General features: G+C 43.3%; 1 protein-coding gene and 1 long non-coding RNA gene across 2 annotated transcripts; one reads left to right on the plus strand and one right to left on the minus strand.

The window, feature by feature from the left end:
* Positions 1-54,757: 54,757 nt before the first annotated feature.
* TSPAN2 (tetraspanin 2) lies at positions 54,758-116,260 on the plus strand. The gene is made up of 8 exons (XM_079980003.1): positions 54,758-54,911; positions 80,273-80,375; positions 108,143-108,240; positions 109,458-109,532; positions 110,390-110,488; positions 111,691-111,765; positions 113,697-113,780; positions 115,210-116,260. Exons 1-8 carry the CDS (start codon positions 54,843-54,845, stop codon positions 115,273-115,275), a joined length of 669 nt encoding a protein of 222 aa, XP_079836129.1. The 5' UTR covers positions 54,758-54,842; the 3' UTR covers positions 115,276-116,260.
* Positions 116,261-117,380: 1,120 nt separating this feature from the next.
* Positions 117,381-121,466, minus strand: LOC307218035. The gene is made up of 2 exons (XR_013839673.1): positions 118,936-121,466; positions 117,381-118,836 (listed from the first exon to the last, which is right to left on the minus strand). It is a non-coding gene; the product is annotated as an uncharacterized lncRNA (long non-coding RNA).
* Positions 121,467-121,896: the final 430 nt, after the last annotated feature.

The following is a 121,896-nucleotide window of genomic DNA, read 5'->3' on the forward strand; positions in this document are numbered from 1 at the left end:
ACCTAGGAGCTGAGCTTGTTTGTTTTGTAGAGAGCACATAAGTATGAATGTTTCCCCACACCTGGGTTCCAGCATTGTCCCAAGGTGGACAGATTCAGAAAGCTCACAGGTCTCTCCACTGGGGTGGAGGGAGCCCTCAGACCCTCTTCTCCACATCCCAGCCTGAGGACATGGCTCTCTTGCCATCATCAGGCTCTAGCATTGATTCTCCAGCAGCTTATCCTGCGCCACAACACAGAAGAGCATGTGAGCATTATAAGCTTGTGGGGCCTTTAAAGAATGCAGACAGTTTACCAGAGAGGTGCTGCCACTGGAAGGGATGGCCCTGCCAGCCTTAAGCCTTCTGCTCCTTTGCTGAGATAGCATCTTCCATAGCGGGGCTTTGGCCTGACTCAACCTGACTGAAGCAGCTCCAGTTATTGCTTCCGCTTTCTCTACAAGCCCCAGCAGAGGTTCTGACATTCCCATCACATTGGCAGTTGCCAGAAGTGTTTAACTAGGAGGACACAAAGCATAAGCCTGCTTTTGGTTTCATGTGATGTATGTTACTTTGAACTGTTTTGAAGAAGTGGTGAAGAAGAATTGTAAAACAAGTAGAGTCCACAGCCTTTGTCCACTAGTAGGTGGATGTGGGTGGCGCTGTGGGTTAAACCACAGAGCCTAGGACTTGCCGATCAGAAGGTCGGTGGTTCAAATCCCCGCAACGGGGTGAGCTCCCATTGCTCAGTCCCTGCTCCTGCCAACTTAGCAGTTCAAAAGCATGTCAAAGTGCAAGTAGATAAATAGGCACCGCTCCGGCGGGAAGGTAAACGGCGTTTCCATGCACTGCTCTGGTTCACCAGAAGCAGCTTAGTCATGCTGGCCATATGACCCGGAAGCTGTACGCCGGCTCCCTCGGCCAATAAAGCGAGATGAGCGCCGCAACCCCAGAGTCGGCCATGACTGGACCTAATGGTCAGGGGTCCCTTTACCTATTTGTGGCATCCTACAAATGGCTATGACTCACTAGGTTGCTTTTGTCTTGATTTAGCTGAATGGTGGGGTTTTAAGAACACATCGCTTGATGTCCTGCTAGGAATACCTGCTCATATGCGCCAACTTTTCTGCCGCAGCAGCTTGCCAGGCGCCTCCCTGAAGCTTCTTGTACTTTCACCTCGGTGGTGTAGAGAGTCTGCCACAATGAGCTCCCACTTGTCATTTCCTCTCTGTGGTCAGTGCCAGCTCAGTGCTCTGCCTGAGTCTTCCCTGCTGCACAGCCTGGCTGTGGCTTCTGGGGGTGATTGCTAGCATTCAATTTTACATTCCATTGGCACAATAATGGATTTCACTGCAAGAACTCGCATGACCTGATGAGTTCATCAACCTCTGTGGCCTACAGGGCTTTCCCCTGCTGTTTCCAGATTTACACATCGTGAAAACATAATACTCTTTGCCGCCTTCTCAGGAGAGGATCCTGCAACTGGAAGCATGAATCATTTTTATTTTATTGTATTGCAACATTATCATTCCTCAGACTTTACCTTTTTTTTCCCTAATGAAAGGGGAATTTAGCTAAGTCGGATAATAATTCCAATGGGCTGCATAAATTGTCCCTGATCATGCCAATTCTGTTTTCTTTATTTCATGTATCATATTATATGCCCCATCAGATGTGCTATTGATGTCCTAAGTGTTTTAAGCAGCGACATACTGTGTTTTATTGGTGGTCTGATGAACAGAATTTCTCAGCATTGCAAGGAATTGGAATTTACTAACAAGTGTTTGAAATCTAAAAGCATCTGATCTGACATTAATGGAACACTGACCTCAAGTTGGTACAGCTGCTCTGCAGTGCCCTGGCCCAACACCTTAATAAGATTTTTATTAGAGCAGTAAATTTTAAGCAGCTGCACCAAATTCCACAATCCTCACTTGTAGGAGTGCCATTTTCTGATGAGATAGGAATCTGAAGCCCACAAGACTAATGGTTTAAGAGTCCAAAGTACAGCCTGTATCTTTTCTTTTCTTAAATGTGGGTAGTTTGTTGCCTAAAGACTTCTGTATTTTGGACAGCTTCAGAAGTGGCTCCAGTCATTCCTGGAACTTGCGCAAAGAAAGCGACCTCAAATGAGCATGTTCTGAGTTTGATCTCTAAGGGCAAAGCCCTGAGCAGGGTAGAGAGTTCACCTGCTGCTGCTGCATTCCTCAAACTAGAACTCATCATGGAAGGAAATGCCCAAGTTGCTGGCTGTTCTTGCCTTTCTGCAGAACAGAATCCAAGACTGCAAGTCATAACTGGTGAAATATCAGAGGAAGATGGGCCAGAGTAGTTTGCTCCTTGGCAGAGCCCTTCTTCCAGTTCCCTGTGTTTATCCAGCCCCTCCTAACAGCATGGTGTTTCATGAATCTGTATGAGTGTCTCCTGTTCTTTCCTTGCCCCAAAGTTCTGAAGTGGCCAGTTTACTTCCCAAAACGTGTACAAGCAGGAAAATAGACACCAATACATTCTTCACATATGACAGCTGTACATGGTTTGTACACCATTTCCAATACAAAAAAAAAACAACCCTGCATGAAGCTATACTCTAAAGAACCTGCCCACACCCTGTGAGAGATGGACCAGAGTGCACTGGCAGAGCAAATGTTGTGTTCAGAATCCCCCAGATTTGATCCTTGGCATCTCCAGTCAATAGGATCAAACAGCAGGAGAGGGGAAAGTCCTCTGTCTAGGACCCTGGAGAGCTACTGCCAGGAAGTTGGGCTTCCACTCCCATCACCCCTGGCCATTGACCGTGCTGGATGGGGCTGATGGGATTTATAGTTCAAAACATCTGGAGGGACCAAGTTGGGGATGCTAGAGTAGATTATGCTGAGCTAGACGGACAAGTATTCTGAGCTAGTATAAGGCAGCTTCCTATATCTGAGTCCTAGGAGGCACCTATGGCAGTAGCCGGAAAGGCTGAACCAAGGAGTGTTTTCCTAGAGCACAGGTCCTGGAAACCTAAAATGCTAACATGAAAGCCTTATGTCTCATTGTCCAACTGGCAAGCAAAATGGGCAATGAATTAGAAACAGTTGCAGAATACAGGTTTATGTCTGCCATCACGGGAAGGAACATATTATTGGAAAAGAAGCCAGTCCTATGATGCTGTCTGGCTGTAACATGGGTCCATTCTTCTCTGAGGCTTGCTTTAGTGATGTATTAATATCATCTGTTTGAAATGAATTTTGAATTGTGCTGCATGGTTCCATCTGGCTTCAGCCACTCCTTAACATCATTCTGCAACAACAGAAAAGCCGGGCGCAGGAATGCCAAACAGACACTTCACCGCTGAAGTCCACTCCAAGATTCCAGTGCCTGGGGATAAGGCCCCAGTGCCAACTTTATTCTGAACCCTAAAGGTGCACCCGGCTCAGCCTTCAACTGCAGAAAGATGAGGTCCAGGCCACAAGAAGTTCCATTCAGTCTACCAGATAGCATCTCAAGCTCTGCAAAACCTGTTCCTGCCTTCAGCAGATAGGGGATAATGGCCTATGGGCTCTTTCAAAGAAAAACAGCAACCTAAACAAGAAGAATATAATCACAGAGCTAGACAAGACCACAAAGTGCATCCAATCCAACCTCCTGCCAATGCAGCAAATTTACTGCTTACACAGCATCCCTGTTAGATGTTTTTAAGCAGAGGACAGATGGCCACCTAACAAAGGAGAGCCCACCACTTTCAGGGAGAGTTTATTCTACCACAGCTTGTACCACCAGAGAACTTTTGGTAATCTTTCTTGTCATTTGAACCCATTGGTTGCCCTCAGGAGCAACTGAGAACAAATCTTTCCCATCATCAATATGGCAGCCCTTCAGATATTTGGAGGTGACTGACATATTTCCTCTTAATTGTCTTTTCTCCAAACTGAAGATCCAACTCCTTCAGCCTTTCCAGTCAGTTGCAGGAGAGATTCAAGCACTTTGTGCCCCAATACAACACTTTAAAAGAAATGAGCTTTCAGCAGTTAGGAAAGTGACAGGGAAATACACTGAAAAGTGTGGAATGAATGATCAATGGGAAGATATATAAATACCCTGCAAACAAATCAGAATGAATGCTCAATATTTACAAAAAGTGGTTTTGTTTTATAAAATATGTGGCTAACAAGGATCATGATTGAAATACCTCCCCTACCCAATATATGTTCTCTATGGAAGGATATGTTGTGATAATTTGTAATCATTTTATTGTACTGGAAGCCCAAACTATATTTACAACCTGGTTACTATTTTAAATTGTGTGATGCAACACTTAGAGATGTATAAATCTCATTATTTTCTGATCAGGACAATGTGCATTTTTTGGAAATACCTGTATTACTTTACTAGTCAATCACTAATATTTGTACATTCTTTTCGTTTAAATTTATATATTGTATACAATTTAATGTAAGTTATTTTTTCTTATATATTACAAAAAATAATAATTTTTTTAAGTAAAAGAATGAATACTCAACATATATTACCTAGCATCCGTGTAAGTTTTGTGCAAGCAAATAAGGATAAATGCTCAAACAGTTCCTCAGGAGTTCTTAATACCACATATCATGTCTCTGAGCAAGATGAAAAGTTCCTTTAGATAATACTCATGACATCGTTAAAGGTCATTGGATGTTTGCAGAAAAGTTTAAACAAACAAATCCATGCCCAAACAGAAACCTTATGTATAAGCAGTGAGAATGAAATACCCGCAAAGCATAGAAGCCAACACTATCCACTTATTTTAATTTTATGGGGGAAAACTGAAGTGGGACGTTTCTCAGCTTTCTTTCTCTCCAGCTGTAGCTTAGTCAGTCAAGACAGAATTGTTTGTCCTCCCATTCATTAGGTTAGCATCCAAACAACATTTGGATGGTGAACATTTGAGAGAATTGCCAGTTTCTTGATTTGATGGGTGTCTCTAAAACTGCAATCCTATACAACTTTACCAGGGAGAAAGTTTGATTCAATGGCACTTACTCTCAGTAGACATGTATAGGATTGCACCACGAGGGAATTTTGCCAAACTGGGAGAAGGATCCTAATTTGGATGCTGAACTCACAATAGATACTGAACGAAATGTAAATAGCTATTCTTTAAAAAGATAGAATAGAGAGATCCACAGCTATGGCACATTATTAGACATGGGATGTAGCACAGCCTCTAAACTTGCTCAGGGTTTAGTTACAGTTGCTGCAAATTTTCACTTAAAGGGAAACATCACAACCAAGTGAGGAGTCTTATGAGAAAAGCTAAAAGTATTTGCAAATGGTTGCAAATATGATTGAATGTCAAATATATGCTGAATATTCTGCATGTATATGAATGTCCACAGAACATCTGGTGAATATTTGACATCTAGTTTCACAGGGTAGGTTTGTAAAGAGCCAGCTTTCAATAGTCGCCTCCAATGCCTCTTATCTGAATACAGCTCAAGTGCCCTCTAGTGGGATTTATTTAAGCATCATTTGCTCATCTTTTTAGAGAGGCAATTGAAACGAGTTTGTGCATTTCTGGAAAACGAGCTAGGCAAATAAAATTAATGTGCCCCAAACCCTCCACAAGTGGATTTCAGAGGGAGAGAAAGCACTTGGCAAACCGATCCAACTGTTTACTCTCTGCCCAAGGACCTTACAGCTTAAGCATACCTATATTATATAGTTTAGGACAAGGGTGTGCAGAAGGTAATTTGGAATCTACTGGCGAATCGCTGGGTGATCTGCAGTAGACTGGCAAGGGCTTCTGTATCCCTGTTATTTAAGAACAGCAACAAGAAAATAACTCACCCCATCTAACGCAGCTGCTGAAATGAAGAATGCTGTGTCCAGTTCTGGGCACCACAGTTCAAGAAGGACACTGAAAAACTAGAACGTGTCCAGAGGAGGGCAACCAAAATGGTCAAAGGCCTGGAAACGATGCCTTATGAGGAACGGCTAAGGGAGCTGGGCATGTTTAGCCTGGAGAAGAGGAGGTTAAGGGGTGATATGATAGCCATGTTCAAATATATAAAAGGATGTCACATAGAGGAGGGAGAAAGGTTGTTTTCTGCTGCTCCAGAGAAGCGGACACGGAGCAATGGTTCCAAACTACAAGAAAGAAGATTCCACCTAAACATTAGGAAGAACTTCCTGACAGTAAGAGCTGTTCGACAGTGGAATTTGCTGCCAAGGAGTGTGGTGGAGTCTCCTTCTTTGGAGGTCAAGCAGAGGCTTGACAACCATATGTCAGGAGTGCTCTGATGGTGTTTCCTGCTTGGCAGGGGGTTGGACTCGATGGCCCTTGTGGTCTCTTCCAACTCTATGATTCTATGATTCTATGATTCTACACAAACAAAGTTACTTTGCTTCATACAGATTCAAGCTATGCAGGATAAAGTTAAAGAGTCCAACTGCCATGTGAATCAATTCAAAGACTCAAAAGATAGCAAGCTTCTGTCTATCTAAACACTGGCATACATTAACTAGCTATTGAGTAGCATCTCCTATTCTCCGCTCCCTGGAAGACAGATACCTGTACATTTTGACATGCAGATTAAAGCATCTCAGACTTAAAATGAAAATTTGGCCACTTCACCCCCTTTTATGGCAATCTCTCACTGCTTGCTTCTTCCTTCAACCTTGTGATAAATTAATTTCTCTCTCTCCTCCCTCCACCTCTCATACAGTCATGCAGAACGTGCTGGTAGCTTTGTACAGCCAGTTTTTGTACCTGGAGCTCAACGGCAGACAATCGGCCAGGAAAATTTGAAATTGACCTAGGAATAAAAACTATACATGTCTGCTGACTCTTTAAGAACAAAGGCAAAACTATGTGGCTTTAAAAATAATCAATATATTTCATGTTTAGATGAATATAACCCCTCATATTACAATGACTCCAAATGGTGTGCCCTCTATTACTGATGGCAGAGGGGAAGATCAGTGCGCCCTCCTGCATCTCTATTGCCTATGCTTTTGGTGTGTGTGTCGGGGGCTGGTCTTCCTTCAATTCCAGCCTAAGAGCTTTCACAGGCAGTTCCCTTTCCCAACATTCTGAGTATTGTTCATGCAGTACAAATCTTGGATTTTGAGCTGGAAGGCCTCTGTTCAAATTCTGATGGAAAAGTAAATTTGTTTCCATCAAATCGTCCCATCTCACCCCATTTCCTTCTCTGCAAGTAGCGATGACCCACTGCACTGGGCTGCTATGAAGACAAATGCACCAGTGTGGTTTTTTCCTGTGGTTACAAATGTTCCAGAATCAATCAATTAAACTGAAAAATATTTTTATGCTAGTAACAGTGTTACGTGATACAACTGGGACCTGCAAAGAATGTTATGGAGTGGAGAGCTCCTGTTCAGGATGCTAGCCAGCAATGCCCCTTTCCAAAATACTCCATCCCTTTCCTACCTCCCAGTTTTCTGATCTCCACCCCTGGCAGTCAGTCCATATTTAGTGCCCAGTGAGTTAGCTCACTCATCACCAAGCTGTTACCTCACCCGCTTTTAGGGTTCCCCCCACCCAACAGTTTTTCCAAATCTTCACATTTCTCCAAGTCTGCTGACATCTCCTTGAGCATGGATGGGGCACTTTTAGCTTCTTAAGGAGCCACACTTGTAAAATATGTGTCCTATTTGTACATCACCACCACCAATTATTTATATGCTGCCCATCTGACTGGGTTCCCCAAGCCATTCTGGGTGCCTTCCAACAAATTAAAACACATTATGACAACATAAAAAACTTCCCTGAACAGGGCTGCCTTTAGATGTCTTCTATAAGTCAGATAGTTGCATATTTCCTTGACATCTGATGGGAGAGCATTCCACAGGGTAGGTGCCACTACTGAGAAGGCCCTCTGCCTGGTTCCCTGTAACCTCACACCTTTCAGTGAGGGAACTGCCAGAAGGCCCTCGGAGCTAGACCTCAGGGTCCGGGCTGAATAATGGGGGCAGAGATGCTCCTTCATGTATACAGGGCCAAATAGGATTTGTTTTGTGTTTCTGTTGCTAAAGTTTCTCTCATTTAATAAATAATATTAATGTGAGGGAGGGATTGGTTTGTTTTTGTCTTACGTATTTTGTACTGTCATTTTGTATTTTTCTGTTACGAACCACCCTGGGATCTTTGGATGACGGGCAGTATCCAAATGAAGAAGAAGAAGAAGAAGAAGAGACCCTTCTGCCTTGAAGTCTGCTTTGGGATGCCTTATAAATGCCTTCTTTTGAAGGCCACATTGTTCAGCTTAATGGCTGATACACTAGAATACTCTTTGCCAATCCGTTCCCTTCTGGAAGTTTTAGGCTAAAACTCCTATAAGCTCCAGCTAGGCATGAAGGAGAAATTTAAATTAGTTCACATTTAATCTTACCTAATTCAAACTTTCCAACACAATATGTGAAACAACCCACGACCATTTGTCAAAACTGGCCTGTAGAAAGGATTCATATATTGAAAACAGAGACGCTGTATGTACTTTTGCTACCCAAGAAAATCTTTTAATAACATTTAAAAAAAAAATCTGCACTTCTTACTTCTGCAGTGCAGTTATCCAGCCAAATGATGTGCTTAAAAATGCATATATTGGGATTGTGAAAATAGCATACAAAAAGCAAAAATCCCAGACCAAAATTAGGAGAAATTCACGCTAAAATGCCAGTGAGTTTTCTTGAGGACTTTCTTTGAAAAAGTAATCGTTTCAACGTGAAAGGGAGAACTGAAGAGTGGGAAAATAAGGAGCCAAGTCCAAAACTGACAGATGCAACTATCCCTAGCCCCAAGCAGTGCAGCTGTATGTGCTCATGGAAACTGTAGTCCAAAACATTTTGAGGGCCCCAGGATGTCTAAAGTTGCACTAGAAGTCTTTTAATTTGCCATTTATGCAGTCCTAGATCATACCTTAGGTGCCTCACCTCTTTGGTCTCTTGCCAAAAATGAGACTATTGTGGAATGGCAACAATAATCTTCTGCTCCCACCCCAACCACATTGCTGTCCCTGCCACCTATGGACTCCCCTTACAATGTGAAGGAGCTCAAAAACATCTCAAAGAACACAGGCTGAGTGTAGCACATGTGTTTCTCTTCTAAAACATTTGCATCCAAAAACCCGCTTTCCTGAAAACTGTTTTAGTGCAAGTTATTTTTGTGAGGCAAAAGAGTACCTTAACTATTTCAAGAATTACTTCAAAAAGATGTTCGGGCTGGGGTGGGTGAGATTCCAGAACTTTACTATCTTAGATACTCTCTTGCGCCTGAATTTAAATTTCTTTCTTTGCATTGAAAAATGTACATCCCAGCTTTCTTGGGCTCATGAACCACTCCAGGTGACTGACAACAATTTAAAGTGCAGGCTACAAAAAATGCCCATAAAACAAAACAAAATAAATACAATAAAAATACATAAGATACAGAACATTAAGAAAGCAATAGAAATAAAAATGATGTTCACAGCTGAAACATAGCAGACAAAAGTCTTTGCCAGCAGCATAATCAAATACAAAGCAGGTTTGGCCTGTGCAACATGGTCTGTCTTCAGTTGCATATTAGTGTACAGAGATATGCAGCAACCTTCCCCAAAGTCAGGGGCAGCCCATCAAAGGTATCCTCACATAGAGCACATTGCTGTAATCCAAGTGGGCGATAACCAGAGGACGTACCACTCTGGCATCATTAAAATACCCATCCACTCCCTGAAGTGGCACTTGAAGTAGTTTGTTTTACCCTGTTGCAAGACAGGACTGATTTTGCATCTCCCATGGGAATGAATGCTCAATATTACAGGGTCAGTGAGGCTCATGCTAGGAACATTGATGGCCCCTGTGAGAACAGGAAGCTCAACTAGATGGGCTACCCTTCTTATGGCCGTGAAGACCAGGAAACAAAACCAGCCAAGAAAGGTATTTATTGCAGCTACAGCTTTGCCCCAAAGTATTCAGGAAGTTTGCCAACTAGGTCTGATTGGCAAAGGATTTCATTATTTTCAAACCCCATGCCCTCTTCCAGAACATTGTTGTTGTTGTTGTTTAGTCGTTTAGTCGTGTCCGACTCTTGGTGACCCCATGGACCAGAGCACGCCAGGCACTTCTGTCCTCCACTGCCCCCCGCAGCTTGGTCAGACTCATGCTGGTAACCTTGAAAACACTATCCAACCATCTCGTCCTCTGTCGCCCCCTTCTCCTTGTGCCCTCCATCTTTCCCAACATCAGGGTCTTCTCCAGGGAGTCTTCTCTTCTCATGAGATGGCCAAAGTACTGGAGCCTCAGCTTCACAATCTGTCCTTCCAGTGAGCACTCAGGGCTGATTTCCTTCAGAATGGAGAGGTTTGATCTTCTTGCAGTCCATGGGACTCTCAAGAGTCTCCTCCAGCACCATAATTCAAAAGCATAAATTCTTCGGCGATCAGCCTTCTTTATGGTCCAGCTCTCACTTCCATACATCACTACTGGGAAAACCATAGCTTTAACTATACGGACCTTTGTTGGCAAGGTGATGTCTCTGCTTCTCAAGATGCTGTCTAAGCCTGTCATTGCCCTTCTCCCAAGAAGCAGGCGTCTTTTAATTTCGTGGCTGCTGTCACCATCTCATGGCTGCTGTCACCATCTCCAGAACATTATCACTCTATAAAACCCCTTTTTTCCCTCCCCAGAACCCTGCAGTTCCACAACACTTATTTCCAAAACTAATCTACCATCCTCCAAGAGGAAGCTTCTTTTTGTTGTTTAGTTGTTTAGTCGTGTCCGACTCTTCGTGACCCCATGGACCAGAGCACGCCAGGCACTCCTGTCTTCCACTGCCTCCTGCAGTTTGGTCAGATTCATGTTTGTAGCTTCGAGAACAGTGTCCAACCATCTCGTCCTCTGTCGTCCCCTTCTCCTTGTGCCCTCCATCTTTCCCAACATCAGGGTCTTTACCAGAGAGTCTTCTCTTTTTTATATATAATAGATTTTATTAAAGTTTTGAAGGTTACAGAAAGAAAAGTAGAAAAAGTTAAAACGACAAAGCACAAAAAAAAAACAACAACACAAATCCAACCTTTACATAACTTTCTTTCCTTTGCTTATTTCCTTGACCTCCTCACACCTCCCTTTTTTGTATTCTAGTTCAATTAGATATTTCAGCAAATCCTTTCCATCTTTGTTTTTATCTTAAAAATTTATCTTGATATAGCGGACAGACCCTATTTCCTTGAGGCAAATCCCTCCTAGTCAGAAGGATTCCGCCATTACCGATGGCGCTAACCCGGAAGTCCAGGGAGTCTTCTCTTCTCATGAAGTGGCCCAAGTATTGGAGCCTCAGCTTCAGGATCTGTCCTTCCCGTGAGCACTCAGGGCTGATTTCCTTAAGAATGGATATGTTTGATCCTCTTGCAGTCCATGGGACTTTCAAGAGTCTCCTCCAGCACCATAATTCAAAAGCATCAATTCTTCGGCGATCAGCCTTCTTTTTAAAGAAAGAAGCTTCTTTACCAGCCAAATTTATATAGATATATATTGTCCAGACTAGCAAACAAGCTTATAGAAACAGGAACTTGCTACACTATATCCCTGACCAAATTTAACTTACATGTCTGTAAGCAAGTCAAATGCATGCCATTACAGAGAGTTCCCATGCAAAAGGAAGTCAGTCTCTAAATCACCGACATTAGACTTTCATCTGAAGTCACATTAAGAGTGCAATTGCTTTACATGTTGCCAAAAATACTTGGTTTTGTTGTAGAGTGAGGTCCTTCCAGGGGAAACAGAACAGACATCTTGAATTTCTACAATAACCCACCAAAAGCTGGAGACCATATGCATGTGGGATGAGGAGTGTTTGGGGTGCATCTGGGTTTTTTATGTACTTTTCTCTTTCTTGCCAGTGTTTCTACTTAACAAGGCATATGCCATGGATGACACCATTCCTTTGGAGAGAGGTAGTGTGGTATAGTGCTTAGAGCCACTAAATAAATAATAGTTGCTATTTAAAAAGTTCTACCTCCAGTTAATGTTCCGCCTCCACTGACATCATGCGTCTGAATACCAGTTGCTGGGAATCACAGTAAGCAGAGCAAGTCGAGTGTTGTGCTCATGTCCCGCTTGCGGCCTTCAGACAACATCTGGCTGGCCACTGTGGAACAGGATGCTAGACTAGGTGGGCCATTGGCCTAATCCCAGCAGGCTTCTGACTGAGAAATCACCAAAGATCTTTGGACACTGTTATGTACTGAGTTGAATAGGATCCAAAATGCACCAGTCTGATTGGTCCTAGAACAATGCAGCAGTATGATTGTTCTGCAGGAGCCACCCAATTCAGCTCCAGGTGGAAGTGAATCCACAACCTGATTGGCCTACAGGAAAATCCCGGAATTAGCCAATCACGTGCAGTCCATTGTGTAAATAATTTATATAAAGCAGATATTTTGGGGGAACATTCATTCCTCCTCACCACTATGAGCTGAATAAAGAGCATGAAATCCACTCTCAACTCAGAGTATATTTCAGACACCAAGCTGAAGGTTAAGAAATATCCTTCTTAAACCTGAGAAATAGCTCAGTCAATAGAGCACGATACTTAATCTCAGAACCATGGGTTTGAGCCCCATGTTGAGTGAAAGATTCCTTCATTGCAAGGGGACAGATGAGATAATCCTCATGGTCCCTTCCAGCTCTATGATTCTATATATTGTTGGGTGTGTATAAGAATCTATTTTGGCTCACACATATCTCTTTGATTTGATCAAAGTCAACTAGATGCATATCAGCAAAAATGCAGGAGGTGACCTAGGTTTTTTGAGAGTGAAGGATTCCATAGGCATCCTTCTCCTGTCATGAATTCCTATAAAGCTTGTTTTCATGTGTTTTATTAATTCATATATCACTCTCCAGTAACTGATTATCTGTTCATAAAATAAAAATAATATAATAAAGCCATCAGTAAAACAGCAAGAGAAAATAGTAGCCATAAAAAATATAAAAAACTCCTCAGATGTTAAAAAGCCAGGGAGAATAAAATGGTCCCACTGAGGCAGCTTTCCCCAGCTTGGTGTCCTCCAGATATTTTGGACTATAGGTCCCATGATAGCTGACCACTGGTCACACTGGCTGCAGCTTCACTCCAGCTACATCTGGAGGGCATCAGGTTCAGGAAAGCTGCAAGAGACATTGGCATAGGTGCCAAGTGAGTCTCTCTATTTACTATCAGAGTTACAACGCATCAGTAGGGCAGGGGGTTTATGGAGGTGGGGAGAGAAATGGAATCAGCTTGGTCTGAAACAGAGGAAATCTGGAAAGGGATTCAAGCATTAGGTTCTGGTCTACCCATGCCTTGTCTATACAGTTTCCAGATCTCCCTGCAAGCAGCCTTCAAGGCAATTCCTTCTGCAGCCTTCGTCTAGGGATTGGCCTTAGTAATGAAAGTGCTCAGTGGCACTGAATCAGACTCTCCACAGTGGAGCAGTTTGTGATGATCCAGGATGACAACACTTGACTTACCAGAACAAGAAGTTTCCCAGAAAATGGGAAAAAATGAGGAATTTACTGTAAGCTCATGAAACTAGGCTATTTGAAAAAATAATATTGGCTTTCACTTTCTCATACACACCTCACTGCTCAATCTCTATTTTTTTCATTAAACCATGTGTTTGTGATTTGGCAGGTATATTTACCTGTCAAATCAGGTTAGCCATGTATCTGATGAAATGGATTATAGTCCACTAAAGCTTATGCCATAGTAAATTTCTTAGCTGCCTCAAGACTCCCTGTAAGAGAACCTTGACCAACCATTCCCAAATAAAACCCCTCTCACATTCTTCCCCAAAGCACACAGATTCATAAGAGAATGGAAACAGATGAAGAGAACAATGATGCTAGAATGGAATCAAATTGTGTCAGGATGGTGGAGGCAAGGGCCTGCCTTTGTCTGGAACCCCAAAACAGCCTGTTTTATCATGATTAATGAATGTGGATTTTCAGCTCAAATATCTCTTTCTTCTCACAAATGCAGTCTTTATTTTCTAAGGGTGCAACAGTTGTCCTTGGGATGCCCTTGCCATGTACCCTTAATCATTTTGGCAGGGGCTCATCAATTGCTAGGACTTTTAAAGAGACCAGTCTTACTGAAGCACAGGGAGAGGACACAGAGGAAATACACAAGACATCTAGGAAGGACGAATGACTATGGATCAAGGGATAGACTAAAGGGAGACAGTTCAAATCTGAAGTTGTCAAACAATAGTCAAGGCTACAACCTCACTTTAGGTGTTCCACCATACTTTTAAATACAGAAGCAGAATGAACATTGAACTTGATCAAGGCTAAAGCTGACAAACATTACACATTGGACACAAAACAGACACACCCGTTGCATTATTAAAATCTGAGTTATGTATGTTGACCCGCCCGCACAATATTCAAGTCTACAGGGGGAAAAGTTTGAGAATGGCTGATGGGCTTCTTTGTTGTTTCTTTTTTTGCCATTGGGTACCATGAAGCATGGAACATTTCCTTGACACTATTAAACAAAAGAATGTTTCAGCTAGTTCATACTAGCAGCCGCCTCAGTTGGAAAGGAAGCTGATGATGAATACAAAAAACATGTAACTACAGAAGATGATGGTCATGAACAAGATGCAAAGAGATACTGTATTTTTCTGTGTATAAGACTAGGGGGTTTTTTAACCAAAAAAATAGGTTTAAAATTGGGGCTAGTTTTATACACAGGTAGTGCTGAAGGGTGTTTTCATTTGGAGTCCCCAAAAATAGGGGGCATCTTATACATAGAGGCATCTTATACATGGAAAAATACATAAAAATTAAGCTCAAATTTCAGCCCTACTTGTTACTGAGGTTTAAGGTAGGTTAGACCCAAAATCAGGGCCCTCAAGAACTGAAATCCCTGCATGCAGGCCTATGCAGAGCTTGTCTGACACCCAGGGTGGGAGTCTTGTTAAAATTAGTTATAAACTGAAACAAAAAAGAAGCTGGTCCCTGAAGGGGGGTGGTCAGCTTAGCCCTCTGAGGCCCAGGGCAAGGGTACCAGGCTGTCCCCCACCCTGCACAGGCCTGAATGCATGAGTTACCTTAGGACCTAAACCAAGGATGGGAAACCTGTAGCCCTTCAGATGCTGATGGATCTAAACTCCCGTTGGTTCCAGGTGGCATGAGAAATGGTCAGGAATGATGGGATTTGTAGTTCAGCAACATCTGGAGGGCCACAGGTTACTCGGACTGTGTATATGTTTAATACTACCAACACTACTGCAACTAATCCAGGCACCATGTTACTTGGCCAAAATAGTCAGCAGTGGATGGTACAAAGACTGTCTCTTTGATAAGGGGTAGCCAAGCCAATAGTTAGACTCTGCTGGACCTCTCAGTTTTGATGTGCTCTGTTAACCTGTACTTTCCTTCCTACTGATTCTCAGCCTCTCTCCTGCCTTCTTTTTCAACCCTCCTAAAACTTCTCTCTGCATTTGTAAACCTTCCTGTCTTGGACAAACTCCCTGAAACTCAACCCTGTCCTGAACCCTATAAATAAATAACACTGCTGAGTTGTACAGACTGACATCACCTCTCTAATCAAAGCCATTTCTCAAAGCAATCAACCCCCATGACATTAAAAACCATTTCTAAACACACCTGCACTAAGCACCACACACACACACACACACACACACTCTTCTGGTGAAGTAAACAAGAAATGGTTACTAATAGCAATGCTCCCCCTTCTTGATCAGGAAAATAAAGACATTCCTTGTACACCTGGCATACCCAGCTCTCCTTCAACCAGGGCCAGCCTGAGGTAGGACTTTGTAGCAAAAACACACTGCCCAGCCCAAAATGTAGCAAGTAGGAAAGTCCTCCTAACCCAAACAATGGCTTGATAGGCCCCCTTTGTGCCTCAGAAGCAGGAAACAGTGGAGGAAGAACATCCAACTTGATGCTTTGGAAGGGCAAGGAATGGCCAAACAACCAGCAAGGAGGATAAGTGGCAGAAGAAAGTGGCAAAGTGATGCCCAGGGACATTCAGGGATGGGTTTATGACATGGTTAACTGAGCACATAGGCAGCACCAACAAGTAGCTCACTCACATGTCTCCCCATTGCAGGATCTCTGTGGTTTATTGAAGGAAATATATTTTTCACATACACATTCTCCAAGTCAGTTCTTCCAAGGAGGTTGTGGACTCCCCTTGGGAGGTGGTGGGGTCTTCATTGGAGGTTTTTAAGCAGAGGCTGGATGGCCATCTGTCATGGATGCTTTAGTTGAAATTCCAGCATTGCAGGGAGCTAGACTAGATGACTCTAGGAGTCATTTCCAACTCTATGATTCTATGTTTCCGAGGAGGTTTCACTGATTTATCAGGGCTAGTTGCTCAGCAAGGCCACTCATCCAAGCAATCAGGGTTCAGGGTTGTTGGTCCAAGAGGACAAAGCAGGCAATGTGCTCCTTGCACAGTGGCAGGGCCTCACTGAATTCCAGCTGAGAAGTGACAACAGCAGGAGAGGGCAATCCTCATCTCATTTGTAGCTTTTCTAGAAGCATCTGATAGGTGTATGTGTGAGCACAATAGACGTTTGCTTAGATTAAACAGAGCCACCTTTAACTTCTATTACAGCAAGCAATTAGGCAACGGGGCTACAATATTGTGGGCATTGGACTGGACCAATCCAATCCAGTGTTTTTGTTCTCCCTCACAGGAAGGCTTCAAGCAGCAGTTGGGCAGTCATCTCTTTCCTGTTTCAAGCAGGGGAGTTGGACTAGATGGCACCCTCCAACTCTTAAGTGGCTGCAGTATTGAAAGGGATTCTGGGAAGGAGGTCTTAGCAAGCCACAACACAGCCAGGGAAATGGATGGGTGGAAGAGCAATGAGATGCAACAGCCCCAGAATCCACTGAATTGATGGGTGGTTTGGCAATGACCAACTCCAAGATCCAGTGAATGGGCACAACTTAACAATTTTTGTAATGTTGGTGAAAAAAATTAAGAGTGTTGGAGGACAAGCCATCTCTCTACTCAATTGTTTTGCAAAAGATGTGCACCCAATAAAACCTGAGGACTGACCTTTGAGCCCAAGCTTTCACAAGGGGTGGCATGGTTGGGTGTCACAATCTGTAGTATTTGCCCAAGAGAGCAGTTCTCCAGTGGAATTACTCCTCACCACATCACACGTCACCACAGTCTGTTATGTAAATAAAGTGAAAGAAGGGAAAGTATGCCATCCCTTTCCCTGCTGGGTTCTCCCATTACACATTCCAACCTCAGAGCATTTTTTAAGGACCACAGAAATGCATACTTTAAAACCTGTCTAGTAAACTTCCTTGACACTGAGGCATACACTTTGGATTTAGTCACTTTCTCTCCTCACACTGCCCCTTGGAAGAATTTCTACTCTGGAGAGTACCACTAGCCTAGACAACGGGTGTTTCAAGGTCTTCTGGGGTTGCTATGTTGACAGGATGAAACGAACCTGAACTGGCCACAGGAATAACCCTGTTTGGACTTAAGGAAATGCCTTGGGAGGTATCCAGCATCAGATGGTTCTGCTGTTGAGTAATAAGACTATAATTCTCAACAGATTTGTAGTAAAGGTGCAGATGTGTCCATGACACTAGCTAGTAACCATTAGTGTCTGGTTTTCCACTCATAAATCTCTTAATTGCTGTGAGGAAGTCATAGCTGTTCACTGGCTTCCAAAAAGGGAAGAACAGATTCTGAATAGTGATTCTTACAAGACTAGACATAATGTAGTCAAAGAGCAGTCACAGTACACACACAAAACCTGGTGTCCTCCAGATGTTGTTGGACTTTAACTCCCATCAGCCTCAGCCAGCATGGCCAATGTTCAGGAGTGATGGCAGTTGTAGTCCAAAGCATCAGAAGACATGGGATTGGGAACGCCAAGTTATAGCTTAGAGTGAGGATGGGCACAATATAGATTGGGCTCTACTGGTGGATTTCTGGGGAATCAGCAGTAAGGGTTTGTGGCTCCTGATGGTTTAAACCAGTGGTTCTGAAAGGGTGTGGTGTGCCACACCAGTGTGGCAGGAGAGGATGGCAAGCATGGAGGGACATTTCAGTGTAGTGTAGCGTAGCGTAGCATATACATACATACATACATACATACATACATACATACATACACACACACAGAGAGAGAGAGAGAGAGAGAGAGAGAACCAGAAGCAGAATCCACACCTCTCTTCAAGAGCATTGGCTATTCTTCTACAGCTCTCCATAACATTGTTGTGAGCTGGGATTTTCAAATATGTAAGATCAGAAAAGAGAAAGGCTTATTTGTGTTGGTGAGGAGATGGGAGTTTGTCTCAAATTAGACCTAATAGGTATGAATTACCCAGCAAAAGCATGCTCACACATCTCATTGAGTTTGCATACGCGCTTATGGTACATATGTAAGAGGCTCAAATATAATTCCATTTAGGGAATTATTCATGTTTTTATGTAGCTGCATTGCTACATAAATAACTATATTATAAAGTAGTGGTGTTCTATGTTATAAATCAAGCACTGCTAGGAGTTGTTTCTTTTTGTTTTCCAGTGTATTTCTTATCAATTAAAAATTCAGTGTTGCGCGAACAAATTTTTATTCTCACAGAGAACAACTGATTGAGAACCACTGCTTCAAACCGCAACAACTCATTTTCTTTCTAAATGAGGCCTCTCAAAATTTTAATTAAGGAAGTTTGGAGATGAAAACCTGGAGTGTGTGCAATGGTGGAGATGGCTGGTGCAGCTGCGTTTGAGCAGCAAGCCACGCCCCCGCCATGCTTCCCTATTGGGTGCCCAACCAGGGAGGGGCGTGGCGCCAGCCCTGGAGTTGAAGCAGGGGGCGGAGCGCCCCCTGCATGACGCAGGAATCGTCTCCCGCTCACAATCCCTTCCCTCCTGGGAGTAGGAAAGGCTTAACAGGAAATTAAAATATTATCTTGAGCATTTCAAAACAAAACATTACTAAAGGACGTCAAATATAAAATGCCCATTTCAAACAGCACAATTGTCAGGAGAATAAAATATCTGCTGCTTCTTCTGCCAACCCTGCTCATGGTGGACAATGGCTGTGGAAGCTGAGACTCAATGACCTGGGTCTGCACTTTTGCATGACCTTTTTTAATTGGCAGGTTCTTCTACCAGGGCTGCTGGATTTTATGGTTCAAGTAACAGAAAAAATAGATCCTGGAAGCCTGAAGTCTGCCCTCCTCTGGCCTAAAGGTAATTCCATCCTTTCAATATGGTCATCGCTTTCAAGATGTAATAGGCTCCTTACAGAGGTCTTGTTTGCCTTATGACACAGCAGTGGTGAATCAGCTCATAACAGTCGAGAAGATGACAAACATGTTGTCCTCGTTGTTCCATTGCCCTTTAATGATGGCTAAAATATAATGTTGGCTTGCCACTAAGGACAGTCCAGGCTATTCATGAGTTCCCACAAAGGGAAAAGCTTGCCATTTCTAGCTTCTGTGTGATCTTGATGGCTAACACTTTGACTAATCACAGTCTGAGTTAATTTTCTTGGCTGAAAATAAAATATGTGGTAAAAAACCTGTACAATCATACATTTCGCCAGAGAAGCCTTCCCCAACCGGGTGACCTCTAGATGCTTTGGACTATATGGTGCTGTGCTGGCTGGGGCTGATAGAAATTAAAATCCAAAGCATCTGGAGACATAAAGTTGGGGAAGACTGCTCTAGTGAAAACACATTAGAGAAAAGGGCAAAGGCTCTTGGGCATGTTCCAGCATGTGTTATTTGGACCTGATGGCAGCATCTACTATATCTTTTGGGAAATTGTTTGTGCTTCTGTGTGTTTGTTCTCTTTGTGTTCAGATGCCTTTTGAGATATCATCACCAAACTCAGCACAAGGGTTCCCAAGGTGAGGACAGTGGTATTCATAGATGTTTGGATGCTGGATGCCATTTTGAATCAAGATGAAGGACTGAAAAATCACTTTGGCATGACTTCGCCCATTTTTTGACAGGTTCGGCTTGTTTTTTGAAATATCATTGCTAAATTGGGCACGAGGGTTCCTAGGGTGGTGGTCTAGGTCAACATTTGGGTTATAGGTTCCATGATGTACATTAGCTATAGTAACTAGGTGGAACTTCTGGGGGAGGGAATTCAACGTTGCACTATCATGATCATTCCATGAGTACAAACATTTCTGCCTGCCAGATGAAATAATCTTCCAAAGAAGGAGAGCCTCTTGCAGAAGTCTGTTCCACTGCTGGAAAGCTCTTGCTATCAAGAAGCTTCTCCTAGTGTTTCTCCACCAAAAGCTGCTTCTCTACAATTCCCACCCATTGGTGCTGGTACTTTACTGTGAAGAAACAGAAAACTTCAGCTCTAAGTTCAGAATTTTAGCAAAGGAGTAGCCCTTCACTGTAAGCTGAACTTGGTTATCCAAGGTGCTGAGTTTGTTGTAACATCACTGAGAAAAGCTATCTTGTTCCCTCTTGCTGCTGAGAATTGGCTCAGGAATAAATATTTCTAAACAATGGCTTTGATAACTGCTTTTTTGAGCATTTGCCAGATTCTGCATCTTTGAGGCTCAAATAATCCCATACAAATAAATGAAGCCAAACCTAAACAATTCCATGAGGACTTCTGTTTTGTAACCTATTTGGAGTCTTGTACCCTGGTGTTGCTTGACAATGCTAAGAGAGAGAAAAATCAGTAAAATTTTGAAATCAGTGGTTACAATCAGTGCAGTTTCCAATGGTTCAGTCCACCATCTTGATTCAAAAGCACATCCAATTGTATCCAAACAGACAGAAACCTGCTCCTTGATCTCAGGAACCAACATGCAAATTTTGGTCATGATACCTTAACAGACATCCAAATACATAACAACCAAGCAAGCTATTAAAATATATAGCAAATAGTTCTGCTGGCCTGAGAAACCAGAATACATTGGCTCCTGAAGCGATTCATCTTCAAGACTAGTCTGGCCCCTGCTACCTTGCTAGCCAATAAGGTACTTTGTGCCCATTGCTAGAGGAGGCTAATGCCCCTCCTGGCATCTTCACTGGGGCTATTCCAAATCTGTCATTCCTATCCTATAGAAAACTCCGTCAACCTGGTGTCCTTCATGTGTTTTGGATTGCAGCTCCCAGCAGTCCTGGCCAGTGCTTTATGAGAGTTGTAGTCCAAAGCACCCAGAGAGCACCAGGTTGAGAAAGGCTGCTGTATACCAATAGTGAACTCACTCTCTGAGTGCAGATTCTTATATAGCCAAAACTGCACCATCCACACGGGAAAGACAGAAAGCTCAAGGAAACACCAAGATTTGCAGATATAGCAACAAAACTTTAAGGGAGAAATGAGGACTATGTATCCCCAAGTGGGTCCATAATAGTGATTCTTGGGTGGCTGGACTGATAGAGATGGAATGGAGTATCCTACAAGTGGGTCTGGAACCCTCAACAAGAGGTAAAGGACCCCTGGACTGTTAAGTCCAGTAAAAGGTGACTATGGGGTTGCGGCACTCATCTCTTCAGGCCAAGGGAGCCGGTGCTTGTCCACAGACAGTTTTCCAGGTCATGTGGCCAGCATAACTAAACTGCTACTGGCGCACAGAGGACCGTGACAAGTGCCAGAGCTCACGGAAACACCATTAACCTTCCCGCCGCAGTGGTACCTATTTATCTACTTGCACTGGCATGCTTTCAAACTGCTAGGTTGGCAGGAGCTGGGACAGAGCAACGGGATCTCACCCCGTTGCAGGGATTCGAGCCGCCAACCTTCTGATCAGTAAGCCCGAGAGGCTCAGAGGTTTAGACCACAGCACCACCCGCCACAGCAAGAATACTTTACACAGCAGCACTTTGCTCCAGTTCCAGCTTGTTTTACAATCCAAAATCATTTTAAGTTGGCCTGGGGGGGGGGGCTCTTCTGGTTGAGCCAGCCTCCTGCTAGTCACCAACAGAGTAACACAAGCTGGCGGTGGTGCTGCAAATGGTAGGAGGTCCGCAGATGTTTACGCTACCAATGGAGCCCAGCAGAAAGCCTCTAAACAGGGCACTCTGAGGATGCAGAGGCAGCAGTCAGTCTCACAGCAATTGGCGACCAGCATTAGGCTCAATCTGGACCCAATCAGCCTGATTTCCCTGCTATCCCATGCCATCACAAAGAACAGCTGGCCTGCAGATGCAGCAATGGCTCCACCACTCTGCAGAGCCATGATGGCAGTGGGAAGTTTGGAGTGCACCCTTCCCAATTGTTGAGAAAATGTCACTCAGTGGTGTAACACATTCTTTGCATGCAAATGATCCAAGCTTCAACCCCCAGCATTGCCAGAAAGGTCTTGGAAAGACTGAGCTTCATGGGCCAGTGGTCTGACTCAGTATAACAGTTCCCCATGTTCCTAAGAAAAACCAAGGAAGTGTGGAATATCAGAAGGAAAATAGTCCATCTTGCTGGCTCCCTTCAGAACTCAACCAGAGCTCCATATCTCTCAAATCCATCAGTTAACAGAAAAAGTCAAGATAATGGGATTCAGGGTTGACTCATTTGAACATAATCAAGCAGCTTCCAACTGAGTCAGACCAATTTTTTTCCATTTAGCCCACCATTCATTTTCTATTCTTCTGCATGCAAGGCATGTGGCACCTCCTCAGGCCCGTTGATTGATTGGGGAAGGGTGTGGCTCTGAACCAAAATAGTAAGAGGGAGCTGAACTTTCCTTCTGCCCTTAGTGTTCTTCCTCTGCAGTCTATTTCCGCAGCCAAATTCTAATACCAGAAATGGGCTCTGAAAGACTTAGCATGCTTGCAGGCAGGGGCATTGCTAGGGGGTGATTCAGGGGGCCTCAGGTCTCCTGCCCCTTCCTTTTCAAAAGGTTTGTTAACATGGTGGCTTGGTGTATTGCCAACTGAAATCCTGAAGAGCTCCTGCCAGTCTGAATATGGAGATAGATCAGGCATCCCCAAACTTGGCCCTCCAGCTGTTTGGGGACTACAATTCCCATCATCCCTGACCACTGGTCCTGTTAGCTAGGGATGATGGGAGTTGTAGTCCCCAAACAGCTGGAGGGCCAAGTTTGGGGGTGTCTGAGATAGATGAACCAATGTTCTAATAAGGCAGCTTCCTATGTTCCTAATTTGTCCAGAGGCACTTTACCCACTTGTACAACTTGGTGCTCCTGCTCGCATGGAGAGGCACTATGGGAAGGTAACAGGTAGGTTTGGCTTCTCTCACCAACATGCCCTTTTGCTCTAAAAATTCCTTTCCTTCTCCCCTTTTATATATATACATTAGGGCAGAGCCCAGTTTAAACAAATGAAGGGTCCATAGATAGCTCGGGGGGGGGGGGAGAGGCCATGCCTGGTATCAATTGCTGGTATCAGTCCTTTGCCAGATTTCCAAACAGCAGGGCTTGGAAATACCTCTGCTGGAAACCAAGGAGAACTGCTGCCAGTACTGGGTTAGATCAGGTGTGGGTCACCTATTCCAGCCTCAGGTCAACCTTCCAAGGATCACATACCCTTGGGGCAATAGGCAAAAGTTGATGGAGCAAAAAACCATTGTACAGTAGAGTAGTTTCTACAGTACACACACACTATCCTCCATCAAGGCAATTCAAAGACACATTCCAGCCAGGCAAAAACACTTGGGATACAAAGTAGGGACCATTAGGGGTGTTGCCGGGGGTGAGTTCTAAGGACCAGTAAGAGAGGCACCCTATGCTTGAGATTCCCCAACCCAAAGCCTACAGGGCATCTTTGGAGGGCATTTGAGGGCTGGTGCAATAGATTAGTACTGAGAAGTACTCTGCCGCTGCCGCCTCTTCCACTGCTGCTGCCTGGCTTAGCTGCTCCCTCCAAGTGTGTAAGCACAGGGACAGAATAAAGGAGCAGAAGGAACAGCCTCCACTTGCCTTGAGGTTTTTTCCTGGACAGTGGCTTGGATTAGGCCCAGAGGGAAAGGGCATGGAAATGGGCAGTGACAAAGAGAGGGCCCCAAATCTAAAGCCAAAACTGGTGCAATATTCAACAGGGAAATGGTAAAAGGGAATGGAGTAAACTCTCCTCCAATCCAGATTCCCACCTCCCTTACTGGTGCTGTTATTATTTTAAAAGAGAGAGAGAGAATCCAAACACAAGATTAAAATAAATGAGACTACAGTACTAAGATTTTGCCAACTTCCAAGGGCAGCCAACATGGTGCCCTCCAGATGTTAGACTACAGCACCCGCCACTATGGTCAACGGTCAAGGATGAGAACTTTGGTCCAACATCATCTGGCCAGCACCAGACAGGGAATGGTGATTTAAAGAGAAGGAAGATGATCAGGAACCTGGATTCTGGGTCCCAGTTCTATACAGTGGTACCTGGGGTTACGAACATCTTGGGTTACAAACACTTCAGCTTACAAACTCTGCTAACCCGGAAGTAGTACCTCAGGTTAAGAACTTTGCCCCAGGATGAGAACAGAAATCACACGGCGGCGCAGCGGCAGGAGGCCTCATTAGCAGAAGTGGTACCTCAGGTTAAGAACGATTTCAGGTTAAGAATGGACCTCACCTCCGGAAGGAATTAACTTCATAACCAGAGGTACTACTATGTGCATTTGTGTAATGTCATCATGGCATTGTGAAATCCACACAGCCCTGGATACAGTGGCAATACACTCTTATATAAGATGATCACCCTATGTGATATAGCAAAGGATAGTTCATAACCCATATGATGTTTTTCCCCCAGCAGCTACTGAACAAACATCAAGGTCATATAAAATACATATCTGTCTAAACCAGCCAACAACACAAATCAGAGCAACACAGCAAAACACTGCTACTGCCTATGGAATCTTTTGATGGAAACCTTATATAAGGGACAAACATAAAGCACAATGAGCTATATCATCTATGTTTTGACTATGGACACAAAGACATCGTTCTGGTGGCATACCTGCCATCTACAGATGCTGTCAGCATAGTCTGGAACCACCTTCGGAAAGTATGAAAGGCAAGCTCTGGAAAAAAAATTGTGGGCCAGTATCAGAATTCTAAGATACCCTGTTGTTAAATGCTCTCTTGGCCAGAAATGGCCCACCCAGTGGAACGAAACTGCCATGCTAACTTCCTGGCAGCAGAGTCTCTTCTGTTTACCAAAGAGAAGGGGAAGATGTTGGGGAGGGAGGTGCAACAATGGAGTCAATCTGGTGTTCCCATCTGCACCAACCTCCGCATCACCTCATCCCTTCCACTCCTAGTAAGCAATAGCACCACACCTTCACACCAGTCATGGGTGTTTGCAGAAATAATTCTACTAGGGGCAGGCAAGGTCTATAACTTGTAGCTAAGGGCTCTTGACTTACAACTGAACCCCACACACTGTTACATGATGCTGAAGGGAAAACAAAAGAAATTATGGCAATTTACTGTATTGCATGGGATTATAGATTTCAGAGCTAACTTCTAACAAATTGCTTTATTTGTCCATTTAACAGCAACAGAGTAAAGCACTAGAAAAACAGACAACTTATTTGTCCACTGAACAACAATACTGTCAGACTCTTAAGCCAAATTAAAAACCCCAAAGCTGAATTTCACACTTTTTTTACGCAACATCAGCCTTGGCAAAGTCTGAAACCAGACTTTTTTTGTTAATGCTTGTCTGTCCATAATATAAGGGGAAAATATAATACAAAGCAGACTTCTTTTTAAGCAAAAACTGGATTCTTCCATGGCCTTGGCCATAACTTCTATAAATTTCTCGATGGGATAGGTCTTCAGCATTTCTCTATGGACACAACACACACAAGCCAGAAGAAGACCTAAATACAGAAATAGTTGGTGGCAAACAGGGAAAACCTTGGAAACAAAAACCTCTAAAATTGGTCTCAGCAGCCACAAGAGAAAACATGCTGAAAATCATTTTTAGATGCCATTTCACACAAATCACATTGAGTGATATGAAGAAATCTCTGAGCAAAACATGGAACCGAGTTACACCTTTGATGGAATTGTCCTATTATCCAAAAAAACCTAGATCAGTCTTTGTCCTGAACCCATGGCCTACCTGGCAGCAAGTCAGTATGTCAAGTCCCCAGTCCAGGGTCAATCCACGTGTCCAAAGTCCAAAGCAAGCATCCAGCCTGAGGTGCATCAAGAGAGGCAGCTGAGCAGACCCAGCACCTCAGCTCTGCTTCCCTTTTGTACTTTGCATGCTGATTGCAGCATCTGGGCTTGATGAGGCAGGTCACCCTCACCTGTTCTAAGCCTATTCCAGCTGAGGAATCACACACCTCCTCACAGAGCTAGCAGGCCTCACCTGGTCAGCTGGGAGTTGGGCTGTGGGCCTTGCCTGTCTCAGCCTCCTAGAGCACCCCTCCCACTTCTCCCTATGTCTCAGATCCTATCGTGTTCATGGAGACCCCTCTGGCTCTGGGTCCTACTGCTCTGGTTCCTGTGTTCTGACCCCCCATCCCTTTATCATCCTCCATCACCCTGTGAGAAGAAGAGGAGGAGGAGTTTGGATTTGATATCCCGCTTTATCACTACCCGAAGGAGTCTCAAAGCGGCTAACATTCTCCTTTCCCTTCCTCCCTCACAAAAAACACTCTGTGAGGTGAGTGGGGCTGAGAGACTCCCGAGAAGACTAGCCCAAGGTCACCCAGCAGCTGTATGTGGAGGAGCGGAGAGGCGAACCTAGTTCACCAGATTACCAGTCTACCGCTCTTAACAACTACACCACACTGGCTCTCACCAGTACTTCCTTCCCCATCCCCTGCTCGCCCCAGTGTGTCCCACTCCTGGCTATGCCCCTCGCCAGGATCCTCTTTCTTCTCTCTGTTGCCCTGCCAGTTCATGACAGTCTTGCCCACACCGACTAGCAGGAGCTGTCCAATGTTTCAGGCAGGGATCTCTCCCAGATCTACCTGGATATGTCCTGGATTGAACCTGGAACCTTCTGCACACTAAGCAAATGCTCTCCCAATGAGTCACAGCACTTCCCCACATCCCCTGACCACCGGTCATCCTGGCTGAGCTTCTTAGACTCAAGGATCATCTGGATTGCCCCAGGTTTCTTACTCCTGTGCTAAGGTAGAAGCAGCCTGGGTACAGGAGCAGAACATCCCACCATGAGATGCAGCAACCCAAAATGGGAGAGAAAACTGGGGGTTTTCTAACTAGAAATTACAAGGCAGTTGTCGGCTTATGTTTCATTAAAAAAAATGCATTTGGGGGAGCAGGGGCAACCCAACTTCTGAACTTCTAACCTCCCAGGAATTTCCCTGGGAACAGCCTGCTTAAAATTTTGTGGCAGTGTGCAGCATGCCTATGGGGCATTGTTGATGCTCTCCCTATTATGGCACCTGTTAACATGAGGTGAGGGGGGCAAGGAGGGGGGAAGTTGTCGCTCTGCGATTCACTGCGACACAGCAAAGCTTTTGATGGTGCTACAGTTGCATTTGCTTTGGACAAGCCTGGCTTTGTGCTAATTAGGACCCTCTGGGGGATTTCCGGCCCTGCAGGGTGACAGTTTTGTTGCTGTTACCATAACAGAGATCCCAAACCTCAACACTCTAAGGTATTGAGCATGCCAGCATGTTTTACCACCCTCCCCTCAAATTGGGGGGGGGGGGACCTTGAAATAGTGAGATCATGATAAACTGAGCTCTTGTGGTTGCTTTGAAGTTTTTTTCTTTCCTACGAAAGGCATGTCTTTAAACTGATTTCTCAAAGTCTCTGTCATCTTGCAACTTTAAAAATTACTCTATGGTGGCAGTTACAAGAATTTGTATGTGTTACTGGCCAGGCCAGTAGGTGGCGCCGGTATGTGTGTACAAGACGGATCTAGACACATCAAATAAGCATTTTGGTTTAAAGCATTGTAAATTTAAACAGGAAAAACAGGTAGAGAAAAACAGGACTCCACATCGCCATCTGGTGGCACAATGTTATACAGTGGTACCTCAGGTTACAAACGCTTCAGGTTACAAACACTTCAGGTTACAGACTCTGCTCACCCGGAAGTAGTACCTCAGGTTAAGAACTTTACCTCAGGCTGAGAACAGAAATTGCGAGCCAGCCGCACAGCAGCAGCGGAAGGCCCCGTTAGCTAAAGTGGTACCTCAGGTTAAGAACAGTTTCAGGTAAAGAACGGACTTCCGGAACAAATTAAGTACATAACCAGAGGTACCACTGCATCGCATATACAACACATATAAATCACTTTTTCTTCACCAGTCTAGCTGAGTCCCATGTCTGCAGAAGAAACTACAAGCTACCTCAGAAAGCTACCTATGGACCTAGCTACACATGTTACAGGCAAATGCCCATAATAAAGCCCCAATATATTTCCCCTGCCCCCCCCTTTAGTGAAAAAGGAGAATTAGCAGGATGTGATTTTGACTAAACTGTGAAGAGGGACAGGGGGGTGGGGAAAGTATTATTGCCATCTGGAGGGGCACCCTTGTGTTACCAGAACAGGGGCAAACAATATTGAAAGTGGGATTGTGTATAACTGCTCCAATACTATCATGATTACAAATCATCATGAATGCACAATAGAAAGGATAACAGTTCTTCCTTTCTGGCCCCAGCATCTCTTATCCTTGTTTCTCACTCTTAGCTCACCCTCTGTCCTCAGTTCACCAGCCAGCCTATTATTGCCTCAAAAATAAACGTCTGGTTTCACGCAAACTGACATCAACCACTTTCTTGATTCTTTGTTGCTTACCGTCTTGTCACGCTGCTATATCATTTTCATATGTCTGGACTTTCCAGCGTTCAGTACTTTTGCCTGTACACTTAGTCTAGTCTAGAAACAGATCACAGACCTGCTTTGGTCAGAATCTGCACTGGGCCTATTTCTGTAAGGGACTGTGCCAACTCTGCTCATCTTGGAGTAAACCCCTGAATTTGGAGTTGCAAAAGCTACTGGACTAGGGGCATTTCTAAGAGGAAAAGGAAATGATAACCAAGGACCACTGTGAAGGCAGAGCACAGGCCAGAGAGTTGGGCTGGAAAAGAGCAACAGCAACACATTCCTCGCCAACATTTCGTTCCCTGAAGGTCTTCCACGTGTACATAGTGCAGACATCAGCATCAGGACATGTCTGCAGACTGACAGATCCAGCCAATGCTTGAGTCATTACCCAACAAAAACAGATGAGTGAGGGCCAGTGAGGTGATTTGAGCAGAGAGTCAAAGCAGGAGCCAAAGGCTTCTGCATGATTGCCTGGAATTTGAGATTAAACTGCAGTTCCCAGAAAACTGCTCACTTGATATGCGAAATGTGACTTTTGAGATTGAAGGCTGAAGAAGAAACAATCTGCAGAGGGGAATAATTTTGGGCTTGGCAAAAAGGCTGAGGGCGTACAAGGCAGCACCATCAAAACAGGAAACCGGGAGAATTCTCTGCAAATGGTGGGATTCAGGTGCGTGCAAAGTTGTGCTCTTCATAAAGAATTATATATATATATATATATGGATAGAGCTAACCACAGAAATGAAAACCAGTTACAAACATAGACGCACAGTGTGTGGTGGCAGAAAAAGGCCTCCCAGCTTATAGCAGCAGGACTCCATCAGTTCAAGGCTATGTTGAGTTAAGGGCTGTGTATGCACTTCTGCTTACTCTGAATCCAGTGCACTCCCACCACTGGTTTAGGAAAGTGGAACACGCATAACATTGGCCATAATCCATATCCACGCAGTATTAATCCAAGAATCGTAGAATTGTGGAGTTGGTAGGGTCATCTAGTCCAAACCCCTGCTATGCAGGAATCAAGACTAAAGCAGTTTGTTGAAGGAGCTGGGTATGTTGAGCCTGGAAAAGAGGAGACTGAGAGGAGATATGATAGCCATCTTCAGAGATCTTAAGGGCTGTCACATTGAAGAGGGAGCGTGCTTCAAGTTATAAGAAAGGAGATTCCAATTAAACATTCGGGAGGAAACTTTCTGACACTAAGAGCTGTTTGGCAGTGGAACAGACTCCCACGAAAGGTAGTGGACTCTCCTTCCTTGGAAGCAGAGGTTGGCTGGCCATCTCTCATGGATGCTTTAGCTGAGATTCCTGCATTGCAGGGGCTTGGACTAGATGACCCTTGGGTCCCTTTCAACTTTAAGATTCTAGGATCCATGACAGATGGCCATCCAACCTCTGCTTTAAAACCTGCAAGGAAGGAGAGTCCACCACTTCCCAAGGGAGACCATTCCACTGTTGAACAGCTCTTACTGTCAGAAAGTTCTTCCTGATATTTGGTCAGAATCTCCTTTCTTGTAACTTGAAGCCACTGATTTGGGTCCTACCCTCCGGAGCAGGAGAAAACAAGCTTGCTCCATCTTCCATGTGACAGCCCTTGAGATACTTGAAGATGACTATCATATCTCCTCTCAGTCTCCTCTTTTCCAGCCTAAACATACCCAGCTCCTTCAACTGTTCCACATAAGGCTTGGTTTCCAGACCTTTCATCATCTTGGTCACCCTCCTCCTCCTGTTGCCTATGAAATGTTATGTTTTGATATGTGTCCCCCCCCCCAAACAACAACAACCCAGCTTTGATCCAAATCAAGAAAAATGACATACCTGCCTTTTAAGCCAGTAGTATATACACAGTCAAGGGCACAGCAGAGAAGAAGTGAAAGTTTCTTACAGATACTCCAGATCCAAAACATTAAAAGTCATTGTAGCCTACAGCCCTGCAAGGCATCAAAGAGAAGACCATGCCCCCAACTGTATCATCTGTGCAGTTCCTTCACCCTTCACCCAACTCCTCCACCACCCAAGAAAAAAGAGATGGGCCACTCCCCTGGCAATTATGGGAAACCATGTCCACACTCACACAGGTAAATGTCCACAAGTGAGTGTTTGTTGTGGCCTTGTTGGTGACAGATCCCAGGTGCAGGCAAGGTCCCATCAAGCCCAGTGAAAGCAAAGAAGTTCAGTGCACTCCACTCTCCTCATTGCCATTTCTGGTCAAACATTCATGGCTCATTCTTCCTTATAAAATCAGAGCTAGGGCACAAGGAGCAGAGCAAAAAGAAACAGATGTAGTTGGACCAAATTCCTCTCCCACTCCATTTTCACCGGACCACTCACCCCACACACAATCAGAGCAGCTGTTGGGTTTCGCTGCTTTTGAAAGGGGAATTCGCCCCGAGGTTTTCTGGGGAGGCTGCTTAGTTGACCTTCTAGCAGACGTGGTTGCCAAGGAAGAGCCCCTTCCAAAAATACCATGGTGGCTGCTCTTCCCAATGACTGCGATGCTCTCCTCGGTCCATGTTTCCCTGTACCAGAATGCAGGGTGAACAATTCTGCACAGTGTTCTCATATAGGCCTGAAGCAATGCAGTACAAGAGACCCAATGGACAATGTTGGATTTCACTTGGAAATGGGTTTTGTTCAGTGTTCCACTGTGGACCATTTCCTTACCTGTAACACTTTTCTTTCCCTGGACACACTCGCTATTGGACCAAGTTCACATCCTTAGTGCTAGGCAAACGGTCATTATCACCAGTCCTCTTCCCTTGCCTGATTGCTCCCTCTGCAGGTGAGAAGTTGAAGCACATGTGAGTCCTGCAGAATAACCAGAGCGCTGCTTTCCTCAACTCCGTACTAGCATGGGGATCCAGCCTTAATTAGGTTTAGGGTGTTGCAAACAGTACAGCTGAATCTGGCAACACACACACACACACACACACACACACACACACACACACACCCCTGGCCAACCTTAATCCTTGGGAATGGGAGAGAGCCAATGCTGAGTAATTACACTTGCTTTCACCATCATATGTCAGGGAGGTGAGGCCAGATTAGAATCATAGAAATGTAGAGCTGGAAGGGGCCCTGAGGATCATCTAGTCCAACCCCTGCAATGCAGGAATATGCAGCTGTCCCATATGGGGACTGAACCTGCAACCCTGGCATTATCAGTACTACGCTCTAACCAACTGAGCTATCCAAGAATGGATTATAGCATGAGCAGACCGCTGAAAGATATCTCAGCCCTTAATTTTCTGGAGTGGGGAGAAGTGAAAGCAACTCCAATCAGCATCAGCTGCCACTACTTGAGTAGGTGTGGTCCTTGCCAGACTGATAGATGCACAAGCAGACCCCTCCTTTCAAATCATCAGACCACAGCTTATTCTCAGCTGCTGATGAGTGGGAAGCATCTTCTAGAATGATTTTCCCCATCACCAAATGGACTATAAATCCTCTCTCTAACCTGCTTATCTGTGGGTGGGACTGCTCAGAGGATGATGTCCCAAACCCAACAGTGAAAATGACTTGGGAAACGTTGCCTCCAGTCCACTTTTATCCTGGTTCTGCTATCACTGATTATTTTTTTTAATGAACATTTTACATCATTTTAAGGAAACCGCTCAGATTTTTATCAGTATGTAAATCTCACTAACAGAAACGAAATGAAAATATTCCTACCAAAGGGATGCACGGATGGAGTTGCTTCTTCCCTTTTTATCACCCACAGATGTATGGAAGGGATTCCTCCTCTTGCAGGAAATGCTGAGAGGAGCTCAAGAAATGCTGTTGCTTCCTACAATCTTCATCCACGCTAGCATCACTACCAAGACATCATCTTCAAGTCCACCCTTAAAGATGGCCAATCCTTAAGACCACCTATCTTCTGTGGCCATTCACATCACTAGATAGATATTTCCTTGAGCAATATTCTGCGTATTTTAATGAGGATATAGTGCACAGTACGAAACTAAATAGTTGTGCTGACACTATGGGATTTGCTCCTCTCCACTCCTCATGCATGCCCCATAATGTCCCCAGATCTGCTCTGGAGGATGAGGGGAAACCCCAGAACAGATTTAAGGGGCATGAAGAAGATGGAGAGGGGCACAATGCTCCATTGCTCAAGGAGAAATCATTGTACTCCCATATAAGTAAACTGTAATAAAACCTCATTCATATTGCAGTAAGTGGCATGATCAATAGGGTAACCTACAAATGTCAAACTGCTGGCATTTCTCTTTTGACACAAGAAAATGTCACAAAGCTATGCTAAATTAGTTGACCTCAATAGGCAGAGAACTGCCAAGCACTAAGTATTTAATATATGTATCAAAAATGTAAGAAAAATACAAATCATTACCATGTTACATTATTTAATCACATCAAATAATTAAAAATGTCAGGTGATCCAACAGTTGTCCAGAACAGGGGGGTGGGAGGAGCTCAGACATAGGAAACAGCAGTATGAATTTATTTTCTGCCACAAAAACCTTTGTTTTGTTTTTTTTATTTATATTTTATTAAATTTTCAAAATACATAATACAAGATCCCTACATCAAAAAACCAAAACAAATACACCAAGAAACCATATAGAAAGAAAGAAATAAAAAATAAGAAAAAATAAAGAAGAAAAAAGAAAAAAATATAACCAACCATTCAATATAACTTTTCTTATATAACTAACTGGACTTCCTCGCATCTCCTTACCCTGCATTATTTATAATCAGAATGTCAGCAAATTATTACCTTATTTCATACCTTATTTTGTACTTTCTACATATTATACTTCTAAATTTAAAATAATTTTTATCAATTGCTCATACCTTAAAATTAAACAAAATATTGCCTTAAATTTTGACCTTTTCTTACTTATAACTTAAATTTCTATTTTACAAAGCCTATTCGCTGGAGCTGGTATTTTCTAAATCGTGCAGATACTTAACATTCATACAACTTATAATATTTTTGTAAATAGTCCTTAAACTTCTTCCAGTCCTCTTCCATTGTTTCTTCTCCCAAGTCTCGGATTCTGCCAGTCATTTCAGTCAGTTCCATATGGTCTATCAATTGCGTCTGCCACTCTTCCAGTGTGGGCAAGTCTTGTGTCTTCCAGTACTTTGCAATGAGTATTCTTGCTGCTGTTGTCGCATACATAAAGAAGCTTCTGTCCTTCTTTAACACTTTCTGGCCGACAATGCCCAAGAGGAAGGCCTCCGGTTTCTTAACAAAGGTATATTTAAATACCTTTTTTAGTTCATTATAGATCATTTCCCAGAAGGCTTTCACTTTAGGGCATGTCCACCAGAGGTGAAAGAATGTCCCCTCAGCCTCTCTACATTTCCAACATTTATTATCAGACAGGTGATATATTTTTGCAAGCTTGACTGGGGTCATGTACCACCTATATATCATTTTCATAATATTCTCCTTCAAAGCATTACATGCCGTGAATTTTATTCCGGTGGTCCATAACCTTTCCCAGTCCTCAAACATAATGTTATACCCTATATCCTGAGCCCATTTTATCATGGCTGATTTAACAGTCTCATCCTGTGTATTCCATTTAAGCAGCAAGTTATACATTCTCGACAATACCTTAGTCTTTGGTTCCAACAGTTCTGTCTCTAATTTCGACTTCTCCACCTGGAATCCTATCTTTTTGTCCAATTTAAAAACCTCTTGAATTTGGGCGTAATGTAACCAATCTTGCACCTTATTCATTAATTTCTCCAAGCTCTGCAACCTCCATTTGTCTCCAATTTTTTCTATTAATTCCCAATATTTCGGCCAGCCGGCCTCCATATTGAGTCTCTTCCGGGCCTTAGCCTCCATTGGTGATAACCATCTCGGGGTCTTACTTTTGTCCAAACAATAAATATTGCTTTTCTGACAATATGGTTTTTGAACATTTTATGAATCTTTACCTTGTCGTACCACAAGTATGCATGCCAACCAAAAGCATTGTTAAACCCTTCCAGATCTAGGACATCAGTGTTTTCAAGAAGTAACCAATCTTTCATCCAGCAGAAAGCTGCAGCTTCATAATATAACTTTAAATCTCCTTCCTGCAAGGAGTTAGAGCAATCTACACACAACAAAGAGCTAGATTAATTATTAACAATACCCTGACAGAACAGTTTGAAATAGCAAAAGGCACTCGACAGGGGTGCCCTCTGTCACCGCTGTTGTTTATCATGGTTTTAGAGATAATCACAAACAAGATAAGAAAAACCCCAGAGATCCGTGGCATAAAAATAGGAGCGAAAGAATATAAACTGAAAACATATGCTGACGATCTTATGCTGTCATTGGAAGAACCAAAAGAGAGCGTCGGCAAAGTGTTAAAGCTACTAGAGGAATTTGGAAAATTATCCGGATTTAAATTGAACAGAGCAAAGACTAAAATAATGACCAAAAATATGGAAGAAGAAACCAAAAACGATCTTGAAAGTCAAACCGGAATTAAAATAACTAAAAAAGTAAAATACCTTGGAATCTGGTTAACTATGAAAAATATAAATCTGATTGAAAATAATTATAAGAAAACATGGAAAGAAATAATGAAGGACTTGGATACATGGAATAGAATACATCTCTCGTGGTTGGGGAGAATGGCGGCGATTAAAATGACCCTACTACCTAAATTACTCTTCCTATTTCAGAATATACCGATAATTAGAGGAACCTCAATATTCAAAGAATGGCAGAGATTACTTTCTAAATTCATTTGGCAGGGAAAGAGACCAAGAATCAGATTTAAATTGCTCACAGACCAAAGAGATAGGGGTGGCCTTGCGGTTCCAAACTTGAGGTTATATTACGAAGCCGCATGTCTTTGTTGGGTAAAAGACTGGATTGTCATCAAAAACAAAAGTTTGTTAGATCTAGAGGGGTTTAATCTAAGATTCGGTTGGCATGCCTATTTATGGCGAGACAAGGGAAGGGTTCATAAAGGTTTTTCTAACCACATTTTCAGAGGGCCACTGCTGGAAGTGTGGGAAAGGAATAAAAAACTGTTGGAGCAGAAAACGGCCTGGTGGTTATCACCAATAGACATTTTAACAATTAAAAAATTAAATATAGAGGGGGAAAGATGGACATATGAAGATTTACTAACCAAAACAGAATCCGGGTGGAGGATTAGACCTTATGAAGAAATAAAAAGCAAGCTGACTGGCTGGATTCAATACCATCAAATTAATTCAATGTGGAGGGAAGATAATAAGATCGGAATAAATGACAAGAAATCTAGATTTCAGATTGAAATAATAGAAAGTAAAACAAAATTATTATCAAAAATGTACAACCAGTTACTTGAGTGGGACACCAAGGACGAGGAAGTAAAAGATGTGATGGTGAAGTGGGCGGTAGACCTAGGGTACAACATAGAGTTTGATAAATGGAAGGCATTGTGGTGTAAAGATATGAATTTTTCAGCATGCACGACACTAAAGGAAAACATGTATAAGATGATGTACAGATGGTACATAACGCCGGTAAAACTACATAAAATGTATAGAACGGGCGATAAACTGTGTTGGAAATGTAAGAGCAAGGAGGGCGAATTCATTCATATGTGGTGGACGTGCGAGATTCTCAAAATATTTTGGGAATCCATCTATAATGAATTAAAAAAATTCTTAAATACACGTTTGTTAAAAAACCCGAAGCCTTCCTGCTGGGGATAATTGGTAAGGATATCAAAGAAGAAGATAGAACCTTTTTTCAATATGCAATGGTGGCCGCCAGAACCCTCATAGCACAGTACTGGAAAACACCAAAAATCCCAACACTAAAGGAGTGGCAACTTAAATTATCCGATTATTTGGAGCTGGCTAAATTGACACAGAAAATAAGAAATCAAAGAAATACAAAATTTAACAATGAATGGGATAAATTTAGGATATATATGGAAATAGAGACAAGGGGAAAATTAAAATGTTGATCAGAAACACATATGTACTTATAGAAATCACAGTAGGCATGAGATAACGCTTACTACGTAAAAAGTTTTATTAAGGAATAGACACAGCAGATAGATAAACAAGATAATAATTTCCGAAATCGAGATAAAGGGAAGTCGATCAATGTCATCAAAGTTGTATGTATTTCATGTTTTGTTTGTTTTTTTTTCTCTTTTTCTGTTTTTTCTTTTTCATTTTGTCTTTTGTATGTCTGTGAAATATATTTATGTCAAAATTTAATAAATAAATAAAAAAAACTTTAAATCTGGCAGGGCAAACCCCCCTCTTTCCTTTGCATTGGTCAATATTTTAAATTTTATTCGGGGCTTTTTGCCCTGCCAGATAAACTTAGAAATATCTTTCTGCCATTTTCCAAAACATTCCACTCTGTCCACAATCTGTAGAGTCTGAAACAAAAACAACATCTTTGGCAATACATTCATCTTTATAGCTGCAATTCGACCCAGCAAGGAAAGATTCAATCTTGACCAAATTTCTAAATCCTTTTTAATTTCTGACCAACATTTTTCATAATTATCTTTAAATAAATTCAAATTTTTAGCAGTCAAATTAACCCCTAGGTACTTCACTTTTTTAACCACATTTAACTCTGTCTCATTCTGAAACCTTTCTGCTTCCGAAGATGTCAGATTTTTTTACCAAAACCTTAGTTTTTTGCTTATTCAATTTGAATCCCGCCACCCGACCAAACTCATATATCAGTTCCAAAACTCTTTTCGTACTAGATTCTGGCTCCTGTAATGTTATTACCAAGTCATCTGCAAAGGCTTTCAATTTATACTGTTTCACTCCGACCTGTATTCCTTGCACCAACCGGTCCTCCCTAATCATGTTCAAAAGCACCTCTAGGACTGAAATAAATAACAGAGGGGATAAGGGGCAACCTTGTCGTGTTCCTTTTTCAATTTTAAACTCTTCTGTCACCACATTGTTAACTATCAATTTAGCTTTTTGCTCTGAATAAATTGCCTCTATTCCATTTTCAAACCCCCGTCCCACTCCCATCCCTTCCAAGTTTTTCTTCATAAACCTCCAAGAGATGTTGTCAAAGGCCTTCTCCGCATCAAAGGCCTTCTCCGCATCAATAAAAATTAACACTGCTTTTGTGTTAATATTAGTTTGCAAAAGTTCCAAAATGTCTATAATGTTCCTGGTATTATCAAACAAATGTCTACCTGGAAGAAAGCCTGCCTGATCTTTATGAATTACTTCATTTAGCACTTTTTTAAGTCTACTTGCCAAAATATCCGCAAAGATTTTATAATCCACATTTAGGTGTGAGATGGGACAGTAGTTCTTAAGTTGAGTCTTTTCAGATTCCACTTTAGGTATCAATGTGATGAAAGCTTCTTTCCACGATTCTGGTGCCTTCTTCCCCTCCATGATCTGATTACAGACCTCCATTAGTGGTTGTGTCAAAAAATCTTTCAATGTCTTGTAATACTTGGAGGTAAGACCATCAGGTCCTGGAGATTTGCCTAGTTGCATATTCTGAATGGCACCCTCAATTTCTTGTTGCGTTATTTTATCATTTAGGATTGTTCTCTTTTCCTGGGATAATTTTGGTAGTCCATAAATTTTTAGGAAATGGTCTATCTCAGTCTCTTCCTGCGGCCCTTGCATATCACAAAAACCTTTGCAAGTCCTGTGCTGAGGAGAAGAAGAAGAAGAAGAAGAAGAAGAAGAAGAAGAAGAAGAAGAAGAAGAAGAAGCTCCCAACCAAATAATAAAAACACAGTACAGCCCTTGGGAACTGTAGTTTTCCCAAAGCCTACCAACTTGCAGGTGAACTAAGATTTCCTCCTGCTACAATTCCTGGTGGAAATGTACCTCACAAAATGTATCTCTGCTCAAAGGGCTTGTATAATAATGTTTCATTCTTTCCTCTGGTCTTTTTCTTCCCTTTTTCTTTCACAAAGTTTTTGGAATGCTGTTCTGTCAGAGAGTAAAAATGCTGGCTGTTAAAATTATTTCAGCCCTGGCATTGATGATTTTAACACCAGGGGGCACCACCAACTCATGAAACAAGAGGCAAAGGCTTTGTGGGAATAGCTCAGATTTTTACATTTGTTTGATTGTCACATTTGCACAAACAAATGAGCAGCACATCCATATAAGCCAATGGGGAACAGAGGATGGGTTGGGTAGCAGAGGCTTTTTTTTAAAAACAACCTGTTTTCCATCACTAACCCTCAATCCCCTCCCCACCCAACCCATCGGGCAGGGAATGCGGGGAACAGCCATGCACCAAACTGTGAACATTTCCTCTCTCTGGTTTTGTTTCATTTCCTGTTTCCATACAGGTTTGCAGCACTAGCCCAGTGGAATTAGATGATTTATAAAAGCCAGAAAAATGCTTTCAGCTTCTCCCAAGGGCAGGCCATCCTTTTCGATGGCACAGAAACAGATTGCTCCCTAGTACTGAGCAGAGAAAACGTTTGAAGGCTTTGCCAGCTGGAATGGCCTTCAGCAAACAAGTGGCAACCAGGAAATCCGGCTGTTCTGAATTTGTGTACGCAGAAATTTGTTGATTCGTTGCACAAATCAAGGACACTGAGCCCATCTCTCACGCAAACAAGGGAGGATCCACAGCTTGGAACCTGGGAAGAGGCAATGAGGCTATGTACACATTACTGGTTTAAAATCTGTTTAGGTCATTATTATTTTTTTCTCAATTCAGATCGAAGCTGGTTTGGGTGGGGGACACATCAAAATGCAGTATTTCATTAAAAGTCTCAGGGCAGAATCAGTATAGAGACTAATGTGGTGGGAGAGCACTGCACACAGCCTTAGTCTTCTTGCTTTAGAGCAGGCTTCCTCAACTTCAGCCCTCCAGATGTTTTTGGCCTACAACTCCCATGATCCCTAGCCAGCAAGACCAGTGGTCAGGGATGATGGGAATTGTAGTCTCAAAACAGCTGGAGGCCGAGGTTAAGCCTGCTTTAGAGCTACTTCCACATGGCACAAGTCCCTCTCTTCTGGAGAGCAATGCTCTTTACAAAATGGCATATTAAAACACATGCAGATGTCTCTTAAGGATAACCATGCTGAAGTTTATTTAATTAGTAGTGAATACTTTCAGAAAACTTCCAGAAACCAGCTCACCAAAGACAAAAGAATAATGAACCACACACACACACACACACACTTGCAAATTGTCTTTGATGGAACTCAATGGCTGTTTTGCTCCCACAAAAGAGCACGTTAGCACTATGGAGGCATTGCTTTCCCTATGGTTTTCCCAGTAGTGAAGTATGGAAGTGAGAGCTGGACCATAAAGAAGGCTGATCGCCGAATAATTGATGCTTTTGAATTATGGTGCTGGAGGAGACTCTTGAAAGTCCCATGGACTGCAAGAAGATCAAACGTATCCATTCTTAAGGAAATCAGCCCTGAGTGCTCACTGGAAGGACAGATCCTGAAGCTGAGACTCCAATACTTTGGCCACCTCATGAGAAGAGAAGACTCTCCCTGGAAAAGACCCTGATGTTGGGAAAGATTGAGGGCACAAGGAGAAGGGGACAACAGAGGACAAGATGGTTGGACAGTGTTCTCAAAGCTACCAGCATGAGTTTGACCAAACTGCGGGAGGCAGTGGAAGTCAGGAGTGCCTGGCGTGCTCTGGTCCATGGGGTCACGAAGAGCCGGACACGACTAAATGACTAAACAACAACAAAGGGTTAAAACAGATTCCACATAGCACAATATAGTGCAAATCATCCATCACTATCTTTGATCCATCTAGCTCAGTATTGTCAGACACTGACTGGCAGTAGCTGGCATTTCAGGCAGGAGTCTCTCCAAGCCCTACCTGGAAATACCAGAAGTTAAAATTGGAGGGGCAGATGCTCTACCACACAGCTATGGCTATCACCATTTCTATGCATCTTGAAACTCCCTCTGGAAAATGCTGTCTTCTTTAGATGCTGGGATGATGTCTACATCAAATAATATTGCTTCTCCTGGCACAGAGTTTGGATAGGAATATTGGATTATGGGCCTACAGTGGCTACAATCATTTTGGCATATGGCAGCTGCAGGGAAAGCTCAGTCCCTGCTGAGTTCCAGCCGCTCTTCGGATGTTTCAAACCAGTGATCTACATGCGCCACTTTGTGTTGGATTCAGCTCTTGGCATGCAGACACACAATTGCATTTAGGGTGGGTTGCAGAGGCACAGGGAACACTGAATTCAGGTTGTGGCGATGGCTGAGCAGTACAGACTGGGCTGCTCCTTACAGCTACCAACACATGCTGAATTGATCATAAAAGCAGGCCTTGAAAGATGCAACTCTACATACTTTTACAAGGGAGTAGGTCTTATTGAACTCAGTGGGCGTGGGGACATGCTTGGGCTCCTGCTTCACATGAGTTATTTCCAAAAAAACCAACCCCACCAGACTTTGGTCCCAGTGAGAATGCAAATAAGCCACAATAGCTTCACAAGACAACACTAGTGTGGTATTGTCTCCGCACGTTAGTGTCCCTTCTGCAAATTAAAAGGGGAAACAGACTACTCCGCGGAGCTGATCTATAAGAAAATAACATACAAAACTTCACAGACTTAAAATTCCATTGTTCAAGAAGCAGCATAAGTACCAAAGCTGGTATTTCTCCCTTCTTGCTTGCATCTACCCCACTTTTCACAAAAACCAGGGTTGCTGCTGGTTTTCCTTCTGTGCTTCTTTTCCCTTTTCGCAAGTTAATTAGTTCTGCATGTCATTCTGCTGTTATGAAATTACAGCAAATAAACAGAATAAATAGGAAACTGAGACTGTCATTGGGCCATCTCTCTCATTCATATTCATTTTCAATTTCACTGTGCTCTCTTGCAGCAAGCATCCTGCTCAAGAGGCCAAATTAATTCCTAGGCTTAGTAAATTACGGTATATTGTTTTCACATGTGACACAAGGCTACAATTGTCCGGACACTCACTAAAGAGCTTAAGAGACTATTACTCACTAAAGAGAGTAAACCTCACTGAACGCATGCATAGGATTGCTGAGGCTGCAATTTTAGGGAAATGTACTAGGGAGTAAGCTCTGTTCAGCTCTATTATGCTCAATAGGATTTAATTCTGAGTAAACAGTTTTTGGATTGCACAGTGACTCACACCTTTCAGCCTCCTGTATATTATTTAGCTCCAGAAAGAAGCACAGACGGGGGGGGGGTTAATATTCTCACCTCAATTTTCACAAATGTAAAATCTGTGATTATAGTAAAGAACAGAGATTTTAAAAATGCTTGGAGGTAATGTGAACTGATTCAAAATTTACCTTACAGATTCACCATACGGCAACATTTACAGAGAGGTCTGGATTTGTCACAGAAATCCAGGGCTTGATTAAGCTGCGCTATGGAGCTAGAAAGGGGTTTAGGCATGTGAGATTGCAAGAGTGCCTTTTTGATGTTGAAGTTTCTGGGTTAATCTTTGTCACTGTGGGCCGTTCAGTGAGTTCCCGCTCCACAGCTGTAAATATCCTTTTAAGACAGAGAATTTTGCAGAAATGGCCAAAACACTACTCTTCATGAAATGCTTCTGAAAAGAAATAATTGTCAACGGATTACCATAAATCCACATCAGATTATCTCCAATACACCCTACTAATACTGTGTTAAGAGCCGAACATCAAAGATAATGCGCTGCTTTTGACCAAGGCTGTTAACACACCCTTCTGGAAGTGATCGGAATATTAACATAAGACACTTCCTCAGCAGACACAGCTTAGAGAAGCAGCCACAGTGGGCAGGTTATAGTTGAGAGCAGTGGATGATGCAGTCATTTTTAAATTTCCACACCCCTTCATCTTGTCACCTCCTATCTCTGTCCACTGGTATTGCCTCCCCTTTCTCTCCTCCTCTCCTCAACCTTCACTCTCTGTCACTGCCTCTTGCCTCTTTGTTTCCCTTCTTTCTGCCTATATTATCCTTGCCTTGCCTTTCTAAGGCTGGGTATAAACAAATAAACCAAAATCCACCACTCTGGATAAAGAAACCTATGGGCTTTTGTTTTACTGCAAACCTGGTTGTGTGTGTGTTTATTCCATGGTAGCTTTCCTTAACAGAGCCAACTTTAGGCCTGAGAAAGCCTCAGCTGCTTTTGAAGTTGAGTTCCCAATGTCCTCACTCTGCTGCAACAGGACTGAACTGGATTCAGATGTGAACAGGATCCAAATAATTCAGAAACTCAGAACAGCTCAGATTTTGCACACTCAGAAATGCGAGACCTTTGAAAACCTGAGTTGAAAACGGGTCTTTGGTGACGGCAAAGCCCTGTTGTGCTTTCGCAAGCCCTGGCAATCGGCTGACAAATGGTGTTAGCAGAAGCACAGGGCTTGATCACAGGCTGCTCACCATCTTTGCCACCCTGCTCTGGTGCATTATTAATGCTTAAGAGCAGAAGTGCCAAACCTCCAGCCTCCCCATTTGGCTTAAGAGACTATTTCACCTAAGCCACACCCACCTATGACATCTGGTGTTTGGTCAGGCGTCCTATGACACCATATAGGTGTTGGGCAGCAAAATACACAGCTCCCTGTTGAAAGCAAGGTTTGCTGTGAGCCCTATGCTTTTGTAAGCATCACTGATCACCTGAATGTCACGCCTGCAAAGGCACCAAGGTTCGAGGAGCATGAGTTACTGCTTAGAATGAAAACTGTGATTTGGATTTCTGTGAAAAAGAATATAGCCCTGGAATCCTTGGCTGGCAATGTTTAAAATTAGACCAGAAGGTCAAGCTTCAGTAAAATGTAGTCTATAAATATCAGACAGAGGAACTCACCAAAGGAACGTGCTAACTGTAAATAGTCTAGTGAGAGGGGAATCTTTTTCCAACTAGTTTTTGCCTCCCACAATATTGCACGATTTGGTTCTCTGCTTCCTTGTGTCCTGTGTTTGAGTTGGACTGGACTGGCATTCTCTCCCTTGGAATATGGGAAAACAGCCCAGGCAAAACCTTGGCAAATAACTGCAGAAGGAAAACAAACACTGAGTTGGTTGTCATCAGAGTCCTTTCCTTCACTGAAAGACAGTCTTTCCTTGCACTGGGGAGAAGGAACAACGCAGCCCCCACCACGAACATGCATACTGTTCATTGCCACTCCAGTTGGCCGGATTGAGGCTAAACTCCAAGCCAGTGGAAATATACCCATCAGCCCAGTAGTTTAATATGGCCCAAATGCTCCATCTCACACAAAATACAGCATTCTTACTTAGCACTGAAACAGTGAATAGGTGGGTGAATACTGCCAGGACCATTTCTGTTTGCTTCCTGTACAGCACAAATGAACATTCTATTTCTGCTAAGCAAATGTTCGTTTTGGTAATCAGGGAGAACCAAATACTAGATTGCTGAATACAGGTAGGTGTGTGTGTGTGTGTGTGTGTGTGTGTGTGTGTGTTTCTCCTGCCTTTCTTCGATTCATGGTGACACACACATGCATAGAATCATAGAACTGTAGAGTTAGTTGGAAGGGATGCCAAGGGTCACCTAAAGAAGGAATCTCAACTACTTTGCTTAGGAATGAAGAAGTGACCAAGAAGGCCCAAAAAACCTTGAGAGACTACTTTGAGATAAATATGAATACTACAGTGGAAAAAAGAGTAATCTGGGACGCAAGTAAAGCAGTTATGAGAGGATTCCTGATACAACAGAATGCAATTAAGAAGAGAACTCAAAATGAAAAAAAGGAGAAAATCCTGGAGAAAATAAAGGAAGGAGAGAAGAAACTGAGAGCAAAACCAAAATCACAGGAGATCCTGAGAGAGATAAAGCTATATCAAGTACAATATATGAAATTGATGAATCAGGAAATAGAATGGAAGATCAAACAGATGAGACAAAAGACATTTGAATCGGCAAATAAGTGCGGGAAATTGCTGGCTTGGCAAATGAAAAAAAGACAAAAACTTAACACTATAACGAATTTGGAAGTGGAAGGAAAAAATATACAGAATCCAGTGGAGATTAGGAAGTGTTTCCAGAGGTATTTTAAACAACTTTATACACAGGAGAAGCAGAAAGAAATGGACATTGATCGATTTTTGAAAATAAATGGACTACAGAAAATCTCTCAGGAAAATAAGTTAATGTTGAATTATAAAATAACGGATCAGGAAGTGGAAGGGGCCATACAGAACATGCAATTGGGTAAATCTCCAAGACCGGATGGTTTGACTTCAAGATATTATAGATCCTTGAACGAATGGCTAATACAACCATTGAAGGAAGTCTGTAATGAAATATTGGAAGGGAAAAGGGCACCAGAGTCGTGGAAGGAAGCCTATATCACACTTATACTGAAAACAGAGACTGAAAAGACACAGCTTAAGAATTACCGCCCCATATCGCTGCTTAATGTGGATTATAAAATTTTTGCAGATATTTTGGCTAAAAGATTAAAAAAGGTGCTAGTAGAAGAAATCCATAAAGATCAAGCTGGCTTTCTCCCGGGCAGACATTTGTCTGACAATATGAGGAACATTATTAACATTTTAGAAAAACTACAAGTGAATATTAATACTAAGGCAGTTCTGATATTTGTGGACGCGGAGAAAGCTTTCGATAATATTTCTTGGAGTTTTATGAAGAAGAATTTACAGGGTATGGGGGTAGGTCAAGGTTTTGAAAATGGTATAGGTGCAATTTACTCAGAACAAAAGGCAAAATTAATTGTGAACAATGTAGTTACAGAAGAGTTTAAGATTGAGAAAGGAACACGACAAGGCTGCCCAATCTCTCCATTGCTTTTTATATCGGTCCTGGAGGTTCTGCTAAATATGATTAGAAAGGACCAATTGGTTAAAGGTATACAAGTGGGAGCTAAACAGTACAAATTGAAAGCATTCGCTGATGACTTAGTATTGACTTTACAGGAGCCAGAATCTAGTACCAAAAGGGTACTGGAACTGATTCAAGAATTCGGACAGGTAGCAGGTTTTAAGTTGAATAAAATGAAAACTAAGGTCTTCGAGAAAAATTTAACTGTGAATGAGAGAGAGAAGTTCCAGGAGGAGACAGGATTAACATTGGTCAAGAAAGTGAAATATTTAGGGGTTAACATGACCGCCAAGAATGTGAATCTGTTTAAGGATAACTATGAAAAATGTTGGAATGAAGTGAAAAAGGATATAGAAATATGGTCAAATTTGAAGCTATCATTGCTAGGTCGAATTGCTGCGATAAAAATGAATGTATTGCCAAGGATGTTGTTTTTGTTTCAAACATTGCAAATTATAGACAAGATGGACTGTTTCAAGAAGTGGCAGAGAGATATTTCCAGATTTGTCTGGCAGGGCAAGAAGCCTCGAATAAAATTTAAGATATTAACTGATGCTAAAGAAAGAGGTGGATTTGCCCTGCCAGACCTTAAACTTTACTATGAATCAGCTGCTTTTTGCTGGCTTAGAGAATGGCTGCTTCTTGAAAACACTGACGTGCTAGACTTAGAAGGTTTCAACAATGTATTCGGTTGGCATGCATATTTGTGGTATGATAAGGTAAAAGCACATAAAGCGTTTAAAAACCATATTGTTAGAAAAGCACTGTTCAATGTTTGGATAAGATATAAGGATTTGTTAGAAAATAAAACCCCAAGATGGTTGTCACCAATGGAAGCGAAGGCACAGAAAAAACTTAATATGGAGGCCAAATGGCCGAAATATTGGGAAATTTTGGAACAAGATGGAGACAGAGTAAAACTGCAGAGCTTTGAAAAATTAAAAAACAAAGTGCGAGACTGGCTCCATTATTATCAAATAAAGGAGGCATATAACTTGGAAGTCAATGAAACAAGTGAATGAAAGATAAGATTGAAAATATTGGAAGTGTTTTTATTAGGAATTATTGGGGATGAAATTAGAAAAGAAGACAAAACTTTGTTTCAATATTCGACAGCAGCGGCCAGAATACTAATTGCACAAAATTGGAAAAGTACAAATATACCAACGGTGAGGGATTGGCAATCAAAATTATTTGAATTTGTTGAATTGGCAAAAATGACGCAAAAAATTAGAAACCAAAAAAATACAAAGTTTATTGGCGATTGGAATAAATTTATGGCATATATTGAAGGAAATCATAGAAATTTAACAACTATAGCAGGTCTGTTATAAAACTTACGATGTATAACCCAGTAATAATACCAGCTGCAGAAAATGGAGTTTTTAATTAAGAAACCCGAATCCAGCAGGGAAGGAAGTCAATTTGTCTGAAACGGTTTTTGTCATGTGTATCTGTTTCTTTTTTTCTCTCTTTATTTTTTCTTTTTTCTTTGTTTGGTTTTTGGTATCTTTATTTGTTTAATGTTTGTTGTTTGTTGTAAATGAAACTTAATAAAAAGAATTTTAAAAAAAGGAAGTGTTTTTAATTGTTCTTGTTTTGTTTTGTTAATTCAATGTTTTATGTAGTGTTTTTGTTTTTGTTTTTGTATTGTATTATATTGATTTGTTTAATTCTTTTTCTTTCTTTTTGTAATCTTTAAACTCTTAATAAATATTATTTTTTAAAAAAAAGAAGGAGGAATGTCAACTAAAACATCCATGACAGATAACCATCCAACCTCTGCTTAAAAACCTCCAAGGAAGAAGAGTCCACAACCTTCAGCTGGGTTTGGGAGAGATCCCTGCCTTAAACCCAGAAGAGCCACTGCCAGTCACGTGTTGGCAATACTAAGCTAGGTTAAACAATAGTGTGTGACTCAGAATAAGGCAGCTTCCTTTGCTCCCATTTATTTAAAAGCATTTCTAAACAGCTCAATATTTTTAAATCTCCAGGTGGTAGAGATGGTTAGCTATTATTATCACTGTAGTCCCACATTAAATCCAGCTCCCAATATCTGATGGAGACATTCCCCAGCAGCCATCCCTATGACACAGTCTGGCAAGCCATTTGGCTTCTCAGCTCCATCAGCACTGCAGTTCCTCCAAGGCTGCAAGTCTCACACTGCTGAGGGCTCCATGTATGAGCTGGCAGCTGCTCCAGGACCTTCAGACTCAATGCTGATAAAGGTCAACTTGAAAGGTGTTCGTTCATGGAAAGTTTTCGGTGCAACTATGTTCCACTATATAATCTGTCAGGGAAAGGAACTCTCAGTCCCTCCACTGGGCAAAGCACAGGTTGTGGTGATTTAATTCTTCCAGGCAACTCAGATGATCAGCATTTCCTATGAGCTAGATATTACTAAAAGTGTGTGTGTGTTTCCATTTAGGTATCAATTTAGATGAAGGACCATTTTCAGCAATATGTGGGAGCTTTTAATTAATTAAAGGCATAGCCATCCATTTCAAGACTTTAAATAAAGGCATGCGTTCCTTGATTAAAAGATATACTGAACTCTTCAGGCCATAAGGCAGTTAATCACATCACATGGATTAATTCTGGGCATGTTTACCCTTCCATAGAGCCCTTTGTATACTCAAACTGAGCCTCTTCTTATATGGCTAGTTCTGAATTTGGAGCAAAAGCAGGGCTGGGGCTTGAGTTCTTCAGGGGGAGGGAAATGTTAGGAAACCAGCCTTCCTGCTTCAAAGAGTTGTCCTAAAACTATGCACGTGATTGGCTGGACTTTATATTCAAGGGTACCATTTAGGGAAGGCAATGGTAGCTGTTGCACACAGAGATTTCAGATTCTTGTAAGGGATAATCTACACTTCCTCTGGTCCCAGGGAAAACCACTCTTTCATGCTCAGAGCAAATGACAATTCAGGTTTTCCCTGGGTTGTCATTTGTTCAGGTCTATCAGAGCAGGTTCCCTTGGAAAGGAGAGAGGCAAAGGGAAAACTGCTCAGACCCGCGCTTTCTAGGCATGGCACAAGCAGAAGTGTAGACGAGCCCTCAGTTGGCATCTGTCCTGGAACTATTTTAAACTTTCTTAATTAATGGATTTGTTTTTAATATAGAATGGGCCTTTTCCGTGGATGCTCCGTGTCTGTGGAATGCTGTCTTCAGGGAAGCACACCTGGCCCTGTCTCTGTCTGTTTTTAGGGGCCGGTTGAAAACATACTTTTCTACCCATGTTTTTAACTGGGAGAGTTGTTAGATATTCCTGTGGCCTTTGTTGCACTCATCCTTTTAACTGGGGTGGGTAGGACTTGTTCCTTTAAAATATATTGTCAGGTGATCATTTCAGCTATGGTTTATGGTTATTTTTATCTGATTTCAATGTCTTTGTTGTTTTATTTTTTTCTGTGTTTTTTCTTTATTTTATGCTTTGAGACACTTGAGTGCAAAATGTGACTAATAATAATATATGGAGCTGTTTTAAATTGTTTTTATCCTTCTCTTATGGTTGTAACTGTTTATGCGTTTTATAATTGTACATTTTGTTCTTGTAACACATCCTGAAACCTAATCTATAAGTATAGTGTGTGTGTGTGTGTGTGTGTGTGTGTGTGTGTGTGTTTCAGGAGAACCTTCATTTCTGACCATCTCACTGGTTCTACGCAACAAGTGACTTTTGTTAAAACTATTCAGGAGGTCCGTATACCAGAAATAGAAACCAAAGTGATGCAGGGTACAGAGCATACATACATTATGCAGGTAGCTCACTTCATGGATCTCATTGTTGCTCCATATGAACTGAATATACACCTTGGAGCTCAACCCAAACCCTTCTACAACCTGTGCATTGTAAACTCTTCTGCTCCTACATATCGTCTCACTAAGGGACACCTGATAAGCTTTGAGGCAATTCCTCAGAAAAGAGTTTGAAAGCCAGAGCATCCCATACCATCCATATTGTAATGTGTCACATGCAGAAGCAGTCAGGGTAACAAGACATGGCGAAGAATATGGCAGAAGAAGCCACAGCTGTGTCCCTGCTAATAAATCAGGGAGGAGGCTATTTGTTCCTTCATTTTGCAATCTTGCAATGCTAGCAGCTATTGGTGAAGGTTGCCTTGCTAGTTTTATGCAGATAGTTTGGCAACTTCTGGCTCTGTTGTCGAAAGCATGTTTCAGTTATATAAGCAATATCTACATACTGCTTTTCAATGATAACAGATTTCAAAGCTGCCCATAACAATAATTGATCACAGTAATCAGTGCTTTTTTTCTGGGGAGACACAGCGGGGCACATACACCTAAACATTTTGTGAATCTAAGTTTGGCCTCATTGAGAGGTATTATTTCAAAATGAGTAGGAAAGTGAGAGTACCCCTAAACATTTTTTTAGGGGGAAAAGCACTGACAGTAATAATATCAATGAAGTCAATGAAACAATTCACAACTATTACCAAAGCAAAGTGAAACAGCAGTTACCAGATAATAACAAATATGGCGGCACAGCATTAACACTCTGAGTTTATCAGATAATATCAAACAGGACAGGCATAATGAAGCAGTTACGTTTTCACTCCCTTCTAAAAGGGAATGTACTAGGCTGATCTTAAGAGGAAAATAATTCAACAGTTTTCCTTCAAGGCACAAAGAAAACATTCTGGTCATCTTAGCTTATGTCCCTAGGATTTTATTAATTTCCCGCACCAAGCTCTAATTGTGGGAATAAGAGGTGCTCAACAGTCCCACTCCATCCATAGAGATGAGACTCCCATGCATAACTAGGTTTTTCAATTTTTGTGGTTGTTTTCTGAGAGAATTTGTGTGCCTTTTACAATTGCATGCCAGGTGAATATTCAAACAGGTGAAGTTTTCCCTTCCATCTTCTCTGCATACAGATCCACCTGCTGAATTTGTGGAGGGTTTTAGGCAGCTGTTAGACACAGAAGCCCTAGCACTAAAGATGTTAGTACAACTCCATGGTTTTTTTTTTCTAGGGTGGACATCATCCACTTGCTACTATGCCTTTGGGCTTCTTACAGCACTCCCCTTCATCTCAAATTTGAGCCTACAATTCTGTCCCATACTAACTCCCTTAATCCCCACCTTCCCCCAACCCCACCTACCTCTTAACAGCTTATAGGAAACTTAAGCCTTTGAAATGGGACACATGTTCTTGCAGATGTTGTTGGACTCCCAGTGCCATCATCTCTGATCATTGGCTCTGGCTGACTGAGACTGATGGGAATCACTGTGCATCGGGAGGATAGCTCAGTACCTTGACACCACCAGGACCCTAATACCAAAATGCACACTGTAAGTCCATCCCTCATCCCTACAAGCTTTTCCCCACCAAACAGCTACTTACCTCCAGCATCCAAGTAGACTCATGCAAAATGCATTCAGATCAATAGAAATAAGTGGCGTGTTAGTGTGTTTCACAGACCCAAGCAAAGGGTAAAACAATGCATTTATAAATGAGCCAACAGCAAATTGTCATTTTTACTACATGTGGGAGTCAGAAAATGCAGTTTTGCTTAAAAACACTGACTTACAATCCACAGTCAGATGTTTTCTTTTAGTTCTACACAGCAAAATTTGCTTTTGAAATTCTATTGCCCAAAAATAGCATGTGAAAAATCTGGTAAGATGACATTTGATTATTTATACTATTTATTTTTTGCATCCCACTTTTCTTCCACCATGAAAGCAGAATACATGGGGTTCCTGAGTAGTCTCCCATCCAGGCCCTGACTAGAGCCAGACCTGCTCAACTTCAGCAAGCTGTCTACATCAAATTCGCTTAGACCATGCCCTATAATTTAGTCTTAATGCTCATTATAAATCATTGATATTGTTGGGTGACACCATGAGTCATATTCAGAAGGCACCCACTGGATATAACCCATTATCGTCTGCTTCTTCCCCAGTTCAATACACTCCATCTTCTGCACGAGTGAATATTGAGGGTTTCCTGTTTCAACATGTAAAAGAGCATTGGCAGGTGGTGCCAGGATAAAATGGAAGTTCTTTCTAACAGCTACCCTGATGCAACGGCATCTTATTAAATGGTAGCTGAAGCCTTTGTGCTGTAAAGCTGCCATTTGGAACTAAATAAGAAAGTGCAGTTTCCACATCAATTTGTCCTGAGAAGATTTCACAAAGAGAACCTCCCACTCGTGTTCACTGAGGGTTACTCCAAGGTACATACACATCTTAAATGTAATGGTGTTTTTGGACTAAAACCATCACATTTTTTTTTTACTGGCCCAGCTCCGGTGCTTTGAAGTACTGCTTAACACAAGAAATGTATCTGCTGGAGTTTCCTCATCCATGCCCCACCTGCTTATCTTTTATTTGGCAGGGAGTCAGCAACCTTGTTTGGGCCAGCTTCTGTTCTTTCCAGAACAATTTTGCTGGGGCTTTACCCTGTGACTCAGAATTATTTGTCTCCCACTCTGGTACACCTTTAATCACCTCCAAAATCTGTCTCTGCAGCAGAGGTGGAGAACCTCAGGCCCAGGAGCAAAAAGTGCAGCCCTCTCTGCCCGACCCTCTAGACACTCCCCCTGCCAGATTCCCCCCCCCCCACACACACACATACACATACACACAGTTCTGCATCCATCCCTCTTGCTTGCCTGCAGAGGATGGAGAAATGGTGTGCAGAAACCTCTGACTAAAGGGAAGTGTCCCACCAACCAGTATCTGGCCCTGCCCACCACTGACATATGGCCCCCAGAAGTCCCCCCTCAACAGAATGTGCCCTGAAAAATGTTTCCCACCACTGATTTACAGGCTTCACTTTGCCTTATGGTAAGCCTACTCCTGATTTCAAGTATTATCTGTCTTAAAAGTATAGCAAAAACAGTTTTGTTTTTTTTATCTTTCTGGGTTTAATGCACAGAGTATACTTGCCCTTCCAGTACTCAGTCCCCTTGCTTTGCTGTTGCATGCCATGTGAGTCAAATATCCACCCATCCTTAGCAGGGAAAGAAAATTCTGCAAAATTCTAGAGATCAGATCTTAATAGAGACCCATCTCAAAAGTGCTGAAGGCAGCCCCAGCACAAGGTGGGAACTGGTGGAACCTCGGAGTCAAGTTATTTTTCATGCATTAAATGGAAAATAAACATTTGAAACAAATTCAGTATTTCGCTAGTATGCTCTTCCAAAGTGTCTGCCTCACCTCCGTTTCCTTCCTAGCAGGGCATCCAAAACTGCTCTAGTGTGCTCCTTGTGAAGGCTGATTGAGAACTGGCAAAGGGAGAAGAACAGAGACGCTCTTTCAGACCAACAGTGAGTTCAGAATGGACAGGGCTGTGCTGGCTTTGGGGTAGCCGACTGGATATGGTGGAAGGCAGGGAAGCCAATGATAGGTAGAGTGAGAGCTAATGACAAGCAATGCAACCCTCTGATTGGTTGTAAGAAAGAATGTGGGGGCTCACTGAGAACACACTTTGGTTGGTAGGACAGTGCCCCATTTACTGTAATGGACCAGCCTCTACTGCTTCTGGGTCTAATTCAAAGTGCTGGCCTTCTAAACCCTCAACATTTTGAAACCAAGGTCCACCTGTACCCAGAGCACTGCAATCAGCCTTGTTTCAGCCTTCTTCATCCAATAAGGCATGTTCCCTGCTATTTGCCAAACTAAGGAGAATTGCAACAGAGTTTAATTGCTGTGCGAACTGGATTCTGTAGTCCACTGAGTGCCCTACAAACTGCCTGCATCTTTTAACTTTCCTGCCAGGGAGCCTAAAAAGTAGCTTTCCAAGAGGGCTTCTGTCCCAGATTCTTAGCTCCCCTGACGACTGGAAAAACAAATTGCAACAGAGTTAACACAGCCAGCGGCAACCATCTCGCCTTCACGGGTGCTGACAAGTCAGACTGACAACCAGGAGGTTCCCTACCCACAACACAAGCAGTCATTGAGGATGCCCTGGGCTTTCCCAGGAGGTGTGGCTTAGGGCACGGGGCACTTTATTGGCAGTAAGAGAAGCACCTGGGCAGTTCAAACAGAATCTGGGGCTGAACTGAGTGAGTTTATAATTTTGAGACATTCTCTCATCTGGGATACCAGTCAACCCTTCCTCAGAAATTGGAGATTTGTGGATATGCCCTCAAGTCACACAGGACTGCTGGAGCAGAGGAATGCCTGTTGTATAAATTGTTGGCTGAGTGCAGATTACACAATGTGTTTCGTGCCAGGCCTCATTCTGTGATTTAGACTAATGGCCTCCAAATCATTACATCTCGCCTGACTCCCAAATACTCCATGATAAGGAGCACAGTTCAGTGGTTGTCTGGTTGACAACATACTTGGCATGTAGAAGGTCATTTTAGGCTCAGCTGGAAAGGGAAGAGCTAGGAAAGTCTGCAATTCAGAATTCTGGAGAGTGGCTTCCAGGCAGCGTAGAGCATATGTGGCTACCCTGAGGCCCTACAAATGTCACTGAACTCCAACTCCTACCAACCCCAGCCAGCGACCAATGATCAGTGGTGATGGGTTTTGCAGTCCAGAAGGCCTCCCCTATGTTGCGACCATGGTGCTGAACTATAGCTCCCATCATTCCTCTCCATTGGTGTACTAGCTGCAGCCCATGGGAGTTGGAGTCCAACAACAGCTGGAAGGTCAAAGGTGATTTAAACACCTTTTTACAACATAGTCAAGATGGACAGCTACCGGGGTCATTCTGCACACAAGCAACAGAATGAAACAGTCGAAGAGGTGGCAGGGACTGCACCGCTTCCGACGGCAGATTGCCTTTTCCAACGCACATATTCTGATAAGGAAGCAACGCGGAAGAAGAGCTGGGCTCGTTTTCAACCCAGCGTGCCAGTTTTCTATTTGCAGGGAGTTGTGCGTTTGTGGGTTTCCACGTGGTTTAAATGTGGTGGTGTTTTTAAAGGGGAAGGGAGGCCGCTCTGCCACCTCGCTCTCTTGCACCTGTAGATCTGGCCGCTGTTGGGATGCGTGGCGTGAAGGCCTGGGTTGGTGCCCAAACTTACTCTGGGGATCTGTTTCCACGAGCGGGGCTGAGCGACGAGGACAGGAAACTGCCGTGAATCCTGTGCTCATTTTGGACAAGAGAGCGAGGCTTCTTCCGGGACAGGGGGCCTGGGGCTGGTCTTCTTCTCCGGGCAGCTGAAGTTCAGGGCGCCTCTTTCCCCGTCCGCTGAGCCCGGGCGAGGGACCCCGAGGCGTCTCCGGCTCCGCTCGGCGCGCGCGCTCCCTCGGCCCCGCCCGGCACCTGCCTCCTCCTCGCAGGCCCCGGCCCCGCCCTCGCAGCCGGGCAGCCACCGCGGGCGAAGGCGTCTGTTAGCAGCGGCGAGCTGTGGGCGAAGGAGCGTGTGGTGCCGCCGCTGCTGCAGCTGCGAGAGAGACGCCGGCCATGGGGAGAGTGCAAGGAGGGATGCGCTGCGTCAAGTTCCTGCTCTTCATCTTCAACTTCATCTTCTGGGTCAGTGCGGGGCGATCGCGGCCGGGGAGCAAAAGGCGATCGGGGACTACGGGGCTGTGGGAAGCAGTGGTCAAAGCAGCGGGGAGAGATTGAATGGGATTTAGGATGCCCGGGAAAGGCGAGCAGTAAAGTCTGGTGATGGGGCAGAGAGAGGCTGTTTCATAGATCGTGGAGCTGGGACCACGGGGGTCATCTAGTCCAACCCCCTGCGATGCAGGGCTCTTTTGCCCAGCGCGGGGCTCGAACTCACGACCCTGAGATGAAGAGTCTCATTCCCTGCTAATTGAGCTTTCCCGCGCCTCCGCTTCATCGGGAAGAGCAAACAGAGTAAGCCTTTTGCTGTCAGCTAAGAATCTCGCTCCTTCAGGCTGCAAACCGACACGCTTACGTACGTGCTGATAAACTGTAGCACAATCCCAGCCAGCCGGTTTCTCTCTCCCCCTTGACCATCCTTCGTTGCACAACCCCCTACTACATGCCACCCTTCACGATCCTGCTAAAGCGAAATTGCAATAACATGGGCTGGTGTGCAACCGCTCTGCCCTGCGCATCCCTCTGCTTCTGATCACAGAGAGGCTAACCTAACAGCTGCTACATATGTGGGATACTTCAGTGGGGAAGGTCAGGCTTCCTTTCTCCGTCGGATCCTCTCTTTTGTAGATACTCTCTTTCTGCAATGGCTGTTTTGTGCAATCAATTTATGCAGCTGTCAAAGTGGGGAGCAGGCAGGTACAAACTGATCCAAAGGAAATGAAGCTGAGGTGTTCTAGTGCAAAGTGCCGTGTGACGTTAAGTGTATTTTGAAGGAAGCAGCATGTTATGGATCATCTGTCATCCTCATCTAACCCATGATAGCGCAGTTACAGTAAAAAAAACCTTTTGAGTGAATGAGTTACCTTTGTTAGTGTGTCTTTTCTGCATACGATCATCTTTTGTCTTTGGGGCAGATGGGATCATCAGGCCAGGAGAAGTGTCTGTCTCTGCAACCCTCTTGTGGGAAAATGCCTATAACTTGCAAATTGTCTGCACCTACGGGCTGGCCATATGGTCACAGGTTCATGAAGCCTAGTGCCACATTAAAAGCAAGTCAAAAAGGCTGGAATCTACAAAAGCACAAATGCTTTTTGCCCCAATAAGCATGTGATTGTGATGGGGTTTAATGTCTTGCTCCCCTCCCCTGTGGGACATCAACCATGAAACCACTAACAAGTTTCTTAAATAACGCTGACATGTGAGCATTGGTTAGAATTCTGTGAGCTTTTCTATTTGTGTCTCCGAGATGTGTAAAGCTTTGTGGCTTGTTGAACCATTTCCCCAGAGATAAAGTGTTACCCCTCGCATGTGTCGTGGATCCTTCGTACATTTGGTCAAAAATGTATTCGCAGCATTTGTGAGCATCCACCCTGTGAGCGATGATTAATGCAGGCCTCTCTTATTTGTGGCATGAGTGTGGACACCACTATGGCTCTGCGTGGAAGACCTCCCTTTGTATCTGTAGAATGCCCAGAATGTTTTAAGCTGGAATTTCCAAGCCAAGTGCAGTACTCTGTGAATACATTTCAATGTCTATCATATTATGGAGCATGACACAATGTGTGGCTGTAGTTGATTAGTAGGGAATCTAGCCTTTCTTGGTTTTGATCTCCTGAACCTGTATACAATAAAGGCATTAATGGTTTGCCAGTCCACTGCAGCGTGTTCCTTTTGTTCCAGATGTACTGAGGCAAATCACTTTTGCAAATATTAAAAGCAGAGGATATCCAGATAAGCAAGCAAGCTGCTTACCGACTCTTGTGCAGAATAGTGTACAGAGCACAAGTGAAAGGCAATAATTTTTAATATATTCTGACAAGCAATATTACAATATGCACTTTCTTCTGGTGGCTGTCAGAGTTCATGCAAATGTACAGAATCTGCTCCCTCTTATCTTTTGCTATTGTTGATGCATCACGTGAGGCAACTGCACTCCAGTGCTGTGGAGGGGAAGGGTGCAACTTCGGAAGAATTCAGAAAAGCAGAAGCAATGGGGTGGGAGGTTTTGACATTGAGGTCACAATCATGGGGGAAGGGAAGCCTTGTTCTTTTCCAGCCCCTATTTTGCTTAAATGGCTACTAAAGATTCTTTGCTTGAGTGGTACCAGCTGAGAATATTCAACCTCTGAATAATGTCTTTAGCTAGAACCATCATCTGAGCAGGAAAGGTAAATTCCCAGAGACTGTCATCTAAAAAGGCCCTAAAACATAGAATCATAGAGTTGGAAGGGGCTCCAAGGGACATCTACTCCAACCCCCTGCAATACAGGAATCTCAACTAACGCATCCATGACAGATGACCATCCATCTGTCATGCCATTGGGAAAGGCCTCTATTAAAAATGGCAGACCCTAAGAGATTTGCTGCCCTCCTCGATCATACTTCTGATGTATCCCCTGTGTAACACCAGCAGCAGCCTGCCCACTTCTTCCCCATCACTGACTGGACAGGCTATACGTGAGAGGTCGCCAACTGTTTTAGGCACAGGGACACATTTTTGAGCGAGTGAATAATATAATTGTAGAGTTGGATGGGGCTCCAATGGTCATGTAGTCCAACCCAACCTTGGGCACTGCTCTCTCCTGTCACTTCTTGCTCCCTTCCCCTGGATTGGCTCCTCTTCTCACCACTTGAAGACCATGCCAAGCTGAAACTTGGATTCAGTTGATTTAATCTGAGCCGTGAAAAGCACATAGAGTTGAAAGACAAAGTTCCTCCTCTTTTCAAGGCAGAAAAGGGTGACCACTCACCAAGAGGGGCAATGAATGGGGGTGGGGGACACTCAGAGGCTTCATGGGCACTTGGAAATACCTTCAAGATGCTACTGCACCCAAGATGCCCTTGCATTGGTGACCCCAACCATACATGCTCCCTTGGTGGGCAGGATTGTTGTGGAAGCCTGGCAAGATGAAAGCCAAACAATGCTTGCAGCTAGCTTTGACCAATACAGCTAGAAATGAGTTGTCTTTTTCACCATAAGGAGAGCCTGTGGACTAATTATGTCTGGTTGGCCAGAAGTTTGTTTAAAATCTGCATTCAAGTTGCTGTTTGGCTGACTGGGCTAATTTATCAATAATTTGCTTTTGAAGATGGCAACAATCTTTAAAAGGTTTGCTTGTTCCGTTGCCTAACATATTATTTGGAGAACTGGGATCTTCTTTCTTAGAAGTAGTTTTCAGTTTCAGCATCTCTGGTCACATGGTGAAAGAAACTATCACTGAGGGTATTGTTGGCCATGTAATGAATACAAGTTTGCTCTTTATTTTGTTAACCATAGCTTCTCATATTTGTGTATTAAGCATACCAGAATCTTGTGCTCTGCTGCACACTGACAAGAGTCTTTCCATTAGCAGAGATGTTTAGCCCTGAATTCCAAAAGAATAACATCACTTTAATTGCTGGTACTCTAGTTTATATCTCATCTAACACATCTCTTAGATCTGAGTACCAACATCAGCCCGCCAGTAGAAGAAAATAGCTCTTCATTGAAACCATAGAAACAGCAAAGGAAATAAACAGCCACAATGGGGCACATTTGTTTATCCTTGACATTGTTTTGCTATCAACATTTTCCCAGAGCTGTGTGGTTCTCTGTGCCCAGGCAGTGAGGTGGATTGCTAATCTAAAAGGAAGCAAAAAATAAATAACTCTTAAGGAACAGCTTGGGACTCTTCAATTATGGGCACACTTCCATGATGGCTTAAGAATGTCCATTGTGCATATACACTTCTATAACTTTACATAGACTCAGAGTTTAGTTCAGTCCTTCTAAGGGCATCATTCCTTCATTTTGAAGGAGGAATTTGTTAGGTCTGCTTTTCACAGCAGACTGACCAAACTGACACTCCCAGACTTGCTTTTGAACTGGAATGCAACTCCCAGTTGGATTTTGCTCTTGTCCGGATTTTGCGAAGCAGTTTTGGTGTGCAAAAAGTATGCACAAAAATACTTATTTTATGTTCAAAACTCATATTTTCTGGGAAATATTTTCCTATTTTCTGAGAAAGTGCAAAATGTGTACAATTTAAATGTGGGCTTTTTTATTTTTGGATTCTTTCCAAAAAGCCCACGCAATATTGTTTTCAACTTTTTCACGTGGCTTTCATTGTATATTTGTGTGTTTTATTGCTGTAAACCACCATAATTTTTTAATTGCATAGTAATATATAAATATTTTTATGAATAAATAAAATGCAGTAGAATTGACCTGTGACTGTGCATCATTGAAACAAAAATTAGGATATTCAGTCCATCCCTAGCAATGCAGTACACCAGGAGGAAGGAACTGGAACTGAATGGTAGCTTGGATCCATATTTCAAACACCCATGGGTGAAGTTTGATGGTGGGGGCAGCGTTGCCCACCTATCAATCACCTGATGTTACAACATCAGCATATAACTTGCTTTTCGCTGCACAGTTTGATTCCAAACTGCACGGGCAAAAAAATTCTGCACAGCACTGGGGAAGCCCTTTGCACATCATTATTGAAGCAGTGACAATCAGCTGATAGCAAGCACCACAAAGCCCATTTTATCTACCTCCCACTGGGCAGATGGCTATGGCTTGGCCAGAACAAATTTGCAGGCTAATAGGGAGATGTGGTGGACCTGAGTAGACCTGCAAGCCAGAGGTTCCCCATCCATGCAGTACACAGTAGGGAGATAAGTATCATCCATGTGAAGTTCCAAAGCAGCATATACAACATAGTACAAACATATCAAACATTTGCTTCAAAGAAACCTCAGTTCTATGACCTGTAAAGTCCTTGCTTTGGCTGTCACCTTACAATATATCTTGCATATTTCTCCCTTCTCATCCTCTCTTTCCCATTCCAAACCTAGTTTAGCATCATTATAAATCATCAAACAAGTGGAGGGTATGCTTATCAGATTTTCTAGTGACACCAAACCGAGTGGGTTAGCCAATTCCTTAGAAGTCAGGTGGGATTCAGCGCAATCTTGATAGGATAGGAAATGGAGTGCTCTGCATTTAGGTAGGAAAAAATAGGTGTACAAATAATGCAGCATGACTAGCACATGGGACAAGTGAAAATGATCTTTTTAAAAAAAGAATTCTACTCCCAGTGCCCATGTGAGAGGGCTAAAAATGACTGACACCCACCAGTCACAAAATAACAGTCCAAGGGAGGAGATGGTGACAAATGAAGGGGGAGATTAATATAAGCAGCTAGCAGCTGGTGACATTGTTTAGTGTTGAGATCTCAGCCTTCTTTGAGAATTGCAGAATTCTTTGCCATGGCAATCTCCATTCTGCTTTCCTCAAGCTAAGTATAGCCATTGGATCTAGACATTGCATAACCTCCTCATTTTAGGCAGAATTTGCTTATCCAGAGGTTCTAAGAAAAGCAGAAGCAACTCATCTGTGCCCCCACTGCTGAGAAGCCAACATTGTGGGTCCATTCCACCCAACAAGTTGCTTCTGAAGAACTAAATATGCCTCTCCTATCATTTCTTCCCTTTTCCTTTTGCACTTCCTTTTGCACTTTCACCCATGCCCATTCTGACACTGCTAGTTTTCCCCCCTCCCAGATCCTTTTACATTAACTTCTTCTCCTATAAAAACTTTCTTCCCTGTTCTGTTCTGTTATATCATATACACTGTTCTGTTATATATACACTAAGTGGAATTCAGCGTTGTTCCATGACAAACATTCCATGTGCGCAAGTGTTGCAGTTTGCCAGACTGTACAATCCCCCGTCTCCCCCTTCCCCATGTTCTTCCAGGGGTTCTCCCAAGACCCAGCTAAATTTGGGAAACACAGGGCACACAAGGGGAGGAAAATCCCATTGAACAAGCAGAAGTCCTTGCATAGGGCTTTCCCTGATGGGGTTCAGCCGGTGAATCTCACCCAGTATATTTTCTTTGCCCTTTGAAAATGGGGTGGTTGGGGTTCAAGCCTGCAATGCAAATTGCATCCTGAACAAGAGTCACCAAAGCTGATTCTGACATCTCATTCCAAAGAAACTTAGAGAGAAATGGAATCCCAACTTTAGTCCTCAGTTTGCTCAGCTAGTTCTGCAAATTAAGGGCATTTGCATAATTGATTCTGCTTCTGTTAAGGGCACTGAATCCCTGCCCCTTTGTTAGTGGAAGTCCTGCATACTCCTCATGGCTTCTGATGTTCCACCAGGAGTGTCCATATTATTTTGATATTATATTTACAGTCATCAGGCCTAGAAACTTGATTTTTGGGAAACAAATTGATAGGCTGAGGTTGCCATCATCAGGGGTAGACTAGGGTGTTTCAGCAGCACTCTGTGTGAGCCCAAAATTTGGCAGCCCCCTCACCTCTTGCTTTCTGTTCTGCTCAGTTCACTAAGTCATAATTGTGACATCCTGCAGTGCCCCCTGTTTGGTGCCCATTTCAGTGGAACCAGTCGCGTTGCCCTAAATCTGCGTCTGCCAGCATTCTAGATTGAGCATTCCAGCTTTTGAGCTTGCATGTATGCTGTGGTAAACTGCAGAATTCTCAGTGGCCCATCCTGTTTCTTCCCCTCAGCAAGGCATGCACACATGGCACTGACATGGCACTGACATCTGACTTTCCAGAGGCCTGCCTGCAGTACTTGCTGGTGGTAAAAAGGGGGCACTTTCTGCCTCCTAGTCAGTAATTGCTCCATCCAGCCATTTCTGTTTCAGGATGTGGTTGGCCTATCATTTCTCTGGCCTTGTTTGATCAGTCAGTTTCATGTTTCCAGTCAGCATTTGCAGGGCCAGTGCAAGACATTTTGGCACCTGAGGCAAACCACAAAATGGCACCCCTCCCCTTTCACCAGGGAAGATGGGGTGAGTGAAGCTCTACATCAGGAGCAAGGAGGGAATGAAGAGCCACACCAGGAATGAGGGGCAAATACAGATCTACATCAGGAACTGAGAGGGGGGAGACCAGTAGTGCCTCCTATTCACCAAGAGGCCACTGTAGAGGCGGCATTTGGGAGGCTGCCAAAGAGAAAGCAGATCTGGCCTCCAAGGAGCATGCCACAGATGCCGCTGGCACCATAGCAGAAACAGCAGGCAACACACTCCTTGAAGGCCAGATCTGCTGCCCCTGAGGATGCTGCTTCCTGAGGTAGTCACCTCACCTTGCCTCATGGGTGGGCCGGCCCTGAACTTTCAACCTGAGATGCTTTCAAGCCACTGCAGTCTCTCCAGTCTACCAAAGGTTTCTTTAGGGAAGTTAAGGAGCACTGTATATTAAATGGAAATGACTCTCTGTTAAAAGTACTCAGCCCACCTGTCCATCATGCAACTATTTCCAGTGGCATTTCTGTCAAATTAAAAAAGAAACGTGTGGTTGGAGGCTTCTCACCCACTCAACAGCTCTTGAGTTCAGTATGTAGAACCTCTTGAGTTCTGTTCTGTTCTCTGCTTGGAAATACAGTCGTACCTCAGGTTAAGTACTTAATTCATTCCGGAGGTCCATTCTTAACCTGAAATTGTTCTTAACCTGAAGCACCACTTTAGCTAATGGGGCCTCCTGCTGCTGCCGCGTCGCCGGAGCACAATTTCTGTTCTCATCCTGAAACAAAGTACTTAACCCGAGGTACTATTTCTGGGTTAGCGGAGTCTGTAACTTGAAGCGTGTGTAACCTGAAGCATATGTAACCCGAGGTACCACTGTAAATGACTGAAAGAGAAAAATACAGAGCCATCCATAGCACTAATAGGTTCAGTTAAATTCTAGTTATGGGCAGGAGGAGGGGGAGAGAGAGAAACAAACCAGCGCTCAGAAGGTGAGTTGCTCACCTTGACCTTATTACATCATAGTAGTGCAGATAGAGTGGTGCAGGATGAAACCATTGGCTCGGATATTTGTAGACAGAATGTCACACCAGTGCTGGTGTGGAGATGGAGAGCAACCTCAGCCAGGGGTTATGAAAACTAAATTATGCATTCATAATAATAATAATAATAATAATAATAATAATAATAATAAATTTTATTTATATCCCGCCCTCCCCAGCCGAAGCCGGGCTCAGGGCGGCTAACAACATTAAAACAGTGTGACATTATAAAACGTTATAAAATGAATTAAAATCAAAATTGATGGCAACCATAAACTAAAGCTTTGTAAAGATTGCCAGAGGAGGGGGTCAGGCTGCGCCCTGACCAAATGCCAGGTGGAACAGCTCTGTCTTGCAGGCCCTGCGGAAAGATGTCAAGTCCTGCAGGGCCCTTGTCTCTTGTGACAGAGCGTTCCACCAGGTTGGAGCCGCAGCCGAAAAAGCCCTGGCTCTAGTTGAGGCCAGCCTAACCTCTCTGAGGCCTGGGACCCTCAAGGTGTTTTTATTTGAAGATCGTAAGTTCCTCTGTGGGGCATACCAGGAGAGGCGGTCCCGTAGGTACGATTCAGACACAAATCACAGCTCTCTGCATGCACATGGAATGGTGGGACTCTAACAGCTATTGTTTTCAATCACACACAACATGCCTGCTCTTTACCAGCATGACTTGAGGGGGGGGGGTGTCAGTGTATAAATGTTTATTTTTAGATACATGGCAGTTAAGAGTTGGCCACTTCATAACCGAACATGATGAAACATCCCCTACACACTCTTCCTTTGTGTTTCTATAGCATCCCTACAAGGCTTAAATAGCATTATTAACTTGCTTATTAGGACTGCCTATCAGAAGGTCGGTGGTTCAAATCCCCGCAATGGGGTGAGCTCCTGTTGCTAGGTCCCTGCTCCTGCCAACCTAGCAGTTCGAAAAGACATCAAAGTGCAAGTAGATAAATAGGTACCACTCTTGCAGGACGGTAAACAGCATTTCCGTGTGCAGTTCTGGTTCACCAGAAGTGGCTTAGTCATGCTGGCCACATGACCCGGAAGCTGTCTGTGGACAAACGCCCTCGGCCAGTAAAGCAAGATGAGTGCCACAACCCCAGAGTCGTCCGAGACTGGACTTAACGGTCAGGGATCCCTTTACCTTTACCTAAAGTAAAGCATTAACACTGTTTGGCAACAGTTAGGCAAATAGAGTCACAGTGCAGTGGTACCTTGGTTCTCAAACATAATCGGTTCCAGAAGTCCGTTCCAAAACCAAAGCGTTCCAAAGCCAAGGCGCACTTTCCCATAGAAAGTAATGCAAAATGCATTAATCTGTTCCAGAGCAATTTAACATGAATTTAACTATATAACGAGACCATTGATCCATGAAATGAAAGCAGTAAACATGTACAGTACATGTACAGTACTGCAGTCACACCATCAGTCAATCAGCAGCTGAACTGGGTTCCACACAGTCACAAAAACAAAAAAAGAGCCACAAAAACAAAACCGCAAGATAAATAGCAAAAACAGATAGACCTCAGCGTAACACTCAAAACAGAAGTGTGACACCCAAAACGGAGGTGTGATATTCAAATAAGAAGCGTAACACTCAAAATGGAGCATATTCGGCTTCCGAAAAAAGTTCGCAAACCAGAACACTTACTTCTGGATTTGCAGTGTTTGGGTTCCAAGTTGTTTGAGTACCAAGGCATTTGATACCACTGTACACTTAACCATAAAGTGTAGTGCAGCAAAGATGACTAGGTAAATTGCAAGTAGCACTAGAGGTAAATTGCAAGTAGCACTAGAGGAGGCTCTTGGTGGAGCAAGGGGTTGGGACAGCCACAGATGTTGCCACAGGGTAGAGCAGACAAGAAGCAAGAAAATCCCCAGATAGCTTGCATTTAATCAAAACGAGCCTTCACCTAAGATCTTGTTCACAAGTGCAGTAATATTTATTTTTTCTAAATCACTTTCAGTTCAAAGACTGTTCAATAGATAACATCATAGTGGGGCCATGCCCTCAGGCTTGCTTACACTCTCAACAGAAATCACTTGACAACTTGCAGGGTCACAGCTCAACTGTCCCACACGGAGCTTCCATGCCACCTCAAAGACAAAACTTTTAAATGGAAGCCATTCATACATTCCACATCAGCACATCAAAGGGTAAAATATCAATTGATGAGCATGTGTGAGTTGCCCTATGTTCCTCAATAGTGTAAAGCAAGAGATCATTGGTTGCTTTTATCTCAGTGGTTCCTTTGTTTATTAAGTGTATTTCTTGGATGAATGCCAAACTGCCCCTTTCCCCCATCCTTTCATGTTCCCCTGCCTTAGTGTTGTCATACTAGCGGCAGAGAACGAGGCTGAAAGAGGTGGTAAAATAGTTACACTTCAGCCTGCAAGTGAATGTTTCTCTATGTAAATCAAGACACTCTCTGCAAGCAGAAAGCTAGTAAGCAAAGCAAGGGGTAGGTTTGAACTCTGTTCCCTGATCTGTTGATTTTCTATCAACAGGGAGGTTTTGAGATGAAAGAGCTATACAAAGCGATGATCTCCTACCTGCAATCTGAAGTAGTGCTCTATGTGTAGACTAGGGCTGCTCCTCAAGTGAAGTCATGGTGTTGCCTTTCATTGCGCCCATTTTTGTAGACATCCGTATACCTGCTTTTGACATTTTAACAGAGTTATTCATTGAGAAATAATAGGAAGATTGGCATGTAAACATTACCTACAAAATAAAAAAACTCTGTCTAGCATAGATATATGCATTTATCTAGGGGCATTAAAGTACGGTTTTCCTTCAGGAAGAATTTTGCTTTTCCTTCAGTGGCATCCAGAATTTATACATTTTTACATGATTATTAATTTCCATATAGGAGGAAGTAACATAGAAGTCTGTCCTGAGAATTTGTGGCTGCTATGAGACCGTTGGAGGAAAGCAATAAAATGAATATGCTATGTGTAGAAACCATCTTAGGTCCGCCCCTTAAATTTCTAAAGAATGTATTGTATCCCTTTATATATTACTGAAGCTTTAGGAATGAAGGCGTAGGTGAAATGCTCTCCCCAGGGAGGTTTGCCTGGCACATTTATTATATACCTTTAGGCACCTCTTCAACCAGGCCTTGGGCTGACTAGCATCCTGTTAAATGTGTTGTGAGTGGGAGCATTGTTTTATTTTGTTTTGTTCTTGTTTTTTATGTATTTTCTGTTTTTATCTTGTATTTTTATGCTGTGAACTACCTTGAGAGATCTATGGATGAAGAGCAACATACACATTTTATAAATAATAATATAGAAAGTACCCACACTGGGTCCCTTGCCCTCTAGGCTTTGCAATGTAAATGGTAGTTATGCATACCTGGGAATCAAAATGGCGGCTCAGCCTTGTCTGTGGATTGGATGTCTTATTCATTTGTCAACTAATATGAGGAAAAGTCCCTTGCCCCTACTTTTTTCTCTTTCTTAATATTACTGAAGTGAAAAACTGCTCTGGAGATTTAAGTGAATGTTTCTTGGTGTTGCCAGCCAATCATCATTGTGCAGAGCATCATTGAGCATTCCCTCTTCCCTAATAGCTGGAAAGGAAAATTGCATTTTAAAAAAGTTATGTCTGTCTTCACCCTTAGTGTAGATTTTTAAAATTCATTCATCCCAGAACATTAAAGAAAATGTTTTCTACAAGTGTGCAGCTGTAGAAGGAGGAGGTACCACAGTTAATAACACTGTTTGAAACATTTCCCATAGCTGTCGAACTAAGCTTTTGCCTTCTGGGAACTTATTATTCGTGTGATTAAAATCTCATCTCTTAAGAGTTTCCTCTGCATTTAATACCATTTCCTTGCTACCTAGGGCGGGCACTGCTATGCAGTTCCAGTGATGCGAGGAGACTTTCATTACTCGTTTAAACAATGGCACTAAATCCCATAAAAGGAACATTTTCTGGTGCATGCAGCAGTCAGCAATGGCGTCATGGAAGCAGCTTAAAAAATCAATAGAAGTTGCAGGTTAAAGGGCATTTTCCAAGCTACTCATTTCCCCCCTCTTTTTTTGCTAGCAGGACTTTGTACACAGCTTTGACAAATATATTGATCTAGCTAATTCCAGCCTTGCATCTCAAAATTTTGCACTTGCTGCAGCCGCCATCATCGCCACAGGTGCTCCCAGTGATGTGTTACACCTTTTCTCCTGCTGCAGCCTTTGCCACTAATTAGCACTTTGGCTTGCCTTTGTTTTACTGTTTACTGCCTTTGGAGATGTGTTGATCCTCCTCTGATTATTTATTGCAGAACTTCTGTGCCTTTAACAGATGCATCATAGGAAGTAATCACAGAAGGAGAAGTTTTCTAAAGCACGGAGCAGGCCAAATGTCAAATACCAAATGCCATGCATATACAGTGGTACCTCGGGTTACATACGCTTCAGGTTACATATGCTTCAGGTTACAGACTCCGCTAACCCAGAAATAGTACCTCGGGTTAAGAACTTTGTTTCAGGATGAGAACAGAAATCGTGCTCAGGTAGCGCGGTGGCAGCAGGAGGCCCCATTAGCTAAAGTGGTCTTCAGGTGAAGAACAGTTTCAGGTTAAGAACGGACCTCCGGAACGAATTAAGTACTTAACCCGAGGTACCACTGTATGCCTCCTGTCTTCTGTCGAAGTATGCCAATAACCTGTGCCAAAGTAAATCTAAAGTGCCTTGGTGAAGCAGGTGGGGGGGCTTTTTGGTGCCGTTGTTGTTGTTGTTGTTGTTGTTTAGTCGTTTCCGACTCTTCGTGACCCCATGGACCAGAGCACACCAGGCACTCCTGTCTTCCACTGCCTCCCGCAGTTTGGTCAAACTCATGTTAGTAGCTTCGAGAACACTGTTCAACCATCTTGTCTTCTGTCGTCCCCTTCTCCTTATGCCCTCAATCTTTCCCAGCATCAAGGTCTTTTCCAGGGAGTCTTCTCTTCTCATGAGGTGGCCAAAGTACTAGAGCCTCAGCTTCAGGATTTTGGTGCCATAGACTAACACAAAAGCTATTTGGATTTCTGTCCTGTAGAGCAACCTCCCCCACCCTGTTGTAGTCCAGAGGATCTGGAGGGCACCAGGTGGGAGACAGCTAGGCTGTTTTGCTCTTGCTCTTCCCACCAGCATTGCACTTGATGGTCAGAGCAATGTGGCTCTTCTAGAGTCTGGTGGGAAACCGCCATCTTAGAAGAGGTTACTAATTATTATGGCAGGATTCCTTAATTGCACTCTCTGATTCCAAGTTCTAATGATTCTGAGATGGCAAATGGGATGAACCCTTTCTTCCTTCTCTGGAGGCTTCAGGAAAGTGGGACGCGCAGTCTTGCGATAAATCTTTTATTCATATTTGGAAGGCTGTCAAAGTGCAATGTGTGCTCATTCAGTAGTTCCATAATTTTGAGTTTTTAAATAAAGACTAAAAGATCTACTCCCTAGTATTATAGATCTAGCATAGCCAATGTGCGGCCCCAGCCAGCATAGCCAGTGGTCAGAGATTATGGGAGCTGCAGTCCAGCAACATCTAGAGGAAGGGGCGGACATTGGTAATATGCCGCCCTTTTGTGAGGCCATTTGACACCCTCCCCCCAGCCCTCATGGCACCGGCTTAATCTGGGGTTTGGGAAGAAGGCATGAGGCTCTGGCAGGGTCCTAGAGCCCTCCTACCTCCTTCCCAAGGCCACTTGTCTAGTTTTGGGAAGAAGGATTCTAGGACCCTGTCAGAGCCCTCACACAAGGCTTTGAAATGCACCTTCCTTGGCTGCATACCCGGTGTGTCCGCACTACTCACACTACCTTACATCTGCTTCTGCTGGAAGGCCACACATTGGCTGTCCTGTTATAGATTGCATCAGAGGGCCTAGAAACTAAGGCAGTGGGGTGACCTTTGAGAGGATATGGCCTTTCTAATACACATGTGCATATGACTGTGACTTGTATAGCTAGGTTAACACAGAGACATAGCGTGGGAGGGGGCGTGGAGGCCATGGCCCCCGGTGCAATTTTGAGAGGAGGCCAGAAGGAGCTGCAGAGCAATTGATGAAAATTTGATGGATGTTTGTTCCAATTCAGCAATAAATTGTGGTCTTTCCCAGGGAAAGTAGTGGGACAAAAGAAAAAACCTCTCAGACCTATGCCTAGAAATCATGGGTCAAACAAAACTGTGGATGATCCCTGTCAGAAATGTAAGTAACATATGTCAGGAAGTCAGCACAAAAATAAATGGTTTTGTAGCTGCACCTACAGTTTAGCTGATTCTTCCATTTGTATGGTGGAATGAGGAGACAAGTTGAATTTCTCCCAAGAGATTGCTGTGCCTAGATTCCATTCTAATGGCCCATCAAGCCCATTGCAAATTCTTCCCAATGGCTTTCCATTTTATTTTGTTGCTTAAATGAAACTTTAATGCAGCCCTGAGTCTGGTTACGAAAGCAACTTGCTTTTGAATACCATTGGATGTTATTCAAAGCAGTGACTCGCTCTGCAGCTGCCCTATTCTGAGTACATGTGCTTTCCTGTTTGGAATTTGAATATACAAAAGCCTATGGGTGGCCTAGGGACGCAGGTGGCACTGTGGGTTAAAGCCTCAGCGCCTAGGGCTTGCCGATCGAAAGGTCGGCGGTTCGAATCCCTGCGGCGGGGTGCGCTCCCGCTGCTCGGTCCCAGCGCCTGCCAACCTAGCAGTTCGAAAGCACCTCCGGGTGCAAGTAGATAAATAGGGACCGCTTACCAGCGGGAAGGTAAACGGCGTTTCCGTGTGCGACTCTGGCTCGCCAGAGCAGCAATGTCACGCTGGCCACGTGACCCGGAAGTGTCTCCGGACAGCACTGGCCCCTGGCCTCTTAAGTGAGATGGGCGCACAACCCCAGAGTCTGTCAAGACTGGCCCGTACGGGCAGGGGTACCTTTACCTTTACCTATGGGTGGCCTATGAAATCCTAAAGTGCAGGTCAGCTGCTCAAACCAATATGTAGATCTGTCTTAACTTAAGCTCCACATTTGCTTCCTTCTGTTCCAAGGTTGCTATGTGAGGGATTGCAATGCTGAACTCTCAGAGCCCACATGACACCTTCTCTGTGGACTCAGTTCAGTATTCCAGCAATAAATTTGGCAGCATAGAGAGCGCCCCGGAAATGCCCCCCCCACACACACACATTGCCATCTCTGCAACAAGCTATCTGTGCAAAACCTTCAGGGGACCAGCATGGACCTCAGCGCTGATGCCTCCATGTTTTTTGACTATGGACACTGGATGTGTATTATAGTTCAAGATTTTAAATATGTTTTAGCCCAAACATAGGGTAGGGTACAAATCCTCACTTGGACATGAAGCAGCCTCTCAGCCAAACCTGCCTCACAAGGTTGCTGTGGGGATTAAATGAGGAGGGGGTGGGAACCAGCTCCTTGGAGAAAAAGCTGGGATATAAATGCAATAATTAAATAGAAATCTGATGTGCCATTGTAATGGGGATCTGCCAAGGGTCAAATAGACCATCACTCAAACTCTTAAGGGTCAAAGTAGTGTTGTGAAAAAAATATTACAAAGACACTTACGGCTTTGTTCACACTTCTGTGCACCCCATGCCTAAAAGCAGTGGGGGGTTGAGTGGTTTTCCATTTGCCACATTGCTTTCCCCAAGAAAACCCACTGTTTACTGCTGAATCCACAGAAGAAGAAGACAAAGACAAAGAAGAAAACAATTGACATTTGTTCCAATTCAGCAGTGAACAGCCAATTTCCCCAGGGGATAGCAGGTAGGAGAAGTGGAAGTGTGGACAATCCCTAAGTCCTTGGGACACACACACACACACACATCCAGGGGAAATGGAAATCCTCTTTGGGGAAGGGCCATAGCTCAGTGGTAGAGCATCTGCCTTGGTACACTTATGAACATTTAACATATAACTAAGACCTCAAAATTCCTATCACACATGCAAGATATCCCAGGTTTAATCCCCAGCATCTCCAGGTGGGACTGGGAGAGAACCCCACCTAAACCCCTGGAGAAATCACTGCCAGTCGATGGAGACAATACGGAGCTAAGTGGACCATTGGCTTGTCTCAGGACTCATCCACACTTCATTAGGCCTGCCCCTAGAGAGCACAGGTCTGAGAGTTTTCCTGCTTGTCCCCTGCTTTCTAGGCATGAGCCTGAGCAGTTTTCTCTTTGCCCTACCGCTCTGTATCATGGAATCAGAGCAAACATCAATCCACAGAAAAGTCGATTGACGTTTGCTCCAATTCAGCAGTAAAGAGTAGGTTTTCCTGGGGGACAGGACAAGTGGGAGTGTGGATGAGCCCTCGGTATAAGGCAGCTTGCTGTGTTCCTAGCTTGCTGTGTTCTTGTCCTTCTGCCCTTGGGAAAGTGGGGGTTGGGTAAGAATAGTTTTCAGTGCAAGGGAGTGTCCGCATAATGGAATGTAGGTGAGTGGGAGGACAATGAAGCCTCCTCTACTAGACAGCATGTACCGAGTGTCTCGTAAAGTAAATTGTTTGCACTGAGTTTCCACTGTTTACTCCTGCATTGAGTGCATGCCCAGAAGATCATTGCCCGCCTGCATGAGGGTTTGGAAAAGGCAGCCTGTCTCTGCAGGAAGCCGTGGGTCTGGTCACTTTTTAGGCTCATTATGAGTGGGTGGTGAAAGAGACGAGATGATGTCCTCGCCGTGCCTTGGACTCAGCCTGCTTCACAAACTCTGCAGCCAGCAAGCTGCATTTGTTGCATCACAATAAAGCAGAGCATCACATCCCTTGAACAATGACTCGGTCCATCTCTTCTGTGTGGAGGAGACTGTGTCACCAGGAACTGTGGGGCTCTTAGTGATTGCTCAACTGCAGCTGTGTGTGTGTGTGTGTGTTACTGAGAAGGCTGGGAGACAAGAGGGTTTAGAAATCTCACTGGGGAGAGAGGTTAAAAAGAAAGCACTACAAGCGATGTTTTGGGGGGAATGCTACAACAACTCCTCTCTCTCTCTCTCCCTCTCCCTCTCTCTCTCTCTCTCTCTCACACACACACACACACACACCTGGGGATCACCCACTCCAGATCTAACCTCAAATCAATTTGCAGGCAGGGCTAAACCCTAACTGAACATCTGGATGGGAAAGGAGACTGTGTGTCTCCTCCCCCACCCCTACGGAAAGCCGAAGTGTTCAGTCCTATGGAGGTGCTGCTTCACAGGCTAAGGAACACCCTGCACCCCACAGGATCGAATCCTCCACTCACTAGCTGGTGAGCAGAGGATTCACTCCTTCTGGGGTCTGCTTCCTTTCCTGCCCATGACAGAATAAGATCCACAAGTGGCTACTAAGCCTCTAAAACCCTTTTGTCGTTCCCATCCCTTGTAATATGTGAACTGAAAACCAGATAACAAAATAACTTTTCCTGGGGGAAATGAACTGATTGCCTAAATGCTACAATGCGCCTCACTGCTGAGGTTTGTTACTGCCATCACTGAAAAGGTTGTGTAAAACCAACTTTAGCTTTGGACTTGTACATGCAGGCAAAGGTGGTTTTACACATATCTATGCAGAGCGACTCTTTGTAGTAGCTGCAGCACTTTTAAGTAACGTACCATGAAAAAAGCAGCTGCTTCTGAGTAGCTTGTTACTTGAAGCAGGTTACAGGAAGTTAGTTAGTCAGACTGTTCACTGAATCTCTTGGTGCCAATATCCTGAGTACCGTGATGCAGCATTTTTATGCCTGACAGTACGCTTAAATGCTTACAGGCTTAAATTTACTCTTTTATCATTATGATCAAAGAACTATACAGCTTTGATTTGTACAATTTAAAAGTTACTATTTTCACATTCATCATTGGAGCATTCTCCCCTTTTCTGCAGTGTCTCAGAGCTTGCATGCACATTGTTGTTTCTGTGGAGTTTTGCATGGTAACCTTAAAAGCCCTCTATGCAACAACAGGAGGGGTCTGAATTGTGCATCTTATGGGGCTCTGCTCCCCCTTTCTTCTCTCCCAGGGTGGCCCTGCCCTCTGCCTGCCCCTCAGAGTCAGTGCATGAAAATTAGTCCCTCCTGTTCCTGTCCAGTTTCATTGGCTATTCCACCTGCACCTGCTTAGTGTGCCCCAGCCATTCATTTGAACAGCAGACAGCAGCAGAGGTGCAACAGGAGTCAAACTCCACAGAGATGGAGGTTTTAAGTAGCTCCAGCTTGCTACATTGATGGCTCTTTGCTCCCTGGCTGCACAGTAAACAGCAAGAGAGAATGCAGAAGGGTGAGCTTTCAGGTTGGAAGCCTGGTGAGATCTGATCTTTCCTTTTCCCCTTTTTTAAAAAAGAAAGATGAGTAAAGTAAATGGTGAAGGAAACTGGTTTACTTCAGGTATTGCTTTAATTGAGTAGTTTTTGCCAAACAGGAAGCCATGTGGGCATCTAACTTCAAGGGAAGCTATTCTGAATCAGATCTTTGGGTTGTTTTGTCAATAGCAGGTTGCTTTATTTATTTATTTATTTATTCATTCCTATTGTGTGGCACAGTGGAACACATGTAATGAAGTGTCTGAGGCGCATTGCATCCGAGGATTTGTGGGTATTTTATCAGAGGTAGGAGTGATTTGGCCATGTGAAGATGTTGATGTTTTTGTCGGAGAGCTTCTGGGTTTTTTTGTTTGTTTTTTTGTTTGTTTGTTTCCTGACATGATCACCTTGATCAGCTGAAATGTTTGTTGATCTTCCACGATACTGCAGTAGCTTGGCCAAATCAGAGCCGTAGGTTTCACCACTGACGCTGCTTTTAAAAAAATTAATCCTTTGTGTTGGGCGAGCGGGTGCTGCAGCTTGAGGGAAATGACCTTGCAGGCCGAATTAGGATTCCCGCAGAGCCAAATTGCACCTGCCAGCTGGAGGTTCTGCATGCCTCCCATATAGACTGGTCTCCCTGCTGGCTACACAAATGTACCAGACACTGGAGAAACCTCCAGTGTGAAGGCTGTACAACAAGTCTGCAGTTGAAGTAACTGCTGTGTGACTAGCCTATGCCTGCCACAAAAACCAGTGGAGGGTATCTGATACCTGCTATTTCTTCCTCCTACCATGGCGATAACTGCCATGCCCTCTCCACCTGAAGTTCAGTTCAGCCATGAACTCATTCAGTAGCCGTCTCTCTCAGCCTCGACTGCCCATCGGCAATTATGAGCATAGCAATATTTCTGTGCCAAATTACAGGGCTGTTGTAAAGATTCCTGGTGCGTGTGAAGCGCTCTAAAGCTCTATATAAATGCTAGATGTTATTATCATTACAAAATGCTGTGGGGTCTGTATCCACTCACCTTGATCTAAATTATGAATTGACCTAATTTGACTGATTGATCAAATGTGTCTTTTCCTCACACCTGAGACAGTCCTGAAGTGAAATAATCAACTGACTGTTAAACACAAAGTAATATTTTGTAAATATGCCTATCGCTGTGTATGCCCTGGCATATTTTTCTTTCTCAATAATAATAATAATAATAATAATAATAATAATAATAATTTATTATTTATACCCCACCCAACTTGCTGGGTTTCCCCAGCCATTCTGGGCAGCTTCCAACAAAACACTAAAATACAATAACCTATTAAACATTAAGAGCTTCCCTAAACAGGGCTGCCTTCAGGTGTCTTCTAAAAGTTTGGTAGTTATTTTTCTCTTTGACATCTGGTGGGAGGGCGTTCCACAGGGCGGGTGCCACTACCGAGAAGGCCCTGTGCCTGGTCCCCTGTAACTTGGCTTCTCGCAGTAAGGCAACCGCTAGAAGGCCCTTGGCACTGGACCTCAGTGTCCGGGCAGAACGATGGAGGTGGAGACGCTCCTTCAGGTATACTGGACCGAGGCTGTTTAGGGCTTTAAAGGTCAGCACCAACACTTTGAATTGTGCTCAGAAACGTACTGGGAGTCAGTGTAGGTCTTTCAAGGTGCTATGTGGTCTCAGCAGCCACTCCCAGTCACCAGTTTAGCTGCCGCATTCTGGATTAGTTGTAGTTTCCGGGTCACCTTCAAAGGTAGCCCCCACATAGAACGCATTGCAGTAGTCCAAGCGGGAGATAACCAGAGCATGCACCACTCTGGCGAGACAGTCTGCAGGCAGGGAGGGTCTCAGCCTGCGTACCAGATGGAGCTGATAAACAGCTGCCCTGTCCCCCCAAAACAGTACTTCTGTCTTATCAGGATTCAACCTCAATCTGTTAGCCGCCATCCATCCTAACTACTAGTTGTTAGTTTTGGCTAGGATGAGTTTACACCGAGAAAGATTCTATTAGGATAGAGGGGCAGTTTGTTTCTCTGCCTAAAGTGCCCCTGCATTCCTCCATTGTAGCTGAAGGGCATGGGATCAACTTCTCCCTCTCGTATCATCTACTGGAAGCACAAAGAGAGCTCCTCTTTTCCACCATCGTAAGGCACCGCTTCCTTCTTAACAACTTAGTCTTTAGGGCTTGACTGCTCCCAGCTGCCCCCCTCTCATGCCTGCTGCACACACAGGTCTCTGCTTTGCAGAGCTGCAGAACCGCCCAGCAGGGTCCTTGAAATTGCTCTTGGCAGCACAGCCTGGCTCCCTGCCAAAAACCCAGTCTCTCTGGGAGTGTGCTGTTAGGTGAAACTGCCAAGGGGGGTGTTTATTTCCATTTGGGTCTGTGATGATGTAAAGGGATTTCTTTGCCATTGGCAATTTCTGTCTGCTTTAAGCAAGTCACTTCCTGGAACCACATTGTTTGTTAGCTTGGGTAGATTATTGTTCAAAAAAAGCCAGGAAGTATTGAGGCAGGCACTACTAAGGCTTATCCTATGCAGAGTGCTGCATCGTATTTTATGGCAACCCCCTTACTTCTGCTAATGGTTTTGTATATACTCCTCAGAATGGGAAATCTACCCATGGCAAAGATGCAATAGTGGGTGTGGCAAATTAGGTTACCGGCAAAGGTAAAAGAAGTACTGCTGCACTGTTAAAAGTAAATGTTCCAGATCTCTCCTGAATATTTATCCCATACATATGGAGTGGGGAAAGAAGCAGTACAATGTGGTCATTTAGCAAAGGGCCATGGGTCAGTGGTAAGAGGGGTTCGAGAGGTCCAGGGGGTGGCAGCATGAGAACGGGCGTTCTCTGCAGTGGCTCCCCATCTGTGGAATGCTCTCCCCAGGGAAGTTCGCCTGGTGCCTTCATTATACACCTTTAGGTGCCAGGCAAAAACATTCCTTTTTAACCAGCCCTTTGGTTGATCCAATTTACATCCTATGCCCTTTTAAAAAAATGGGGGGGCAGTTGTTGTTGTTTTTATTAGGTATTTTGTGGTTTTTCATCTTGATTTTATTCCGTGAACCACCCTGAGACCCCGGGGTATAGGGCGGCATATAAATAATAATAATAATAATAATAATAATAATAATAATAATAATAATAGCAGCATCTGCTTTACATGTGAAAGGTTCTGGGTTTGGTTTACAACATTTGCCAGTAGGACAGGGGGAAATCCCCTTTCTAAAAGCCTAGGAGCCACAGCCAGTCAGTGTATACTGTTGCACACCATCCCAATCTCTGAACGGTGTGAGATTCCAGGGGTTCCAGGTGCTTACCCAAGGTTTGGTTTCCTTGGAATGAGGGATGGTGGAGACTGTGGCGTCTTTATGATATACAGTTTATTTACGCATATATACAATAAGATGTAGGGGCTCGCAGCATTAACACCCCAACAGGTCTTGCTTCTCCCATAGCCACAGCTTTGGATCCTAGCAGAAATCAGACACGGCTCTGCCTCTCAGCTGTCCAGCCTGCTTTTTGTCTTTTACTTTTTGTCTCTTGCCTTTTGTCTTTCTAATAGACAGTTGAGGCACAGAGCCACTTCTGTTGTTGCCATACTTTTGGACCAATTCTTTTGGAGCCATTATGGCCCTTGCCTAGCTCTCTACTCTCTGCATGTTTATCTGGTGTGTGAAGGGGCTGTACTGAATGCAAGTATTGCAAGAGTGTGTACCTGCTGTGTCAGCAGCACTGTGTGGCCTCACATCTCCCCCCCCCCTTAAAAAAAAACTTTCATTTCATTGCGGCGGGTGTTCAGTACGCTGCCTTGGTATTTCTTATAAATGAAAGTTAGTGTAGACATGCTTTTAATAAATGCAAATAAATAGCTACCTGCCCATCTGCCAGCAACGGAGAGCTGGCCTTGCGCTTTGAAAGTGAATAGCAGTTTGATATACTGTCTGTTGGTCTCTCGTAATATGACATGGAGCAATAGTTTTTGATAGTCTGATGTTTCAGCTGTGCCTCTACTTATGCTCAGCCTGTATATTTGCAAATAAATGCAAATTTTACAAAACACCAATAAGCTTCGGTTAACCTCCTTTCCAGTCCTCTGTTTTACCTTTCTGTGTGGTTTCTGAGAAGGAGCAAGAGCTTTCTCCATCTTCCTCAGACTAGGTGGCTGCATTTCCTGTAACTGAAATTTGCTCCACCCATTCACATACAGTACCTTCCAGTTTTTCACAGATACAGCAGATGCTTATTTGTGCATATAAGGATGATTCTTACACTGAGGACCACTGCCTAAAAGGCGGGCGAGGGGAGCACACAAACACAAACACAAACAAACTCTTTTCTGACTCATTTACTCTGCGATTGCTGCTGCTGCTGCTGAAACAGGATGTGTTCATAAACTGACCACAACTGTTTTCTTTTTTTCTTCTTTTTCCTTTTTTGAGCTTCAGACTCATTCCCTCTATTTCTGGTCTTCAGTCTGGAAGTTCCATTGCTCAAAATGGCACCACCCACAGACAAGAGGGAGGTAGGAGCAGACCTGGGGGAACTCCAAGTTTACCAAGTAGAACAAATATTTAGAGGGGAGATTAAGGGTAGGGGGACCAGACCAATGTGGACTGCTCAATGGCTGCAGCACACTGAGTGTGTGGGAGCAGAGAAGAAAATGAGGGCAGGGAGAATGGAATCGAGTGACTGGAATCCTGGACCACAGCATTCCACACTATAAAATTTTGCTACGGGTTTCACTTGTGTTTAACCAAATTTTCAGCTTTACTTCAGATCAGACTGTTGGGGTATGTGTGTGTTTAATATCTGCAACATGTTCAGCAATATTTACTAACTGTTTAGGTTGTTCAGTAAGGAGAGGATTCGAAGGGATGCAGTGCATCCTTAAGAATTTTAGCAAACATGTGGGCAAGCAGTTTAAAAGTGTTCCCAGCATCTCACAAAAAGACAAACTAGTACCACAATGAAAATAGTGTTTTTACCAAGGACAGACAGGTCCTAGAAAGTAGTACCTACTGCCCATGGTAACTAGGGACAATTGGAATGTATGAATGCCTGGGAAATGAAGATGCCTTTTCAGCTTTCTAACTATTTTTGGATGGTCTCAGTTTGATTGTATTGACCTGAATCTTTTAGCAAAGAGTCCCCTTCTGCCTGAGCGTTCTTGGAAGGAAAGGGCCTTGCTGAAAGCGGGAGAAGGGATCCGTTGTGACTGATGGAGCTGCATCTCAGTGATGGGTTTTGACAGCCAGTCCCACTTAAAGGGACTGCTTGTGTTTGCCTTGCTAGGCTCCTGTGCGGGCCTTTGTTGGAGGAGTAGTTAAGTGAAAGGCAGCTCACACTCTGAATAAGCCACTCATTCTCCCTGTGAAGTCTGAGGACCTTTTCAGCAGTTTGGCAAAGGCAGAGCTTGTAAGCAGCATATTGACAAGATCTCGTCTGCAGCTTTCCGTGGCAAGGGTTCCCTGAAAGATAGCATAACTTGCACCTTTGAGATGTCACTGTCTCTTTTACACTACAGTAGAGCAGTGTCTCAGTGTAGAGTTTGAAAGGACCTTAGTGCAGTGTGACAAACACTGGCACATTGTTAGAAATAATATTAGTGGAGTGTTACAAATAGTAGTGTTTTGAGAGAATTCAGGTTTGCAACCAGGATATTCTGGGTGGCATTCGGAACAAACCAGATGGGTGGTATTCAATGTCACTCTCTTGCAGTTGTTCCATTTTCACCCTTCCCTCACCCACCACGAATGAGGTTCAACTCTACTACAGTGCAAATGAGTACAGAGTTGTGAGGCGGGTGTCCCTCAGCTGCAGCTGCAAATCGCACAGCAACACAAAGCTCTGTGTTGTGTGGCCTTGCAAAAGTGCTGGCTATTGTCTCTTTCTCTCTTCCATGAAGGAAAACAGGGTTGCTTCCTCAGCCTGCACCCTGGCCTCCTATCCCTTCAGCTTCGTTGGAGGAGGCATACTCTTTCTTTCTTTCTTTCTTTCTTTCTTTCTTTCTCTCTCCCTCTCGACTTTGTGATTGTTTGAGGACTTGAACTTCCCTAGCAAAGAGATTGCCTTCCCTCCACACTGTATGTTTCAGTAGACATTTTCTCCCTCTTAAAGGAGCGATTGACAACTGACTGGCCAGCTGACACCAAAACTCTGGATTGAAGGGAAGCCATCGCCTCCATAGTTAGGGAAACCATCCTGAATTATTCTGGCCTGAAATAAATTATATTCTAGGGTTAGTACCTGCCTTTTAGGTAATGTGTTTGTGGGTCTGCCATTCTAGTGATGAACTAGAGCAGTTAAGTGTTTGGTAACATCACTTAGTTCAAGATGAGGTGACTTAGCTTTTGGTTCCTTGCCCAAGGAAAAAGAGCTTTTCTTGAAAGCAACATGAATGGGATACTGTATTTATAAAGCAACGTATGCAAGCATCATGCAGAGAGACAATCATCTCATGTTCCATGGCCAGAGAAAATGCAACTCCTCACTAAATGGATGTCAAAATATGAGCGCATGTAAAGGAACTGTCAGATTATTTTCTATGTGTAGCCTAGGGATGTGTACAAAGATATATGCATGCAAATCAGAACTTACCACAATTCTTTATTTGACATCTCATGTCTGGATTCCTGCTTCTAAGGTGGCAAATTTAACAGGCATACTGGCCAACAACACTGATTTATTTTTCTGCCTTGCCCTTCCTGTGCCATGCTTCAGCTGGGTTGTTCATTTTATTTATTTTTAAAGCACTGTGGATACATTTATTGAATTAAATGTACTTTCCCCTGTGTTGCTTTTTAACAAAAACAAAAACAAATCATTGAATCATTTTTACATGTTTGAATGCTGCGTTAGGAATAAGGAGGGAGTGGGCTAGGGATGTCACCAGTTTTTAACCAATCAGTATCGTGCACAGCCAGCTTCTGCCATAACACACACACAACTAGTTTCCCCTGAGTTCAGTTAATGAGAAAAGTTTAGATTCTAAATGAAAAAAAGCAAACAAACCTGAGAGCATTTATGAGGTTATACATCAAAATGTCTGTATTCATCCTTGTTAGCACAGGAATGTTAATAGTTTTGGACAGAGACAAATGTGTGTAAATGCCAATAGCAATCTTTATACTGTAGTCTAGCATGTGAATTTGGAATCATCTGCTCTGGGAGTTTCCAAGGAGAAATAAGCAGTTGTTTGCAGATTTTCTGTGCTCACCAACCCTTCCTTTAGCTATTAACCTTTTGAATTTCGTTTTGCTTTCCCAGTTGGCAGGCTCAGCTGTCGTCGCGTTTGGGCTATGGCTGCGGTTTGGAAACGTATTAAGAGATTTAGCGACTGACAAGACCTCTCCAGAATACATTTACATGGGTAAGTTCTGTATAAATACTGACTGTGTAAAGATAAGTTTTCTGCAACCTTCAGACCAAGAAACTGGGTACCTAAATGGCATATTCTTCCACGACACACTAGTGGCACCCTTTGACAGTTCTCTCTCTCTCTCTCTCTCTCTCTCTCTCTCTCTCTCCTCTTAGTGCCCACATTTACAGTCTGCTCTCACTGAGCAGCAGTAGGAAAAGAAGAGGGAAAGGCTGGGAGTGTTGGCTCTTTACTGTTAAGAAACACACATCTGTGCAATGTCAAACACACAGCATAGTAGAAACAATGTTTATGATCACAGGGGTTTTCTATACTAGCAATCCCTTGCTGGCAGATAAAAAATCCAAATTATATTACTGTAAGTACTGCAACTTAGACAGTTTGCAAATGTTTGCTCCAAGCTCCATGACCCATGGTATTTCTTTTTTTAAATGTATTTTTATTATTTTTATTTTTATTTCAACTCTTCTCGCTGCTGCCCCCCTCCCTACCACCACCAGAGGAATAGAGGCTGTAGCCTGAAGTGGAACACCAGTGCATGAGAAGGGCTTCTTAACTCTTTCCCTTCACACAATATTTCAATCGAACCTCCCACCCTGCCCCCCCCCCCAGCTGCTTTTACTCCACAAAACAGAAAGTATAGGGGCACTCAATGTGGGTTTTTTTTTATACCTATAGCTTTCTCTTAGGACAGGGTGCAGAACTTTTCTCTGCAAGGGCCACACTCCCTTTCAGCAATTTGTCAGGGGCCACACATCAGCGCTGGGTGGACCTGAACCCAGTGGTAGGAGGAGCCAAAGCTAAAAGTGGGCAGCCACCCACCTTCGCCACTCACTTCCTGCCATCTCCTTTTCTCTCCCATGCCCGCCTGCCTGTCTGCCTAGCAGCCTGCTGAGGAACTGAGAGAGATCTCTCCCTTGCTAGAGATCCAGGCTCATTTCTGACAGGGGTTTTTTCACTTCTTCACTTTCTATTGCTCCTTACTTTGTCAGATTTCCCCAACCATTTTCCCCACATGAAATTAGGCTGTGTAAAATTAGGTCCTCAGTTTCTTACTGCATTTTAGGATTAACCAAAGGTCAGACTCGGGAGGAAGGAACTGTTATCTTTCTCCTCACCCCATTTGTAGCAGATGGTGACTATGGGCTTATCCCCACCTCTGTTCGACCCTCCACTTCCCCCCAGGAAAACCCGTGCTTTGGCGCTGAATCAGAACAATGGGCAATTGGGTTTTCTGCAGATTGCTGTTTGTTCCAGTTTAGCACCAAAGAGCTGGTTTTCTAGGGGGAAGAAGCAGCACAAAGGCACAACCTCTCAGACCCATGCCTAGAAAGCGGGGGACAAACAGAAAACCACTTGGGCCTCTGTTTTCTAGGATAAGCAGAAGTGTGGGGCGATTCCTAAGTTGAGCTCTGTTTGACTGAGATTGGAAGGACCTGTTGGAGTTTTTTAAACTTTTAAACAGTTGATTAATTTTTCTATTAAAACCCCCCACAAATAACTTTAAGGAAAAGAATGTCCCTGCTGTGTTCAAGCCAATAAAAGATGGGCAGCTTTTTGAACAGAGCAGGAGGGGAAAGACAAGCTAGTAAACTGGCATTCGTTTGCTAATTAGCATATCCATCCAATGGGTTGCCAAGGCAAGGGGAATCCATGCAGAGACCCCATGTCTTACATTGTGGATTTGAATGTGAAGTGATCCACATGAGTAACATCCAGAAAGCACAGTCACAATATGTGGGCTGTGCCAAAAAGGCATTTGAATCCAGTTATTTTAGGGTTTTTTCCATTTGATGTGGATCTTGTGACAAAATTTTATTGTTCACGCTTGTTTCATCCTTATCCAGTCCCACATGTGTAGGAAGGAAGGAAAGCACAAGCTTGCTTGCCTGGCTGGCTGTGTTAACTGTCAGGGCAAGAGAAATACTGGCAAAGCTGAACTCGTGACAAGGCTGAAGTATCACAGAGCCTCTGTTATTCCTCCCGAGGGCTGACATCTCTCCAGAGAGCTTTAAGTGTATCTCACAGAGTGAGGAGCTGGCCCAGAGCCCGGTGTTTCAAGCACAAAGAACCATCAGACCTGAAGAAGTACACAAGCCAGAATGTAGAGTGATTGGCACCCATTTTGTATCCCCTTGGGGATACAATTGTTCAGCAAGGTTTTAGTCAAAGGGGGAAATAAGAACTGGATTCATTAGAAAATCTTTCTTCATGGAACTGTTAATTCATCCAAGAATCAAAATGCCTTCCAAGCTGGACTGTTAATGCAGTCAACAGGAGAGGCCCTGCTTGTGGTTCCACTGGTGGTGGCGGTGAGGTTTGTTGCACATGACAGGGCATTCTTGGTGTTGGCACCTTACCTGTGAAATCAGGTTGTCCCCAATCTAGTTCAACAACACAATTTGAAAACTTGAATGACTGGTGTTGTGACAGTATTATCTGCTGCTATTGTTATTGATGAGTATTTATTTGGTGTTTTGATGCATTGTTTTATGTTGTTAGCCACCCTGTGCTCTTGTTTTGGGAGTAAGTATAGGAAATAAAAATGACAATCTGAGAAATGCACAAATTAATGTAGGGCTCCTTTTCACCAGGTAGGGGGGAGGCAGGGCACATTGATGCACAGGGCACATTGATATACCAACAATATTTCAATATCGAGAAATGTTATTTGTGTCGTGACATCACTAAAACGTGTCTATACATGTGTGAGTACAACAGTTGTGACTGTGCCACCCGTTAGCCGTTGGCGTTTGACGAGGGTAGGTGTGTTTTTAGCACGGCTAGCTAAAAAATTACGTGAAATGTAAAAGTGTTCCAACACTGTTTTACGTCATTTACGTAGTTAAGATTTTAAAATACTAAAGGTAAGTTATTCCACTCAGTAATCAGGATTACACGTGATTTTTAAATAAGTTCTGTGGTTTTATTAATAGTTGTTAGTATTTTTGAAAATGTCTGTTGGGGCACTTTAATACACTAAGACATTGATACATATAAAAGTGCCCCACTAGTGTACAATAGTGCCCCAATATACAAGTTTGCATGAAATCTCTAAACTCATTAAATTTGAAACAGAAAAAAAAACTGTTGTTTACTACGTGGCCAAAGTCATTTCTAAATATAATATGACTGAATATCAAGTGTCATATCTCAGGAAAAAACCAGGATCTTGTATGTTTGTCTTCCCCGTTGTAGAAGATAAGGCAAGTGTTGTATTTCAAGGATGTTGTTTTGCCGTTGCCAAAACCAAATTTCCCAAAGGGCACAACTCGAACATCATCTCTTTATACTTTTTCTATTGACTTAAGTGGATATAATGTGCAATAGAAGCTAAATGTTAAGAAATTATCTTATTTTTATAAGCATTTTGTTTAAATCACTGTTTTTTTACTAACTAATGTGAGTTCTTATACTTTTTAAGTTTTTGCAAAGTTTTTTTTTAATGGATAGGTGTTTGAGGAAAGATTAATATAAGTTTTGATGTTTTCTAAAGAAAACCTGCTATAAAGGCTATGATATGTGTGAAACATTGTTAGTTTTGATACGTAATTTAGATTTTAAGTAACAAATTGTAAGGCTAATTATTATATCTCAAAATAAAAATTGGTTTTTCATTAATTTTTTGCAAATAATTACCATTCTCATACAATTTACGCTTTGTATCAAAGAGCCCCATCCAATGTATCAAAGTGCCCCGTAGGTGGGGCAGAATGATACAAAACCACCTTTTTTTTTTTACTGAAGTCATTACATTCTCACTATCTTCTAACTTTATTGGTTCTTTTGATTGCTATTATAATATTGATTAGTTATGCCATGCATCAAGCCAAATTTTTTATTATTTTATTATTTGACTCATTTTTTGTTACATGAAATATGAGATTAAATTTTTCTGTACTGTATCAATCTGCCCCACTTCCCCCTATATAAAACGAGTTTAAGGCTTCAATCACATACCCACCTACCTAGGAGTAGGCCCCACTGAACTCCTTGTTACTTGCTTTTGAGCAGACATCTTTAGGGTTATGCTGTTAGCCTGCATTTCTGTTGCTATTTTGGTCCCACAGCCTTATGTGTCTGTTAGTACATGGGTAGGCAAACTAATCTGGCCCAATCGCCTTCTAAATCCGGCCCGCGGACAGTCCGGGAATCAGCGTGTTTTTACTTGAGTAGAATGTGTCCTTTTATTCAAAATGCATCTCTGGGTTATTTGTGGGGCATAGGAATACGTTCACCCCCCCAATATATATATATATATATATATAGTCCGGCCCCCAGGTCTGAGGGATGTGTAAGCGGGGGGGGGGGGGGGAGAGAGCTGTGTTTCAAGTAACATTTGCTATGGGAATTTGAGGGAGACCATGTTCATTTGAACTAACCTTCAGATAATCAATCCTAGAGGTTCTTATATTTGTCCTATGTCCCATGGATCTGTTAATGTAAACAAGTGGATCATTTCCTAGCTTTGCAGCTTGATAATACAGAGAAGCATATTGCAGTTTGAATAAAATTCCCTCCAGTTTCACAGGAGCTTGGCAGTAGCATTCAGTGTGGTACAGTGAATCAGTATTTATGGTATGGTCAGATCTGGTTCAGCTCCTGCTGAAATTTTTGCTCAAAAATTATGGTGCATTAGAGGACAAGCAAAACAAGATTCATTTTCAATTATATGTCTATATATATATATATATATATATATATATGTAAAGGTAAAGGTACCCCTGCCCGTACGGGCCAGTCTTGACAGACTCTGGGGTTGTGCGCCCATCTCACTTAAGAGGCCAGGGGCCAGCGCTGTCCGGAGACACTTCCGGGTCACGTGGCCAGCGTGACATCGCTGCTCTGGCCAGAGCCAGAGCCAGAGCCAGAGCCGCACACGGAAACGCCGTTTACCTTCCCGCTGGTAAGCGGTCCCTATTTATCTACTTGCACCCGGAGGTGCTTTCGAACTGCTAGGTTGGCAGGCGCTGGGACCGAGCAGCGGGAGCGCACCCCGCCGCAGGGATTTGAACCGCCGACCTTTCGATCGGCAAGCCCTAGGCGCTGAGGCTTTAACCCACAGCGCCATATATATATATATGATTATAACAATTTTCAAATGCCTCCTGTGAAAAATGCTATTTGGAATTCTTAAAAACTTTTTAACTTTAACTGACAATGACATAAGACCTTGAGAACAATATCCTGATATTTATAAATAAAACATTTTTTTTAATGTTACTAGCCCCCAACACCAATAATATCATTAATATATTTCCAGGGATTGTGAACAACACAACACAAATTCATATTTTGTATATGTGTATGTTTCATCTTCATTTCCATTCAGTATCTTTTCTTTGATACTTCATTGTTGTATGTTATCGAAATATATGCTGTTTCTTAAATAAATGGATATCAAAAGAAAAATAAGTAGGAAAAGATACCCAGGATTGGGGAAGTAACAAACTTACTATTTTAAGTTTTATCCAATTGGAGGCCTTTAGATCACAATGTTATCAAGTCTAATGCCCGTGTTTCTCAGTTACTATTCCTTATTAAACTACTTTTTTTTCATGTCCCTCAGTCAGAGACTCTGGAGGTAGCTGAGGACATATTAAAACAATAAAGTGATAAAAATTTAAAACCGGATAAAAGCCCCCCTAAATAATAAAAGAGATTTTTATTGCAGCAGTGGCAGTGAAAATCAGCAATAAAATCATATTCCATTAAACTTTAGAGAGGTTTTCAGCTGTCTCCCAAAAGCAGTAAGGGCGGGCGCCTGACAAATTGAAATGGGTAGGGCATTCCCCAAGGGAGTGTTGCCAGTTCAATTTTGATAAGATTTCTCAGTAGGAAGAGGGAAAGAAAAAAATATTATACAATCTAAAGAGAAACCAGAGTACAGAAAGAGATATAATCTTTTCAGAATTTCTGTTACTTTTGGTAGAATACCCATTCATGAAGGGTACAGAAGAGTCAGAGAAGTTAGAAAAAAGAAAGACATTTTCCCCTCCAGCAGGGGGGCCAACTTGAATAAAATATTGGGGGGGCAGGTAAGCCCCCACTGATATGCACACCATTTGAATGGCAATGGCCCCCTCAAGTACTGGAGGAACAAAAGGGACCTCCGCCCTTTCGAGTTGGCTCCTCTGCCCCTCCCCTCGACCCATTTTTTGTTGGTCATGTTACATTATTTATATGTGTGCAATTTTGCAACAAGAAAATAAAGATATATTAAAAAACAAAGAATGACGTTTTGATTTATAGAGTGCCCAACTGCCTTTGTAAAGGACTCAGTAGGTAAACAAGCAGTCATGCCTCTCAGATGGGAAATGGCACTTTTCAAATGGGTCTGATATATTTAGTCAGGCACAGAGACAGTAATAGTGTGTCTTATGTGTGTCTTATGGTATCTGCTTCCTGGTCAGATGCCCACACAGTAGAAGTTGCTCCCAGTAACAATCACCACGCAAAAGCAGAGAAAGGTTGCAGAAGATAAGACTCAGTAAAACAGTTCTGGAAGTAGATATATACAGCTTGTAGGTTTTTGCAGCTACAGATTTATACAGAAGTACAAAGTATCATCGTCACTATAAATACAGTGGTACCTTGGTTTGCATACATCTTGGTTTGCATATTTTTTGGATTACAAACACGTCAAACCCAGAAGTGTGTGTCCCGGTTTGCAACCTTTTTTAGGATTACAACCCAATTTTTTTTGGGGGGGGGGATTACGAACAAATTTTTTTTGGAGGCCCCATTCGCGAAACTGCGCCTTGGGTTACAACCTGTTTTGGTTTACAAACGGACCTCCGGAACGGATTATGGTTGTAAACCAAGGTACCACTGTAAGTTCAGCTATTCAATATGTAATGCTGGACAAGTAACAATGACTAACAGTCAGATTAACCAGACTGACAGCACTGAGCTAACATGCATTAACCACAGATATAGTGAGGGCACTAGGCCATCACCATAGCAACTGGGTTTGCTGAACTTGCACCTGCAATGAACTCATCCATGGGATGATTTACGCTCATGGAGGAAATTGACCCCTTCTCATTTCCAGGGGTCTCATTTCCAGCACTTTCCAGGTTTGGCTCCCATATTGGGAGGACTGGGAAACATTCTCTGAAATGCTGGAGAGATGCTTCCAGTCAGTGTAGACTCATTGCTTTGACTCAGTATGAGACAGCTTCCTATGAACCTATGTTGTTAGATCCCTATTTAATTGTGCTGTGGAAAATACTGTAATAAAAATTGGTTTATAGGATGCTGTTCAATAGCACACCAACTGGTGGACATTTGGCAAAAAAGCATCATTGCACATGTGAACTTTTCTCTGTCAGAAACAATTATGTAAAATTACCCTTGCAATTCTACAGTACAACTAGGGCATTCGTTGATGATGTTCCTAGATGCCCAGATAAGTGTGGCTGGCACAAGGCCTTAAAGTAGATTAGATTAGTTTACAATTTAGATTAAAATTTTTGTGCTGGTTATTGATCCTGATCGCTGTTTCTAGAGTTGTCATGTTAACAGTACAGCACCAAGGACAGCTCTGTAACCCATGGGTGGATGAAACCCACAGGAAGGCCATCTACACTGGTGTTACCCCTGTAACTTTGAACTGTTGTTGACATGCTGTACTGTCAAAAATGTTCCAGTAGTCTTGGGCACATTATGTAGGAAAGACAAAGGCTATAAAAGTGGTTCACTGGATAAAAGTGCAAGCGGAGTGAAGAATCAGATGGGGGCATCACACTTTCCTGGTAAGAGTTTCTTCTCGTGTTCTAACCCTTTGCGTTGTGGCATTCAGAGCCATTCTCCTGGTTTTGGATTCAGCAGTACCTTTCATGAAGGCATGCTCCTCTGGAAGAGCTCTGTGTGGTGTTCTCAGGTCCATTAAAGCTGGCAGCTGCAGTTTTCCAGCATGAGAGGGTTTTGTGGTTTTGTATTTGTTCTCTTCGCCGGGGCAGCTGCTCAGGAGCCTGGCGGAAGAGAGGGATTCAGATAATCAATGTGACAAGGAGATGTAAATCTGTTCAGTTACATTAAATATCCCTCTTCCTCGCTTGTTTACATTGGCAGCCGTACAGATCTTCTTTGGCTTGGGACAGCGAGGCGCCTCCAACGAGATCAGTCCAAAGGCAGTGCTTCATTGCCTTCTTTGGGCATCCATCATCTGTGGGTGGGTGCTGGGCAACAGAAGAGACACTTGCTTCCAAAGTGCAAGTACCTTCTCTTTCCATTAAGAATACAGCATAATGCTTTTGTGGGAGATTCTCTTTGCAGTGGTGCTGGCTTCACTGAAACAAACCCGAGAAACTAAGCTCTAATCTGGAACTCAACCTCATGTGAGGTGCAGATTCTGGTTGTGGCCATCTTTTTGGATGAAAAGGAGCTGAAGTTGGAATCACCTTTGCACAACTTTGCTCTCTGCAATGTGACTTTCAATTCTTTGCCTTTGATCCAGGGATGGGGAACCTGCAGCCATCAAGGATTCCACCTCCCATCAGCCCCAGCCAGGATGGCCAATAGACAGGGATGATGGGAGTTGCAGTCCAGCAGTGTTTGGAGGGACCATAAGTTTTCCACCCCTGCTTTAATCCAAAAGGGCAGACATTCTCCAGCAAGAAAATGAGTGCTGTGTTTGAACCATAACGTTGCCTGGAATCAATATGCTTAAAACCTAAGCAGAAGTTTGTAAATTACAGTACGTGGTTAGTCAAGTCTCCTCCAGTTTTACCTAGAGAACCAGGGCTTGTAGCAGAGTCTGGAGCAACATTAATTTCAACTCTACAACTATTTTCTCATTGTACAGAGGAATTGATGTGTACTGAATTTGTTAACAGCGCCTATTTTATCAGGAACAATACATCCTGATTTGCTCAGAAACTGGCTCTCACACGCTGGCTGAATACTGAATATTGAGATGTGCTATAAATGTGCATTGCAAAACTTTTGCGGAAAACAGACATTTTACAGCCAGTATGGAAAAGGCTTGCCCGCTGTTACTATAGTAAAAAGCCTTCGTTCGTTTAATATAAGCAGGTTTAGCTATTTTCCTTGAAGGGCATGTTGGGCAGCCCCTGTAAACTGGAGACTGAAAGGTTGGGTTATCCCAGGGAAGGGGAGTGCTGCAAGAATCAGGCACGTGGGGTTTAAAATGTGAAGTTAGTTGCTGCTGCCGCTCAGATTGGCCTATCCAGTATTCACATGGCCATTTGGAACTCCTGGCTGGATACCTCTCCTTCCTGTCTACAGCTTGTTTATGGAGGGATTTTCCTGGATCTGCAGTATTTTTGACTTTATAATCATTGGTAATTACAGTCCTGTACTTTCCACTGAGCTGGCTTGCGCCTGTCATGCAGAATCCCGACTCTACCCACAAGCAGGCCTCCCCTGCCCTCTTGGAAGGATCCCTCCCCTGGCCTCCCTCTCAAAGCCAGGTCACTGCTCATCTTTTCCATCTACCGACTCCGTCCCCTCAGCAACAGGCAGGCAGCTGTGCTAACAGCTCCAGTGTGTGCCATGGCGCAAGGTGCAGGCCCCAGCCAGGTGGGCTGAAATTCCACATTGCTTTTGTGCTAAATATACAGCGCAGGAGTCAGGCTGGCAGGAAATGCATCTAAGCAGCACCATAGAAACCAAACTATTTGATCCCTGCAGAATCTATCCACCTGCCATCTGGGTATGAGACAAGATGTCAGCAAATATAAACAAACAGCCAGCGGTAAGGAGGGCAAGTAGCCAAAGGCTGAACTGGTTATATATAGCCGTGGCTCTAGTGTTTGCATGCCTGTCTGCAGAAGTGCCAATGCCTTTGCCATCTTTCATAACTTTCACAGCTGATCTAAACAGGGGCATACGTAGAGTTGCTACCCATTCACAATTCTTGTAGGCTGTGCATGTTTCAGTAACAACGGAGACTCTCGTGATACTTTTGAAGACTTAGAGTTATGCAGCAATCCTATATACGCTTATCTGCAAATAAGTCCCATTGAACCTGCAGGATAGCTCCGTCAGTAGAGCGCAAGACTCTGAATCTCCTGGTCATGGGTTCAAAACCCGCGCTGGGCAAAAAGATTCCTGCATTGCAGTGGGTTGAACTAGTTGAGCCTCATGGTCCCTTCCAACTGAACAGTACTGTGGTTCTGTTCTTCTAAATAGGATTGACTTCTGCATGGATGTGCACAGGATTGCACTGTGATCATGGTATAAGATTTTTTTTATTTTTATTTTTGTGGCCCACTGGTCAGCTGTATCATTTGGCAGGCCTGCACACACACATGCAGGTACAGACTGGTAGGGAGTGTAGAGAAGTAAAGCAATAAAGTCAAGCTGCCAGAAAATCAAGAAGCAGCAGTAGATCTTTCATGTTTCTGTGCACAGCCAAAATGTGTGCAAACGTAGCAATAGCTACCCATTCACTGCCATAGGGACTTTGTTTAACATATTCAGAAAGAAACTCCCAATCCTGATGAAGTCCAGATTTAATAATATCAAACCTGCTGATAAACCCCCATAATTGAACAATGCCACCTGATGTCATAGCTATGCTGGTGTTATGGTACAATGAATGGCTGGACTGTCCATAAATTGCAAGGTTAAAAGGTGACAGCTCTAGGTTTACAGTGGAAGCTATTTGAGAAGAACAAGGGGGTTCTTATCCTGATCATATAAGTGCTTGAATATGTTATCTGGGATATCTTGTTGCAACTCCATGCTTAGAAATGCTCTGCCCACTAGCATTCAGCAGGGCCTGTTCTGAATGCCCCTGATTATCCTCTGTCCCTTATCCTATTATAAATAGATGTGCCATGTTGTTGTTGTTTAGTCGTTTAGTCGTGTCCGACTCTTTGTGACCCCATGGACCAGAGCACGCCAGGCACTCCTGTCTTCTACTACCTCCCGCAGTTTGGTCAAACTCATGCTGGTAGCTTCAAGAACACTGTCCAACCATCTCGTCCTCTGTCATCCCCTTCTCCTTGTGCCTCCATCTTTCCCAACATCAGGGTCTTTTCCAGGGAGTGTTCTCTTCTCATGAGGTGGCCCAAGTATTGGAGCCTCAGCTTCAGGATCTGTCCTTCCAGTGAGCACTCAGGGCTGATTTCCTTCAGAATGGATAGGTTTGATCTTCTTGCAGTCCACGGGACTCTCAAGAGTCTCCTCCAGCACCATAATTCAAAAGCATCAATTCTTCAGCGATCAGCCTTCTTTATGGTCCATCTCTCACTTCCATACATCACTACTGGGAAAACCATAGCTTTAACTATATGGACCTTTGTTGGCAAGGTGATGTCTCTGCTTTTTAAGATGCTGTCTAGGTTTGTCATTGCTTTTCTCCCAAGAAGCAGGTGTCTTTTAATTTCGTGGCTGCTGTCACCATCCGTAGGGTGTGCTTAATTGCCGAAATGAGAGAGGTGCCTGGAAGTCATGCCCATTTCTGTAGATTTTCTGTAGGTTAGAGAGAAGTAGCTGTGATTTATTTAGTGGTGAAGAAGGGAAGGGAAGATACTCTGCGCATACCCAGAAGCACCTCCTGTCTTATTATTGTTGCATGTGTTTCAGGGTCAAGCACTGGTATGTGAGTTCAGGTGTCTGCCGGTTACCTCATTGGTGCGTATACCTGATTTCCAATCTGTTCGGGAAATAGAATAACCCTGACGGTTACCTTTAACACACAAGAAGCAGGGCATGAAAAAGTGCTTAAAGGCAATGGGCAACTTGTGCAGGAAATAGCTTATATATTCAGGAAATCAGCAGAGAAGGGGCATTAGGTAATACAAAGTTGGGTAATGGGATAAACAGTGTCAAATAAGCTCCTAGCATTAATCAAACAAGGGCTGGATTTGAAGATGCTTTTGTTTCAATGTGATTTGTGGCATGCACACAACAATTCTCCTTATCCAAGTGGCTGCCTGCACCTCCCCCGCTGCTAAATTAGGATTTTCCCAGTCTCTGAATAATCTGAAGAGGAAAGAAAACCCAATATTAAATTGCATATTGGACACATTTGTGTGGCCAGATTTTTTCACATATGTTGTAACATTTCGCTGGGTGCCATTTATCATCATGCCCTCTACTTCCATTTTGCATGTTTGTGGTATTTATTTATTTATTTATTTATTTATTTGTTTGTTTGTTTATTTATTTATTTTAAAGACTCTTTTATGCAGAACTGCTCTTTTATAAAACAGCTGCATTAAAAATTAAAATAAAATTTGCCCTTGCAGGTACATGAGGTGGGGAAGGAAAATGGGAGGAAAGGAAGCAGCAGCCTTTCATGTGAGTGACTCCAAATCCTTGCCAGGATTAGAGCAACACACACATACTTTAATTATTATGTTTGACCACTCTTTTGTGCAAATATTGAAAAACTTGTAATAAAAAATATAAAAGGTTCATACACACAGTAAATTTACCTCAGGTTTCCTGGCTTGGAGTGACACACACATGTTTAAAAATTACTTTTGACCGCTCTTTTGTGCAAAACTGGTCGATTGAAATCTTGTATTTCAAAAATAAAAGAATTTTCTGTGCCTACAATGGAACTCAAGTTTCCAGGACTTGTGGTGGGCAAAAAAGCACTAATTGAAGGGAGGGGGTAGCAAATACATCCCATCAAGCACTGCTCACTTATGTAGCCAGGAAACATTGAGATAGATTTTTGGAGGTCCTGTTTGGAGGAAGGCACACATATAGAAATCATGATCTGCATACACATTAACACCCTAGTTAATGTGCAGATTTCCATTGGATGCCAGATTCCACCTCTGGTTCTCTTTCTACCTCTTCTCGCTTAACTTCTCTCTCTCTCTCTCTCTCTCTCTGGCAAACTCCTCTCTCTCATAAACATCCTTTCTCAGTACATGAGACCTACGGTATACTACTACTACTACTACTACTACTACTACTAATAATAATAATAATAAAATGTCTGCTCAGAAGTAAGCCCCAATGAGTTTAGTAAGACATACCCCCAAGTGGTGTGTTTTGTTATAAGGAAGATGTGATAGCTATAACTGAGGCAAAGAGATCCATCAGGGTAGCAGAGGGATGGGGCAAATAGCCTTGGCTGGCAGTTCAAGGGATGGGTTTGGTGTTCTCCTTATTTTGGTAATGGTAGGAGTCAGTAAAATGAATGTTCTGGGCCCATGAGCTAGTGTTTCCAGTCTACCCAAACATTCAGTGTCACTGGCATCTAGAGTACTTTCATGAAAACTGGATTGCTGGAGGCGTGGAGAGAGAAGGAATGTTTCTGGTCAAGGAGGAGGGAGAAGGCACTATACATAAATCTGAGACCCACTCTAATAAATTCAATACTATAACGGCTATAACTGAAATATAGGGAGCATAAGTGGTTCATCCTCACAATTTTTCTAGCCTCACTTCCTTCCCTCTTTGTGTAGGCCAGGCTTCCTCAACCTCAGCCCTCCAGATGTTTTACGCCTACATTCCCATGATCCCTAGCTAGCAGGACCAGTGGTTAGGGATGATGGGAATTGTAGTTTCAAAACATCTGGAGGGGCGAGGTTGAGGAGACCTGGTGTAGGCTACTCATTTAATGTGGCAGGAACACTCCTGCTGAGCCTTTTTTCCTTATCATTTGTGGGTGCGGAATTTGCTGTGGCCAGAACATCTGTGAGTGGCGAGCCTGTTGTTTGTTTCAGAGAAGCCCTAATGAGACAGCTTCTGCTTTTCAAGGTATGAAGTCATGTCTGCCCTGGAAGGATACAAGCAGGTTTCCTCCATAGGGTTAGCACAGCACAGTTGCAGCAAGAGCAGGTCACATCTTGCTCCCTGGTGTCCAGTCCTGCTGCAGCTTTGCCTCGCTGTCAATTTAAGCACTGCTTGTTGAAAGCACCTGCTCAAATCCTGTCCTTGCAAACAGTAAGAGCTGAATAAAAACTGATGCCCAAGCCAGAAAGAAAGCCAGAACTGATTATTATATAATGTGCACAATTCACTACAATTAGAAAATGTGGGTCGGGAGAGGGGGGAACGTGCTGCATGATGCGCCACATCAGTTCTAGGATAGAAATAGGCTGGGAGTAAGAAATCAGGTGGCGCTGTGGGTTAAAGCCTCAGCGCCTAGGACTTGCCGATCGAAAGGTCGCGGTTCGAATCCCTGCGGCGGGGTGCGCTCCCGCTGCTCGGTCCCAGCGCCTGCCAACCTAGCAGTTCGAAAGCACCTCCGGGTGCAAGTAGATAAATAGGGACCGCTTACCAGCGGGAAGGTAAACGGCGTTTCCGTGTGCGGCTCTGGCTTGCCAGAGCAGCGATGTCACGCTGGCCACGTGACCCGGAAGTGTCTCCGGACAGCGCTGGCCCCTGGCCTCTTGAGTGAGATGGGCGCACAACCCCAGAGTTTGTCAAGACTGGCCCGTACGGGCAGGGGTATCTTTACCTTTACCTTTAAGAAATCACTGCCATGCTAAATACTGTTTTAATAAAAAGGAGGTTGGTGAAGGTAGAACATTGCCAACATGGTTAACAGCCATCGATAACCCTTCCTTCCATGAATTTGTCTTATCTTATTTGAAAGCCATCCAAGTTGGTGTCCATCACTTCTTCCTGTGGCAGTGAGTTCCACTCTCTTAACTATTCACTGTGTGAAGAAATATTTCCTCTTACCTGTCCTGAATCTTCCAGCATTCAGCCTCACTGGGTGTCCACATGCCTGACGTTATGAGAGAGGGGGAAAAACTTCTCTTTATTGACTTTCTTTGCACCCTGCATAATTTTATAAACTTCTATCATGTCACTTCTTACTTGTCTTTGCTCTAAGCTAAAAAGTTCCAAATACTTTTAAAAAAATGACAGATCAGAAAAATGTAATCCTGGAACATGTAGCTTGAGAGAAAAATCCGTCCCTATCCTCTAAGACCATTCTGTTTTGGAAAGCTATCATATGAACACATACACTAAGATTCTTAATGATCACGAGTTGTGAGGCTGCTCCTCAGCCTCAGTTTCCCCCCTGTCTGTCAGATGTGAATAACCCTCAATTCTAAGGTTGTTTGGGGGACTGAAAACCCCACAAAGTGTCAAAATGCTTCTGTATAGCACATTTAATGTACCACAATCAATATTCAGGCGAATTTTTGAGCAAAGGTTCATTGCTGCAGAACGTATGAGATTTATGCCTAGTTTCCTGTGTCAGTAACTTTGCACCTGTGTAATGTGATCTGCAGTGCAGGAGGTGATAATGGACTAAATTCAAATCTGCCTCTGTGCCTCAGCTTCAGTTTCCATTACTTGTTTTGCACCTGCTTTCAGGAATTCCCCCGTGGAATTTACAGGCAAGCAGCACTAAAGGGACGAGCCACTCTGTTGTTTTACCATTAAGAGCCAGCTGCCTTAGATTTCTGTAGGGAATTGCACAGCTCCAGTAGACAAGTATTTCACATAAACAGAAGTAGCAGCTGAGAATATGGGAATAGCCTGAAATGGGTAGTGGGGGGCATTGGTCAGGACATGGGTTCAGTTTCATAGTGATTATGAAGTCCCCCATAGTCCTTGAAGTTTTATTCTCTTTTTAGTGTTCTGTTGGGAGCCGCCCAGAGTGGCTGGGGAAACCCAACCAGAAGGGCGGGGTATAAATAATAAAATTATTATTATTATTATTATTATTATTATTATTATTATTATTACTCACCAAAGCCTAAGCTAATGCTGTTTTTACATGTACAATGGCTATTCCATACAAAAAGGGGTTTCCAGTTCCAACTGTTCCCTGTGTCTTTGTTGATGATTTCTTCTATTATAGGGTTAGTAATTGGCATTCTTATTATGCCGCAGTTTTTATATCGATATGAAATTAATTTTAATTTGAGCAAAACAGAACACTAATTATTACCGCCGCTAAAGAACAAAAACATGTACATAAAAGCCAAAAGGCACGTGTGCTTGTGTGCTGGTTGGGTTGTGGAGTTGTTGTTGTTTTAGATATTAAAAACACTTTGGCAAGAGTTTGTCACTTTCCTAGGCACATAAAACCCATGAAGAAATGTGTGCATGTTATGAAAAAATGATACAAAGTAATGAGTGGTTGTAAAACACATAAATACGCATAAACCGGGTGGAAAATAGGTTTGCCCCATCTGCAATGACTTGGGAAGAACAATACAACTGTGGTAGGAGAGGGAGAATCTTTGGTGGTATAACCAGTGTTTTTTTCTGGGGGGACGCAGGGGGACGCATACCCCTAAATATTTTGCGAATCTAAGTTTGGCCTCATTGAGGGGCAGTATTTCAATATGAGTAGGAAACTTAGAGTACCCCTAAACATTTTTTTTTAGAAAAAAGCACTGGGTATAACCACTATAATCCGGAGTGATATGATTCTCATGAAGGGTTGGGGGAGGGAGAACAGAAGGGAAAAGAAGTAGAGTGGTACCTCGAGTTACAAACGCCTCAGGTTACAAACTCCGCTAACCTGGAAGAGTTACCTCGGGTTGAGAACTTTGCTCCAAGATAAGAACGGAAATTGTGTGCCTGCGGCACAGCAGCAGCAAGAGGCCCCATTAACTGTCCTAGTTAAGGACAGTTTCAGGTTAAGAACAGACCTCCGGAATGAATTGAGTTCGTAACTAGAGGTACCACTGTAGTTCGTAAGTTACCTAGCTCCAGGGCTGGCATGCTTGTCCCCGATCCTGGGGTCTTTCAGAAGAACAGGAGGAATTTGAGTCTGTACCTCTTCTGATATGCCCCTCCCAGCACCCTCTTTTAACCCTTTCCTGTTTCAGAGCCCTAACTAGGGATAGGCAATGGTGGTAGTCCTTTCTGCAGTGACTAGGAGGTGGCTTCTGATAGCAGACCTCCCTCTTCACCCACAGGGAGGGGATCCATAAAATCCTAGGCCCCTGGTACACTCCCCCAGGGACTATAGGATTGTGCCCTGAAAAAGTTTCATGGAATAAATTTATTTTTCAAGAAAAAGAGAACATGTGTTAGATAACAAAACCAAGTTGTTTCAGTGCTAGATCTTTATAATATGTATTCCAATACATATTAATAAATGCATTTCATTTGCCTGCCTGTGCTAAATCTCCCCCCGTATGATTTTTGTTACTTTCTATTCCAGCATTGTCAATGATTTTTCCCCTTTAATGACTCAGAAATAGATGCACAAGAGTCCATTTTCCTGTATTTAGTCCAGAGAAATTTTGTGGCCGCTAACAGCATTTTCTCTCCATTACATTTAACAGGATTCAAGGCACCAAATTTACTACATGGCAAAAAAAAGAAAAACAAAACAAAAAACCAAGTAGTCGTTTAAAAGATAGACACTCAGTATTGCTGAGCTTTTACACTCACAGTCGCTAACTCCAAGCTCGTGAGCCTGAACCGGCCCGCAGGCAAATGCTTCTGAATCTGACACCATAAGTTTTGGCAGCAATAGCAGAAAGAGGGATGGAGGGAATAGACACAGAATTGAGTGGAGTCCAACGCTTCGCTGGGAATACAAATGGCCCCTTCCCCAGCCATCGTGTTCATTATTAGCTGAAAGGAGAGGGGCTAATAACCCTCCTTCCTCAACTAAACAGTGTGGATCAGCTGAGGCGAGGGCCTGGCTGTTTCTGTGTGCCCTAAGTGTGAATGTGTGTAAGAGAGAGTGTACGATTGGGGGGGCACACCCATTTTTGGTAACATCCAACATGGGCTGGTGCGACCACCACCATCAAACACTGGCCAAGGTTGAATGTGGCCTTTGGCCAAAACAGGCGAGCCATCCCTGTTTTCCATAGTTCCATCACGGATGAAAGAAATCAGTCCCAGCATCCTGACGTGTTTAATATTAAAAAACGATAGTATGGTATACGCTCCTAATGTTTTGCTACGGTCAGTGACCATCAAGCAGCCCTTAACTCTGAGCTACTCATTTGTATCACTATGTCCCTATGTCTCGGGGATACCAGGTCTTGTTCTTTTATCCATTTTCTTTTTCTTTTCTTTTTAAATAATATTTATTAAGTTTTCCAATTTAAGCCAATTTAAGCCACATTCCAATAAAAGCCACATTAAAAACATTCCAAATTATAAAATAATCAAACAGTCCAAATATTATGCCAAATTATAAATCTTTGTTTGGCTTCCCATGCTCTGCGGTTCTAATTATCTGATAGATATGAATGCCCTTATCATTATGTCATCATTTTCATGAGTCGGCCCTTGGCTCCAGTTTCCACCTCTGTTCATTTTTTCACAAGGATGCAAAGGTCGTAATCACACATTTGGAAATAAAGGGATTGCAGCTGAAAATACTGGGGATAAAGTGGCTGGTGACTAGCCAGGATTTCTTTAAAAATCCAACACGGTGAGGGAAATAGATACTTGCAATCAAATATTTGTATGCAAACAGCCTCTTTTGTCCCTACAGAGAAAAGTCACCAAGATTATTTAGATTAAAGGATTTGTGTCAAGTGGCAGATGCCATAATCTTTATACATGACCTGCTTGAAGTTTTTTGCATTTCTGCCTGAGTCGTCTTTCCATCTGGTTTCATTCTGTTAGAAGTCGCTAAATGGTTCAGCTGTGAAAGAGAGCAACAGTGGAAAAAGACAACAGATCAGCCATGTAGCTTTAAAAAAATCAAAATTTGGGGCTTTTTTTCAGCCGGAACTCAGTTCCAACACCTCTCAGGTGGGCGCCATTGCCATTATAGTAGAACAAGGGAGGTGTTCATGGTGAGTTCTGACACTTCTTTTTCTAGAAAAATAGCACTGTCTAAATTCATTCATCAAATTACATAGAGGGTTTATTAACTGGTATATATAATTTCATTGCATTTCTTGAGGTTTTGCCCCAAGGCAGGGACTTTAAACATATCAGACCACTCTTCCCTGGTCCAGAACTTTAGCAGCACCCCTGAGCGGGGTCATTACTTTGTGTAATTCTGAGCCAGGAACCCATCTGATTATAAGCCATGCAGAGAACTCGCTTCTGATTTGATGGTGCAAAATAAACTCTGCAAGTACATAGGAAGCTGCTTATACTGAGGCCGGCCATTTGTCCATGGTACTGTCTGCACCAATTGCATACCGAAATCCAGGGTTCAGTTGAGAGTCTTCCCAATTCTACCTGGAGATGTCAGGGACCCTTGGCATGCCCAGCACATGCTCTGGTACTTAGGTAAAGCCTGCCCCCAAACTTGCTTGCAGTCTGGTTTCTCCACAAACACAACTTCTATCTTCCTAGATTCAGTTCCAGCCTGGAAAAGTGGATACTCTGCACTCCTTGAAATGCACACAGAAATGTGCATTATGTCTCATGCACACAATGATTAAGCACCATTATAGCTGCCAGTGTCTGTTCTTCTACTTTCCCATAATGGAGAGAAGGGCTTCTTTTCAACCTTCTGCTGTCGTGTGGAGACCATTCCATGTTGTGTTTATCACCTGGTGACATTTTCATGTGAAGCAGCTCACCACAGGGATCATCCAGTTTTTTCCACTAAGTTACTTCATGCATCATAAAAGATTTGTGGCGGCAGGGTGAAATCACCTGCTCTGAGTGTCTTGCTATGCAAATCAGGCCATTTTCACCATGTCTTTCTGCACCACATTGAGTAATTTAAATTAAACCAGTCCTCAGTAAGGGCACAAAAGTTCTTTAGAGAACAATAAAGAAACCCCCCAAATCCATTTTAATCCTCTGCTTTCTCTAGTTTAACATACAGTGAAGCATGGTGCCTACTACAGATACTGCGGTCTGTTTTTTGGAAGCATTGCATTCCAAATCCTAAATCATTTCTTAGGATAAATATACAGCAGTAACAGAGTAAGCATTTGCACAATATTTTATTACGATTGTGGATTGTGTTCTGATTCCATAAAAGCTTCCAAATGCTATTGCAGTAAAAATAAGAGAGTGGAAAATTGAATTTCACTGATGAGGAGTTGTGAGAAGAGAAAGGAAGGGTGGACAATTGTCTAATTACTGTTTGTAATTATCTTGAACTATTTACTTCCTGAGTTGTAATTCAAATGGGAGGAGACTTAATTTCTCCTTAATATCTGGCTAAGTAGACTTGTCACTGGGAACCTTATTTATGGCTCTGAACATGACCAATATTCTTGATAATTAACCCTGAAAAATTACTCAGTAAAAAGAGGAAGTTTGTTGCTGAGACAAATATTCCAAGATACTGGTCACAGTTCTCGATTCTACATTACCAGCTCCCTGCAAACCTTAGCTTCATAGCACTGCCATGAAAAAAACACCAATATATAAAATCACAATTAAAACAGGCACAGAACAATCAATATGATTATGCTGAATCTTTATGGCTGTCTTGATTGTTCATGTCTATTTTCACTGTACTGTATTGTCATTTTTATTGAGTGATATAATGACAGTTTTACTGAAATTTCTTTGGGGTAGAGCAATCCAAACCCTCCTTCTACTAGTGTGTGTGTTGCATTGCACAGAGGTCTCCCTCCACCCAGCTCTCCCTACAAATCTGACCTCCTGCCAGCTCCGTGCAGTCCAAGCTGCCCACCTTTTGTGGGGGGGGGGGGCATGGTGCTCAGCCAGCCTGGGATCCTAAGCTTGTCTCACTATGGCAGTGGCATCGGGCCTGATCACTGTGCCAACCAGGAGCTGATACAGCAGTTGGGTCTGGACTGCCCCATCCCACATGGGACCGCCATGAGTGTCAGGGCTGTAGCTGTGACCCTATTACTCTGCAACGCCCCATCGGCAAGGAGGTGGGAACTATATTTCTCATGCTTCCAGGTGCCTAATGGGATTGGGGGGAAAGTCAGAACAGACTTAAGGGATGCACAGGGGGAAGAGGTAGAGCTCAGTTGCATGAGTGGAATCCTTGAGCCGACAGAATGAAATACAGTGGTACCTCGGTTTAAGAACAGTCCTGTTTACGAACAATTCAGTTTACGAATTCCACAAAACTAGAAGTAGTGTCCCAGTTGCGAACTTTACCTCGGTCTAAGAACGGAATCCAAACGGTGGAAGGGCACCGGCAGCGGGAGGCCTCATTAGGAAAAGCGCGCCTCAGTTTAAGAACGGTTTCGGTTTAAGAATGGACTTCCGGAACGGATTAAGTTCGTAAACCGAGGTACCACTGTACTTGGAGCTACATTGGATACAACTCAAAAGTAGCACACAATTAACAAAATGACCACGAGCACATTTAAACTAATGAAACTTACAAGTATTTTGTTTTTACTTACTCCCAAGTCTAATTTGTGTTGTGTAGATGGAAACTAAACTTCATTAAAAGTTTCTGTGGATGTTTCCCTCCAAACTTACATAATGATGATACAGTAGATATTTTCAAAATCAGCCTGAACATAAACCACCATAAGCTCCCTGTCTAGCAAAGAATTGTCTGTTCCCAACTTGGGCTCTTTTACAATGGTAGCAGTCACGGACTGTTCTGGAAAGGAGTTACATCATTAGGCAGGGTGTTATTGGTGCTGTGGGGTTTCGAGCGCGTTTCACGCCGGCTGCATAAACAAGTAAACTTCCTCTGAGGTTAATTATGTTGCAGAACACTGGCTGAAGGTTTGCATGTCACCTTAGAGACAGGACCCCGAAGAGGAGAAGGAACAAGCAATGTACAGCTTGCCTGCCTGGAAGAGAGCCAGTTTGTGTCCTCAGTGCACACAACACCCCCACCCAAGTTGCAGCTGCAAAGTCCTCTCTGCCCATAAGCAACGCAGAGAGATGGAATTCTGCATTCACCACTTGAGACAAAGACCCTGTTCATTCATGGTCATGGCACACACAAAAAGCCCTCTCCCCACCCCCCCTTGTTACTAGGTGCTAAGCCATGTTGTGAGGCTGCTGCTGTCACCTCCACCACCGCCATGCTCAGAGAGAGCTCTCTTATTACTCAGAGCAAAATGGAGGCGAAAGAGCAGCTGCCACATAGGAGGCAGAACTAAGCAGGCGGATCCCTGGCTAACTCCTTGAAGTGTCTTTTGCATGGTCTAAACCAGAGGTGGAAAACTGGTGCCCTTGAAGCAATTTCCTTTGACCCTGGAGGATTTGCCAAGGATGCTCCTGCCCCAGCCATCGCATCGTGAAGGGGTGAGGGCATGTTGACAAGCAGGTGGGACGAAGTTCCAATGCCAGCCATCATCATCATCATTTTATTTGTATGGCGCCTTTCCACAGTTTAAAGAGTGCTCAAGGCGGCTTACAATAGGAAACAATTTACATAATAACAAACATAGCAAGGTAGTAATAAAACGCATTAAAAACCTACATAACCAAACTGAACAATTTCCACATAAAAATAAAGATACAAAAAAAATCAGTATCAGTAACAGCTGCAAAAACTCCCAACAAAATTTCCCCCAAATACCCCAGTCCTCCTGGGCAGCAGCAGCAGCAGCAGCAATCCCTAAGAGCCTGTCAGGCCGCGCCTTAGGCCAGGTGGAGAGAGACAGAGTAGGGCCCTCAGGTCAGCCAGATGGCTACAGGTGTTCAAATCCAATTGGAGAAGGCCGTCAAAAAGTTACCAAGCAGCTTGGTGCATGCACAGACACACTATCCCTTGGCACATGGCAGGATGAGCTGGTCATTCAGGACCATGTAGGAATTCCACCCTCCAATCAGCATTGACCTTGGAGTGTTTTTGTTTTGTTTTTTTATCTTGCCTATCCTGTACTGTCCAATGAGTGGTACCTTATGAGATGGTGGGTGGCCACAAATGGGTTCCTTTGGTTCCAAGAGAAAGTAGTCACCCCTGAAAATGAAGGGGTGAGGTTCCCTCAGAGCACTCTGCCATGGGTATCAAGCTTCAGGGGGCAGGAACTCTCTTGGGGACGTGCCTAGCTCACCCCCCTAGAGCTGGCTAGTTCAAGAGCATGTATGAGTCAGGCAAAGGATCCGTCAATGTACTATGAATGGTGTAGGTCTGGTGATGCAGAGGCAGTACCCTGACAGCTTCTGGTTCAGAGCCAGGATAGAGCTTAGTCGGAACAGGTCGTCCCTTAATGGAAATCCCTACACTGTAAATTAGCTAGCAAAGTTGTTGCTCCCTGCAGATCCTGTTCAGTAGTTGATAAAGTTGTAGGCCTTGCTACTTCCCAAAGGTTGCCTCTTGCTTCTTCATTCACTTCTGTGCCCACAAATGTCTGAGCCTGGAGCTTTTCTACAAAGCCGGCTGCTTTCTTTATCTCAATAAGCTATGATGCCTTGAGGCAGGATGCCAGACCCTGGCCACTCCACAGCGCCCTAATTGCTGGGCAATTTGCCCTCGCTTCAGTGGTTTTTAGTGCTTCACTTTGTGTGACTCACTCGGCTGAACTGTCATCTTTGAGCAAAGCTTCCCTTTTAAGGCATGTTAAGGGAAAGCACCTCTAACCTTACTCACTGAATAGACTCCCTTGCGGAAGAGAATGTGTTGCCTGCCCTTTGAAGGGCTTTCCTGGACAAGGGTGAAAAATGAAAAAACTTCTCACATTTCTCTTTAAGAGGGCTTGGCCTTTGCCTTGCAAAGATCTAGCAGAGCCTGGTACATCCCCACCCCATGCTGACCAGCTGGAAAATATGAATGAGAGAGATTTAAAAGCCCTCATTGACATACGTATGCACTCAACATTACTCAAGCAAGATAAGGTCATCTTGGTTCACGGCTGGTTTTATAATTCATAGCTTATTAGGCCATGGATGGCCAACTCCAGCATTTTCCCTCTAGACAACGTCCCAAGGGCTAGGCCAGGACTGGGGAATTTTTTTTAGCATGGGGGCCATGTTTCCTTCTGGGCAGGCATCTGAGGGCCACATGCTCGTGTTGGGCAGGGGCTAGAAGTGAAAGTGGTCAGAGCATCAGTGTCAGTTTTACTTTTGTACAATCAGCACTGACCTTGGCATGGTTTTCTCCTCCTGCCTATTCTGTACTGAGCAGGCAGAGAGTGGTACCTTATGGGATGGTGGCCACCAATGGATTCGTTTTGGTCACTACAAGAAGGGACATTGTGGGCAAAAGAGAGAGCAGGCAAGATGATCAAACACCCTGGGAATCAAGTATCAAACTTGGGAAGGGAGGGACAGGAGCACTCTTGGGTACATGCACTATTCACCTACCCAGAGGTAGCTAACTCAGGGGTTGGTGTAACTCAGGCATGGCATCCCTCAGCAAGGGCTAGTTTCTGCACAACCTCAAAACCTCTTTGCATTCTCCATTCAGCTAAGCAAGAAGCATATCAGAGTTCAAGGATACATTCCAATCAAACAAAAAGATTCGGAGGGTGAAGCAGTGGGGTTTGCAGCTTGGGGAGCAAAGGGTTGACTTGAGGAAAGTCCTAAGGCCCAGACAGAGAGGCTTGGAGGGCCACATTGCACCCCATGCCTGAAGTACTCATGAGTCAACCATTAGAATTAGCCTCCCTCTTTCAATATTATTATTATTATTATTTCATTTATTTCACACACTTCACCAACAGGTTCCAAGGTGGGTTATACAATTTAGAATTGAACAAATTACAGTTAAAACTTACAGTCACAGAAACAGGGCCCAATACAAGTACAATGCATGTAATAAGTGGGTTTATTGAGTTTGTGGTGGTCACAGTGGCTTTGTTGTTGTTGTTTAGTCGTGTCCAACTCTTCGTGACCCCGTGGACCAGAGCATGCCAGGCACTCCTGTCTTCCACTGCTTCCCGCAGTTTGGTCAAACTCATGTTAGTAGCTTTGACAACACTGTCCAACCATCTCGTCCTCTGTTGTCCCCTTCTCCTTGTGCCCTCCATCTTTCCCAACACCAGGGTCTTTTCCAGGGAGTCTTCTCTTCTCACGAGGTGGCCAAAGTATTGGAGTCCCAGCTTCAGGATCTGTCCTTCCAGTGAGCACTCAGGGCTGATTTCCTTCAGAATGGATAGGTTTGATCTTCTCGCACTCCATGGGACTCTCAAGAGTCTCCTCCAGCACCATCATTCAAAAGCATCAATTCTTCAGCGATCAGCCTTCTTTATGGTCCAGCTCTCACTTCCATATATCACTACTGGGAAAACCATAGCTTTAACTATACGGACCTTTGTCGGCAAGGCTGGTGTCTCTGCTTTTTAAGATGCTGTCTAGGTTTGTCATTGCTTTCCTCCCAAGAAGCAGGTGTCTTTTAGGGTGTTATTTTATGAAATCATCGCTCTGGCATTTAGACTACCGAAGAAGGGAGCACATCCTTCTCCCTGGCATTTACCTGGATGGGGATAGGGCAGGGTAATAGGACAACGAGCCTGGGGGCCAGGCCTGTGTGGGTGCACCAGTGGTGGCAATCCAGTGCTCCCACTGGTGTGTCTGCACAATCATGACTTCACTGCCACCCTGCCCCATCCCCATCCAGGCAACCTGCAGTGATGCCAATGACTGCCCCACCACAGATGCACTTCTGAAAATATGTTTCACATTTGCACAGGGTGGCACTACGTCTAATACTGACATAGAAGTGGTATTAGGAGAGAAAAGGCATCCAATATCTGTGGAGAGGGAGAAAAGAGGTGACTAGCCCAAATCATGTGAATGTGATGATCCTGCCGAAATCACATTCCTGGAACGGTTTGGAAACTGCAGTGTTCTCAGAAAGGTATCTTTCTTGGTGCTAGAGAGTATATCTTGAAGGTTCAGGTTCAAGCAACTTCTTTGGTTGGGGAAACTTTTGTCTAAAATTTCAAAAAGCAGCTGAAATTTCAAAAAACAGGGAACATAGTATACATCAGGTCCCAGGTATATACTGTACATGCTTCTGGAGAAACAGAAAACATGGTGTGCTTTATTTCTAAAACAACCTTTTTGGGTTTTTAACTAAAGAAACATAAAACATTTTTGTATCAAAAGCCTAGAAAATAGTGCCTTAATGGGCAACATCAAATGAAGCCTAATGGATACTCCTGCTGCCCTCTGGTGGAACATCTTTGGCTTTGCATCTCAGCACTCGGAAGGTTTTGTCTGTGCAGCCATACACTTCTCAGAGGGTGAATATCAGTTGTGGAGCTACAACCTTTACCTGACCTGATCCAGGGAAATAGCATGAATCCACCCAATGGCTTCATACTGAGCCATATTTTGCAGGGAGGGTGGCAGAGAAGAGCATTATTACACTTCTGGAATTGAAAGTGAACAATGCTGGCAAACAATAGCACCTGTTCCTAGGCGGTCTGAACGGCATGGTGGTGAGTGGCAGAACACACTGTCATCTTCCAAGTTCCTCCCTGTCCTACCTCATTTGTTGGAGATAACAGCTGATGCTTCTCTTGACTATGGGCATAGAGTTCCAGTTGCTCATCTACAGGAAAAGTTCTATCCTAAATAGAGGTATTTCTCAAACCTCCATAGACTTCCCAGAACTTAGATTGCAACTCTTAGCAGTCCTAGCCAATGAAGTGTACTGCTGGGGCTGCTTCGAGAGCACCAGGTTGAAGAATGCTGACTTTTAAGGAAACTGGACTGTTTCAAGGCCTTCTTTGCAAAAGGACCATAGCAGCTCTCCCTATCTGTGACACCTGGAAAAGCTTCATTGATACCTTGTATGGAATCCTTAAGCTAGCAAACCCAAACTTCCCTGTAGATGCCCGTCTTCCCTGTAAGATGCCCTTTCAGAATCCACATTCAAGGCAAGATTCTGGAATTCCATAGCAAAGCTCCTCAATTCTTTAATAAGAAGAATAATGCAAATAAGCTAATGTGTATACAGTGGGTTAATTTGCATTACTGTTATGAAGCAGCCACCATATAGAATGAGGCTCAAGTGCACACAGATATGTTATGATTGTGATACAGGAAATGATAGAGGAAGAAAACGCAGCAGATGCTAGGAAGAACTTTATTGTTAACGGCTGTTGCCTTCATGCTCTGTTTGTCTTTCTGTTCTGAACACCTTTATCTTGTACCCCACCCAGATAACTGTATTGACAAAGGGCGAGTTATAAATATTCATAATAAAATAATTAACTGTCCTGATTGTATGTTTCCCATAAGCATTTGGCTGCCACTGTGGGAACAAAATGCTAGACAGGATGGACCTATACACCCAGTTCAAACACAACAAAAAATAATTGTTTATTATCACATGTCAGAGCATTGGGCTCCTGTGCAACTGCTGCTTCTCTCTTCTCCAGCATAGCTCCAAAGAGGTGATTAAAAGTTTCCAGTTCCACTTTTAATTAACCACAGATTAATGTTGCATACAATTCCTAAACTGTGGCTAATTTTAACTATGTGTTTTTAATAAAAAAACAACAGCAAACAACAACAACAACAAAAAAAAACACAAGCCAGCTTCATAAGCTAAGGTTTGGAGTTAGCTTGTTTCAATGACTATAGTTGAGACTAAACAGAATGTATCAGGTTTCAGACTGCAGTTAGTCTAAAGCAGAAGAGAAACTTCTGAGCTCATCCTTAGGCCAAGGAGTGGGCCTATCTATTGTACAGTATTTTAAGAGAACCTGCCTTTCATCACAGAGCCCCAGAACAGGTGATAATCATAAAATCATGCAGTATTGAAATCCAATTAAACAATTTAAATCAAACTAATAGAGGTCTTACAATTATCAAAGGCTAGGATAAAGAAGCGTGTCTTCAGCAAACAAACAACAGAAACCATATAATGAAGATGCTTGATGCAGCTCTAGTAACCCAGGACATCTTTGGCCTACTTGGTGCCAAAAATGGATTGCATGGAACAGTCCCATTTGGGGCGGGAGGGGAGGCAGAGAAGAACCATCCTAATGCACAGGTAGGAAATGACATGGGGGAGATGTTCCTTGTATTCTTTCTCTGATGATTCTGTCTTCCCCTAGGACTCTATGTGCTAATAGGAGCAGGTGTGCTGATGATGACCGTGGGGTTTTTTGGGTGCTGTGGAGCTGCGCGAGAATCTCAGTGCCTGCTTGGAGCAGTAAGTAATGAACTTATGCACAACTTGGGTGTGAAATTAGGGTTTTTCAGACACAATATTTTGTTACCCCTTTCACCTTGTGGCAGAACCAAAACACCTAGTAAGCGTGAGGTCCTCTCTTCTCCCCTTCCCTTCACATTCAAGCTTTGACACTTCCAGTCTAGATTTCTTAAAACCCAAGTTCCCTGTTACATCTGAAAAGGGAGGATCTATATTAATGTCATGGAAGACAGAAGTGTCTGGCGTGCTCTGGTCCATGGGGTCACGAAGAGTCGGACATGACTAAACAACTAAACAACAGCAAATATTAATGTCAGTTTGCTAGCTAGAATCTTAAACCAAGATCAAACTATGATTTAAGATCCTCCATAATTGTCAGATGGCAGTGGTGGTTGCTCGTGAGTAACCTGTCAGGACTCCGACCTGTCTTTTACAGGTTTTATTTTGGTGCAAAACTATTTACAGTGCAGAACCACAAGTTCATGTCTGCCTCAATCGTTAGCAGAATCCGGGAGTGGTCATTTCCGGGTCCTCCCCCAACATAAGAGCTTAGTCACCCCCAGCCTTTTCCTTCCTTCTGTGTTTTACACCTCTGCGCAAGGTGGGCGATGGAAGAGACGTGCTTCCCTCCTGGCCGACTTGGCCAGGAGTGGAGTGGTACTGAGGCTCCCAGCAGCATCCTCTAGCCCTTTCCCCTCCTTTACCCAGGAGGTATGGCTTTTCCCACCCTCAGGCTGATGAGGTGCGGTGCTGGGGCTCCCAGCAGCATCCTCTGGTCCCTTCCCCTCTTCCCCACTGGAGGTGTGGCTTTCCCCACTGCAGGAAGAAGAACTGCTTCTCAAGATTTTCGGAGGCTCCCTGTATCCCAACTGCCCCTCTGCCTCCCTTCCCTGTTCCGATGGCAGTCCCCTGACAATAATAAACCAACATTAAACAGGTTTTCCCTGTTTTGGACATAGATGGGATGCTATCTTATACTGAGTCAGACCATTGTTCCATAATACACAGTATTTTCTACACTAACAATGGCTCTTAAGCAGGAGTCCTTCCCAGCCCTCCCTGGAGATGATGGGAACCGAACCTTAGGCCTTCTGCATGCAAAGCAGATGTCACAGCCCTTCCCCTTTACCCTGTGGCCTGTGTAATATATGTACTGCAACTCGTCAGCAGAAGGTTGTACAACCTAAGCCTGTAATCCTGTCTCCATCCTTTTGCAGTTCTTTACCTGTTTGCTGGTGATTTTTGCTGCTGAAGTCACTGCAGGAGTATTTGCTTTTCTTGGCAAGAAAGCGGTGAGTTCAATGTTTGCTGTGCACCACCCCACCCCCAGAGTCTCATGCTAACGAGTAGTTTATAAATGTATAAAACAAACAAAAGGTAAATGTGTCTTTGGTGATAAACAGAGGAGGTTAGAACCAGATGAACATGTTATGATATAAGGAGCTGTCATGGGTGTAGAAGTCCCATTGATTTCAGCGCATTTGAAGGTTTACACCTAAAAACATTAAAATGTGAATTAAACAAACACATGCAGACTTTTCAGGGAGCCACTCAGTGGCAAATTCAAATTTGCTGCTGGTGGAAACATTTCTTTCTAAGTAGTTTATTACCCCAAGTACACAACTACAGTGCCCTGGCAGATTTTTCTTGCCCTTCACCCATTTGCTTCACTTAACATGTTTGGTTGTGAATGTGGTGGTGTTCCGTATGAGATAGCTCAGTTGGTAGAGCATGAGACTCTTAATCTCAGAGTTGTGGGTTTCAGCCTCACATTGGACAAAAGATTCCTGCATTGCAGGGGGTTGGACAAGATGACCCTTGTGGTCCCTTCCAACTTTACAGTTCTATGATTCTAGGAAATCTGCCAACCCAAAAGGTGGTCAAATTCCTGCTTAGCCTTTCTCCTTTGGTACCTTCTTAGCCAAGTCCAGCCCCCAGGTCATGATGTGCCTCTGGGTTTTCATTTCTTTAAAGCTATGCAGTAAAGTCAGATTTCTTCCCTTCTGCTTCTCTTTTTTTCACTCGTCTCTCCTTCCTGCCAAGTAGTAGAAGGACCAAGAGCCTAGAGGGAAGCCAAGAAACTGCAGAATAGTCCCTCCAATTGTCACCATCATGATCTCATTGAGGTTGTCTGTCTGGTTTACTGCAGGCTGTTGAAGAGGTCCAGCACATCTATGAGGAAGCTTACGAAGAGTTTGTGAATAACGTGGGGACAAGCAACAAAACCCTTATCCAGTACCATGAAGCAGTGAGTAACTTCTGAATTCAGATCTTTTGCTTATCAAGGCTGCCTTTATGAAGTTTCAAAAGAAGACTTTAAGTCAGGCATACTGGAATGGAGGTTAAGGCTTGCTTCGTCTTCACTGCTCTGACCTGGTGGTGCTCCTTACTTAAAGTACCTGAATTTCCCATTCCACAGGAAGTGGGCAAGATTCCCTATGGCATCTGATTTAAATACCTTTAACAATAAAGACCTTCGGTCTATTTATTTACATTTATTTATTACGCTGTTATCCTGCCCTTTTTTCCAACTTGTTCGCAGTGGGGTGCGTAATTTCCTTTTTTAAAAAATCCTCACAATAACCCTGTGAGTTAGGTAAGGATCTGCCAAAAGCCAATGCTGAAAGCTAGATAAAAATGGCCTAATCAAGCAGATATTTCTATTTGCATACAGATTGGAATAGTATGTGAACCCTGACTTCAATAAGTCCTTTAGTTTGCATGGTTGTGCTTGAATTCGCTTAACTTAATTGACTTTGCTGAAAATTGAGCTTAATGAAATACATTCGAATTGTCAGGTTCAGCAGATTTTCAGCACTTCTTTCCCCCCCGCCCCCCCCCCCCAGCAATACTGTTAAAAAACATTTTTTAGCAAGAATATGCTAAACATGTCTGCTTAGAAGTCCAATTAATTTCCTAGTTAAGGAGCCTGTTGGAGTCAGTGCCTTTGGCCTAACCTCTGTTACTGCTGTACCAACTAAGGATGTTGTTAGGAACTAATATTGCCTGCATTTTCATTGCTACAGAAGCCAGTGAGGAAACATCACAGGGAGATATGGACACATCAGGGAGATATGGTCACATTTAAACTATCATCATGTCCAGCCTACAGCTGTGCTCAGATGAAGGTTTCTCCACTGTTGGTTGCACTAAACCAAGAGTTCAGTGGGTAGTACTCCATCAAAGAGATGCACAATGAACAGAAAAAACAGTAGTAGAAGGGTAGACTCTGGGCAATATTATTGGTGCAAGTATATTTTGGAGCGTATGAAACTTCAGCCTGGAACAAGAGTTTAATGTGAATTTACAAGTTGATGAGAGAACACTGTTATGGACTGACTCATAAATATAATAAAGAAATTTATTATTTACGAGGGGGATTTCTTTATTTAAAAAAATCTGTGTGGTGTTTGGTGGTTGTTTGTTAACATGTTATCTCTGTCTTTCCAGCTTCAGTGCTGTGGGAGAGGAGGAAATGATGCTGCAGTGAAGCCCACCTGTCCAAAAGACATTGAACAGCCCAGAGTAAGTGGCTCTGATGGACATGTTGCAAAAAATAGCCCTGGGATGTGATAAGACATGTAAGTCAGCGAAGCTGGTGGGAAGCCAGATGAAATGCTCTGGACAAGGGCCATTTGGCACTGGTCTTTTTTCTTTCCATTAGTCATTTGAGATGCTACTGAGGAGTATGCCAGCAGGATTGACTTTCCAGCAGCCGTCAACCCTGCTAACTCTGGGCACCTTTATAGATCTGAACAATACCACTGCAAAGCACAAGCAATACTTAATGGAGGGAGAGCAAATTCATTGGCAGCCTGCTTGCTTCCCTTATCCTTGATATTTGCTTGCTGATTCACATGTATTCCTGCTCCATGTCACACCGAGAAACAAGGCCAAATTAGGCAAGACATGAAATACATTTATCTGTATTTATCTGCGCTTCTTCCCAAGGCAAATGGCAGCTTTGTGGGAGAGGGGATTTTCCCTAGGACCATGGCATTGCAGGAAAGGGTAAACCCATGCAGTGCAGTCCTTAAAGGTCTCTTGACAAACAGAGGCCTAGCAGAATCTGATGGAACCTGGCTGAATTAAATAAAGGTGCTCAAACTTTCACAGCAGGTTCCACCTAGGTAAGCCATGAATCCTCTTGGAGGTCTTAATTCTGTATTGGGTGAAATTAAGCAGCATACCTTATTCGTAGCATTTGCCGTTGTGGTGTAGATTCAGATTATCCAATTTGTGGCACACCGACTCCCTTCCTCTGCACTGTTCCTCTCTCTGCCACACAACTTTGTGAGAAAACCAAACAGGAAACAACTAGGAGAAGCTGCAATAAGGAAAGGAGAGAACGAATGTACCTGGTATGCCCAAGATTGCTTCTTGTACCTGTCAGAAGGAAGCAGCAGCAAATTGATCCTTGTTTACAGGTTTCACCAAGCAAATTATAAGAAGAGCAACATCAAAATCACAGTGAAACTTTATGGGTGCTATTCAATGCTATTTCTACCTATTGAAGTTGATGGACATTGCTAACTTAGGCTCGTTACTTTCAGTGGGTCTACTCTGAGTAGGCCTTGATTGAATATGTGTATGATCTTAAATGAATAGTTTTAATAAATGTCATCTGGGCCCAGGGCTCGGGCATGCTAGAGTGGTGATGTGAGGTCCAATTGGGCATATAATAAACACAAATATCAAACATTTAGGAGATTGTTGTTGTTTAGTCGTTTAGTCGTGTCCGACTCTTCGTGACCCCATGGACCAGAGAACGCCAGGCACTCCTGTCCTCCACTGCCCCCCGCAGCTTGGTCAGACTCATGCTGGTAACCTCGAAAACACTGTCCAACCATCTCATCCTCTGTCGCCCCCTTCTCCTTGTGCCCTCCATCTTTCCCAACATCAGGGTCTTCTCCAGGGAGTCTTCTCTTCTCATGAGGTGGCCAAAGTACTGGAGCCTCAGCTTCACAATCTGTCCTTCCAGTGAGCACTCAGGGCTGATTTCCTTCAGAATGGAGAGGTTTGATCTTCTTGCAGTCCATGGGACTCTCAAGAGTCTCCATTTAGGAGATTATGGTGGTTCAAGTCAGTGCTTCTGTAGTGGTGTGCTGCGTTGCCTCAAAAACCAGAATCCCAAGCACAGCAAAGGCAAGGAGGCAAGATGGAGCAGAGAGACAAAGCTGGTGAGGTATGGGTGAGAACTGCTGCTGCTGTCAGGAAGCTCCTCAAGCCACTCTTATCAAGGGTAGCTCAGAGGAAGCAAACATGGGAAGGCAATTCCTACACCAAACAGGACAGTCAGGGGCAGAAGTTGTGAAGAGGAAAGGGGTTTACTAAGGTAGATTTTCCCCATGGTTGCCACCAAGAATGTGTCAACTGGTCCTTAGTAGAAACTGGAAGGGCTCTTCAAGACTGCTTTGATGTTTAAAGCATTGTCAACACCTTCATGTCTCTAACAGAGTTGTCTGACTGAAATCGAGACTCTCATTGACACAAATCTTCGTTTAGTTGGCATTGTTGGGATTGGAATTGCTGGGATCACAGTGAGTAATTATCTGATGACAATACTGGTACTGCTGCTTCTGTTGTTGCTAGCCATGTGTTTGCGAATCCCCCAGGTCCTTCCAAGCCAGTGGAAATCAGGTTGCTGAGGAGTTCAGAGTATGAATGTAGATGTCCCATGTGTGGAACTTAGGGCTTGTCCTCACTTCTGCTTGTCCTGTGCCTTGAAAGTATGGGTCCAAGGGGTCTTCCACTTGACCTGCTCTTTCTTGGCATGGGTCCAAGCACTTTTGCCTTTGCACTGCTTCTTTCTTCCAGAAAACATGCTCTTTGGAATTAAATCAGAGCAAATGGCAATCCACGGAAAACATGACAGAGGCAGCCCTGATTATTCACATGTCTGCCTACATACTCTTCTGCTTCAGACACCTTTCTCCCCAGGTCAGCTCTGATATTGGAAGTAACTCCTATTAAAATTAGATCCCCAAGCCACTTGTACACACCCCATTTTTGCACATGAGTGGGGCAGACGTATGAACAACAAAATGGATGCCCTGTTCATGTCTAGTTGGGCCTGACTCAATGCATTCTGCTGAGAACATTGTTTTCCCTGCTCTGATGCTGACTACTTAGCAAGTTGTACCATGTAGCCTCTAGGTGTCAGCATTATATCAGTTTGAATGGATTTTATGTCTGTACTGTTGTTTTGAACTCTTTCTTTCTCTGTGTGTGTGTACATATTTGAAAATTGCTTCAGGATGCCTCATAGAAAGCAATTCATAAATGAAATAAGTGATAATAATTATACACAAGACTGACAGTTGTAGCCGATCCTCAGGGCCAGAATAAATGTGGCCTTAATTGCATAAAAGGAAGCAATGTGCATGATTTTTTTTCAAATGTAAAAAGGCAATGCAGGGAGACCCTGAGTAGGACTGAGACATGGCAGATGGAAAAGTGTGGTTTAACCCCTTCCCCTACACCACAATTTATATGAATAGTCCTCTTCCCCAAAGCTGCTGCCATGCCTCAGAGGGAAGCCAACAGAGGTTTCCCTCACAGGACTAATAGCAGCTCAAGGAATGGGATAGTTTCATCAGGATTGTGATATAAATGACAATATTAAGACCCCACTTACCTAGCATGGTTTAACCCCCACCACTCAGCAGCTATTTGCATTCTTTAAATGTGCATCTTAAATCCTTTCATGCAACTAGCATTGTATTTTAGTTTGGCTCTAAATGGACAGAAACACACATCAAATGAACAGAAATTTGGATATGTGAGGATTGCTCCAAACGATATCAGCCATGCCCTGCTTCACATTAAGGATTATGCTTCTCTCTGATGACTCGACTCTCCACATCTGCCTGAGAGCAATCACTAAAGTTCTCTGAGCTGCCTGACATAGTGACAAATATCTCCCCGTGTTTCCTGGGCATCCTTTAAAATATGTTCCTTGTGTTCCAGATCTTTGGCATGGTCTTCAGCATGGTCCTCTGCTGCGCAATCCGGAACACAAGAGACATGCTCTAGAACTCTTGCTTCGTAGCATTATCTTCATCCTAGGGACCAGAGACCGGAGGACTTCTGGATGAATCTGCAAGTGCACTTGTCCGCTCAGCTTAACAACTGTAACCATTTTAATTAGTGGCGTTAACCAACTGACAGAGAGAGAGAGAATGAGAGATAGATGTTTGGGGAGCGTGAGAGTTTTACATTGTTTGCATTTAAATTAAGACAAGGAAATCTGAAGCAAACAAATAGGATGGGCGTAACAATGTCTTCTTCAATGCAGTGACAGCATTAGAAACTAAAATTTATTTGAAACATGACTTTGCACATGTGTGCAGGTGATCAGTGCCTATATCTCCATGTTCAAGTACATGTGTGTTTGTTTGTAGGCACACAGATGCATGTGGTCCAGCTGCACAGATATCTGTATATATGGTACTCCATATGATTGTATGTATGTTTTGTGGGTGTCTGTATTTTTGCATGCACGTTCCTGCAGTATATATACACTTGGGTGCATACCCAGGCTAAAGCCCTTTCCAAGTGGCCTCCTCATGCTGATAAGCCATCTCGTTTTTATCCAACAGTGTCCAAAGGTGACTACATTTAACCATTTGGATTGGAAGTAAATGATACACGATTGGCTCTGTTCCTGGACATCTCACCTTGGAGAGTTTCAGTAGCTTTCTTTGTCACATGCAGAATTGTCTTTAATCCCTGAAGGCTCCATGGGGAACACAGTGACCTGCACAAAAGAAAGTAGAGGCTTTTCTTAAAAGATGGCAGCATCCAGTCAAATCAATTAATAAGTGTAAAATGGAATTAACTGGGAACATGGGAACTTTTTGTGAGACCTGTGCAGCAATGTTTTTGAAAAGGACCTCTCTCTTTTTTCCTTTTCCAAAACTCAGGTTGTCCTTGATGAGGAGCTTAACCGTGTTCTAGATACACTGGGCTTCCTGATTGTTGCTGTTTTCTCTAATAAACACCACTTTGTGCCTTTTGATTTAATTATTTTTAATATCTGCAAAAGGAAAGGTCCTTTCTGCACAATTGAAAAGCTGTGTTTCCAACTACATTGGGTACCTAGTATCATAATCACACAAGTTTCTTTAATGTTTATATCACACCTTCCAACTTTTGGCTATATAAACTGTGCCTTTCACAACTGTGCACTAATGTTTCCATATTCTGTCACACCCATGCCACACAGTCCTAAACACATTTATTCAGACATTATGTGTCTCTCTGTTCAATATGACTGCAGCCTTCATGAATAAGGATCATAGATTTGCTGCAGGGTATAATCATGCTGCTGTTCACAACTTTTCGTTTGCTGCATGAGCATTTCTGCACTGGCTTAGCACAGAAACAGTTAAAAAAACAGCAGTAGACAAGCACTGAAAGAGCACTGCAGTATTGTAGTAGCACAGCTGATGAGGACACTGAACAGTTTTTTAAATTACATTTAAAATAAATGTTCCCGATATTTTGCAGACATGGAGTGGAGCAGGTGGGCACTGGGTCACTTGGCATTAATGAGATTTCAGACAACAATCAGTTGGTTCCATGAAGCAGTTATGCTGAGAAGCTACAGGGAAGTTGTTTGAACTCTGTACAACAAACTGATAATAACTGTGGCAAAAGGATTCTCGCTTGCACAATGGGACTTCCCCCTTCCCGCCCCATGTGTGTCCCATGTCCTCCCCAAATTTGCTCCAGTTGGGCAGTTGAGGAACCCCCAGAACAGCCTTAAGGGTAGGAGGGAAGAGGAAGGGGGTGAGTCCCATTGCTCATGTGAGAATCCTTGTGTTGACAGAATATTACTTAGCATTCCAGTGAATCCAAGCCTGGACATTTATTTTGCTTAAAAATTGATTGTTTGGAAAGGACTAGAGACAAAAATGAGAAACTCTGGGTGGTTAAAGCACAGCATGCTGTGAGCATCCTTCCATGTCATCTGTAGCACAGTAAGATGTAGCTGCCAAACTAGCCTTTAGAGATTAGTTTTTAAAGTAAATGTCAAATGGCCTGTCTTTGCCTTATCCCTGTTTTAGGAATGAAGGTAGTTGACTCAGACTTATTGCTTGAACAGAGGCTGCTCAGTCTCCTGGGACTATGTGTACATAGGATCCACTTTATAAAGGTGATGCCAGTGAAAAAGCTAGCTTCTCTGGCTAACATGCACTGACCTTTCTGGAAATCCTGTCCCTGGGGTTCCTGCAAACCGAGCAGGAGGGTCAAGATTTTGGAATGAGAGAAGTAGCAATACAACACCCATTATTTCCACCAATTCTTTCTGGGAATCTGAGGCTGGCTTCCAGCAGGGCATTTCAGTTAGGTCCTTGTCCTACGTGTGACCAAGTCATGCTATTATTGTCCAAGATGCATTGTGGGTGAAAAAGAACACTGTATGATTGAAATACCTCAGGAGTTAGTTTACTGTTTGCCTCTGTGTTTTACATTATTTCTATTTATTTCTACTAAAAATGTTTCATGGAGAAAAATAATCTGATGGAATTAAACCAGCCAGGCGGTGGGAAATATTTTATGGTGCGGTCTTGATTCATCACAGTCACTGGGGCCTTGAGCTGCATCCTTGGAATATTTATATATATGGAGCCCATTTCTGGCAAGCTGCCATTTTAGGAGTCAGAACTCTGTTATTTTGTCCTTTTTAATATTCAGTTCTTTTGTTTTGTTTCATGTGAGAGTAGGCTTTCAAAAAGAACAGGTTAGTGAAAGAGCACGTGTTTTTTAAAATGCTATGTACCTCATGAGCCTTTGTTCCATCAAAATTTCTTCAAAGGTTTGAGAACTTAGGGAAAGTGTAGTGTGCACCCAAGTGTGTATGTGTGCATATGTGTTAGAGAGAGAGAAACACCAAGTTGTGTGTAACCTTTTCTTCCCATTTCCCCAAACATATGTTCATGTGCACCCCATTTTCCCTAGATTTCAGTTAAACCACTTTATCAGTCTCTACTGCTTGGCCCAGTTCAGATATCTGGACACATGGTAATACCTTTCACATGTTGGGGGCTAGGCACAGTCTCAGGAATCCGTGCATCATGTGCACAATTTGCCCCACTCACACAAGAGGTCATTTGCTGCAGGCCGCACATGCTCCTAGCGCCCAAGCCCAGCTCCCAGCTTATGAAAGACACTTCCAAGACCCTGAGAGGCTCAACAAGGTCCCTGTTTTGTCAGAGAAGCAGAATTGTCTGCATCGCACATCATTTTTATCTGAGATTTTCAGGTGGGGGGGTCAGAAATAGCTGTATATACCGTAGTCTGTGTGTGGAGAGGGTGTGCATCGTTGCTCCAAAATTGTCATCTAGATGAAAATATTTTAAAATGAAGACTTCAGAAATTTCTGCCAATTTTCCATGTGAAACATAAGATTTTGGCAGGGAGAGTAAAGCCCACTGTAGCTGTGAGTGGTATATGTGTCCTTTTATTTATTTCTAAGCATTTCTACTTTGCTCTTCTATTTGAATAATTAGTATTTCCCTTAGGAGTCAGGTCATCTTCTCCATTAAAATGCCCACAAATTCTCAAATGAGGCCAAATGCGGAACAGTCACTAGAGAACAAGAACTTCTGGGCCTTTCCATAGACTACCCTATCCTTCCATCTGTGAGCTCTGCTTTTGTCCCTGCCTCCTCCATTTTCCAATCCTGACCTTTCTTTTGTCCCTGACAACTCAGGGACAACTTATACATTTGGATCCCATTTCAGGAACTAGGAGTGTTGTCCCAGACCCTGTAATACAACTTTCTACAGTGTTTTCACAGTTGTGCTGATCCTTGTCAGCTACCATCCACTCTGGGAAATGCCTTGCCCTCCCAGTTTTATACTTCAGGATCAACCTAGGAAGCCCCATTTAGCTGAGCCCTATTTTCATTTGCATACCTGCCTTATACTTATGAGACAAGTGAGCCATTAACCTAAATGCAGCTTGAAGGAAGAGTTCTACTCTGCTTCATTCTGACTGTTGCATTCCTTATTGGCAGATAGAACTATACCTACTCCCTCTGCTAAATGGAAACTATGAATACCAGAGCAAAGTCATGGGATGGCACCAGTTCAGAAAAGTCTCCAAGCTGGCAACTTCTCCACTTTTGTCATTTCTGTGGAATGGCTCTGTCCTGTGCAGACCTCACCCTTGTCTGCTGAATAGTGCTGATAACTGAGCCATGGGTTGCAAGCCAAGGGTGGGGATGTGGTATCCACACAGACAGATTGGGCAGCGCTGTGAAAGTAGAGCAGCAGGGATATACACATGCACACACACACCATTATTTTGAATTAATGGGCACTGCTTGTTCAGCCTCAGAGCAACAATGACATTCTGGCTTTTGTCTCTTTCATCACCGACTTCATCAGAGTTGCCAAGCTTGGAGAAATCAGTCTTGCTTCCCAAATACCATCTGTTGTTGCTTGGTTGCTTTTTTTCTTTTTCTTTTTTTTACCTCTAAGTGCCTTCTTGGAAACAGGGCTGGGAGCCAGTTCTGCAAGTAGACCTGTCTTTTTCTTTCTTTTTAATCAAAGTCAGACTTGAACTCTACTGCTTTCTGGTGAATTTTCACTTCCCTGCATGTCTTTCTATGCATGATATTGTTATACCAATCCTCAGCTGCTTTCCAAAAATAAAAAATGATTAGTTTGGAATTTTAGATCAGAAGAAATGTAGTGGCACCTGGTGCCTATTTTTCTGGATATATTTTTTTTTTGTGTCCCAGAAAGCATCATATATTAAGTCTATTGGTGCCTTTAAAAAGTTCACAGCTGTAGCCTTCCCACCTCACCATGTCAGAAATTATTTACAATTGCATACTGAAGGATATATCGGCAAATACTGGTGGATTATTATTTAGTTCTATCACTTTCTTAACCTTTGTACTTTTCTAAGGTGTTTACTAATGGTATGCAATCATGGAGCATGCTGTCAGTCTGTTTTTGGAAACACGGGTTCCAAACGATTGCCCAGGCTGCAGACATTTGTTTCAACCAAGTTGGCAACTTGGCACACTCAGATGACCATACCAGGCCTTGATGAGAGTAGCACAAAGAATCATGAGACGGCTTCTCCCTCACATTTAGTAGACCTACAATAATGTTTACAATGAACGAGAGCTGTGCCTATTGGTGGTCGTTGCTGTGGCAGGCAGGTGCCACCTTGGGTTCCTGTGGGGAATTTCCCCATTTCAGTGTGCTGCTACTTCTTTGCCTGAAGCATGATAATATTCCCTTTCTATTTCCAAGCTCTGATAAGGAGTGCAGTGTCTTTCCTAAGAGGGATTAGTGTGAGAAATGTAGAGATCCAGCAGGAACATCAGACAGCAGATAGAGGACACCTTGGAGCTAGTGTGGTCAGATTCTCCCAAACATCTTCAGGATATCACTGCTGCTGAGCAAGCAACACTCCCCAAGCTACCAAACACAGCACATGTGGTCTACCTCAGCACTAGGACACTGCAGACTCACTAAGCGACGCCGTGCTGCTTTAAGCAAGGGAGGGTGAAAGAACAATTTGAGAGCCCTTTAAAATACATTGAATAAGCCCTTACTTGGAGGGGAAGCTTTTCTAACCTTTGTCCCTTGTGGAGTCATGGGTACATTATGCATCTAATAGATGCTCTGTCCTCCTGCCTAATGTAAGTATGGGCATTCTCACTAGCCATGGGAATGACTGTTTACACTGAGTTCGGACCTTTGGTAAGTGGTGTGTCGAAGTGTCTATTGAAAAGTAGCACCTGGCCACTCCTGGGAACTTGCAGGGATCAAAGCAAGGCCTGAAGACACAGAGCTGCAATATAGCCGTGCCTCCTGTGCTGATACCCCCACTGGAAACACGTGCCCAGTTTCTAGTGAAATGGATGTGCAAAACTGTTTTTATTTCCACCTTTTAAAGCCTATGTGTTAAAGTTTGTATAAGAGACTTCATTAACTCTTCAAATGTTAGTAGAAATATAAATAAACATAGTCCTCCTTCACAGCGTGGTTGATATCTGACAGCATCAGTGCATCAAGTTCCTATCATGGGAAAGCAAATATGTTCACCATCTAGCCATTCCCTCTGGCAGTCAATGTTATTAGCCCTTTATCTGTTAATGAAACATGTTCTAGTTTGGCCTGCTTTCTGAATGCATTTTTTATCAGCCTTTCTCTACTGAAGTTGATGCAGAAATCTAATAAAAATAATAATCTGAAATGAAAGTAGTGGTTGTCTCTTTTTGCTGACCATCTCGGATGGTATGTTGTGCGTGGAACAGACTGGTTTGGGATGTGGAGGGGGAAAGTCTATGGCTCCAAAGAACATTTGCACTAACAATGCAATGAATGTGTGCTAGGCAGTGCTTTTTTTCCTTTAAAAACATGTTTAAGGGTACTCTCATTTTTCTACTCATATTGAAATACTGCCCCTCAGTGAGGCCAAACCTAGATTCGCAAAACGTTTAGGGGTATGCGTACCCCTGCATACCCCCAGAAAAAAGCACTGGTGCTAGGATATATACTAGTAGCATGTTGAGCCATATGAATGATGGGCATGGCATGTTTTGATCCTGTGCATTGCACCTCATTCAAGCTGTAGTTCTGTATACAAGCCCCAATGAACTTAATAGCATATCCAAGTACAGTA

The sequence above is a fragment of the Podarcis cretensis genome (genome assembly GCF_951804945.1).
Source record: "Podarcis cretensis genome assembly, chromosome: 6".
Lineage (NCBI taxonomy): Eukaryota > Metazoa > Chordata > Lepidosauria > Squamata > Lacertidae > Podarcis > Podarcis cretensis.

What these genes read in the sequence shown, in the direction of transcription:
- TSPAN2 (XM_079980003.1), top strand. Translation starts at nt 54,843, where the DNA reads ATGGGGAGAGTGCAAGGAGGGATGCGCTGCGTCAAGTTCCTGCTCTTC. An exon ending in TCTTCAACTTCATCTTCTGG is followed by an intron (nt 54,912 to 80,272) that starts GTCAGTGCGGGG and finishes TTGCTTTCCCAG; the next exon opens with TTGGCAGGCTCAGCTGTCGT. An exon ending in TCCAGAATACATTTACATGG is followed by an intron (nt 80,376 to 108,142) that starts GTAAGTTCTGTA and finishes GTCTTCCCCTAG; the next exon opens with GACTCTATGTGCTAATAGGA.